The 121,666-nt window shown below is 42.0% G+C and overlaps 2 protein-coding genes across 17 annotated transcripts; one reads left to right on the top strand and one right to left on the bottom strand.

Annotated features, from left to right (window-relative positions):
- Positions 1-16,823: 16,823 nt before the first annotated feature.
- EXD2 (exonuclease 3'-5' domain containing 2) lies at positions 16,824-38,551 on the bottom strand. 14 transcript variants are annotated; one of them, XM_075030491.1, is made up of 13 exons: positions 37,870-38,551; positions 37,632-37,768; positions 36,802-36,917; positions 35,638-36,161; positions 28,312-28,346; positions 27,938-28,079; positions 26,765-27,021; positions 25,584-25,710; positions 24,454-24,779; positions 22,025-22,131; positions 21,668-21,803; positions 20,556-20,912; positions 16,824-19,383 (listed from the first exon to the last, which is right to left on the bottom strand). In XM_075030491.1, the coding sequence occupies exons 4-13, from the start codon at positions 35,644-35,646 to the stop codon at positions 19,167-19,169; spliced, it is 1,713 nt and encodes a 570-aa protein (XP_074886592.1). In that variant the 5' UTR covers positions 35,647-36,161; positions 36,802-36,917; positions 37,632-37,768; positions 37,870-38,551; the 3' UTR covers positions 16,824-19,166. The 14 variants fall into 14 exon arrangements, with proteins under 14 accessions (XP_074886592.1, XP_074886593.1, XP_074886585.1 ...); XM_075030492.1 differs by having other exon boundaries at positions 35,638-35,810; XM_075030484.1 differs by having other exon boundaries at positions 27,938-28,346.
- A 128-nt stretch (positions 38,552-38,679) lies between these two features.
- DCAF5 (DDB1 and CUL4 associated factor 5) lies at positions 38,680-116,690 on the top strand. 3 transcript variants are annotated; one of them, XM_075030479.1, is made up of 9 exons: positions 38,680-38,942; positions 49,699-49,842; positions 54,105-54,141; positions 55,465-55,604; positions 60,004-60,133; positions 79,786-79,999; positions 94,513-94,579; positions 105,792-105,919; positions 112,533-116,688. In XM_075030479.1, exons 1-9 carry the CDS (start codon positions 38,729-38,731, stop codon positions 114,336-114,338), a joined length of 2,880 nt encoding a protein of 959 aa, XP_074886580.1. In that variant the 5' UTR covers positions 38,680-38,728; the 3' UTR covers positions 114,339-116,688. The 3 variants fall into 3 exon arrangements, with proteins under 3 accessions (XP_074886580.1, XP_074886582.1, XP_074886581.1); XM_075030481.1 differs by lacking the exon at positions 38,680-38,942 and adding an exon at positions 40,630-40,649 and having other exon boundaries at positions 112,533-116,690; XM_075030480.1 differs by lacking the exon at positions 38,680-38,942 and adding an exon at positions 41,773-42,112 and having other exon boundaries at positions 112,533-116,690.
- The last annotated feature ends 4,976 nt before the right edge of the window (positions 116,691-121,666 follow it).

The raw sequence follows: 121,666 nt of genomic DNA, 5'->3' as shown, positions 1-121,666 counted from the left end.
GGTCTTTCTCCTAGGAGAAAGTCACTTTTACTCCCCTGTCCCTCCAGGACTCAGCACCAGAGCGCACACGTTGTTCCTGCAGAAACACAGCCAGGGCATGGGGTAGCGAAGCTCTGCTCTAACCCACGACCCCAGCAAAGGGCACAGCAAAAGCACCCCGTTACCCACCCTCAGAGCTGTTGGCAGAGCAGCTCACACTTGCCCGCAGGAACCCAATTCAACCCAGACAAGCCAGATTTGCAGAGACCCATTACCTACGTTGCCTAAGCTTTGGGACCTGTTTGAGCTGGAGAGGGTTAGGGAGTGCTGGCAGGGGCACTGGGGCCGGCCGACCTGAAGGAGGCAGGACCTCCAGCACATCTCCAGCAGAAAAGGCACGTACTTTTGCAGCACCAGGCTTCCACACGCTTTGAAAGTGTCTCCACAGCGATGTTTCATCTTCAGGGCCCAAATACCTCGCTGCAGGGTGACTAGCTCCCAGGTCCAAGCTATTGGTACCAAGGTCCTGTGTTCTGCAGCCAGAATTTGCGATGATTTCACCTCTGACTGCAGAGCTTTGCTCCGGAATCTCGTCTTTCTTTTCAAAGGCAATACACTTCTAACCTTATGTTTCTACAGGGATCTCTGACAATATAAATTGTTCAAGTACAGCTACACTGTAAGCTGCAACGTTGCATGCAGATATTAGAGCCAGCCCCACCAGAGAGAACAAGAGTACCAGAAGCAGTCTGGCACGGAGATCTCAACACAACCTGCAATGTAGATGTACAATGAATATTAACAGTGATAATACTACACTGCTGATCTTTGCAAAAGCATCAGCTAATTCAATAAATGCCCTAAGTGACCTGAGAAACATAACATAATAAACCAAAGAAATCAAGATTATACAAACCTCACAGCAGAATTATGGCGTTTTACCACCACACTTGTTCTTTTTCAGTTTCCTCTATAGCTGTTCCATGTTAGAGTTAAGTCTTTTCTCATTTTGTGACAAACTTCGTACAGTGCAATAATATAAGGGACCCCCTGACGATCCAGGTGGCCGATTCTTTAACATGAGCATAGACTAAGTATTTGGTGAGTAATCTAGATACAGAATGGGGGGGGAGGAATATGACCAGCTACACAGAGGAAACTTACATAGGGTTTGAGAACCTTATTTTATTTATAATCACAAAGGCCCTAATCAGCATCACCTTCAATGCAAAGAGATCTCTGAGGACCCTGAATATTAAAACGTGCTCTCGAGAAGCCATTTTTATGTCTGTGGCTGACAGCCTTGGTAACAACATCTAGGAGAACAGATCTGGTGTCCCAACTTGCCCAGATAAAATTGAGAAGATCTTTGTTGCAGGTGAAAAGACGAGCATCGTCCAGATTTGTCTTCAGAAAAAATGAAGCGTGGCTGAGTTTCAACTATGAAACATCTGGAGAATGCCAAAAGGTTTTTCTTAGCACTACTCTGATCTGAGAAATCAGGTCTGCTATATTTGTGGCCTCCAGGCATGGAAGTGCCATCTGAAACATGAACATAAGGACTGTCTAGACTCTGGAAACAGTTTGAATAAAGTCATCTCGAATTCAGCTAAGAACATTTAAAGAAAACTAGCATTAGGGTTCAGGGGCTGGAGCAGGTCATGCTCCAGAGCGAAATGAAAGTGGCGTGTTATCCCGCTGGGATGAGAGGACTTTCTCAGGGAGAAGCAGCTCTGCTTGCCCGCAGCCACTGGGAGCGGAGCTCTGCCTTGCCTGAAAGCACTGTGCACCTACCTCTGCTCCTGCCTGCTCGCTCCAAGTGCTACGGACTGGAGATCCAGAAAGTCATGCGTTTTGAAGCCAAAAGGGATGAGGACATGAACACAGCTTAGCTCCCCGTAGCCCTCCAGCCGCAGGAGTTCCTTCTTATAATTCTCATTCCAAAGCCCATCCATACACACAGCTGAGACAGCTCTGACGCTTTCCTTAGCTAAGCCTCTGTCATGGCTCCTAGCTGAGTTGTGCAAGGGAAGAGCAGCCTCAGTTCAGGGATTTTTCACAAGAGACCACTCCTCGGAGACTTCCTTCTGCACGGGCAGAACAGGGTGCCTGGGAGAAGGCGAGACATCTCAGGATGGTTTTCTCTGAACTTGCTGCTACTAAGTGGCTCCTTCCTCCTCCTCTGGCCCATCCCTGGGCTGGACACCCGTCTTCCCTGGTGAAGCTCCTGGTCTTTTCCCAAGCACAGTCAATGGTCTGCTCCCAGGTCAGGAATAGGTGGGTAGGAGTGGGTGAAAGTGATTTACATATCGAAGGGAGAGGACTCAAAGCTCGTCCCCAATTTCAGTTCAGGAAAACTCCAGGAAAAGGAGGGAGAAGGGGAAATGTTTGTCCCAATGGACAGAAAGAGCTGAACTCCTTTCCCCACAATGGATGAAAGGCACCTCTGATGGTCTGACCATAGCGTCTCACCATGCTCTTCGTCCAGACCCAAATCATACCCCTGTAAGCCTCTGAGACAAGTTTATCCATACCGTAATGCCAAGATGGCAAAGCATGTGCCATCATCCTCCACCATGAGGTTGTTGAAAAGAAAAAGAAAAATGTTATCTGCATTACTCATCTACATTGGCCAAATTCCTAAACTGCCTGAAATACTCCCCTTGTCTGAAGAAACTCTCTCATGCTGGTCAGAGGGAGTGGGTATGCATGTGGGTTTCTGAAAATCCATGTTGCTGTGCCTCAGGTCATGTCCTCCACATCGTTGGCTTCAGTTGCAGCTGGGAAACTACAAGGTGCACCAAGTCCAACAGCTTGCCTTGCTCATGCCCTGCCTAGAGACAGATCCTGGCCAGGCAGTCTCCAGCCCTTCACCACCAATGCCACGGCCACGGGCACCGTAAACAGGCCAGACAGAAAAATCACTCCCCTGGGAGTGGCTCCATCCTTAATTTATCCTGATGCCCAATCGGAATAGGTACAGAGGGTGGATGCCAATTAGTTCCGAATTTAACAGAAGATAAGCTGCCTAGGGTGGTATATATGCTGACCAGGACAGAAATACCTTCTGGGTCATTGTTTCTGGCCAGTGTGCAAACAGTGAGGTGGTGGAAGGGAGTGACTCAGGGCCAAGTTAAGGCAAATAGCAGAGAGTTAACTGGGAACCAGGATTTCAGTTGCTTTAAGTTGTACAGTTAAACATTGTCTTAAGTGCTAATTTAAGGTCACTGTAACCTTAACATTATTTTCATGAGCATGTTTTTTAATGAAAATGAGAGCGTAGAGAAGAATTCCCAATAAGCTGTAATTAACAGTTCCACATCACACTTGTGCTCTTCAAGTACAAAGAGAAAAACCGCCACTGAAAGGCTAACAGTGGCAAGATGAATCTTCTTTGACAGTGTGGAAGAGCCAGAAAAATCTTCAGACGGTGGGAGACGGTGCCATTAACCCTCTCTGAGCCAGGTAACCCACCTGTTTGCCACCACAAGACTAGATGCAGCCCTAGTGAGGACTGGAGTTATGGCAGAATCAGGCAGGAGCTATCAACAGCACCAAAAAATGCTCTAAATTCATGCAGCCATCATGCAATCTTTTAAAAAAGTGTAGAAACAGAATAAATATTTAAGTAGTAATAATTACATATTAATACAACTTATTAACTAGAAGATCCACTTATAATCAACCTGATTCACTTTATGAGCCAGATATAAATTTTTGCTCTCCCTCCTACCACCTCTTATCTCCTTTTCTCACCCCAAATGATTTGCTTCTCTTCCTTGCTGCATCTTTTCTAGGACATGGATTTATTTCCCACCTTTATGGTAAAGCACGTAGCACTTTTTCTGGTGCTCAGAATTAATTAACAATAAAATCTTTTTATTACAATCTGACAACAATTTGCTCTCCTTTATTGGCAGCCCACCACAGCGCCGACTGTGACCTGAACTGCAATTTAATCCTCATAGAAATTCAAAGATTTTACAGCTCAGTGTAGCTACCAGGTTAGTGCTCATAACAGTCCTCTTGGCTGCAAAGCAGAAGCAGCTTGAAATGCTCATCTGGCAAAATGATGAAACTCCTGTCTCCCACTACAGAGGAATTCCATATGAAAACATGACAATCTGGGAAATAACCTGTGAAAAATATTCTACCCAGTTTCTCACAGACCCCATAAAAGGGGCTTGCACACTGCACAGCAGACTGGGTTTGAGTCAAGTGCAAAAAAAAGAAATGCTCAACTTTCCTAAAAGTCACAATAATGTATTTATTTTTGAAACTCTATCACTCAAAATAGCCTAGATAATTAATGGACAACTTTCCAAAACATTCCAGCCCTGGCACTAGGCGTGAGAAACTCCAGGCTGAGGGGAGGCCAGAAATAGGAGCCACGGATCAGTCAACTCCAGAGGCACTGCAGTGCCCCTGCAGCGAGCCTGAACCCGTAACCTCTGCCTGCCGGGATCAAGATCCATCTCCAGGTGGCAACTGGAGAGTGTAAAAAAGCCTGAGTCCAGAGGACATCAGGCATCCCCGTACTGTTAGGCGCAAGAACCAGGCAGATCAACACAGTATTAAAGATTTATCAGTTCCTGCCCTTTTCGTCTGCATTATATTGGAACATCTTTACTCCCAGGGAGGTGGGTGAAGGGGACTTCGAGGATGGCAAGAATATTTATTGAAATGATAGCCCCCGGTGGAACTGCAACCAATAAAAGCTGCTGACCTGCAGCAGGCTGGCAAGCGGTTACATCAGCCTGCAAGACATCAGGGCACTCCACGGGGCAGTGCACAGACGACTCCATCAATGTGACACCATTTGTGATTTAAGAATAAGGTACACAGGCTGAGCCTGGCAGCGTCCCTTTCCATTGCAATTGCTTTAAACAAAGATCCAGGTATTGCTAAGTTTCCACAAAAGCGCCACTAACTTATTTTGAAGCTCTTGCAGAAACAGAGCTGCTGTCCTCTCATGACTTTATAAAGTAATCCAGCACGGGAACCCCTTGCACTGGGATCATGCAGGTCCGGTCGTTTTGGACGAGAAATCCTCAGCAGTGACAGCTCTGCCTGGCAAGACTTGGCGACAAAATCTCTGCACAACTCCAGCCCCCAGCCTCTGCCAGCAATGGGACGGGTCAGCAGCCTGTGTGCGACCTACCTACCTCTCCTTGCTCGGCCCTTCTAATCCATTTTGTCACGGCTTCAGCATTAGCATTCAGTGTTTCTCTCCCACCTTGGGGTTAAGCACCGAGGCAGCGTGGGAGGATGAGAAAGCCAGGCTGACCCGCGCCATATCGCAACCCAGAATTAACGAAGCACGAAAAGTACGACGACAGTCGGGGTTGCAAGAGAAGCACTGGCAGGAACCACCTCGCTGAAGGCAGCTGGGATCTCAGCACAGGTACACAGAACCTCCTTGGCAGCAGGCCTGATTTAGACTGACGCTGCGAGGTGCTGGGAGCACTTGGCTCCAGCTGAAGGTGATGAGGAGTTTTGAGGGCATTTGTGCTAGGGACCTGAGTTCACATCATCCCTGCTTGGTATCTCCGCACCTGCAGGCCCTCTCCAGCTCCGAGTCCTGTAGCAGGCATGTGGTGCTCCCCGATTTGCAGATCAGGTCCCACAGAATGAAAGGAGATTTGGAGGTGCAAGCCTGAGGACGGAGTTTTCCTCCAAAAACTCCCCAGTGCTGGTACCTGAGCTGGCAGCCTCACCATGAACACACCTGACACCAGGGGCTATCTATTACAAAACATCCTAAAGGACTGCTAGAAAATGCAGCATTTGGGACATAGTTAGCAAGAACGTAAGTTACACTTTACTGAGTGAAACCGGTGGTTCATTTTGCCCTAACACACTGTCTCCAGCAGCAGTTGCAAGAGATGCTGCCTAGGGAGAACTCATAAACCTGGCCCCTTCCTACCATCCATGCCTATCATATTCCCCCGAGATACCCACCCCTCTTGTATGGGATGCAGTCCTGCTGTTCCCTATAGGATCTGTTTATGGCAATAGACCCTATATATTTACATAATCACCTTCTTAACCTCTTAAAAGCATCTGCTTCCACCACCTCCTGCGACACCAAGGTCCAACACTTCACTACGTGTTGCACAACAACACTTTATCTTTTGTATGTTGTAAAAGAAGCTCCTACATGCGTCACCAAGTCCCCCCTGGTCCCCAAGCAGTGGGATCTGGTGCATGGCAATTCTCCGTCCACCCTATCCACTGCCTCCCTGGTTTTTGCCTTCTCAGCCAGCCTTCCCTTCCCCAATGGAGGAGTTCCAGACTTTTTCTCTCTCCTTGAAAGGCAAGGTGCTTCATCATTAGGAAGCCATTTTTATAACATGCACTGCATAATCAAGAAATGTAATAGAGATTACATTTGTAATGGGGAAGGTCAGACTCATATTCTTTAAATATTCACATTTTAGGACAAACATTTTTTTCCCCCCTAAAGGTGAATGCTTTAGAAGTGCTGAACAAAATGAACTCCACCACTTCAGCATAGGAGGGGGGAATAGGAATTATGAAGTAAGAAATTCCACTATTTAAAAAATGACCCCTCATTTTTCCTTATAATTGTCTCCAGTACCTGAATGCACGACTTGGCAACGAAGAGCTGTCACTGTGGGACCGCAGCAGCCAGAAAAAGGAGTGAGAAATAGGAGAAACTGCTTGAGCCACTGTGAGTGGAAGTGGCACTCTTATTTGAACACTTGCACGTCTGCAGCGATGCTCAGCGTATCACTGCAGCATTTTCAGACGCAGAGATACATCGCTGCATGCATATACACGTGTGCACACATGTTTCACACCCTTAGATTAGTTTCAAGTCCAACTCAAGTTTGCAGCAGACACTACTTTCTCTGGTGCTGGCTGAAGGCAAGGAAAATACCTCCCACAGGAGCCAAGAACCATTGCAAGCCCGACCATTTCTGTTTGAAGGTCACAGCAAGATCAAAGAACTGTACTATCTCTAGCAAATACATAACTACTTGCACATGTAATTCCTCTACAAATGTATCTGCTGCAACATACCTTTCCCCACAGAGAGAGGATGAAAAAAGGCTCTGCGCAACAATTCTAATCGTACTGCTTAATGGCATACTGAAGAACACTTACAGATTATTTTAGCGCAGTAAAATCTATATAGACAAAAATAACCATATCGATGGGCCCAAGCTTTAAAGCCCCACGTACATCTGTGTGCAGTCTCAGCCTGCAGACGGTTACGCTACCATGCGTCAGCGTGCTCCTGGCCTTTCCTGCTCCATAGCCTGGCTTTTTCCTGCTCCAAGCAGCCAGCTCAGCCAGGCAGGCTCTGTCCCAGCTCCAGCCCTACCATCACAGCACCTCAAACACACACCAGGCTCTCACCTACCACATTTGTTCCCCTGCTAGGTGGTGGCAGCAGCCCCTGTACTCATGTCTTCAGGGATGGGAGGCAGCTCTCCCCTACCTGGCATCCCTAGAAGCAGTTGAGGGCAGCAAATATAGAGGGAAGGGAGCACCAGGTTCCCTTTATCATCAGGTGCAGGGAGGAGCTCAAAGACTACAGCTGGGTCTCATAGAGCCATTTGGTCCCTGCCAAGCTCTGAAGGACAGGTTTGTTTTGACAGTTTTCCAGTCCTCAGGGACCTCTGCAACCACCTCAAGATAATCCGGGATAAAATAGATTTTCAATAGATTTTACCCGTTTTATTTTTCATAATATTCTCCTGCTCTCCAAACATCACATCCTCATTCATCTCTGAAGGCTGTCGTACAAGCAGCCTCATCGTGTTTGGGATTTGCTCTGTCCAGATGGGCGGCTGCTCAGATCTCAGCGGTGGAAGCTGCACCCTCCAAGCTCTTGCCACCCTCGTGAAAGTCAGCTTTGAAGCCTAACTTCAAAATTCAGTTCCCATGTCTAGGCTTTACAGCATCTCACAGGGCATTTCTTCCTCTTCCAGCATTCGCGGCGAGACCAAGATCCAGATTTAAGATGGCTTGTTGTTCAAGAGCATAGATCCAATTTCATTAGACTCTACTCTGAGCAGGGGGGCCAAGGAGAAGAGCCACATTTCATACCTCTGAGCTGCCTGTCTCTGAGGACACATCACTGCAAATGGCCCACCAAGGGGAAAACCAGAGCTGGAGGGACCGAGCAGGCAGGCTGGTGACGGCTGCCAGATGCCCCTTACGCATGGCCAGCGACCTGCTCCAGCGCAGCCGTGGCAGCTTCTGTGCGTCTGACTTCGTTCCTCCAGACCTGGGCTGAATGCCGTTTTTCCCACAGCAGCTTAAAGGATGATTTAAGTCAGTTCAAGCCTCTTGCTTTGAGCTATGTCTCAAATTGATTTGAAAGCATCAAATGAAACCAAGGCTGCCCCATGGCTGAACCGAGTACAGATTGGTGTGGCCACGATCTCACCACTGCCCTTGCAGCCTTAGCATTCACCTGAACCTGGAGGGGGCCTTCACCGGTTGGTGACCAGCTCACACAGGGATGAAGTGCAAAATGACATGATGCCTATGGGACAAATCCATCCTGTGCATCCCCCTGCAGAGCAGAGGTGAGACGCTGTCAGAAACACACGGGTTTTCTTCAGCAGGTTGCACGTGCACCAGAGGCTGGAAAGCGGTGAGGAGGGAGTGAAACACAGCGAGGGAAGATGGACCGAGTTAAAAAGAAACGGGTGAAGGATGGAGATTTGCAGAACAAGACAGACGATAATCACCACACTCAGGAAAGAAAAAACCCCAATTCTTAATGGGCAAGGAGCAAACGCTCCACTTCTTCCCATCTCCCTCCTCCTGCCTTCTCCTCCTTCAGGTTCTTCATAGCACCTGGATCAAAAAAAAGAGCTAAGAATAAGCAATGATGTGAGAATGTAATCAACAGTGAAGGAAGAGAAGCGTTTTCTGTCATTAAATAACACAGGTTGACAGCGTTCTGTGATGTGAGGAAGTGGGAAATGAAAGGTCTGAGCCAGTAAAGCTGACAATGACAAACGGGAATCACAATGAAAAATGTGCTATGGATCTGGAAATTGAAGTCCAACCTCCCGGAGTCTCAGAGAGAGCTGCAACAAGAGACTGCTGGCCAGAGGACCGATTTTGGGGAAAGCCGGGAATTCCTTGGCCAGGTGTCCCATGCATTGCAAGGAAAAGCCAGAAGGCTGTTCCTCTCATGGGCACACTCAGCACTGCCCCGGCTGCTTCGGGACAGGCCTGCAGGAAAGAGGAAAGAGTCCAATTACCGAAGCGAATGAACATTAGGTGTAATGTAAGGAAAAAGAGGGAGAACAGAAGGCAGATTGCTCTCTTACTGCAGATGAGGCAGGACAAAATGGAGGGTTGGTGAATCTGGGGAACCATGGGAGAGGAATAAGGATGACAGAAGATCCACCTACTTTCTGGGGTGCAACTAGCACCATATCCATCTAAATCTGAAGTTGTTTTAAATCATCTGCAACAGAAATTATTTGTGATAGCATCAGACCGTCAAGTCATTGCCCATTCACCATGAACTGGGGCTCACCCAAATTTCCATGCATAGTTAGGCCACCGGCCACTACAGTATAACTAACAAAACTTGCAGTTCATTTTTGGCTCAGATGCATTTCTTTCACTAATAAAACATTGGAACCAGTGACCCGATACTGCCTTCCATGGACTGAACTGAGGCAGACTGTGCACATTCATCCAGGTGCCCATTTTTTTTGCCCCCAGACTGAGCAGAAGTCAATAAATGAGCTACAGCCAGTGCACTGAGGTCTAGAAGGGTTTGCAGGTACTTCTGGCTTTGTGCCCCCACTGATTTTGTCATTTCTCGACCTCAGCCCCCATGTCATGCTTTGCTGTGGATTTATTGAATTTATTCGCAGCTTTGAGCGAGATTCAGAATAGTTTATGGATGCCAGGGAGGTCAGAAATGAAGAAGTGGGACAAACAGACAGACCTTAAGGAAAGCACTTTCCTCCCCTCTCTGAAGACCGCTCAGCTGCAGCTCTGAAAATCCTGTTCAGCAGCTTGGTCTCCTTAAAATGCCCCAATCTCACTCTATTTCTGTTCCACACACCCCCAGCTATTTTGCTGCCTTTGGGAACCGTTTTTTCCAGCACCATTACGCTGTTTCCAGCTACGCTGCGCTTGAAGTGCAATGCCCTGCCACCGCCCCACCTGCTGAGGCGCGAGCTCAGCTCCTGGGGCACCGGCAGCCCTTTCTAGGGACTCGAGGTTTTCGGAATGACGGGAACAGACTTCCCCATGGGAGCTGTCTGAAGGAGCAGTGACGCATTTCCTACATTCGGCATGTGTGTTTTGGGTGTCCTTGATGTGAAATTAACGGGGACCAGGAACCAAAGGTGAAATTGTGAGTACCGTAACGACTGGAGTGAGAAGCGGAGGAGCTCTGTTCCCCCGGACTGCCTCTCACTCCTTTGGTCCTGAGACAGGCTGGCCCCCAGCGCTGTGACAAGCTCCCACCTTGGTTCAGTGACACTCCAGTGCCCAATTCCTCAGCAGGCTCCTTTGTACAAGTCTGCTGGCTCGCAGCAGGGGTCCAGGCTGCCAGCAGTGCATAAATGCACATAGCCAGGAGCCTGAGGTGGGGACACAGAGATTTAATGCCTTTTATTCTCTGTTGTCGGAAAAATTGTAATTTACTCAATACATGTTTTCACTGTTAAAAGAAAGAGGAGCTTGTTGATACACAAGTAATACTGCTTTAACATACCGACAGTGTTAAACCAGTGCAGCTCCCTCAGGATGGACACAGCTGCTGGATTCGAGGTGTTTATAGCACTTCATTGCCAGGGGAATGAACTCTAACCACATAATGGACCTTTGCACCCCCCTTGACAGCATCAGATCAAATTTCAGTTAGATAAACAAAAAGACCATCCAAAATCCACCCCCAATCCAAATAATTAATGCCATGTACATGAGGTCTAAATTTCTGGCTATCATGACAGAGGCAGATGCATCCAGAGGGTCCTCTTCAGACTTTCTGTAGTAGCTCAGAAAATAGGTCACTTGATGCATCTCAGCGGGCATTAACAGGCATAGCTGGTAAGGACCATTGACATTTAAGTAAGACACAGCCACGGTGTTCCTCAAGCCTGAACAGATGATATCTGCTCATCTGTCTCCTTGCCGCTGTTGTCCATCTCCCCAGCTGGCTCTTCATCAAGTTACCTCACAAGGGTTTTGTTCGCACAGTGCAGCTGTTGATGGGCAGGCATAGTTTCAGCAGAGGCAATAATGACCACAAAAGCAACTTGAATTCCTTCTTTGTCTCCTCCACGTCAAATCTGCAGAGCAGCAAGGGCAGCACACGTGCGTAGAGGGAGTTTCTACTCTGCCACACACTGTAATTGGGAAGTCAGGTTACATGTCTCTGACGCTGTTCCCTAACATCTTTTTATGTCACTACCACCACAGTCCACTGACAAATATAGGAAGGAGGGTGGAGAAGCCCTTTTTGCCTTATCAAGCCAGCACATCTACAGCACTGAAGTCTTTGGGATTAAAACATGCAAAATAGCTTGTATAGCTTAGCACCAAATCTGCCTGAACACCAGTGCTTCATTCCACAGACACCCTTACTATGTTTACCATTACTCCCTGCATCTCCCATCCTTAAAAGAAATGACGAGCCAGCTAGAGAACAGAGTACTTCAAAGATCAATCTGTGTGAAGACTTTGAAGTTCTTCCTTGTAAAATACTCTGTTAACTAACCGACAGTCCCTCCACGCAGGAGCTTTTCTGAAGCAAACTGGAGGAGTGTTGTATCAATCCCCCCTCTTCAAACCCTAAGTGCAGTTTGGGAATTCACGTCTGTAGAAACACGTGAGGCCACTGTAGCTGGCATTTTTCAGTCAGCCAACTCACTGAGAGTCTACTCACTGCTGGGTATTTAGAGTGGGGAAGGTGAAATTAAATCCTGCTGATCATACAGCTCATCCCCAGCAAGGCAGGCTCTGCCACATATCTTGGTGATAGGAGACTTGCTGGAAAAATTCTGCCTAGCTTTCCTCAAACCACCACAAAAAGTAATAATCAGTTTTCACTCTGAAAATATGAAGTGTGAAAAACGAACTATCTAGGGAGAACCAAGCTCTCAGCACTGACCACTAAGGTCAGAGAAATTGTCTTGAACTAACTAGATTTTGGCTTCAGTCCAGCACAGCAACTCCTAGATCCCCATCCTTGCCCTCACGGATCATTTGGGTTTGGTTTTGGGTTGGTTGGTTTTTTTTGCAGTGTGCCTAACACACAGCACCCCATGGCTTTTGGAATCCCGTTCAAGTTGATTGTGTTTTCCAGGCTTCCTCCTTCATCTTTGTTCAGGATGTAAGTATAGTCCTGTAAGGATAGAAGTGAGAAAATCCTGCTGGTTTTACTGGCATGTATTTCCCATCTTGGTTTCAGCATAAATTGTTTCTTTGTAAAGCAGTTCCATTTAACTTCCCAGGAAGAAAAACAAAAACAAATACCAAAAAATTCCCCTAACAAGCTCACAGGGATTTATAGAAAAATAGTGCTGGTGAGATTACCGACTCCATTGTCTCCCGTAAGTGAAGCTCTGAGATTTTAAAAATGAGCGCTTACTTAGCAAGTTTGTTTAGGTCTGGAGGTTTGTTTTTTTATTTCTTCTCAAGGGAGCAGAGACTTTTGGAAAGCTAAGTTGCATTTTTCAGAAAAATCCTCATTTGGCTGGTGTCCTTTTTTGAAGCATTTGACTAGAAGAGCAAAGTGTGGTGCTAACACACAGTGTGAGGAGCGAAGGGGAGGGAACATGTGCCAAGGTCACCTCCTCAGCGGTAGCAATGGCAAGCTTCACAGCAGTGATATAAAACCTCCCTCTGATACAAGATACCACTCACAGCTACTTTTTAAGAGCTATAAAAATCCAGAGCAGGCACACATTAATTAAAGCAGTTCGGAGAGAAGCGCTGTGTGTCAGTCCTGGCAGCGGGTGACTGAAGGGCACGTAGCGCGTATGGGAGCAGAATGCCCATGGACTAAATGCCCATGGATTAGCTAAAATATTTTAGTTTTTATCACCTCCAGGTTTGTCAGTGGGCAGCACAGATGGTTTGCAGCTGGGGAGCCACTCAGCGCGCTTGGAAGGAAGCAATGTGACCTGTGCCGTGAAGCAATGCATATCCTAAGGAAGTTTTTCTTCATGACTAGCCCAAATCTCCTTCATCGACATTTAAGTCCATAACCTCCTGTCCTACCTAGACTAGAAAGCAGACCACGAACATCCCTCTCCTCTTCACTACAGTATTTTTCTTATTTATTGCCTTGTCTCTCAGTTCTTCTGGGCTTTGGTCATAAGCCACATTTCCATGCTGGTGTCCCCTGCAGAGCACAGGGCTCACCTTCCAGAGTGGCAGGTCCTGAGCAAAAGAGGCAGTGAGGACAAGGACCCATTCAGGCTTCCCTCACCTCCTTTCCCTCCAAGGTTAAGGCAAGGCAGGCTGAGAGAGGGTTGAGGTTATTACACAAGTGCAAACCTGCTAGCTACAGCAGTTTTTCTTCTTTGGCCCCTACTGCAGCCTGTCATGAGAAATAAACTTTTGCTGCGAACCCACTGACTAGCCCCAGCTGGCTGTGAAACACATCCAACAGAAGGATGATGGCTAGCAGGAAGTCTTTCTGGTTTTAACTGGTGATTATTCCAATTGAGGGAAATAAAGATAACCCACCTTTTCTAGCTCTGACATCTAGCTACCTGTATTTACCCCACCTCCTGGCTTCTTTGTCCAAAGTTGCAGCAGGGCTTCCACACAGCTGGTAGCAAGAGCACCCTCCAACCTTTCACTACACACTGGAAACCTTGAAAGCAGGGGAGCAGAACTTGGGGGATGGAGCTAATGGGGCCAGAGCCCAGCAGCATTAGGAGTCCTAACGCCCGTTTACAAGTCAGATTTAAAAAAAAGATACCTGGGTATTCTTGAGGGTCTAATACTCAGCACCACCTATGGCTTTCCTGCACAGAACATGCACTTGAAGGCAGTTTTCTCCCCTGTAACCATAGCCCTTGCCAGGCAAGTAGGGATAATGATTTTTTTTATTCATAGTGCCTTGAAAGGGGGTCCCACTCTCATTTTCACATGCCACCAGTAGTCAGTCTCTCTGCTTTTATTTATGGCTAAAAGTCCTGGACAGAGTCAGGGCACAGAGGAAAAAGGGAAGAGTGACTGGTGGATCTCAGCTGATGCAAAGTACTGTTTGGCATTTTTCAAAGGACAATCAGTTGGAAAGGATTTGCTGTTAATCAATGTGAAACAGATATATGTCAGATCCCCACAGAGCACACTACAATGCAAAACAGCTTCTTAGAGCAGCAGCTTTTTGTGGAGGGAGTTTGGACAGGCAGTTTTTCTCTTAAGCCTGCATTTCTGACAGCTGCCTCGTACCTTCTTCCAAGACTTGTCACATTTGTGCTGAGATATATAAATGTTTTCTCTTTTTTGCTCCTTAACCACTGCACAATCTTTCCATTTTTTAAGCAAAGAAAGATAGAAGCCATATTTTATATCATCTACAGGTGAAGCTGGAGTTTTTCCTGTACAAGGAAATGGTTTCTTGTTATCTGAAGATGACATCTCTATTTTACAGTAAAAGCCTCCATCCTTTTTTTCATTCTCTTTACTCCCCCCATCTCAGAAACTGAACTTATCCAATAGCTTGCAAAGAAAAATAATAAAAGAAAGATGGTTTTGCTCTGTTTCCTGGCGACCAACACCACTGAGACCCCAGGTAGTATCACGCTGGCTAATTCAAGGCAGAAACAAGCACTGTGATAGTTAAGTGGGAAGACAGGATGCAGCACTAACCTTGGTGCAGAAAATCCTTGCCACAGCTGCCTGCTCTTCATGGTGGAATTCACAGTGATAGAGGAATCTCTTCTGAATATGGGAAATTATGTTCCATGTATGTTTATTTGGCTTTTTTGTTTTTTTCCCCTTACTTTGCTTAACCATGTTGGCTCTCTTGCATTACCCTCTCTACCTGTAAAAGCAAAACTCCCTTGATGCAGGGCTAATACAAGAGGGCACACTGTGGCTCCCTTAATAACTCACAGAGAAAGCTGGATACGTCTTCTTTGCACTTACCTCAAACTGCCTCTCTCTTTCTCCAGAACAGTGTACCCCTGAGGGTGGGGAAAAGCCCTTATGCCAATAACACAGCACTGCGTAGAAATGAGAGAAAGGGCTTTTAAACAGCCCTTATTCCCAAAGAACATCAAGGGGATGCAGTTTGTGTCAGACTCTGGGAATGAAGAAGGCAGTAGACCAGACCTATACTGCGGAGGCCTGAAAGAAGGACGAGATCAAGGAGCAGGGATGGGAACTGACCTACTGGTTAAGACTAGAGGTGTCTCTACATCAGTACAGAACACTGCACACTGGCGAGGGCTCCTGATGACTCCTCATTACAGAGGCTCCCTCTGCACGTGCAAAAGGCCCAGTTCCTCAAAGGCATTTGGGCACAGGGCCAGGGCAATGAGGTACTTCTCAAGGCTAACCGTGTTGCCTTCACTGAAAAAAAAAAAAAAACAAACCACCAAGACCACCTTACAGATAGCGTGGAGTTCAGATACTCCCTAGGGAGCCAGAGCAATAGAAATGCAACAGGAAGACAGCTTCCCATCCCTGCCATTAGTGAATACCAAACAGAGAAAAATGTAAGAAGCCCAGAGGGATATGTCGTCTTCAGTCCTGTCAGTCATGGATGTGACAGCTGGGACCTTTAAAGACTGTCAAAGGAGGGAAACCAAGGCACTCCAAATGCCAAGTCTGTCAGCGGCATAATTAACATGTCATGTACGGTTTGCTCAGAAATGCAGCGCTTACTGCATCTCCAACTACCAGACTATCAAAAATGCTGCTCGGCTGGTAATTCCTGCACCTTGCAATAGTGTCTAAGTTACTGCAAAGCCAAGAAAAAGGCAAACTGTAGAGTTTGGGAAGACAGAAATCAGTTTGCAGCCCATGGGGAAAGGCAAGCTAACCTCCCACAGGGGCTGTTGGTACTCCTGCTCCAGAGGACCGTCTCTGGAAACATGTACCCAGTCGCATTCTTAGAAAAGCACATCTGTTTCACGTGGGCAAAACACCTGAAAGAAAAAGGATGGAGGCAAATTCTGCAGGGAATTCATAAGCCAAGACAGGTTTGGGGACCTAAGCAGCTGGAGCATGCTCCCAACTAACCTGCAAGAACCAGTTTGAGGCAGGTGGCATCAAGTACCAGGTAAAAGGGAAAATTTCTCTCCTCCATCTCTGGCAGCGTACCTTGGGCAAACTTACAGACATAAAGTGATAACCGATGGAAAGAAAAATCCCATGTTGTGAAAGCCAGCCCACACAGAGGGGCATGGCAATTCTCTCTCTCCGCAGACAAAAATGGATGTGCATGGTTTAGTGCAGGAGGGTCCTAGTATAGGTAAGATACTTGGGGCAGCCTAGATGAATGCTCAGGTTGAGCAAAATCTAAGTTTTTGTTTAAAAAAAAATGTAATCTGTAGCCATCATGACTGACCAACACGACCAGGCCAAGGACAGCACCTGAATCTACCGAGAGCCTCAGAACAACAAGTCAAGTATACCTGAGCAAATTTGCTATCGCACTGCGTCGAAGTACAGTATTGCTGCCAGCTCTTCCACAGCTCATCTCAGACAGATAGGGAAGTCACAGGAAAGGGAAACTCAGAGGGTGAGGTCCAGGTGTTACTGTAAGGAACAATGGACTTGTAAGGACAGGGTGAGACACAGGGAAAGAAGAGAAAAAGCAGGCATGTGAAAAAGGAAAAAAAGAGCTTCAACAGTGGTAAGTCTGGTAAAACAGCAAATTTTTACTGAGTGTGACAATTAGCGATGAAGACATACAAGAAAGTTTTACCTATAGACTGGCAGAATTTAAAATCATAATCATATAAAAATAATCTATTTCTGCACAATAAATATATCACTTCCCCTCCTCTTTCAGGCTGACTTAAAATGATGCAACTTAAGGATATCTTACAAACAACAAAGAATCTTAGTTAAGAAAATATTCATAAAGGAAGTTTTCCTTGCAAATTCCTATTTCTGAACAAGTGATCTGGAAAAAAAACCCACAAAACTCTTCAATGATACCACTGATTCCTTAAATTTAGAGGACGTGTAGTCCAATTCTTGTGTCAACATCATTTTCTTATCTCAACAAACAGAAAAGACAGCAGCCCTGTGGTCATCCCATTGGTTCCATCAAACAAGGACAGCTTTATCAGGAGTTCCTACATCAGAACAAGGAGAAAAAACAAAGCAGAATGAAAAATTGAGATGGACACCTTTTACTCCTGATTGTTGAAATGGAGTTTCTGAGCCATGCAAAGATCTCTTGCCACCCTGATCAGATGGCACTGAAGACAGGAGATAGTACTATCTGAACACATGCTCAAAATGCTTTGGAGAGAAATAGTTACATCCAAGCTGCAGGAGGTTCTTGCTGATTCTTGCTGAGATTATAAGCAGCTGTGTGAATGAGCACAGAGACAGAACACATTTGGCTAGATCAGTTTTTGTTAAGACCCATCAGTGGCACAGGAAAGGAATAGAATTGCCCTTATAATGAGAAAATGGTCTCATTTGCAGCTCTGTGATAAGTAGTATATATCATGACTCTTCGATTCCTTGTGCTTAGGCTGTTACTGCAGCTCCTCTGTTATGGCATTAACGTACCATTTGTCCACAGCTCCTACTTATCTCAAACAGTCTCTGCTACAAACAGGTTTTTCACCCCTGGCCTCTGAAATTTCTTGAATTATCTGATAAGGGACAGTTTCAGCCATGATCACAGCAGGCCCAGGATTCTGCCCAGATGTTATAATAAAATATGGGTCAACTGTGCTATATGCAGTAGTGTGAAGTACGGTAAGGGTTTTACTGAAACTTCTTTACAGAGACCTATAGAAGTTGAGCACAGTTTCATCATTCAGGAGAAGCACACTCATGTCATGCAATCAAAATCATCAAAAGTGATTTCACAGAAAGGGCTATGTATTTTTAAAAAGTTATATTTCACTAAGGTCTAGCAACAGGCAAAAACCATGAATATTTAAGAAAGTAAGACAGCAACACATTTTAAAAAACCAACAGTAATAATTAACACACACTAGCTTGTATTTTCAAAGCATTTTACAAAAACTTGAATTAATTAAGCCTCACAACACCCTTGTGAGATAGTTAAGTATTATTAGTCCCATTTTAGAGACAGGGAAACAGGCATGGAGAGAGTATGACCTGCTCACCACCACACATGTCAAATCCAGGAACAGAACACCAGATTTTCCAGTTTTCTGCCACATGTGGTCTGACCTCTTAAAAGATGCTGGTCTTTAAACGACATTTGTTTCCTCTCATCCCTTTTAAGACACCCAACCTTCTTTCAGTCTGACATGAAAAGGTACCCGCAAGAGCTATTCATGATAAACAAGTGGAATTAGGAAAGAACATTTTTTTATAGACTGTGCATTGCTGCAAGCTGTTTAAGAAAAGACTTGACACGGGTCCTTCCACACTGCCAGACTCAGAGTGTTGCTTCCCATCAGGCAACTGCCACCAGGAAGCTCACTGAGGTCTATCTGCAATGCTGATACAGCTCAGAATCTGCAAAAAAAAGAAAGGTAAGGTTTCTTTGTCACTTCCAAACAAGGAATCTCTGTCTGGCAGGGAGTCTTCTCTGAGAAGAACTCATATGAATACAACTGCACTGAAAGCAAAGAGAGACTTTTATCAGGAGACTCTCAAAGTGCAGCCAAGGGCGCAGATGTATTTGTCAGAAAACCTGGAAATGTTCCTATATTGTGCTCTGTGTCAAGAGAGATGGTCTGGAGGCATCAGACATCCTGGGGGTTAGAAAATAACTCTCCATAGTCACTTTGAGAAGACAAGTTCCCTTAGCATATCACTCTTGCACTGAACCAGGCAGTGACAATACTAGGATTAAAAATTCCAAACCCCCTGAAAATTCAAGTCAACAGATTTAACTCTATAAAAACGCCAAATCTGGCAGATCTACTGCTGCCTGTTTGCAAACCCAGGGCCAGGTGTTAGTGGAGACATAGAAATAAAAACAGTCCTTCCACCTTCAGTTACATATATCCATTAGACACTATCTAGAGTCCAGAAAGTTAGTTTCACGACAGCTCGATCTGAAGATCTTCCCCATACTTTCGGATCAGCTTCACGTGGTTATGGTCCACTGACCACTGCTCTGGGAGGTGCTTGGGCTGCATGCTGTCCAAGAAATGCTGCCGCCAGCGTCTCTCCAACTGCATAAGGGAGCGCAGGCCTCCTTTAGCAAAACACTGCACCACCTTCAGTCCATGTGGCATGTAGCTCTCATTGCAGATCCTGCCAGGACACAAGCAGAGTTTATTTTCACACAAACCCACTGTCAGACTCTAGACCTGTCTCCAATGAACAGCAAGACACTGAAGATGCTTTCAGCTGCAGAGTTTAATTACAGACACACAGTAAGCTAACCAAGAGGGAGAGTTTTAAGTTTTGCTTCAACGCCAGACTGCTTTCTGGAACACAGTCACACTGGGAAGCTGGTTTCTTTGAACTGAGAAAGTGTTCTTTTATAGCAATGCTAAACAAAGCTCTCAAGGTCCATTAAAAGCTCCTCAGGAGACAGATTGCAAATTTCTCAAGGCAAGAACTATATGATACTCCAGAGCCCTGAGCCTGCCACTGAATTCCCTATCTGGATAGGTTCTAACATTGGCACATTACAAACAACAGTGAGCATAACAAGGAGAAAATACTGACTTCCTGCAGACAGAGACCAGATACTAGTTAAGAAAAGATATTTGAGGAGGCTTTGAGAAAGAGTAGGAGGAGGATTTCTGATATGATTGTCTTTCAGTCTCCCTCCCTGATTTGTCCTTTAAAAGAAGTATAAAATAGCGGAGGAGAAGACAGAGAGCAAGAACCGAAGGAGATTGCTAGAAAAGAAAGGGAAAGAGGAGAAGAAACAAGAGCTGCAGTTCACAGACCACTGCTGGGTTGAGGGGAGAAAGGGGTAAACAAAAACAAAACCAAAAACACAGTAAGAAATGCAGAGTGTGCTTGCCTGCTTAGAGCCTTAGGCCACAGCACAAACAATTAGCTTCTTCCTATCCTTGCTTTCTAGTTAAATGTATCAAAGTACTATGAATCCAGACTCTGCAGGCTTATACAAGTGATAAAGTTATGCTTTTAGAGACTCATTTTTCCTGTGCACATCAACTCCTAGTAGTCTCAAATTCAGACACTCCTTAACTTGACACCATTATTTCAGGGAAGATACCTCAATATCCCAAGGACACCAGCAAGAGGTTTTGTCTTATTTTCACTAAAAGGCTTTGGGAGGGGAGGGAAATCAGCATGTGTGATCCTCAGCTCTGCAAATCCTGCTGAATTTTCTTTTATTTTACTACAGTACTATTGACCCAAGGCTCTGTGTGTAAACAACTTTTTGTTGAACTTATATGCCAACATAAATGACTAAAATGCTACATCTACTGTTGGGCTTGTTATACCTGGTTTCCAGACCAGCTGCTTCCTGGAGCATCTCTGGGGTGACTACCTCTGTGTTAAAGAAGTCCTTGATGCTTTGCAGAAGTTCTGCCCTTCGGGGGTCAGGCAGGCTGTCTGCATTCAGCAGGGCTCGGGCCCCGGAGCGCACTTGCCTGCGTAGAGGATCCTCCAGCAGACGCACGCCTTCCTCAGAGCCGATGGGAGCACCAAACTCCTCAGCCAGCTGCTGCTTGAGATGGTTGTCATAGTAATTGGAGATGGCATGGCAGGACGTGCAGAGTAGGAGCACATCATGGGAATTGTGGTCCTTCATCTGGATAGGGAAGTGTCTTCGGTATTCGTGAGGAACAATGTTCTTCCTAGGGAAGACAAACCAGCCAGCTCATTACATTTGCCTGCAGCTGCTACTCCCCAGTTCCTCCTCTTCCTGGCCCACAAAGTGTCAACTAATACTAAAAGTCCAGGAAAACCAAGATCACCAGGGTCAGGACCCTCAATGCAGCAATAGGTTCTGCAACTTCTTTTTATTTGTACTTCTCTCTACAGGTTTGCTGTGTTCCTTTTTTTTTTTTCCCCTTCTAAAAATTCATCGCTTCCATTTAAAAAAACATGAAGTGATTCATACTGTAACAAAAAAATAAAGCAATGCACTATGAGAAGCATACCTCTCAAACAGTAGCAGCTGCGAAGACAAAAATCTCACCCTTTGTGACCTCATGGGCTTTAGGCTCACCTAAACCTTTCAAAAATACAAGGATTAAGTAGTGGAAGGAATAGTACAACTGTTTTCAGAAGGAGATGCCATCAGAACAGTGTGTGTTGGCATACTGCTGCCCCCTGTCATTCAAACTGCAGCACATACACATTCCATACGCTTTGTTCTCTCCAAGGGCCGACACCTCCTGCCTCTGTAAGAGGAAATGCTGGCCTGTTCAGTGTCAAACTTACCCACAAACATATGACTACAGAGCATTCAAACAGCGGTAGCCCATCCAGGCTGTGAACAAGCATGATGTTTCAGGCCACTAACCATGCTTCCAGATGCCAAACTAGATGCAGACCTCAGTCCTGTTTTAAAAGATGGATTTTTCTCCTATACCACTAAACAACTCACCGGATATAGGACTCTCGCTTGCCACATACAACACACAGGTTCTCTTTGACTGTCAGGTAATAATCAACTTGAGACTCAGGACGTCCTGAAGGCTCAAACCGCAGCTTCACAACAAACGGGTCTGTGCTAACTAGCTCTGAAAGGGTAAAGGCAAATAGAGAATATTCAAGACAAATTTGTCTTTGAAAGCTAAAATAACAATCCTAAAACACAGGATTCATCCTAGTGAATCCCCAACAGTATTTCCAATAAGAAAGGATACAAAAAAATTAACGCCCAGTTACGTAAGAAACAAGGCAAAACAAACAAACAAGCAAGCTGTATTTCAAATACTGACAGGAAAATTGGTATGCTTACCTCCGATCCCCTTATCCAGATACCACTGAGCCTTCTTGCGATCGCAAGTGCACAGGGGCTGTCCATCTGGAGCATGCAGGAAGCAGTTGTCATACAGTGGAGATTTTCTATGAAATAAGGGCAGCATCACAGCGACTATAATAGCATGCCAAAAAGACAGAGTTCTCTACAGCCATGTGTTCCACACTGCAACTCATGCAGCCTCCTCCAAATCACAGGAGTGCCCCTAAACACACACTTAAGGCTGCTGAGCACTACAAAGGCTGCTGCTAAGGGAAGCAGAACATCTGAAAACTTACCTGGGGTTCACCAACTGACTGTAAGATATCTTTGCTCTCCTGCTGCCAATAGAATTGTAACTCTGAATCCCGGTTTTCAAGAGATGCCACCAATGATGACAGCATTTTCAAAAAAAAAATTACATTAGAAAGCAAAAGAGAATTGAAGTCAAGAAGGACAATGAGCTAAGAGTAAGCTAAAAGAGAGTGTCAACTTACAGGCAAGGCAGTTTCAAGGATCCGTTGCCTAAGCCCATACTTTAATGTTTTATTAAGATAACTTTTCTAAAACTTAGTGTAAACAGCAAGTACTTCATTCATCCAAGAGAAATGCTGTAAAAAGGCTCCTGCAGCACTGGGAACCCGAACACACGAGCCCATGGGAACAACAAAGCTGAGCTGAGGCCCTCTGAAACACAGGCACCTGACCTTAGTCAGTAGCAAGAAGTCCTGCTTGAGTAGTCTCTGGTGGTTTATGGCAGTGTGTGGAAGGGCTCTGTTTTGCAGGAAACATTTCATTACTCTGCCAACCTCCTTCAAACAAAACTCAAGAGCAGAGCAGGCTCAGCTCAAGGAGCACCTGGGAGGAACTGGCCAGAGATACAGACATGTCACAATATGCTGTGGAAAAGTTTCCTTTCTTCTTCCCAGCAAGATCATATAAATAAATACTCAGCAGAACTCTACCAGCTAAAAAGGTTGATTCACAGGCTATGTAATCTGACACAAGGATTTCTTCTGAGGTCCATGGGGTGAAAAAAATCCAACAAAACAATAATGATACAGGAGGTCTCCTTCCACTGAGCATCAGCAGTTCAGCTGCTTTGAATAATTCCCAACTCTAAATGAATAAACATTAAAACTAAACAGGCTTATAGAAAGGAAGAGTGGAAAAGGACTTTTGAAATCACATCCAGTCTTATTACAGACCAGAGCCACGCTGCTGGAGATACTGTAAAGAAGAGTTAGCCTACAGATCTCTCATGAAGTCAAGCACCATTAAAAACAATAAAAAAAATAAACAAATGTGGGGAGATCTCAATTTAGCTTGGAATGCAATTTTGCTTAAATTTTAATTCTCCCATGAGGTGCAGTCCTTCTGTTTGTATGACACAGGCTCCAACTGAAAAAAAAAAAAAAAAATCTGGAGGGACTTGCTGTGTACAACACAATACTATTAATGACTGCTAATGAAATCAATATTATCAACTGCATTAAAATGTCTCCACTGCCAATCCAATAAACTTGAAAAGGAGAAAATAAATACTAAAATGACTAGTTTTCTTTCTAAATGGTAATCACACAATTTTAGTTCCTACATCCAGTGATAAATTTTTAGATTGTATCCAAACAAAAACAAGCATATTGGCTCTCCACATCTTCTACTACATTGAACTTAAAGAGACTTCTCCAGCTTGTTTTAATTGAAAACCAACTGAATTCTCATTAGCAAAAGGCTGTAAGAATTTAGGATTTGCTCCACAAAATCGCCTGCAGGACAGGGATCCTGGATCCAGCAACAGCTGCCTCTGTAAGGCCAAAGTAGTAACGTTTCCTCCTCTCTCTCCCTGGCCAACACAGAAGCACAGTGCTTTGATGCTGCCACAGACTGTTCCTTCCTGTGCCCTCTGGCACCTCACATAACGTGTCCCACCCCTCCTAACCTCAGCTTTCAGCTCTGCTCAGTACCCTGACATCTCTGTCGCCACAGTGACCTGGGGCAGCACAGTACAAACAGCAGTCCACGAGGCGGATCCCACTGAAAGGACAAGCTCTATGCAGTTGCCGCCTTTTCCCTGGAGGAGACAGGGCATAGCTGTCTGGGCAGTAAATGCCACCCAAACAGCCAACCGCCTCCTGCTGGGACTCTGCTCTCCAGCTAATGCCTCCACAGGAGAAGGAAGGTCAAAAGCTGAAGACAACCCCTCAACCTGCTCATGACCTAGTAAAGATCCAAGTGCTGCCCCCGCTTTCAATACCACCTAGAGGGAAATGAGGAAAACAGAAACAGGATCTGGCTTCCATGACTGTTAGATCCTGTGTTTCCTTTCCTAGCTCATACTATCCCCTTTGTTTAATGAATAGAGCATGAGGCATCATTCAAAGTTTTCCATCTGTGGTGCAAAGAGTAAAATGTGCTCATAAACTTACCGTGCAGAATATCCCACACCCAGAGGCTTTCGCTTCTGCCTCCGTGGATCTCTCACTTGCTGACTGCCAGAGGACTGGCTGTTCACCGAAGATTTCCGATTCTTTGTTTTCTGAGGGGAGCGTCCCTCTCCACTCTTCTCCTCTCCTGTGCTGCCACTCCTTCTTCCTCTAAATGGGATATCCACCAAGCCCCGGCATTTACCCAGCACGTTTTCCCAAGCAGCGGCAGAGTTTTCACCTTCAGATGTAGCAGGGAGGCTGGTAAATCCCAGCAAATGGAAGAACAGAGCCACTGAGACCTGGGCATCCCTAGCAGCATATAGAACCTGCAGAAAAACGTAGACATCGAGATACTGACAAACAGCAAACACTCCCAAACATTATCAGTCTTTAACAGTTGGTACAGTAAAGCAAGAAGCTGGATATATTTCCTTTTGAAGTTCACACAAAGTTCTGGCAGTTGAGTGACACTTTCGTAACATCACCACAACCCACATTTTTAGGGTCAGTCAGACTTGAAATACTCATGGGTGCCCCCAGGAACTGCAAAGGACTGAAAAAAATTCAGGTCAGCCAGGCATTAAACACCCTCCTGCCCCACCAAGCCCTCTCTAACTAATAAAAAGCTCCTTTTTGACATACTGTCTACAAATATTCAGTGTGGTTATTTACCCTGTCACTCCCTCTACTGGTCACTGATTTTGTAGACATCTGCAGCATGACTGTAAAGGAAGTGAGCAATCAGAGAAACCATAACGGTCTAAAGATGGTCAACAAGGTTTCCAGGGTGTCTCTCTAATATTGCACTCACTGCTACAGATTGGAGGAAAGAAAGTAATAAAAAGGTGAGGTTTTGGGTGCACAAACACTTTTTCAAGGGATCTTCCCTTATAGATCTTTCAGGACTAAAGGAAAACAAGGATCAAGAATGCAGGGAGAACAGCACAAAATTATCTGCACTGAAAAGGAGGGAAATGCAGGCACAGAGTCTGAAATTAACTTCAGACCACAGTCACACATAAGGTTTTGAGGCAGAACTCAAAGGCTCAGATCTCCCTGTTGTAATGCCTCTTCTCTACTAATAAGGTTGCTTTTCCTCCCAAAACACTAAGTTGAAGTGGAAGACCCACCTGATCGTGTGTCAGTTCTTCTGCCTCCCAGTTGCTGCAACGCACGTGAGGAGACTTGTCAAGTGGGCAGTTCAGGACATTTTCAGCTAAAGATTTCAGGCTAAGGCAGTTGTGAAGTAGATCCTTCCTTCAGTTTAACAAAGAAAGTGGAACAAACATATTAAAAACTAAACTATACACCCATGCAAATTCAGATGGCCTCATACCACCCTGAACCTGCCAAAACATAGTGCACATGATGCATGACTCCCACTCAAACAGCATACAGTTGCCTGTCAGCTTTACAGACCCTCTCCCTCCCCGCCGCTAGAATGTCCTTTCCAGATTTAGTAATTATCTAGTGCCTGCAATAGGCAAAACAGGCAAGGCTGGGAGCTGGTAACATTTAAGGCTGAAGTGTTTGGCTCTGCACTACCTACTTCTGAACTAAACAGACCTATGATAGAGTGATGGACCGCCTGCCCCAGGGATTCATGAGGAGCATGAGAGCCAGGAATGACTCAGAGGAATCCTGGCTACTAGTGACAAGAAGTCCATCCTCAGTGCTAAAAAGGCACCATCAGGTCAGCAGTCCCATGCCCCAGATCACTAACAACACACCCAGACATTTATATACTTTATGAGAAGAATACTCCCAAGTAAAACATTTTATTTTAGGAAGAATGAAGGATGAGAAAATGGCATCATAATTGTAACCTTTCAATGGAAGCATTGTTATTAAGAGACAAAATTAGAGCTGGTTTATTTAGTAATTTTTCAAGAAATCCTGTAATTCAACAGTTCCACTTACATGCCCTGGCACACTTTACTCTATACTTCTAGGCAGTGTATTCTAACATCTGTTGACATGGTGATCACTCTCATTACGTTACATCACTGTGCCTCGACTTCTTAAAAGCTGAAGCATGATACTCAGAAAAGTCCCTAAGGGTATTGCATGGGAAGATTAACAGACACAATTAGCATATGAAATCTTCATGAAGATTTCACTTCCATTAAGACCATAAAATAGAAGCATGACATGTTCTTGGGCTGCAGCTGTCAATGCCCATCCTCTAAAACCACACTGAGAACTCCAAACCTACCTGCCTGGTATCACTCAGCGTATGCAAACTGCTTTTAAAATATTTCCAACTTAAATGATGCCTCAAACAGAGCTGCCTCTGTCTTCAGACACTCACCGCTGTCTCATGGCTAAATACCGGAGATCCACGCTCCCTTTGACTGGAAGACCATAATCATGAAGTAACTTGCAAGCATCTTCCCAGCATCCTACCCCAACTTTCAACACAGCACTATCTGCCATGATGTCCAACAGGGTCTTTGGGATAGTCTGTCCACTGGAAACTAGCCTGGGCAACCGAACAAGAATGCAGAGGCCACTGGAAGAAGCCATCTGTAGGAGGGATACAGGATTTGCTTTTCCCTCCACAGATACCTGAAATACAGACAAAAATCAGAGTCTGGGTTACAGTGTTATTAGCAGTACTGGAGCCAGAACAAGTTGCAAAAGAGGCCACTGAAGACAGGAAATACCTATCAGTTTATACAGTCAAGTATTGTCACGTCTCAAATTTTACTGCAAATTATGTGATCTGTTTCACAGTATTACTGTCCCCAAGCTACTTCTTGCCACACTCCTACAAGAGAAACTTTTCCCCTTTCACCCTTCCTCCTCATAGCTGAGCTGGTGGAAGAAATCAGGCACATTTCTCAATCCACATCAGCAGAAAGCCACCCACTACATAACTGTTTATGGCAAACACATTAACTGTGGCTTATACTAATGACTGTGGGGTGAATAAATTTCCAGCCAAAATAATGGCAAAGCCAGGCTTTATAAATGACTCAAAGCTTGTTTTGAGAGTTCACACAGGCAAATGTACAACCGGAAGAGGAACTTTGCTTTCTGGTAGTCCCAGTGAGTTATATCTACATATCGGTATTATCATCCTTTTTGGATTTATTATTCTTAAGAAATTGTTTCTTAAGATGTACCTGGATTTAAAATAGCGTAAACCCAAGCTACTTGTAGTAAATCACCTTTAGAGAGATATTATACAAAACACATAATGCTATATTTAGCCATACAATTATCACTACGTTTAGTATAGTCAACTTATCACAGAAGTTCAATAAACTAATACAACTAGTGAATTAAAAACTTACAGTCAGCACACTTAAACGTGAGAAGTGAAAATTAGCAGCTACTTTACTGCCGTCATGACAGACAATCACACAGGCGGTTTCAATAGTCAGTCCTGTTGTATCCATTTAAGAAAAGGAATCACTCCACCCTCAATGATTTCCCATTGCAATTTGCAGTTTAAAGGAGGTGCTTCTTGATCACTCACCCACTCGCAATCAATTCCAAGTACTGGCCACTTCTCCAGCTCCTTCTTCAGCAAAGGTTCAACACGATCCCACTCCTCCTGCTCTGAAACTATCACTATGTCTGCACCAGGGGTCCTCTCTACCCAGGAAAAGGTGGGAGATCTGAAGAAGGAAAGCACCTCCTTATCCTCTGCCTTAATCAGTTTCTCATCTCCTGAGTTTGTAACTGCTTCCTCTTGCTGACTACTACAGCATGCTTTTCCTTTCCGACGCTGGGTTGCTTTCCACAAAACCAGGCCCCCCACTGCAACACCCAGCAGGGTCGCCAACGTAATCGTCACTGCTGTTTGCTTGGGCATTTTTTTTTATCCCCCTTTTCCCCCCTTCGCTTTACCCGCTCAAAACGGCATTGTAGGATTTTATCATGGCCTGCAAAGAAAAATGAGAGAGGTGGAAATTAAAGACAACTTAATGAAATGTGTTGAGAGGTATTAAATACACCCACTGGTATCATAACGAGGTTCTAGTCACAGCTCGCGATCCTGACAGAAAAAGGAGTGGGTCCCACTTTGATAGACTGGGGGTCAGGGGACAGACTGCTGCAGTGGTGGACTGGGCAGTAACAGGAGCCTGAATGCTGCTGTTGATCACACCACCAAAGACCTTAAAGGGAATCCATTGATTTATACTGGTGCAACTGGATGCTTCCAGAAACTCTGATATTCCAAAAATAAACTACCCAGGGCTTATATCAACACCTTTTAGCTCAGTTTGGAACCAGATCAACCTAAACAAGGATAAGGCAAAATTACTGCAGAATAAGCACGTCCATTCACGCATTAGTAAATAACAAGCATTGTCCATTACATTCACATCCATACTAAGGTCAAATGGCTCGTCAGGCATTGAAAAGCCCTAAAGAAGCAGCATCCGTTTATAACGCTGCTTTCCCTCCATCATGCAACAGCTTAGCTCCCCTTCAGTAACCTGAAATCAGTCCTGCCCCTGCACCCCCATCTCCCCAACCCCACCGCGTTACCCTCAAAGGTCTGCTCTTTGGCACAAGCAGAAGCTGCGGCGTGGGGGCCACTACAGCCCCGCGCAACCGCTAACGGCGTTCAGCGCACGGGCACCTGCCTCAACGCTTGTGAAACGACAGGTTCGTTTACTCTCACGTCTTAAACCGAGCGAGAAGACGGAAAGCAAGGAGGGTCACCCGCACCTGCGGCCTCTCTGCCCGGTGCAAGAGCTGCCACCGCTGTGGGAACCGGGGGAGGCAGGTGCGGACCCCCCGGCAGCCCGCTTCTGCGGATCCCGACAAACCGCCCCTGCTCAGCCCCAGCGTGGGCCGAGGAGGCCCAGGCCGCCCTCCACGGGGCCGAGGGCGACGCGCGGGGGCAGGCCGGGGACGGGCTCTGGGACGGGGGGCGCTGCTCTGGGCCGCCCCGCAGGCCCGGCGGGACGGGGGCAGGTAGGGGCGGGCCGCAGCTCCCCCTCAGCACCAGGGCGAAGGCGCTGCCCGTTTTAGGCTCCGCTGGGAAGCGGCCCGGGTGCCGCCCCCGCGGGGAGCGAGCAGGCAGGCAGGCGGTGTACGAGGGCCCGGCCGGGGAGGCCGCGGGCCCACCGGCCTGCGCAGCCGGGGCACCTACCGGCGCGGCCCGCCCCCGGGATGCGCGCAGCAACCTCTCCCCTCCCTTCCCAGCCCCTGCCGCGCCTCCGCCCGGCCCACGGGCGCCCCGGCGAGAAGCTCGCCCGCCCGCTACCTGCGTCTCCGCAGAACGGTCGATCTCCGGCAGCGGGAACCCCCCCCGCCGGGTAGTCGCCGCGCACACCGGGAGGCTTAGAGTGCCGGACGCTTCCTTCCTCTTTCCCGGCAGCGCGAGTGGGCGGTGGGCGCCGCCATGTTGTACGGCACCTGCGGGGCGGGCAGCGGGGCTGCCCGCCTCCTCCTCCGGCAGGAGCGGGAGCCCTGCGGGGCAGCCGGGGCCCTCCGCGCCGGGGACGCGAAGCGGGAGGCAGGGAACGGAAGGCGAAGAACAAAGGCGGACCGGAAAGCCAAAAGCAAATAAAGCAAATCGTAGCCACCGCCAAAGCGGCAAGCTGGGAGAAAACGAAAAGGGAACAAAAACAAGTGAAAAGGATTAAGAGTTTAACAGAGGAATAATTATGGCAAGGCTCGGGTGCGGGGAAGAAGTATGAACGTTAGAACCGTGACACCACAACGCGTGGACAATGAGCATACAGCCAGCTGCCACGTTCAGGGTTATCATCATCATCAAGTCTCGAGGCCAAGCAAAAAGCAGACAAATTCCCAGCCCAAATTCCATTGCAGCTGAAAAGGATCTCAGCACCCAATTTCTTCCAAGTCCTTTGCAATTCCCAATATTTCCCAGTTTTGGTGCTGTTAGAATCCCAGCTAGCTGCATCTTTTTGAAGGAGATGCCGAAACCACAGGAAATACTGCTTTAAATTGCTTTGACAATTTGAGAGTCAGTGTCACATTTAATTTTGTTTTAACTTTGCCACTTGTAATCATCAGGGTAGGAGGATCTCCCTAGCAGAGACTTGGCATTCAGCAGATTGTCTGAGGGGTGCAAAAAAGCAGCTAATGGCTATCATCACGGAAAATCTCTACAAAACCAGTATTTTTTCTGTTGAATGCTCACCTCCCCACCCACCCCTCCCTTCTTTTTTTTTTTTTAAACTCAGGAATGAGGTAGGGACCAATAGACAGTAAACGAGGGACACAGCTGGTTTCCTGAAGAACGCTTCTCTGAGCAAATAAGGCTCTCTCCCTGTCAGAAATAAGATGACCAGGCCATTAAAGCTTAAACAGCTGCTTGTTCTAGGACATGGTCTAAGCCAGCATGGTACCATAATGTAAGGTCTCACTCGTGGTGGGGTCACATCTGGAAAGTTTGTTTTCCATTGACTTGTGCCTGTATTTTGAACGTACAAATGCTTTATACCTGAGTTACCTGTAAAATAAGTCTTTCTGCAAAGACCCTCGATCTTGCTCTACAGTGAAGAAATTCTTATCCATTTTTATATTTATCCACTGGGTGTTACAAAGCATTGCAATCTCACACACTGCAGTAACTCACACATCTTGTCTCTGGTTCATTCTCCTCTACAGGGCAGGTCTGCATCTCCCTTACAGTCACAACCCGACCACAGCTTCTCCGTCCATCCCCTACGATCCGATGCACCAGGCACAACTGACCAGTTGAAATGGAGGTCACCGAGCAGGAGCCAGAGCTACTCCGAAGCTCATCACATGGCTCATGCTCAGGAGAAAAGTGTATCATCACATGCATGCTCAGGAGAAAAAAGCTGGAGGGGTCTGGCTATAACCAAGTTCCCACAGTCGGATGGACATGTTCTCCCCCCTTCTCTCCCTCACCTGCCACCCCACCCTCATTCCCCCCTTACCGCCACCCTGGTCAATGTATAATGCTTTGTTTTACATGGACATTGTAATCTAGCATAAACCTGGATAGCCACTTGGAAGGGTAGTCCCACATTTCCTGTTCAACCTGATTGACTGCTCACTCCCTGCTCCCGCACCAGCGTTTCTGTAATGACAGGGTCAGAGAATCAGGGAACTGATCCAGCTGTAACCTAGTTCACAGAAAAAAATCTAACATCTGGGGACACAACAGGCTTATTTCAAGGCCCAAGTGACTCAAAGGAGACCCACGAAGCTGATGTGGCTGGGGTCCAGGATCCATCTGCCCTGTTACAGGGTAGGCAAGGCATTCTTAAGAGGAACTCTATCAGAGCTCAAGATGAGTTCAGAATAGTAACCAAATCTGAACAAATCTGCAAAGTTTGTTCGTAGCTGGACCCATTTGTAATAAACTGTCATCCACCCAGAAATCTGAAATAGACCAGTTTTTCCTTTTACAAATTGTTTATTTTAGTTCCTAAGGTAATAGGAGCTTAAGTTTAAAGTTATAAAAGAGAGAAAAACAATAGAATACCCCAGCATTTATTACACAGTGGAAGTCTCACAGAGTATGCTATATAATGAACCCCCAAGTCTAGCTTTTCTACAATAACAGGATTGTATCCTTGGCTGCATTTAAAGCCTTTTATTTTTCATGGCATCACTGACATGAACAGAGTCCTGTAAACCACTAGTCTCTTTTAACAGTTTGTCTTCCTATCTACATAGCCATTTATTCAAGTATAAAGGTTAAATTAAAAATAAATGAAAGCAACTGATGCTTGAGTGCACTCTGGCAAAGAAACAAGTTCCCAAAGTCTGATGGGGACATTGCTGCAGATGAGAAGGTAACCAAGTGAGTAAATACCAACTGCTGGCCTAGCCTTACTTATGAGAAATCTGTTGCAGCAGGTAACTGGAAGCCTTTACATGGTAAACAGCAAGATTTACTTTTCTTTCTGTCTCTGCAGCCTGATCCAAGATCTCTGCAGAGGTCTCTGTCAAAAGACTCATTTTTAGCCTGATTTCCTAAGGAAAGAAGGCTTATGCAATTACACTGTCTGTTGGTGTTTCTGCCCGTGGGTCCCCTTCCTTTCCCCCCTTTCCTTGCCAAAAAAGCATGTTTAAGCCGTTGCCCAATTCCATCTAAATTTGTACAAAGGTAACTTCTGTGAAATATAAAGCCAAATTGATGAAACAGATCCTAATAAAGCTGTCACTGATAAAATGGCAAGCATGTGCAAACACTGCTTAATATACATATGAGAATCCACACAGCAGTGCTACATCAGGACAAGTCCATAGGAAACCAGGCTTGTTCTGCTGATCACAGAAAAAAAATTATTTTTATAATCACATTAGCTCATCCCTTAACAGGGAGAAGACTAGGGTAAATGACTCGATGTTCAAAAGAAAAATCAATGATCGTGGAATATCAAAGGGATGAGGCTCCAGTCAAGACTTAAATTGCTGTTAGCAGACAATGAGCAGAGAGCTGCATGTAGTCCCCAGTAGCTCATTAATAACACTATTTGGGGCCTCATCCCAAGCTACAGAAGAAAGCCAAACTCGCATTTCAACTCCTAATGTGATTTATCTTCCTCATGTCAATGCTAGTAACCGCATGACTACAAACAAGTCATTTTGAGCAGGGTTTGTTTTAACAGGGCTGATACCAGGGAGGCAGCAGGACCGTTTCTTTCATCAAAAAGTCAGAATGAGATCGGTTTCAATCAGCTGTGAAGCCACATCCTAAAGGTGGAGTTTCACACTGCAACAGGTTGGATAGAAGGTTTAGCTCCTGCTGAAAAGGCAATTCTGCTGCCCCCTTTTACCTGTAGGCGTTCTTCTACTGCCTCACTTTTGCAAACACTGGTGCCAGTTTGATTCAAGGAATTAAGTGAGCAGAGAGCTAGCACAGCAAAAAAACAGAGTTTTCTTCTGGTTTAACTCCTTGAACTAGCTCACCATAGAGCCAGATCTCAGTGAAACCACATCCTAAGCCAAAAGATGAATCAGCGGTAACTCACTGCAAGGATCTGCCAGAGTTTGCAGGTTTTGCAAAGAATCTGAAAAAACTGCTCTCAGAGGTGTGAGCTGCCAAAGTGATCCCATGAGTATGAATTGTATTAACATTGCTCATCATCAACATATTTCTTCATTAATTGCCAACTCTTTCATTGCTTATGTAGGAACAGAGAGGAATTTCACAATTCGATTTCTTGAAGAGCTGCTTAACTTGCCCCAGTGGTTCAGTTCCAGAAGGCAAACTAAGTTGGCCTTGCAGTTCATGGCTGCTAAGAAGGTGACATCCCCCATCTCCCAAAACTCCACTCTCAGCTGGGCACTCCCAGCTAGCCTGTGCTGATTTTGGCACTCACAGGGACATTTCCGTGAGCCGAATGAGCTCAGTAAAATGGCAGACAATCAGGTCCAACAAGTAGCAGCATCAGCACAAGGAAAGGGACAGAACACGCAGCCACGAAGAATAAAGCCACCTTTCAGTGGCCACAAGTCATTAGATTGGCTCAGCTGCATGTTAAAGTGACATCTTTAGCTGAACAGCCCCAAGGGGAGACATTTGAGAGAACAATGCTTGTTCTTCCCACCTTTCTGGTCCGTGAAATTAGTAAGCAAAAGGAGAAAAGCCCAGAAGCCATCTAATTTCCACTAGAGGGAATAAATTTGACAAGCAAAATTATTTTTAAAAAGTGATATGGCTAAAGTATGACATAGTCTCCTTGGTTTACCCTCCTTTTGTTTCTATTTCCCCTCAAAAATAAAAAGATGGTATAAATAAACAAACTAATAAAAGGCTTGACTCAGCCCCACTTTCCTCTCTAATAACTGCTTTCTCTCTTTTTGACTTCTAGACTCACTCCATAGACATCTAACTATCAGTGTCCAGACTTCTCTGTTTCCACTCTGGATTAACCACAGCCATTCAAAGGTTCGACAGAGCTCAAAAAAATGTATTTAAACTTCATCCTCTCTGACCTGACATAATCAACCATGCTTCCCTTAAAATCTTTTCTTTTTACCTATTTAAGCCTTCCTTCCAAGTGTTCTCTGACAGACTCTCCAAGTGCTGTATCCTTGGTCTTCTCCTTTTACCCTCCCACGTTATCTCTGAGTTATCTCATCTGAAATACAAATATAACTAACATCTCTCTGCAGATGATTTACAGATCTGCTCCTTTCTCCAGAGCTATTTCCCTCTATTCAAACTCAAATTATAGCCTCTTCTCTCTTCTGTGGATGACTAGCAGGAAGTTAAAGCTCAGCAAACCTGGAACATGGTTCCTTCTCTTCCCTGAAAGCCCTCTTATTACCTTCTCTGAGCGTATGTGTGGATAACATCACGAGTCTACCTGCCACTCAAGCTTGTCTGTCAACTGTCAGCTCTGACTGAAACCTCTTTGTAGATCCTAGCAGCCAGGGTACATCTAAATTTTCAACTTCTTCTATACGGCATCTCTAAGACAAAGGCCTTTGATCCATCTGTGCAACTAAGATCCTTGTTTAGGTCTCTTGCTTCCGTACCTAGACTGCCCCAATACCTCTCCCTCCAGCATTAACCAATGCAGCTTGTAACACAACAGCCATCAACTGCTGTAAATGCCATGATCTGACAATAAAGCTCACTGTAGGCCTCCTATTAATGATCAAATACACCACAGTCATCAAATGGAAACCACTAATGCAATTTAACTCATTCTGCCAATTCAAATTTGTTCAGAAAAAATGTTGAAAGGATAATTTTGTACCAGCAGACATTAAAACCAGATCAGGCATTATCAGTCCTTCCAGAGGCAGAACAAAAACTCTGTAGCATGGGCAGAAACTAATGTGAGAGCAATGTGAGACCATGGCCATACCTGATCCAGATCAATTTAGTACTGCTGGGAGACTGGGCTCTGCACAGCCCTGGAATTAGCAATTCTGAAACCACAACCCAAGATTGTTTACATAGATCATTACTCTGGCCACATCTCTGTTTGAGGCATTCTGCTAGTTCCTTCTTCTGTATTGCATCAAACGTTATTTACTCATCTTCATGTCCAAAAGCATCTACAGAAAGTCACCAGCCTGTTCATCATCTCCCATTTCCTTTCCAGTTGACTCCTCCCCTCTATTGCCCACTTGTTGAAATTCCAATCAAAACATTTTTTGTGCTTTATTTCCTGCTGCTTCTGAGGCATGGAGGACACTATAAAACATCCTACAGAATTAAGCTGCTCAAGCAGTGCGTACAAACAGACTCCAACTTACTCTGCCCATTGAGTCTGGCCAGGCTCAATCCAGTTTGGTCTGTGACATTCGAACAGGCTCAGTACAGCACCCCGCGAGCTAACACGTCCAACAGAGCAGTAACTTGTTGAAGTCCAATCAGTTTGACTAAGTACCACCCATACCTCAATTCCATTCCAAGCTGCAGAAGGTTCCTATTAAAGTAGAAAAAGATGCTTCATTGATGCTACTTCAGGATGACTCAGGCCAATAGTGTATGTGTTTTGAAGAGATTACAGCACTCTGGCATTATTAACACAGCAACACATTATTTTCAAAGGAAAATGTTACCAGTGCAGGTCATGATAATTTCTTTAGGTATTACATTCAAAATTAATTCAAACAAAGGAATCGGAGAGTGAAAAGAATGCTTACCAACACTTTCTTTTTTTTAACCTGTATGGTCATGTAAGAGAATATTGCATTTAGCAGAACAGATTGGCAGTCTTCTATTATTTTTCTTTCAAATTCTGACAACATGATACCTTCTTTCTGACTGCTTACAACTGTGATTTAAAAAAAACAACCCTCAGTTAAATCATTTCTGAAAATCCTAGCACTGAGGGTTTAGGAAATAATTTTATTTCTATTTTTTCCATGTAAGTACACAGCTTTCCTAGAGACTGGATCCAGAACATGGACAAAAAGCACCAGAGATTTTATTGTGATGCAATTCAGATGAAAGGCTCCTACGCCTATTTATTTCAATACAGAAACCAAAGATATCCAACCTGAGCAGTACCTTAGGAAACAGGAAAAAACAAGCCACACGTTCAAGGCCAGATTGGATGGGGCTTTGAGCAACCTGACCTTGTGGACGGTATCCCTGCCGATGGCAGTGGGGTTGGAACTGGATGATCTTTAAGGTCCCTTCCAACCCAAACCATTCTACGATTGCATAATTCCCTAATGCATTTCTGGAAGATCTCAGATCGTATGGTGCTGTGAGCTATACAAAAATTATAGAGAATGGAATACAAACTGATGGACTCAGTTTAGAGTCTATAGGTAGAAAAATGTAATGCCACTTACCTATGTTGGGAATTCAATGTGAGCAACAGTTTCTGATATAATTGTAATGGCACAGAATTTCATGGCATGCAAGCAAAAGAGCTATAAAATATGATGTATACCAGTGCAATTTACCTGTGTCTGAAGTTAAGGTAATAAACACAAATCATGATGGACAGGGTCTTTGCCTGTCTATACTGAGGCTTGCTAGACCTGTTACATAGCAATAGTTGGCCATCAGCAACTGTTAACTGGAAAAAAAAAATCTTCATATAGCTCAGATTCAGAAGAGATTAACTGTTCTTCGTTTTCACTTCAATATTAATGTTGTTATCATTCTAACAGAAAACTGTTAACAGAGTGTGTCTGGATATTCCTCTCAAATTATTATTATACCTGTAATTAAGTTCTGATATTTATACCTATTGATATCACATATAGAAAAAAGTTATATAAAAAGTTGAAATGTAAGAAATGTTCTATGTTTTGTATACATTTTCTTACTTTTTTTTCTGATTAGAAGGAAAAGTTTGTTATTTTCTTTTGTTGTATGTTAAAAGTAAGGCTATAGCGTTGTCAACTAAAAAGCAGTTTATAGGACTTCATGTTCTTTCTATAATCTTAACCAAGAAGAACCCCAAAGCACTTAACTGACTTTCTATAATGACATAATTTCAATTTCTACTGAAAAGCTGTCACTGGAACATAGCAGCAGTCTAACAGTACTCAGTAACATTGCCATACCACAGTTTATGTCAGGAAGCCTTTTTTTGTTTGTTTGTCTTAATGTTTGGAGACTCCTAATTCCCAGCAGGTACAATTCCACACAAAGAAGGCCAGGACTGTCAGGCTAATTCCTCACCTTCCAAAAACTCTATCTTCCCTAGGTACTGGTGCCAGTTCACCTGTGCCTGTGGGGGAATACAGGCCTGAAAGTTTCAAGCTGCAGGTCTGGGAGTGCTCACCTTGTGCGCAAGAGTACGCAGTCAGACGCTGTGAGGTGGGACTGCGGGCTCCGCGCTGCACCTCACGGACGTTACTCTTCGTATGACACTCCTGCTATCTTATGTGGCATCGGATGTTACATGTGAGGGACAGGGCCCTACGAAAAACAAAGATTTTTTCCCCCACAAACACACAGGTTAGGGTGCCTTAAAACGGTGAAGGACAACACAGAGCAGTTCCACCTGTTTAGCCAGCTACCTTTTAGGGCTTTGTTGATACCGAAGGGTAAGAGAAGAAAATCCATCTGCATTTCCATCAGTCCTCTGGGGCTGCAGAGAGGTCTACTTACTCATTTGAGAAGGGGCAACCCTCCTATTTTCAGTGTTGCTCAGGTAGGAGCAGGAGAGAGCAAGCAATAAAACCTCAGAGAGCCGCGTAAAAACTCTCTTAAAGAAAGAAAAAAAAAAAAATCAAGAAAATTCTAAAGGCATAATTTTTGGAAGTCCCGCAGAAATCACTCAGCGTTCACGGAGGACAACCCCCACCGCAAACCCTACGCGCTGGGGTTATTTGTTTCCTCATCCTCCCTCCGGCGAGTTGTCGGCAAGACCCCGCGGGACTCCCCTCGCACCCCGCGGCGGGCCGGCTGTGGCCCCGCCGAGCTCCCTTCCCCTTCCCCTCAGGTCGGGGACGGCGCCCGCTCGCGGCAGCGCCGGGGCCGTTGGCGGCAGCAAGCCCCTCAGGCGGGCCGGGCCGCCCCTCAGGCAGCGCAACGCGGCGGCAGCGGCGGCAAACGTCCTCCCGCAGGTCCTCAGAGTGGCGAATTTCTCCGTCCCCCCCCCTGCGCCGTTCCAGGAGCGAGTTAAAAAGCGGCGGCGGCGGCGCGACGTTAAAGCCGGGCCGGGAGGCGCGGGCTGCAGCTGAGGATCAGCTGCTGAGGGGAGCGGGGAGGAGCCAGCGGGATCAGGAAGCGGCGGAGTGTCTAACACCTCACTGCCATGGCTGGCTAAAGAAAAATCATCATAACCATAACAAGGGGGGAAGCGGGGGAGGGGAGGCGGCGGCGGGGGAAGGGGCGGCGGGGGAAGGAGCGGCGGGGAGCGGCGCAGGCGGCAGCATGAAGAGGAGAGGCGGCCGGGGGGGCAGCATGCGGTCGGTGGTGGGGTTCCTGTCCCAGCGGGGCTTGGAGGGGGACCCCCTGCTCACCCAGGACTTCCAGCGGAGACGCCTGCGGGGCTGCAGGAACCTCTACAAGAAGGACCTCCTGGGCCACTTCGGCTGTGTCAATGCCATTGAATTCTCCAACAATGGAGGCCAGTGGCTGGTCTCAGGTAAAGCGAACGCTCCCCGTCCCTCGCCCCCTCCCGCCACCCCCTCCCCAGAAAGCTGCTTCCTCCTCCTCCTCCTCCTCCTCGGCCGCCTCCCCCGCGGCCCGGGGGGAGGGGAGCCGCGGCGGCGCTCAGAGTCGTTTCTCAAACCCACCGATGCCCGGGAATAATGTTTCCCAAGTAGGGATCTAAAATGGTTGACAGGTTTTAAATTCTACTATTATTGGGAGGGAGGGGGAGCCCTGGACAAAGTTTTCACGAGAGTGTTTCCAGGGCGCCGGGGGTGGAAGCTGGGGGTGCCCCTTTATTTGATGGTTTGCGTGTTTCGCCCCTTAAAAGGGGATTTTATTATTTTGGGGGGGGGGGGGGACAACGACGACGAGGAAGGGGAAACAACCCCGCGGCGTGCATTGTGGGCGCCGGGTGACATTTGTCAGCGCCGTGGCCCGGGCCGGCTCAGCAGGGGATGGGCGGGGGTCAGCGGTCGCTGCCGGCGGGCGGGCGGGGGTCCCGCCCGGTGTCGGGCGGGGAACCGGGTCGGTTTTTTTGAGGGACCGGTCACTTTGGGACCACCAGCCCCCCCAAACCCCAATCTTATTTTGGGGGAGGGGAGTAGGGTTTTGTTTTGTTCCTCCCCTTCTTCCCCTCGCAGGGCGCGTTTGGGGAGGGGGGGATCATGTTCGTGGGGATGTTTTTTGGGTTCAAGTCCCCCGTCGTCGTCCCCCCGTTGCCCGGGGCTGAGGAAGCCATGGGGGGGGGGATGCTGTCAGGTAGGAGGGAGGCGAGGGCTTGACATCAGCTGCGACACCGAGGACGGGGAAAGGCTCTGCACCCTCTTCCCCCCAGCCGGGGAGGGGCTGCGGGGCTCGGCGGCCGGCTGCCCGCCTTCCCCCCCCACCCCAGCAGCGCTTGGCGCAGGTGCCTCTTCCTCCTTCCCCGCCTCCGGGCTCGGAGGGGCGGCGGGGGAAGGAGGCAACTTCAGGCCGGGGCCTGGCCGGGCGCTGCTAGGCCGCGCTCTCCTCGGGCGGCTCTTAGCGACAGGCCGGGCAATCGAGGGCCTATCCCGCCCGCGGCGGGGCACGGCGCGGCGCCCCGAGGGCTCGGGCCTCGGGGTGGCCGCGGCGCCCCGCTCCCGCCGAGCCGGGGGACCCCGCGCCCCGCTGCGAGGGGGCAGAGCCCTTCGGGGCGGCGGGGAGACGGCTGCCAGCCCGGGAGGGGCTGCCCCCGCCGCGCCCGCCCCGGGGGCGGACAGGCCGCGGAGCGCAGTGTCCATTGCAGGCCGCGGGCGGGGGGCGTCGCGTCCCGGCCCTTGGGGAGGGGGGGAAGCGGGCCGGAGGGAGCGACCCCCCTTCCCCTGCCCTCCGGCGGGCCGGGGCTGCCGACAGCTCCCTCCCCCGGGGCCGGGCTGCGGCGGGGAGGGCCCGTTCCCTGTCGTGCGGGGCAACAGCCCCCGGGGGAATTGCAGAGCTCCTTGGCATCAGGCCGCGGCAGCTTTGTTGAGAGTGGTCTCCCCGCTTGCAAGAGGGTAATGGCCCAGTTACCAGCCAAGGCGTGGAGGAGGGGCGAGAGGGTCTCGGTTTTGCTTGGCCACCCTCTGGTGGGCTGTAAATAGAGACAGGGGCTGCTGAGGAAGGCGACGGGGGCACGGCTGAGCGGGCTGCTGTTGCCTTGCCGTGGCGTCTGGGCAGAGGCGGCCTCTGTCACACAAAGGTATCAGTAGTAACTCCAGAAATAACAGGGGGATTCAATAAAAAGTTATTACGGCTGTTCGGTTACCTTTAAGCAGGGCAGAATAAAAACACCTTATAAACATAGAGTGGAAGCTGATACACTGAGACCTTCCTAAATTTAACTTTCTTACCTGAAGAAACTTACACTTTAAGTCCAGTGATTTCCAGAATAAGTGCCCATGAAGGATCTTAGTTTTACTGTCAGGGATTCTTTTATCTATCTACACATGCAACTTTTGAGATACTCATCCATTTATCTTGCGGGGATATATATATATACACACTTGTACATGCACATATATAGGTATATACACGTGTGTGTTGGAAGGGAATGCTGGTTCCTCTATTCTAAACTTCCCAGATGTGCTAGAGTTGGCATGCTAGTTTGTACTGGTCCTTCTCCAGTAGTAAGTAGAGCTGTATATTTCTACTTATAAAGTGCTACGGAGAGCTCAAGTGCATCTGTTGTTGCTTTTTTATTTTCCATAATAAGTGATGGAAACACCATCAGTATTTTCTGTTCTTCTTGCTTGAGAAAGCCTCAGGTCTTGTCATGTCATTGATGCACTTACCTATGTTGACATCCGTTCTTAAGGTGGAAACATAAAAAGTTGAGGGCTAGAAGGGAGTTTTAAGAATTAATTTTGTCCAAACTGCCTGAGTCAAGGTAGGTGCAGTGAGAGAATGGAGGCAGATTTCCCATCAAGTGGACATCTAAAGAAGCGTACGTAAAAGGAAGGCTTTCAAATGATGTCCACTTTTCAATTTCCTAACTTCTCATAAAACTACAGAATGTTTAAAGGGGGTAAGCTTTTCCTCCATATGCAGGAGATAAATGGTACTAGAGTTCTACCCTCCTAAATTTCATGAAATGACTAGGAAGCAAGTGAGGGGGAAAAAAAAAAGGCAGGGGTGGGAAGAGGATGCTTAAGTTCCATGTGTTAGCAATGCACAAAGATGGGATAATTAAGAACAGACTACCTTAAATCTGACCTTGTATTGATGTCCTGAGAAAATGAAGAGCTCTAATTATGGTAACTGTTTTTAACGAAGTTTTACATTATCTGTGACTGTAAGATCTAGAATACTTTATGTGATACAGCAACAGCAGGCAGGTGCTTTGTTCTTCAGTCAAGAATAAGAAATTAAAAGGTGAAAGATTCATGGATGGTCTGTTAAATTTCATGCCATTATAAGCCCAGGCTTCATTAAAATTACACTCAAACCACTCCTTTTTTTAAGGTCATACTTAATCTTGAAACTCTGAGAAATAGCAAAAGCAGAAAAAAACAGAAAGAGAGCTCAGATGAAAGATAAAGGAAGAGTAAAAGCTGCCTCTAGTTTGAAGTTTTCTGAAGCTTCAGAAGTCTTCCAAATGCAGATAAAGCCTTAGAATAGATGGCATGTGGGTCTCTCCTCCCTCGAAATAGTCAGCATGCTGAGGTATGGATGAGATGTTAGATGCTTCCGTCTGCACTTACAGCAGCTAAGAGAGTTGATGGGGATATTGGAGTGTGTGAAAAGGAAGAGTGCAAGCGGCCTTTTCAGTTGTTCAGTCTTGGTTAATATGTATATTCTTAACCTAGAGGGGTCTGCTTCAGCTAATGGACTTGTTAACAACTTAGACCTTGTTTTAGAGCTGGTTTAAGTACAGCTTATACAGTGCATTCATAGTGGCTATACTGATGCCATTTAAATGCTAGCCTGCATCCAGATTTGTGCTGCATTGGCTGGAATGCTTTTCTTGGGTATGTGTCCCGCATTATTTTTTTTTTTTAATGTATCTCCCAGAAGCAAGTCTGTAAGGCTAATGATTACTGTTTCAGTAAACATTTCAAACTGCTTAAACAGGGTTTGTATTACAGTTCCAGATAGTTTTCCTGTTAGGATTTTGGAGAGCGCTTCAGTGTAGACAAGCCTCAGCAGGCCTTCTGAAAGCATGTTTGAAACATTTTCGTATCTTAACTTCTTTAAATCTTGTATTGGAGATTACACATTTAATAGTAATTAATTTGGTTCCTCACCATGTTTTCAAGTAAAAAATTTGAGGTCAACAAGTTGGATTGGGGGCCAGTCTTTAAGCTTTTGCTGTACCTGTGTGGAACTCAACAGTGTCACTTTAGAGAGGGGGAGAAAGAGAGAGAGACTAATGTTTTGGGGCAGGAGTGCTAGCAGAAGGGACAGGCATAAGGTCAAGAATTAAAGAAAACTAAGAGAAATGAAAGGAGGAGGTGGATACTCAGGAGAACATGCAATGTGACAAGTAGAAAAGACCTATCTGTAGAATGACACAAGGGGAGAGGAAAGCTTAACCTGTAAGAAATGTGTAAGTGGGCTGAAATTAGTTAAAACTAGCTGCTGGATGGAGTTGAAAGATTTTATTGGACAAAATAGGTCTTTGCAACGTTTCATATACTAGGTGGTGATATTTTTCTCTTAATAGTTTGAGAAACACATGACTGTCCATGCATGGAAATTATGTTTACCATGCAATGATATGCAACTGACTTCTTCCCTCAGATATGCCAAGCATCTCTTTCTGCAGTTTAGCTTATTAAGAATCATCTTTACTTAGTCTATGTAACAGGCTTTCTTTCTCCCATCCTCAAGTTTGGTGGATATATTTTCCTGTTTGTTTATCTGACTGTCATTTTTCATGCCTGCTATCTTTTACAAACATGAGTATCTTTATCAGAACCTCCCAGCTTTTTTTTTTTTTCCCTACTTTAAACTGCACTTTCAAGATAACTTCTGGGAAGTACTGTAATCTGAGGCTTACTTAATCCATGCATATGTTCTTTTTCTCTTGGCTTCTTTTTCCCTCACCAGATAATGCAAAAATTAATAGCTCTTCTATGATTGTAAATTTGTAGGGATGCAAGAAAGTACTGGAAATTCACCTGTCATTTGGTTGCCATGTAAATCTGAAGGAGCATGAGCCTAAAACAGGGGAATGAGGTGACTTTAGCAAAGGTAGTGGAATATTACTTCTGAAGTAAGGGGATTGTGTATCAAGTATGTTCTAAAGAATGGCAGTCTTGATCTTAGTCTTTTTGTATCAAGCAGAATTCTGTGTGAGGAGGGATCTTAGCTCCAGTTACTATGTGATGTTTTCATAAATGTTTGAGAAATTATAAAATTTAAAGATGATACCAGGAAAGGCAGCAATAATTTTAGGAGATAGGAGTTGAATTTAAAGTTAATTAATAGACATTACCTGGAAAAAAATGTCATGTGGTTTGACAGGGACAAGTGCAAACTACAGCATGTAAATAGAAATGGTCAACTCTACAAATACGCTATGGAGACTAGACCATAGTCATGTAAAGAGGATCCAAATGTGATAGTAGATCACAACATAAATATCAGACGTGATAAAGCATGTGAAGTAATCCTGCTTTATTTGGTGCTGTTGGGGCCTCAGATAGAGCCCTGTACTCAATTTTGGGCACTGTACTTTGAGAAAGGTATGACCAAACTAGAGAAAGTTTAGAAGAGGGTATGAAGAATAATCAGAGGTCTAGAAAAATTAAAGACTGAAAGAAAGGGGTCCACTTGGTCTACAGAAAGAAAAGCTGAGTAGAGATGCAAATCTTAAGATGCATAAAAGTGGTTTTAATTATTATTACATAAAGTTGTTAAACTCTTCTTTGTCCACTGCGAATAGGACAAAGAAATGGTCTTAAATTATAGGAAGAAAGATTTTAGGATGCTGTTTGATCCTATACTTCCACTTCATCCTGTAGTTCATTCACTTATTTTTCCTCTCTGTTGTTTGTAAAGTGGCATTTTTAAAGGTTAAAGCTGGTATGATGGAAGCATCTGAACGGGGGGAAGGAATAGGGAGGGAGAGGTTGGTTGTCCAGCAGTTGATTTTCTGTCAGGTCACCTTCTTTAACCTACTCATCCTCTGGCTGCATCACCACTGAATTCAATGGGAGGGAAAATAGCAGGAGCACATGGCAAGGGGGAGTGGGATTATATGTAATGTCAAACTGCACCCTTGGGCTAGATATTAGGATAATCTGCCTAATGGCAAGGATAATGAAGCACCGAAATAGGCTGCCTAAGGAGGGTGTGAAATCTACCTCGGTGTTTTTTTTTAAGAACAAACTAGACACACATCTACTGGGAATAATTCTGACACAGTCTGGCCTTTTGCCCATGGCCAGGGGTCAACTAAGCGATCAACTTCTTGAAATACCATCCGATCAGACTTTCTGTGATTCATGCAACTTCTTGAGTAGAAACAAGCAATAAGATTAATCTTTTATGTTATGATTTAGAAGTCTTGCCCATTTGCCATGTAGGTTCTTCAGTGACTGGACCTGGTATATGGGAGACAAAGAGGAGTAGCAGTCTTGAGCTTTGTCCACAATCAGCAAAGTTGATACGCTTTAAAACTGCAGTTTTTAAGTCCTAACTGGTGTGATTTTTGAAGTGCTTCTGTTAGCACACATGAACTCAAGCGTGTTTCATGAGCTACGCAGATACTGTTTAGACTAGATTTGCTTTTGGCAAGGGTATCTTCTGGCCCACTTTGAACCATTTTAGGACTAATAAGAACAGCCCTGGACTACAGTTAGACCACTGTTACTGTGAGGTAGACTTTTATTCCAAATTTAATTGTGTATAAATTTAGTGATTACCTATTTAGAAGATAACCAGATCAGGAAACTTTTTGGGGAAGAACTAGTCCAAAAGCAGGGTGAAACTAGAATGCTTTGGTTTAGGAACGGTGAAGGCAGTGAACTGTTGTGCTGAAATATATGCCATGCTGAGTCATTTGGGACCTGTTCAGTTATCTAGAATAGGCATATTCTACCTATAGTGTTTGTGCTACTTAAAAAAAGACCCCAAACCACCCCACCCCCCCCCAAATCCAAATCCAAAACGCAAAAGAAATAACCTGGGGGGGGGGGGGTAACCCTGTTTGTTTGTTTTTCCCCCAAATCTTGGGGTATACAGCATGCACAAACCATTCTGAAGCGAGCAAACTGTGAAGACAAGGCATTTTTAATTCTTCAGGGAGGTCCACTTCGGGTCCACAGGAGCTAGAAGATTGTCAAGGGTGAACACAAAGTGTTTGTCTAGTTAAGAATCTTTTCCAGGATAGCTATCCCAAGATCTGAAATGCAAGCTTTCTTTTTAGGTATGTTCTGTTAAATATCTTCTGGGTAGAATTCCTTAATCTTGCCTGTGTCTCATCAACATTAGTCAGAAGGCCCAAAGCATTAACAAAGTCTTCCAGTGACTTGGGGCAGGGAAGAAAGGTGTGTTTGTGTATTTTTCTTTCATGTGTGCTTGTAAAAAAAAAAAATTGGAATACTGCTCTTCTCTACATCAAGAGTAATATGGGAAGGTGATAAAATTTCCAGCCTCTCTGACCACAAATACTTCTTTGGCGTGACTTCTCTTCCTGCTGCACTTTGGTTTTGAATGTGGAAGCAGGTTTGACCCATAATGAACACTGAAGTACTTGACTAATTAAATCTTTCAAAATGTGGTTCCTTTTTTGAAAGTAACTATAGAATGGCATTGTATGATTCTTAGCTGGGTCACACAAACTTTTACTTTTCAAATTGTCAGTCATGCAGTCCTAAACAGAATCAGCAAAATAAGATGGAAGTGAAGCTATTTCCACCTTGAAGATGTCAAACTTGCTGCTTCTGACACCATGAACTGAAAAATTACAAATTCAACACTTTATGCGGGGCTTTAATTTCTAGAAAATCCACATGTGGAGCCTTGGTGGCTAAGGTATTTTCATATGAGGCCATATATCCAGGTTTTGCAGGTGTGTAGTAAACCTGTTGCTGTTGATATATGCTCTGTATCATGTCAAGAACATACCCTTGCCATACACATAGTTACTCTCTTTGGAGAGGATTACAGAGTTATCAGAAGTTTGTGCAGTGGGTCCAGTGCTTTTTGAAAAGCGTTGAGTGGCTTCTGCTTCACATGTTGTAGAATCGGTGTACGTGCACAATAAATCCACCATAAATTGAAAGCATTTTAATTAATCTGTATTCACTGATCAGCTGTACAAAATGAATGCTATAGGCCTGGAGTTTCCTGTAATTCTCAGACTTGTAACTTATGTTGCATGATGTGCATGCACTTTGTGTCTGACGAATCGTGTAAAAGCTCTATATATTACATTTTCTTTCCTGTCTCCCTGTATACCTCTCCACACACATGTGCCTCCCTCCTTTCTTCCCTCTTTTCTAAGAGTCAGGTTTTGGTAGTGGAGATTGCATTTGCTGGTTCACACCTCTCCTGGTTTCAGTCATGTAAGAGTTGACTTTTCTTGGGTATATTTGCCTGTGACTTAATACTTCTTTTTCTTTTGTATGAGAATGTAGAGACTGGTAAAGTGTCTTTCTGCCACAAATCCTCTGTGACTGGACACATTGGTAAGGCTTTTTCTTTCTGGTGGAACTGGCCTTAAGTCAGAAGTGTTTCTGGAATAGTTGAATTGGAGTTAGAAGGGAGCACTCTTCCAGTCCAGTTAACATTATAATTTTATTAAACTTTTCTGTCTCAGTGGGGTATGAGAGGAATAAAACTGAGGCATGAAACATGTGTAGAAGTTCTCAAAGACAAGTATGTGCAAGACAATACATAGATAGAGAAGGGACAGGGTTGCATGAGTGTGGGGAGCATTTAAAAGCTCCTAAACTGTGGAACATGTGCCACCACAAAGACAGAGTTCTCAGGCTGCTGTAGTGTTGGGCCTCAATAATGATGCCCTTTGTACCAAAGTTTTACGGAGATCTGGGTGTCTGGGAAGAGAGAGACATTTGGGTTCGGTAGGAAGAGTTGTTTCTAAGCTGGAGGCAGAGGAAGCAGGCACTAAGGTGTAGAAACTTGTAAAAAGAAGGTAGTGGCAACTTTAACACTGTCAAAGATTTTTCTGCACAGGTTGCAATTTATCCGATTCCTACCATACTGTATGTGTGCTGGAAACCACAGTAACGTTTGTTGTCTTTGGATATCTTCATTGTTTTTGTTTGTATCTGGACTAGGTGGGTAATGGAAATGAGTATGAGTTTGCTGTTAGAGTGAGACACCTAGATGGCTGTGCCATCAGGTAGGAGGATGTGTAGACTTACTGCAGTGGTTTTGCAAATTGGTTTGCTATGCTAACAATTAGCAACAGTATGGTATTATATTTTGCCCTGAAAAGTCTTTTACAGGAGTCTTGAAAGACAGTAAATGTAGTCTGATAGAAGCAATATTGGTGTTCACCAGCCTCAAATGTTGCTTAAATTGTTTGCCAGGTAGTGATAACATTAAGACCTGGCTGTTGGCAGCTTTGGAAAGTAACTGCTTTAAATGTGACAATCACTTCTTGATTTTAGTGTGACTAACGTGGTCATATGTTTCAGCAGTCATGTATTTCTGTTTATCCTTATTACTAGCTCATGTGCAATCACTAGGGTGCAAATACAACTTTCTCCTATTTCTAGACAGAAAGGAATCTAAGCTCCCATTAGTTTAGTTGACCATAAATTATTGTGAGTTTTTCTGGACCCATCACATTTGACTCTTATTCCCAGTAGTTATCAAATGCATCACGAATCTTTTTATCATGTGTTCTTGTTTGCTCTGTAAAGTACAAAATCAGGAGGAGGAATACACAATTATTCATGGAGCATGGGTAAGCATAACATGCAGCCGTACTGTCTATCAAAGTGATTGTCATAAAATCTGTTAGGAGACTTAAAGGCTGAGAGACTGTTAACTTAAAGGATGTTTGACATAACTCAGTTCCATGGGAAAACTTCTTAATAGCATCATATGATGTAAAAAGTTTTAAGAAATCTGATTAACAGTAGTCATGAATTCTGTTTATGCATTTACCTCTTCTTGAAGTAAACTGCAGACGAATTAATTTCAGTTTCCTTTTGTCTCTGTTTCATGCCTTTTTCCTTTTGGATAGCAGCTCAGAAGGAGCCGAGTTTATGCTTTTGATTGTGCAAAGAAGCAGTAAAATGTTTTAACTGAATTCAGCATGTTTCTAGTGGCACTTTTGACTTGTGATGCCATTCTCTTTCATTTGTTATTAAAGACAGATACCAAAAATATTTTGAGTCTGACTTCAAGAAGCTTTATTCAGATTTTTACAGGCATTCAAAATTGATATTGAGAGTAGTGTCTAATACAATAGTATCTTGAATTTTTTTCTCTTCATAATAAACAATAGTTTAATACAACTGAAGCATGAACAGAGTCTAATATTTGTTATATCTGTGTATTTACCAGACAGAGAAGGAGGCACTTAAATATATTTGGGCATAGAGCTCTGAACTGAGAACTGCACCTAGGCAAGCAATTAGAAGCACAGCAAGCTGTAAAGCAAAAGAGTCGAACTTCTTTTTCCCAGTTATTCTCTTTGTCAGGAGTTCACCTTACAAATGTTGGTCTTAACCTTTACAGATCTCGAAGCATGACATAATTGTGCATGCTGAAGACTTCTGAATGCTTCTGTAAAATGTTTTTATGGCCGCATGTCAGTCCTGTAGCCAACCTATGCTATGAAGGCTTTGCAAAGACTGCTAGAGGAGATACAGTTGTCGGTGAAAGGGAGGAAAAAAGCTCCTGTTTTATGAATAACATAAGTGATGCTGGCGACAAGGAGTTGCTGTAGAAGCATTTTGCCAACATGCTTATGTTAATTTGGCATGTAATTCTTCTACAGCTTGCCACAGAATTTACATACCAGTAAAATTCTGAGTCTCCAGGTTGCTTTAGGTTGTCACTGTGTTGGCAGAACAGCAGCCTTTTAATTCAAACTTTTCCTGCTGATTCCTCTGTTTTCGTTAATACTAATTAAATACCTGACTGCATGGCATTTTAATGTAAATGTGTGTCTATATATCCAAACCCTTGCGAGGTATAATTTTTTAATGCTAATTGGGGTTTCGGCAAAGCCTTTTATGAATAACTATAGAGTTAAATAACTTGTCTGTCATCAATTTACACATGGCTCAGGCAGTAATGCACATTTCCTTTCTGTCTTTTAGGAGGGGATGACCGCCGGGTCTTACTTTGGCATATGGAAGAAGCCATCCACTCAAGAGTCAAACCAGTTCAGCTGAAAGGGGAGCATCACTCTAATATCTTCTGCCTAGCTTTCAACAGTGGCAATACAAAAGTGTTCTCTGGAGGTAAGGAGGGAAGAGCACCCTGATTTCACAAGGGTTTGCACTGTGAATGCCTTAGAGTAGAAGCCATGAGCAAGATCCTGCCACACATGAAAGGTCTTTTCCCAGTCCCTTAAGGATCTGGAAGGTGTCCTTAATCAGCAGCTGAAGGTTCTTTGGGAACAAGGGAATCTTTAGGTAGCACAACATTTGCAATTTTGTCATGCTTTTCCTTTCCCAAGCCCTGGTGTAAGCGCATCATGTCTTGAGCTGTCAGGAGAATCCTGGGTCCAATCTGCCCCCACTTGTGCCACAGACTGTGGAACATGGTCTGTGTTATTCCCTCTTAGCTGTACTGAGAGCAAACCCTGCATCCTCTTTGGCACTCAAGCCTGATGCTTGAAAATCTGTGCTGCTCCTAGGTGATTTTAATGCACCCTTAGATGGCTAATGAAGGGCTATTGCCATCTATTGGTGGATCACTTTGTCTCAGACCTCATTCCTCACTAGATAAGTGTCTTCCTTTTAGAACTGTTGGCAATTGGGCTCTAATTGGCTTTGATATTCTTCATCTTTTTTAATATGAATCCACTTTTTAACAGAAAGTTTAATTCAGTCTGAAAACTAACATAAGGAGAGTGGACATGTTCTTGTTCTGGGTTAATAATCCCTAGAATTTAGGTTCATTTCACCACTTGATTTTTTTGAAGTATTGAGGTAGGGAGGAAAATTGAATTGAGAAGAAAAAGGTGCAAGACTGTCAAAATGCAGTTAGTGTCATTTTCTGCTGTACTTAGTTTCCTCTATCTGACATGATAATAGAATGGACAAGAATTTGTATCTTTCATCAGTATGTCCGTTAACATACAGCTAGACTTATTTTAGGATATTATGAGACTACTTTGTCAGAGCCCTTTATTACCTTTTTGAACCAAGATTTGTGAACAGCAAATCAGTGCTATAAATTGATTCTAAGCGCATGTGAATGGTGGAAGCTTCCCATCCTTCAACACTGTTAAAACTATAACATCCCTTAGGAAAAAAAAAGGCATGACAAAGCTTAAGATGGTGTCAAATGTTAAGGATGAAATGATTCAGATATACTTCTCAAGTGGAGAAAACCCCAAAAATGTCGAATAGTGATGCCTATCTTCTGATTTTGGGGACTGCTGTTTGTTTCATGAGAAAGACAGCAGTCTACACTGTCTTCAAGTAAATGTATCTTCATGAGTGATTCCAATGACATTTTGGGCTGGAGTCTGTTTTACTTTAGTTTGAATTCAGACAAATGGAACCTTATATGAATATTCAAGGAATGAACTGTGCCAAATCTTGCTGGAGCAGCTGTAATGGTATTTTCTCATTTCCAACTCAACCCTTTGTCCATTGGGGCCTGCTGTCAGAGGCTACTGTTTTCACAGGAGGGCAGCAGAGTAGTTTGACTGTACCTTGCCACTGCAGTTAACACCTTCAGTTAAAGATGTACATCACTGATTATGGTGGATTTTTGCTAAGATGCCAGGTTAGATAAGCTGTGACAGCTGACGCACAGACAAACTGGCCGTTCTCATCTCTTTTTCCTCCTCCAGTTTGCATAAACACACTGTGCCTCTGCCAGAAATTATTTCCATTGGAGGAGTCAGGAACTCTTTCAGCTGCTCCACCAAGATTCACAGAGCTCATCTGCAAGGGCTGTGAGTCTGACTCTTGGATCCCTTGTAAAGAGTCATTTTGCTGCCTGGCCTAGATGTACCATCTGTTTTATCTGTGTCGGTAAAATGGGGCTAACTATATTTATTCACTCAACAATGCTCTGGGAGATTCTTAAAAGGTCTGAAAGAACTGTGGATCCTAAGATCTATTAGTCGTCACCCTCCCCAGTATGGAGGGGTTGGAGTTGTATTCAAATCATGGAAGTTGAAATACTTCAAAAAAACCCCTAAAAATTAGAGTATGGAAACAAGAACAAGGTGCACAGGACTCAATTCATTCTTTAAATAAAGCTGCCAATGACTCATGACTTGGGATCTGACAACCTTTCCCTAAAGCAGCTCTTGATAGCAGAAGAGAAAGGATTTTCCACTTCAGTACAAATTGGATTGCATCCAAGGAATTTCAAAGCTCTTTGCTTTGAAGGAGTGCATATGTAGCAAGCACCACATGTAGCCATTGCAAAAATGGAAGGCAGGAACTGAGTGGACAGTGTTTCGCATGTAATCTCTGGAGAAAAAAAACTGTCTCAAGATAGCAAAGAAGTTCCCATCCCTGAAGAATACTGTTGTCCTTCATTGTCCACATGCACTGAGAGTAGAGCAGCATTTGTAATGAAAGATCCCCTCTTAGTAAACTGCATGGACTGTTTTTTTGCATTTAGTGTTAGGGATATGAAAAGCTGAAATAAACCTACAGGGAACTGAATTTGTTTCTGTAGGGACCTGATGTGACAGATACGGGGCTTAGGCCACCTTAACTGTGCTCCTCTGTATGTGCTCTGCAGTATTTCACCCTCACAGGTGTAATTGAAGGGAATGGCAGATACTTCTTGTCTTTCTGATCATTGTAACTGCAGTTATCAAAACAAGAGAGATTATAAATGGGAGGGTTGCATATACAATTACAACCGAGTTATTCTCAATGAAGAATGAACTCTCCTGTGTTAAATAAAACACTTAAGTGGGAACCCTACTGGGCTGAACAGCAGTGACATTTTGTGCAGGGATGAATCCTTACCAGAAGCAACCAAGCAGTTTGTGGTTAGATTTTTATCACCACCTTCTCCTCCCACACACAAAACAAGAGAGAAGCAGTGGTTATTCCACACACCCCCTCCTTTCATTCTTTCTTTCCCATTTTGGAGCTTGTGATGGAAGGGAAGGTTGATCCCATAATAACTAGAGGCCTGAAACCAGGCATCTAGAATGATTCTCATGTTCGTACTGTATGGAGAGTGAGGTGCAGGAGTGTCTGCTGGAGGAAATTTTGTCACTGGGGAAACTAGGCTACATTATTCACTGGTGAAATACATAGGCATTAGAATAGTTTTACTGTGTATAAACCTTCCCTGTAATGTATAATGGGCAGTTTCCATTGCAGTTAATGATCAAAGGACACTTACACATAAGTGACTTGTTTATTGTACCACGGAAAAGATGAGCTACTGCAGTAATCTAAGGCTGGCCCGATTTAACTAGGTGCCTGTGCAAAGAGCAAGTGGATGTAGAAAAATCTCACACCTCATTAGTCAAAGAGAAACTTTCTCATATTTCTTCTGTTGGGACAGAATACAAATTGAAATGTGTATGGGATAAATGAAAACTGAGTCAGCTGAACACTTAAGAATCATAACATGAAATCTTGCTCCTTCTGAACCTCTGGCTTTGGTGTACATTAGGAAAGCTTCACAACTTGATATCGCAACTCCAAAGACATACTGAGCATAAAAATGTGACACTGGGCTTTCTGTTTTTTTCTTCTGAATTAAGTATAAATGTGTGTCTCCCTAAATATTTCTAAAGAGGAGTTGCCAAATTAGATGAATCAATATTCAGTGCAAAGACTAAAAAAAAAAAACAACTCTGTTGCTATAGCTTGAAAAACACTGCATGAGCCAGTGGAATTACTTTGTAGCTGTGACCCTCTTAGTCTGCATGCATGTGGTTAGTTTCCATTGTATTCAATGGATGTGATCAAAGAAAAGTGACATAATTGTCTGGTTACTTGGTTTGTTTTTTGTTAATGCAAAAGAAATGACACTGGATGTCATGTTTGTGCCTTCTCAATGGTTGCAAACCCCTGAACGCTGACAGTGTGAACTGGTGGCATTTGAGCTGGGAGCCCAGTGCATTTTGCTTATGGCATCTCTTTTCACCTTCCATTATCTTTTTATGGAGCATCCTCTGAGCAGGAAGAAAGGTGTATTCACATGAGAGTTAAAGGTGTTCTGCTGCTTCATATAATAGTCTTCTCTTTACTGCAAATGTCCCAAAACTCAAGCTGAAACTGAACAAAGAATGATCAGTAATGCAGTTAAGTAGAATTACTTGTTGAGCAGTAGCAGATGGAATGGATTGGTGCATTTGATCATGTCTGGAAATGTCACATGAAGCCTTTCACATAACTGAGCAGAGGGCTGACCACTTGGCAACTGAACTGGTCTTCTCTCTGCTTCAGTTTTGTTTTTGAAATAGAAAATTAAAAAAAAAAATTATTGTTTTCTATTTTTTTTTCACTCTAATGCTTTTTAACCACTGGAACATGATGTTAAGTGTTTATATTTCTCTTTATAGGCAATGATGAGCAAGTTATACTCCATGATGTTGAAAGGTAAATAACACAGTTTGTGTTTCCACTGCTTCAAGAGCTCCCCTAATGTCAACTCACTGGAGGCACTTTCTGTTTTAAATGAATGGTCTGGGAGAAGATCACAGTGTTTTAATCCTGAAACATGCTTTTTATTTATCTAAATTCATATCTGGAATGAAGTATTTCCCATCACCCCATTTTTTGCAGCACTTGGGTTCTGCATCGTTTTAACCTTCAGAAAGAGAATGGTTATTAAATACACATGCTTTCCAGCAGGCAGTTTAGTAGGTTCTGAGTGGATTCAGAGCCAGATTATTCTGGCACATGTACAAGTATTGTGACACATACGGGCTTTTTGTTTTGTTTTTCAAAACACTCACCTGACTTGTATTTAAGATAGGTAGTGCTTGGCCTACCTACTTACCTTTTAAAACTTTGGGTGCAGGTGCTTTTTACCAAAACTGCAAAGCAGTTGGGAATTAGGTTTTGTTGTGCTACATCAAGATTAGGCTGTTAGTCAAAGTATAGTTAATACAGTAGTGGTAATGTATTAGATTGGAGTTCTCTAGATATCATGTCTTTTGAGCTTACTGCTTTTGAAGTAGAAAAACTATAAAGTTAAAATTTTGGTCTGTACTAATAACTTCTACAGATTTAAGGAATGACCATTTAAATAACATGAACTCAAGAAAATCAAGTGTAAAGAAAAAGCAGGAAGAGATATATGTAAGAACAGAGAAATATAAAACCTTAAATCTTTTTGAGTTGCCTGAATCCTGGTTAACACAGTTTGGACATACTTCTTGCTAGGTTTGTCCAAAGCCTTTTGCATTGAACTGATCAGTGTACATCTGCCTTCCATCATACCTTATATCTACTTCTTGTATAAATCTTACATGAGAGCTGGGCAAAAGTAACTTTGTCTTACTGTTCTAGTTCTTTTTTTTGGAGGGGGGGTGGGTATTAAAGAATGAATTTCTGTCTTTTTCCTTTTTACATTAAGTAGTAAAAATTTAGTCCTCAGGTCCCAAGACCTCTTTCCCTTTCCCATTACCTCCTCCCAAGCTTAATCTAATACAACATGATTTCCATAGCATTTTGCAGTATCTGAAGTTTTTAATGTGTGGGTTTTGGTCTGAGACTTTTTTTTCCATCATAGCATGACATCTTGGTCACTACATGGACTTTTGGGGTTTTTTTTCCTCTAATTAAACACAAGGGTCTTCTTATGTAATTACATAAACCTTGTCAAGTATTACTAGGTAGATAAAGCAGTAAATACTTCGCTTTTTAAAACAACAGCAAAAGAAAGAGAAATGATAATATTGTGTGTGTCTCTTCCAGCACTGAGACCTTGGATGTATTTGCCCATGAAGATGCAGTGTATGGCCTTTCAGTGAGCCCAGTAAATGACAACATCTTTGCCAGTTCATCAGATGATGGCCGGGTTCTTATTTGGGACATCCGAGAGTCTTCCCATGGAGGTGAGATCTGTAATGGGAAAGATCATTGATTTAGGAAGAATTTGGGCAAAGCAGGGAAGGGAAAAGTTATGTTTATCTGGGACAATCAAGATAGGGAGTGTTGGAGAAGGGTGAAAGTGAGGCATAATTCTTGCGGCCAGTGATAGACAAGCCCTGGTCATTACAGTTCAGTGTTACTGTCTTAAATGACTTCATAAAGTGCCAGCATATAGTGCAGCATAGCATAGAACTTGGTATGAATAGGTTTTAACCTGAGCAAAGAAGCAGTGGAGGACGTGTTTCCTCAATAAAAATATCTTGCTAAACTTGAAATCAATTAGGAATGTGGATTTTTTTGTTTTTGTTTTTGTCTATAGCCTGGAATAAAAAAAATTTGGACGTTTAGAAAGCTGTTACTTAGATTTGAATAATTTTCCAAAGCTGTTTATATGCTTCCATGTGACACTGAGAATTGTTCTTATGCATAATGTTTCCTGGTTGTATAGAAACTTAGAGCCCTTATGTGATAACAGTGAAGTTGAATTATTATTTCAATCTTTGTTTTCTAAACCAGAACTGAATACTGTTGATTTATGTAACAAACCTGCAGCTTCTCAGAACACCACAATCTCTGTTTTTACAGCTGCAGTTTTAAGGCTGAAGAATCTCAGTTTAGAACTGTAGTTACATAAATTTGGAGAGGAATACTTTAGTAATTGAATTTCAGTATATGAATACTTAAGTTATACTCAGTAAATGAAGCTGTGAGTTTACGCCATCCTAGAGGACACAAAGCTGAGAATTTAAAACTGAGCAATCTGCAGGAGTACAGAATCTGGTTCCCTTCCTTCATAGCTAAAATAAACTTTCATCTTTTTTTGTAAGCTGATTAAATGCAATTGCCTCACCTCACCGTTTCTACTGGTCTTACAGGAAAGTGGTTTATGGCAATGAAATCCAGATTATGTATTTTGTGGCAATTTGTACACATTTGTTTTTGGGTCAAAGTTGCTGTTTAACTGAAGTAGCTTTTTCCATACCTAGTGAATTTGATAACTTTTCTAGACTGTGATTCTGTCCCATTTTGACTAGGAAATGAAAGCTGAAACAGGACATACTTTATAGTCTCATAGGAGTCTTTTAGAGCCACTAGTGTCACAAGGGCTTTATTGAACATGAACCAGAATTAGGTCTTTCTTCATAAGCCCAACCAGAATACTCAGAGTAGATTGCTTATTGATGCCCTCCCTACCCCAGGCACACTGCCTTTGTTTAAATAAAAAGTATACTAGCACTGCATTTAGTTTTCAGTAGTCTGATTCTTACTGTGAATTCTGGTTCTCTTGTGCAATTGGGATACCCCTTATCTCTTTTCCATCTGGTAATTTTATTAAAACATTCTGAAGAACAATGCACACAGTATATGTATATCGCAGACTTCAATAAAAATATCTATAATGTCTCTTCTTTGTCTGGAGGAACTCATTAATAACCTCCCTCTTGCTCAGAAGTCCCTTACTAGCACAGTGAACTGTTGTCTTCCCTTCAGCCAGTTTCTTAAGCCATGCAACTCCCTTTGCTAATCCCAACTGCCTATAGTTAGCTATAGCTTGATACTATACCACATGTGAATTTAGTCCTCATGAGATCTACCGCTTTTCCCCTGTATAAAAGGTCAGTTACTTTATCAAAGAAAGAGATCAAATTAGTCTGATGTGACTAATTTACCTTTGGTAAACCCAAGTGTCACTTCATCCCTATTTTTCTGTTTTCATAATATCCAAGTGATGAGACCAGACACTGAATATGGCTTCCAAATTAGAAATGGTGAAATGCTCCTTTATTGCCTTCTCCTGAACTCTACACCATACAGATCTGTCTCTGTTAGGAGAACTACCTGTTGCTGACAGTGGATGTCAACATTTGGTAGGACTAGATGCTTAAATGCATCTGTATGAAGCTGCTCAGTATCATAAGCTAATGTCCAATCTGATCTGAGTTTCTGAAATTGTATGAAATGAGGTTTGCCCTTTTTTGTTTTAGTTAAACATTGCTACTGCTTTTATTGTTGCTGAGACTTTGAATAAGAAGGCTGCACTAGTGAAAATGGTGTGAAGACATGTTGGCTGCAGTACGTCTGGGGCTTTTTTGGAGTAGTGTCTTAGGTTCTCTGAATTTTAAATAAAGGGCATTTGCATGCTTATATAGGAGTCCTGAGTCAGCATTTATATGTGAGCCCTGCCAATGTTTACTACAATATAATGCTTGTCACTGGGTTAATCCCCTTGTCTGCAATGGTATTTTCATGGGAATAGGCACTACGTCTGCTAGCGTGAGTATAGTTAGTTACCCTGAGTGGCCAGCTCATTAAAATGTTGCAAATAAACTCTAGTTTAAAATAGTGCATTAAAAGGAGCTAGAAAAGGAGTTTCATTCCCCTTCTGTTTCTCCCTGTCTTTCACTGCTGAGTGATTTATGCAGTATTTTTTATAAATGCACTTTTATTTTTTGTTAGAGGTGGTGTTGAGCTTCTCCCTTGAGAAACATTTTCATACTCCAGTGTATAAGAGCCTCAATTGTGAATGAGCATAAAGAAAAATAAAAAAGTAATCCCCCTACTTTTAATTAAAGTGACTTAGTGCCTCATTAGTTTAGCTGCTGTAATCTCTCTTTGACAGGCTGAAAGGCAACTTTTGGTATCTTAGAAGAAAACTGTGGTACCAGGCCAGGCTATTTATAATAAAGGTGTGAAGGAAACCACCAGTAATTAGTGGCAATGATTTGACTAAACAAATGTATGCAAAAGTTTATTTTAAAAAACAATTCCTTTATTTGGCAATCTGATGTTGTTTGTCTTTTCACTCAGCTAATGCAGGCCATTGCTTCTCAGTGGGGGCTGCCATTTTAATAACACAGCCTTTTATGTCCCAGCAGGGATCTGATTTGATGATGCAAATATAGAAGGTCAGTTTTGGTGTTAAACCTTATTTGGAGCTGCTGGCAGACCAACAACAATCCCTAAAGCCTTTGGGCAGGCTGGCAGAACAAAAGTTTGTTCCTGTTCTTCCCTTTACCTCTGCCTCCTATGACAATTAATAGCACCAAGGAGCTTCAGCCATGGTCAGAGACCTTTGTTTTGATCACTGCTAAATGAACACTAAAAAGGAAAGTCTCTGTCAAAAAGCTTGTAATAGAGCATAAAAGGAGGATACAGATGGGGCAGGACAAGTAACCATTAATTCTGTCTCAGTTGCTTGATGGGCAGTAGTTTCAGAAGATATTGGGAACTTGGGAGGGTTGTCTGTTTAACCACATTTTATATGTCTTAATGAGGGATACGAGGAAAGAAAATGAAGTACCTTTGGAGGTGCTTGTGGGTCTAAAGGTGCCTGCACACAGTGGCTCAAATAAGGGCAGTAATAGAGTCTCCCGAGCATGTGAGCAACACAGTGGTTGCATTAAAGCAAACAGTGAATGGAAAAGTCTGGCATAATCCCTGGCTCAAAATAGGCATTGATTCTGGTTTCTTAGTTGAGTGAAAGAGTGGCAGCATGCCACAAAAGATACACACAACAAAGAGAATTAGACTGTGCCTAAAGCCATAAAGCTAGCAGAAAGATACAGAGAAGGATGACAAAGTCAAGGCTTTTTCCCACTCTTCATGGAGACAGCATTTTGATGGAATGAATAGGGCAGAGTAGCAGGCCAAACACAGTCTCGTTACGCTAATCAAGATGAGAGGGAAAGAGTCTGGATGAGCATGTTTTTAACTCTGTGTGTGAACAGCAAAAGCCAACTGTTAACATTTTTTATACAAGAGGAACACCCTTCTTGTCTGCTTGTACAGCTGCTTGTACAGCACTTAGGTGGCAGCCCTCTTTTCCCCAGGGTTGGCAGCTTGCTTGGAGCTGAGTTCCATACAAACTTATTTCACTTTTCATAATACTATTCTCCCATATAAGTAATAGTAATTGCTGCTACATTTACAGTTTGGGTGATCATCAATGGCTGTGGAAGCTTCCAGGCATATATTGCTAGGAAGCTTTCAGAAGCCCCCCCCCCCCGCCCCGTATAGTGCTTATTAGATGACCGTTTGGTCATGAACCTTAAGAAGATTGAAATACTTGATCTTTGAGTGGCTAGTTTTAAACTCTGGTAACCTTCCATATGCAAAATTGTGTCTTGAAATCCAGTATATGTCCTTTTCCATATTTAGACAAAGTTAATGTACATGTGGGTGGATTTTAAAACCTTAGGTTTTATATTGCTTTGGATGTGTCATCTTGAGAAATGGTTTGAACATGTCTCCACATCTTCAGATCTTGTTATGCTGTTTCCTTATTAAGCTGCCAAACTCATTGCATCAAACAGTTGTGTGTGGTGTTTGTTCTTATTTCTGAAATCTCAACTTTTTCAACAGAGCCCTTCTGCTTGGCACACTACCCATCAGCCTTTCACAGTGTGATGTTTAATCCAGTAGAACCCAGATTACTGGCTACTGCCAACTCTAAGGAAGGTGTGGGACTCTGGGATATTCGTAAACCTCAGAGGTATGATCTGGCTGTCCTTGTCTTATGCTGTGCTATTTCTTTCCCATGAGAGCTGATGGCATGCCACTCTCTTTCTTTTTTTTTTTTTTTTTCTTTTTTTTTTTTTTTACGTCAGAACATACGATGGGAAGAAAAGATGCAGAACAAAGTTAACAGCAATGTTAGTAATGCTGAATTAAATTATTTTTCATAATTAATGTTGTTCTTCATACATACGATCTAATTTGTTTTAAAATGGGGCTAAATCTTCAATGTTAAGGTAAGTGATTTTTTGGAAGCCTGCCTGGCCTTACCACTGCAGATTAACTCGGATTGTTGCGTCAAGTTCTCATCATTATATTTAGCACTGGCTTGCTAATACTGGAAGAAGCTGTGGTGGGCACTGCTTGGTTTACAGTTTGTTTTTTCTGCCCAGCTCAGTTTTCAGTGGCTGACTAGAGATTGTGGTCAAGGCAGCTTTTTACTCAGCACTTAAGAGTTTTATATGACTTCCTGGATAATACAGACACCTGGATAATCAGTTTGGCTGCATAATATGCTTCCGGATTTGCATAGAACTTTAAACAAATGAAAAGAAGAGAATAAGTTTGGAGCATGAAGTGCAGTTAGACTGGCTTCTAAAGTGGACGTATGCAATGTCTGATACTGGAGTTTGGCATGCATGAGAGATTAAGCTTCTGTTGAAGTCTTTTTCAGTCTTTCAGATTTTGAAAGTAATTACCCTTTTTTATCATAATAATCAGAAAAAAATTTGAGTACCTCAAGTAAACTTTTCTCCCCTGCAACTTTTATGTTTACATGTCCAGTTACAAGTGTAAACACAGAAAGGATAATTTTAAAAAGGTGAAAAGAGGGGAAAACAGGTAGTACTTGTTTTACAGAGCAGTAGCCTCAGCTATTTAAAATCTTCTGTAGCATATACTTGACTCTCCCCTTATTGGTGAATTTCTTGGCATGTCTAGAAGTGCATATCACTAAAAATTCTTCTTGGGTTTGTAATGTACAGACAGAAAAAGAAATCTCATATGAAGTTAGTTATAACTGGCTTTAAAAAAATTCTGAAATGTTTAGACATCCATTACAATAGCAACTAAATTATGGTTTCAGGAGGGTTTATTATTCCTAAATCGTAAACATTAATGGTTTGAATTGTTCTTTATTTTTAAGCTTGAATCAGAATTGGTTTGCTGATGCTGGTGGCTCTAGAGCTTGCTCATGTTTGTAAAGTTTGCCAGAGCCCTTGTTGGCAGCTGTTGTACAGTCTGCTGTTAAATTTAGGTTTGATAAAATTTAACTGGGAGGGGGTTAGGAAGTGGCATAAGCTGTCTTCTCTTATCCCTGTCAAACTCTTTATGTCTAGGTCTTAGTTTGATGCTAGAAAGTTACTTACTAACTTCAGCATTTACTGGATAGAGGGAGAGAAATATAAGAAGTTAGGATTATTTTGCTCTTACAAAACATGTTTCTTGGTTTTTTCCCCATAAAATTTCTGTCATTTTAAGTTCAATTCATGCCTGGTTTTTCCTTGTGAACTAATATGGACAAAGTTGGTTTCCTCTTGCTAAGCCAGCTGGCCTCATACTAGTTTTGCAGGATTCTTTGCTTTTCAGCTTCTACCTCAATTTTGTGATTTAAGAACTTCCGCAGGTTGAGTTGGTCTTGTTTTCGGAAGGGAGTTATCCCAAAACATTTATCTTCAGATGTTTATTCTCAGAGTATGGATATATAGAAGGAATGATGTTGGTAGAGTGGTATAGTTTATATCAATAGAAATTCTATATGGATGCAAAATTTAGATGAAGTCTTTCACTTGAATAGCAAATTGAAATGGGATCACCCCATATAGCTGGAAAGGTTGTACAAGGCTAACAGGAATAGAGAGAGGAAGTGTCCAGAGAAGGGCAATGAAGCTGGTGAAGAGCTTCAGCTAGAGCACAAGCCCTATGAGGAGTGGCTGAGGGAACTGGGGCTGTTTAGTCTGGAAAAAAGGAGGCTGAGGGGAGACCTTATCGCTCTCTACAACTACCTGAAAGGAGGCTGTAGCGAGGTGGGTGCTGGTCTCTTCTGTCAGGTGGCTGGAGATAGGACGAGAGGAAATGGCCTCAAGTTGAGGCAGGGGAGGTTTAGATTGGCTATTAGGAAAAAATTCTTCACCGAAAGGGTTGTCAAGCATTGGAACAGGCTGCCCAGGGAAGTGGTGGAGTCACCGTCCCTGGAGGTATTTAAAAGACATGTAGAAGTGGTGCTTAGGGACATGGTTTAGTGGTGGACTTGGCAGTGGTAGGTTAACGGTTGGATTCAGTGATCTTAAAGGCCTTTTCCAACCTAAACAATTCTATGATTCTATTCTAAGTACCACTAAGGATACGAGCATTGACCCTGACAAATGCAGGAGCAGATTACTTGAGTAAGGAATTCTTCTCTTACAGATTTTAACAGCTGCTTTGTAATAGTGGGAATAGTGCCTTTTTGTTATTTTTTTAGCTATTCTCATTGAGACTTTGATCTCTCAAAGTTTCTCAGCTTATATATGAAACTGTTAATTGCTTGGGGTGGTAGAAGCTATCAGGTCATGGAAACTCAGATCTCCAGTCTAGATGCTATCCTGCCTTCTCCTCAGTCTTAACCACAAGGCAAAGTGCTTGCTGTGAGCTTGTTAGGGGCTGCTGTGTGTGTATGGGATAATAGTCTGTGCGCATACAATTAAGGACATGCATTTTTAGTTGTATCGTGGCATTGTTCTTTCTAATGCCAAATATAAAATAGTTAGAACTTAATTGGTAATGCTTCTTGGCAAGTAATTCATATTTCTCCAGGTTTAGCATCAGTATGAAAGATTTAATAACCTTTGACAAATCTGAATTCTACAGTCTGTTTTGAACGATGAAAGCAGAGGGGAAAGGGTTTCTTAAGTTAGAACCTCTGGGGAAAGGGTTTCTTAAGTTAGAACCTCTGGGTCATCTTGAAGGACTTGAATAGATTAAATTGTGGAAGCTTGTACGCGTACATCTGATGGACAAGAGCTACCCTTTTCTGGTCCTAATCTGATCAAAGTAAATCTTTCCAATTAAAAAGCTAAATGGTGATGGTTAAACGTCATACCTTGGAACTACAGTACTGAAATTTGGAGGTGGATAGGTCATGCCACTTTTTCCTGCATAGGGGAACGTGTCCAACACCCTTATTGTACAGTTGGACATACACTGTGTATACCACACTGCTGTTCCCTTAAGTACTGAATTTAAAGCATTTGGACCTACTAGGTGTGGTGCATTGTGTAAAATAGGCACATGCTTCCTGCCTACAGCCCTCTCCTCCCCAGAGGACTTGGAAACAGGAAAGTAAATAGTAAGAGACAGGCTGCTCCTCACCAAGTAGATGCTGTTGGCTGGTATTTAGAGCCTCAGACTTGGGCTGAGCAAGCTGTAACTTAATGCAGGTGATAATTCTGCTTTCAGCTGCCACTTTTCTGGGACAGCCATCAGCTTTCCTCCTTTGCTTGATCAGAGATGTGCCCAAAACATGGTGAGAAGGGTATGCGTGGCTGAGGGGAAAAAAAGGGTCATAAAGCACTCTGCTGCCACTGTAGTTTGTTCCCAGGAAGTTCTCAGGGAAGCCGACTGTCAGAGTGAGCTGTGTCCTGCTAGTGAGTGGCCAAAGCCGGAGTCCCTTGTATTTAAATAAATTAGACTGGATTTTTAGTCTTTATTAAAATAGCAGAACATTTGCCAAAACTCCCACTGGTCTCTGCAGATCTAGTTTGCTAATCTAGAAATATGGAACTTGATTTTTAATGTATTTGGGGCCAATTCACTTTGTCTTATGAGGAAACAATTTTGTTGATTTGTAGATCAGTTAAGATACAATCCTCGCTCCAGTGAGGAAGTGGAAACCGGAATTTAGATTTTCATTTGTGGATTTTAGTTTGTTACAGTCTCTTCTGGGGAAAATACACTGTGACCTTAATTATCAGGGAAAAAAAAGTTTTTGTTAAGGATGAAGTAATCCACATAATGCTGTAAGTACTTGTGATAGAGTTTACATAGAACTGAAATTGGTATGTGAGGGAGTTTGTGTATATTTTCCATTTTCTTATTAAGAATAAAGGACACAAAGTGTAGTTTCAGGTAAGGAGTGTGCCAAAAGCGTTTTGGCTGATGAATTTTATAGGCAGAATGGGTTAAACAACCCTGAAGTTCTCCATAAATTAAGGGTAAACAGGAAGCTGCCTGTGTAACTTGCATGCCAGAACACTAGCACAGCAAAGAAGGGCTACTGCATCAGCTGCTTTCCTCAATGTCATAAAAGTCTTCTAATAGTGGAAAACCTTGCTTCTCTACAGGTTTGTAGCTCTCTTTTATACTGTCATCAGTATTCAAGAAAATGTAACGCTACCTGAGACGTAGGAAGATTGAGGGAATAGAGGCTTCTGGGGGACACAATGTGGAAGTATTAACTTGCTGGGATTGTTGAATAGCACAATATATAACTATAATATAAAATTGCTAGATCTGTCTATTCCTTCTCTAGCCTACCTTTTTATTTCCATTGCTGTGTATGAAGTTCACTTGTGAAGGACTTTATTTTATGCCATAAGTTGCCAAGGGAAATTCCTCCTTTTTTTCAGTATTGATGTAATCCTTCATAATACTATGGCCATTGTGGGAGTTTCAGTCCTGTCGTTCTTCCTGTGGTGCTAGCAGAAATGACTAGATCAGGTAAACTTTAGCTGTTTTGTCATGATGTATGGTAGTGGGGTTTTGATTAGGGGTTGAATGGGTAGAAAGAAGGGCAGGAAGTGTAGATACTTTTAGATGTTTGCTGTGGATTGCCAAAATAGTAACTTCTAGTGGGTTAAGCAGGGCTGCAGCACTCCTCCAGTGTGGGAAAGGTGAAAAGGTTATATGTAGTTAATAATTTGCTGCTAGTATAACACTTCATGTAAAACTCATTTCCCCCAACTACTGTCCTGTTCTCTCTTAGTTCTCAGATGGAGACAGAGTTAAACTGATGCAGCCACTACTTGGTTTGCTTCATAACTGGAGACTGTTCTGGGGAATCCTGCTGCTGCTCTCCTGCAAAATCCAGAAAGCAAATGAAAAGCCTGGAATGCCGAAGACTAGCTGTTTGTGGCCAATAGCAGTACTGTAGCTAGCAATACCTTCAGATAACATGTATTACGACCAACAGCACTGGTGCAGTAATACGGTTTACAGATATAGGTGAGGATTGATAAGGCCACAGGATTCAGCTGGCCTTCACTCATTTGAAGGGGATCAGGCTTAATGCTGAATTTCTGGTTTTAACCAGCAGAGGCTCCTCAGGTGAGGTATAGTTTTTCTTTAACTTTGTTCAGCTTGATGATGCAGTGTCAGACAAGGGGTGATTTGCTGTTAACTTCTAAACTTGTATGGAGTCAGTGGAATACGGCTAATTGTGCAGTTTTAAATTAATGGCTCTAAATTTTCAAAATCTTTAATGGAGTAGTGATATCCTGGTAGGTTAGAGAATTCAGATATAGATTCCACTGCTGGTAAGAAACAAATGAGCTGCATCTACTTATTTATCCAGAAAATCTGAGGATTTCTACACAAGAGTATTTTTCTCCAAAATACATGGCTCTTCTCCAGTTGGGTTGTAGGAGAATTTGTCTTGTAGCTTGCTGATAAATGCCTCCAGCCAGGAGAGTTGGTTTTATCTGCTGGTTTTAGTCAGGCAACACTGAACACCTCTACAAATTAAAAATAAAATATTCTTAGGGTTAGAAAAAAGTCCTGATTATGAGTAGATTTTATTCATATGCTATGAAATTGGTTAACTTTCTGATGGGAGGCTGTGGGAGTGCTTTATGCTTGGCTACTATAGTGAAGAAGGTAATTGAAAAGCCAGCATTTCTTGGCATGCATGGGGAAATTTAGAGACAGTTGCACAGCTCTGAATTGTGAAAAGTTTAGCTCACTTCAAATAGTCCTAATTTGATTAGTCTTGCTGACTGAGTCAGGATACAGAGGCAGATTCATTTTGCTTTTTCCCAAAGTTCATTCACAGCTTGATATCTCCCCTGTCTCAGATTTAGTGCAGTAATTGAGATTCCCCCCTTCTCCCCCAGTATACTAATAAGACTTGAATGTGGTAGGCTGGCTTCTCAAAAATAGCATATGAATGAATCACTGTTAAAATAGAACTAATATAAGTCCAGCAGGATTACAAGTTGACTAGTGATTCTGGAAGTCTATTTTGCTATTTTTAGAACGTGTGAGTATTGCCATTCTTTCAAGTGGACATTAAACTGAAACCAACTGTATTGTTTCTTTTTTAAAAACGGTGCATTGAAAAGCTTAAATGTGGTATTGATTAATGAAGCTGTTATAAGACACTCACACCACTAGATGGGGTCTGGAAGCTGTGCATCTTAAACTGTTTACAATAAAATATGTATTGCAAATATGTATTGTTACAGAATTGCTGGGGGCAACTCAGCAAGTCAGTTTACATATATATTTCAAGCAACTACTGTGTAACTCCAGCTCTTTTTAGGTACTCATGTTCTCCCTTCCTCCCCTTTTCCATGCAGCCCCATGCCCATTTCCTTTTCACTGAAATCAAAAGGCTGCTTTTTTCCCTAAGATAATATGATAATTATCCCCTTAATTCTTTCTTTTTCCTATGTTCCCCACCCCACCCCCCTTATATCAACTAATCTGGAAGTTTTTGACATCAAAATTGTTGGCCTGTCCTATTAATGATGATCACATACTTTTAAACTGGTTTTCATATTACAAAAAGGCTGTTCACAGAAGCATTTTCTGCTTGTGATGGGACTGTTGAGCCTGTGCTTTTTACACAGTGGGATCCATTTGTGTGTCCAGTTCAAGGGTTAAGGTGCCAAGTCTTGGGTTACTATCAGAAATACGTATCTCAGTGCATTTTGTGAGCCTGGGAGGGCTTATGTAAAAGCTTCCAGGCCCTCATTCCTGTTATGTCCGTTGCACTAATGCTGTGGTTGACCTGTTTTTTGAGCCAACTCATCATGCTAGGTTAGAAAACTAACCTGGAAAAGCTTTGTAGCTTTCTTATGGCCTAGCAAGTTGAACTAGGTTTGGGGAGGGCCCAGTGAATAGTATAGCTGGAGAAGAGACAGAGGAGCCTGTAAGGCTGAGGAGATAAGAAGGAATCCAGACCTTCCTTGTTTGAGGAGCAGTGATATTATATATGTTCAGCTGTTTGTGGCATTACTGTTTTACTTGCTTCAGTTTCTTTTGCTACACTAACCTTCCCCTTTTTTGTCTCATCAGCATGTTCCTTACAAGCATTCCTGGTGGCTTTTTACAAAGTAGAAGAGGTGAAACATAGCCAAAGTTGAGGATGATTTACCTTCCAAGGCTGCCTGTTTCATGAGAATAAACCATAAGCAGAGTGTTTCTGCTTGACACTTGACTTTTTATGTTCCTGCAGTACAACATGGTGTTCCAGGACACTGGTCTTGAGTGTTGAGTTCTGGGAACACTTTTGTCCCCAGAACTTAAGTATTGGATTACTGGATTCAAGCTCTGAGTGAGGTAGAAAAGTTTACGTGTGATAGATGTTTTTAAGATTCTTCTGAAAGTTTAGGAGGCCTATGCTGTCTGTGTAGTTACAAGTCAATGTACTCAAAAAGCCCAATGATGAGCTAAAAAAATCCTTGACCACCAGAGCAAACCTGGTATCTCTTGGTGACTGTAAACCTTATGGCATATTTTAAAAGCCAGCTTGATCATACAAGTTGTAATAAGCCCAAGTTAAAGGAGTGTCAATTTCAGTGTTTTCCATCAATGCTTTACAGACAAAGCCAAACAGGAGCACTAATTGAACTCTGATTTCTTTCTTTGTCTTGGCTGAGGAGTAACTGCAGTTCAAAGCCTTTTTAAGCAAGCTTTTTTAGCTCACATTAAATGAATATTTGTGTCTCAAAAAACACCAATCAGGAAGGCTTTCTTAATGGTCTTCAAACTAATATCAAATTTGCTCCCTGCACTGAGAATTCAGAGGAAGGAAACTCCCAAGCTATGGATGAAGAATACCTGTTGTTAGAGATCAGTGAATCACCTAGCAATTAGCTCATTAAGTAGTAAGGAAAATATAGAGATGGAAATTTCTTCCCTGTAATAGACTAATTAGATTCAGGGGGATCTTTGAGGGAGAACTCTTTTTAGCATGTTTATGAATGTCAGGGTATGTTGATCTTGCCAGTGTGTGGAGGACTTTGAAGGATGTGGTAGTACTGTGCTGCTGGGTCTCCAACAGACAGTGTGTTCTCTAAAGTCTGTGTCTTGAACAGAACTTTTTCTGCCAGGTGCTAATTATTAGGTATGCAGCTTAGTCGTGCTGCAAGAAAACACAATCCAACTCCTAATGTACTGAATGCGTAACTTCTGGTCCCAATCTATTGGAAATCACAGGTACTCGGTACTTCTGAAAATCCAGTTCTTGGCTCCTGATTACTTTGCCTTATAGTTTCACTTGTTTCATTTAGTTCACGGCCTTTTAAAGACCTGATGAGCATTACCTTCTTGTTCCTGGATCAGTGGTCTCTGATAGCAAGAGGAAAACACTGTATGTACTACATGACTTCATTCTACAGAGGGTTATGGAATATCTCTGTACTCATGATAATCTAAGGACGTAGAAGTCTTGCAGGTGGTTCGTGTTAGATTGACATGCTGACATGTAGCTGAAAAAGCTAGGTTTCAGGGTCATAAGTCCATTGTTGGTTTTGAAATAGAAGTGGTAGCTGCCAGAACTACAGGCAATTTCAGAACAGTTCTTCAGAGTTAAGTTAGATGCATGTCAAATAGACCATCTTTGCAAGAGAGGACTAAGTATTACCTCTGAATAGAGACATGGTTTATTTTGTTGGGTTTTTTCTGTTGATGGGTGGGAGTGCAAGGGAAAGGGAGGAAAGGGAGATGATGAGTAGCTGCAGCTCTGTACCATAGATGATATTTATAGCCCGTTGCATAGAGAGGACTTTAGAAAACCTGTGTGGTGATGCAACAGGTATTCTAAGGTCATAAAACCAGCACTGTAACTGAGTACAAGTCCATAGATTTAGGTCTCCAATGGTTGCCAGTTTTAGTTTCCAGGCTCATACCTTCAGGGTATTTGATCCTTAAAGATCGTACTAGAACAGAGACAGCAGTTATTTCCTGGGAAATGCTCATGTACATGCTGAGTTTTATCCTTTCTAGCTTGCCTTCCTAGGCTAACTCTAAAAAGTAGCTGTTGCCTAGTTTTATCTGTGTGTTACCAAGATGTCTGGTACGTTGGCTGGAATACTGAACTTCTGGAAGTGCAAGTGTGGGATCCAGTATTGTTGATGATTGTGTTGCAGGGAATATTAATCCAGGGAGTAACCACAGGGTTTGCTTCTGACAATGAGTTTTGTGAGATTCTGGGCTCTTTAGAGGCTAGAACTGGTGGATTAGGAATTTTCTCAAAGTAGTATCTTTGGTTGTAATTTTTTTTCCTTACAGGTGTTTAATAAGAAGCTATATGATGGCTACAGGAATGGGATGGCAGGAATAGTGTGTGGAGATTTAAGTGGGTTTTTTGACTGTTTTGCATTTTGACCCTGGATTTAAAGGAAATAAGCTTGTGATTCTAATCACTTCTAATGTGTGTGCTTTGGGATTGCCAAAATACCTGCAGATGGAGGAGTCCTCTACATCACTGAATTGGCAGCTACCTGTTTAAATTATGTGCAACAGAAGTGTGCTGCATGTTTGTGTTTGGAGACCTTTGTCAGTCCTGCTCTGAGCAGAACACTGTATTAATGAGTGCAGGAAAAATGTGTGTATCTTGGCAACCACTTTTTCATGTCAAGCTTATCAGTTCATTTCTTTCCCTTCCCAGTTGAACCATTTGTTGTGAATTTTGACTTGCTTTATGCTGCTTGAAGTAATTCATTTTGCTAGGTGACAGTATAACAAATTCTAAGTGCTATTTAGGCACTCACCAGTGTGGGTCAACCACACCGCCTCAAATAGTTCAAATAACTATTTGTCTCCCAGTTCAGGAAATACAACTCATCCCACACATGTACCATCCTCATCTGTTTTGCTTCTGTGCTACTGAGGCAGATCAACTGAACTGTGTCTCAACCTAGAATTTGAAGCTCTCCTGACAGGTCTGACTTGGCATATTTGCCCCAAATAACATAGAAGCTAAACTTAGAATTTGGTTTTTTTTATTTTTTTTTTCCACCTATTTGTTTTCCATTATTTCTTAGAAGTTCCTTTTAATGTCACAGAAAGTGAGCTGATTGTTGCTTAAATTCATTGGGATTGAATTATTCTTTTCTGGAGATCTTTGGGATGTGTTGAAGGAACTTTTAAATGGTAATGGGATCTAGGGTAGTGGTATTCTTGGGATGTTTTTTGGGTTTGTTTTCCTTATCACAACCATAAATAAATCTCCAAACTGTCTGCCGCAGGTTTAACCAAAATCAGATTACTACTTTAGTGTTAGAAACATCTCAAGGTAGTTTCCTCTGCCTTTCTAGTGGCACTTTCTAGGGCCACTGAAGAAGAAAAGGGAGTACTTGCAAATAAGAATTTTCGACTTTGGGCAAAGACAGATGGTGACAGTCATTAAGGCTTTAGTCATGCTGATGGCTTAAGTGGTATTTCTGCTGGGAAGAGCACTTCCCTGTATGTGGACTCCTTTTTTTGCGATTGCCACTTCCTGCCACTTGATGCTTTTTTCTTTTATTCTTTCTTTTCTTTTTGCCTTTTAAGGACAGAAGTGCAGCGCTGAAGTTGCAAAAGGTGTAAATCAGGGAATATATTGCTAGATTTTTTTACTCTGGAGCAAGTGATCTTTTCTGTTGCTGGTGTGAGCACTAACTGATAGATAGTCTAGAAATACTTAAGTATGTGTGCAAGTCAGCCATATGCTGCCTGGTATTCGAGTGTGTGAAGCAGGTGCTGTAGTCTCTTTTTCCCACCTTTACGTCTTGTCCTTATTGTAGAGATGGTATCGTAGGAAAGACCCTCTCACTTAGCTTCTGCTTTAGATGTACACATTCCTTACCTCATTTGCAGTCCTGCTTTATGCCTGAACTTGTCAGCCCCTCTTGGGATGGAGGGTTTAGCTTAGCTTTTTCTATGTTTAGGCTGGTATCCTTCCTGTAGTGGAGTGTATTCAGGTTAATCCACTGAAGTGCAAACTGAAGATCTTTGAAGTTTGTTTTTTTCAATGTCAGAAAGAAAGATTTTTTTTTTTTACTTTCCTCTAGCATCACCAGATTTCTTGATCAGACACACAACTCAGTTTTGGAATACTGAGGTTCAAACTGTATAATAAAAATGTGTATTGTTAGTAGTTCAACTTTTAATTCTTCAGATAGGGCTATGGTGACTCTTCTTCTGTTCTGCTTTTCCTGAGTTGGTTTAGTAGTAGTTTTTTCAAACCTTCATTAGATAAAATCACACTATCCGTTGTAGATAGTTAGCCCTCCATCATATGCATGGGGATTTTCTGATTTGATGATTAAACTTTTTCATACCTACCAGCATCCCCACACTAGCCCTAGTTTGGTTCTGGCTGGGCACTTTAAGCTAGGTACTGACCTTTTGCTCTGTGGGATCCAGCTTGCTCCCAGAAGCACCAGTGGTATTTAGGTTCACAATTTTCAAGAATGTAAGTAGCTTCATGCAGTAAACAAGAAGTCAGGAAACCTGTTTGTTTCACAGTGTTAGATAGGTCTGTTGATTGAACTCTCTTGCCCTGTTTTTCCTGTATCAAGGAATGGGAATACTGCCTACTTCAAAAGCCTCATGATGCTTAATCTTTTTGTTAGCTTTGAAATTCTCTAACACACAGGTCTTTCTAAAGCAAGAATTTAAAGTGCAAAGTATTGTCCTTGCAATGCAAATTTAAAAAAGTATAAAATAGTAATCTGTTGTTCAAAAGAAGCTCTGATTTAATGGGTTTTTGTAGCCTGCTTTCTTAAGGAAATAAGTCTGTGATCATATAAACCTTGCCCTAAGTGCCTTTATGCCTCATTTTAATGAGGAGGGAAATAAGAGATACCATTTTTTGCTTAAAATAAAATAAAATAAAAAATTACTGATGACTGAATACAAGGGAGAGATCCTCTTAGTGCATTCCCTGGGAGAACATCTGAAATGTTAGTTCAATGCTATTGTAAGACAAGGGAATTAGTCTTTGAAACATCAGTTCATGGGAAACAGTGGTGGAACCAACTTGATGAGACCAAAGTTGTGTATGCAGTTGCCTTCATTTAGCTTTACATGATAACTTCTATTCATCTTGTACCTATTAGAGGCAAAATCTTTACTGATTCAAGACTGGTCTTCTGCAGGAGCATCTTGGATCTTGCCGTTTTTCCTGTCAAAAGAAAGGCGTACTTTCTTGTTGCTACTCTCTTTTTTTTTTTTTTTTTTTTTTTTTTTTTTTTAATTTCAGCTTTTGTAGCTTTGGTGAATTAAAAATTCATGCAACTTTGCTAGAGAAAAGAAGGGGGGTGAGTGTACATATATTATTGGATGAGAGAACAAATCTGTGGCTGATGTTACTCAGCTTTCCTAATGCAATACAAGAATTGCAGCACAGAAACATATGTAGGAAAAAATGCTTTGTAGAACTGCAGTATTGATATGTGATTGCTTTTGCATAGACACTAAGGTGTGAAAATGCCTTTACTCTTCAGCAGGAATTACCAACTTTTACACTCAGATTATTTTTGAGGTAACGTTCTCTGGTATCTGTGCTCTTTCTATTATACTGACTTTGCTGTGTGCTTCATTTTGGAAACAGTTCCTGTTCCTTCATTTGGCCTAAAGGTCATCTTCCCATGCCACGTCTGGCTGCATTTGCATCTTCTCTAGTTATCTGATGGAACCTACTCCTTTGTGTTTTGCTGGATTCAGCTAACCAGTGTTCTCTCTCACAGTCTGTACTCCATCCTACAAGGTACTATTTCTGAACAGGCTGAATAATTGGCTCCAACTGTAGAATTTAGGGATTAGAAAAGGAGGAAAATGATCAGGTGATCTAGCTAGCTTGCTTGTGGTTGTCACAAAGTTGCTCTTTACTTTGTATTCTCTACTTTCTTTTTTAATCTGGCTAAATGTTTTTGCTTTGTTTTTTTCTTTTCCTGTGAAACTATTTTACTGTCTTCTAGATCTCTTTTATTACTTACATTACAGTAACACCTAAATGATTCAAGCAGAGAGTGGTAATAGAACATTCTTGTGCCCACTGACTCTCTGATCTGTAGTGAGGGTAAGCCTAGGACAGTGAGAATGTTTGGGAACAGGTCTGTAATAAGACCAAAACAAACCTGGGATAGAGCTGGAGGAGGATGTGAAACATTCAAACAAATAGGGGGTTTTTTGTTTGTTGTTGTCACTTGCTACTTGTTTAATTGCTGTAATGGCAGAGGTAAGCCTTAAGTCCTAAAAGGATAAAAGTAATACAGATGAGGGGGAGAGTTTAGTATACTTTATGTCTCTGCTTGTGTCATATTCCTCAAAATACTGAAATTGTGTAGGCTTTTTCCTGTGAATGAAGGCAGAATAAAGGAAAACTTAATGCTTTCTGGAGAACTGCCTGAGATCGCTGGTGAAGCAATATTAGCGTTCAGTGATTCAGTTAGATCATAAGGGCCAAACCATGCAAGCCTTTGCTGTTATGAAGTCTGGCTGCTCTGGATACATAAATCTGGTGATGTTTCATGTTCTAAGGCTCCAGATTCTGAAGTCAGTTAACAGATAAGAATCTCTTTTAATAAAAAAATGAATAAATTATTGCCCTCCTGGTTTGGAGGTGAGGCTTCTGTTCACCTTAGAGCTTGCCATGCATGAAAGTTTATTAATGACAGGGGATTCCTTTTTATACTAATTTACATGTTCCTGACCCTAACAGTAAAGAACAGAAGGAATGACATGTTCTTGAACATGCAGAATCTTCAACCTAAATTCCCTACTTTTCCAGTCCTGGTAGAAGCAGTTGATTTTACTTGTATGTTCTTTTTGAAGGAAAGTAAAGGTGTTTAGTTTTGCTAACAATACACAGCTTTTATTTTATTTGGTTATTCTTTAAAGTCCAAGCAAATACCCCTTACTTCCTGTTAAGGATTCTGGGGATGTAGTTCTTGAAGAGAGTTCTTGTAAAGGTAGTGAGATAATCAGGAATAGTGATGACAGAATTTAGAAAAATGAGCATGTTACTGAGAAATAATAAAATCCCGAGTATTGCTTATGTGTGTTTTTAATCTTAAGACACTGATGGACTTCCTTCACATTTGTTAACACCTCTGAATACATACAGAGAAACTCCATATGCTTGGACATGGTTTATCTGATTTTCAAAGAAACTGTCTTGAGATTTCCATGAGACTTGTAATCTACTTAAAAAAAAAAAAAGATATGCATGTTAATTGATCTTGTGCTTGCTTTTGTATTATTTGTTCACTTGGCTCTTTCTAAGTGTTTGCTGCAGACTAAATAAGAATTGTGTATGTTTTTGCACACACAGAATAACTTTCTTCCAAATAAAACCCCAAACCTTTCTGCAGTTTTCCAGGCCAAGATTCTGTTTGCCAAGTTTCATTCCACTTCTTTTTGTACAGTTAGAAGTTCCTCAATTTTGTGGTTACAGAAATGCTGACAAACACAGTTGTATGCAATGGTGTGTATTAGTTACGAGCATTCAATTCATTTTTTCCTTTTAAGGTCATTCTTTCATTAAGTTAGTTTCACACACTGCTGTTCATGATATCAACACTTTCTCCCTTCCTTCCTTCTCCCTTTTAAGTGACATTCATTTCCCAAGGACAGTGTCTGTACTGCAGTTCATTGTCAGATTTGTAGGTTATCAAGAAAAGCTATTCAGTGGTTTTATTTAATGGTTCTATTTAATGCTGTTATGCATGCTGCTATTATTTTATTTCTACCCAGACACTGATCTTCTCTCAGGTTTAATGGCCACTGTCTGTTGCCAAGCTAACTTTTTAATAGCCTGGGTTAAGCTTATGTTACCACTCAGGCAGTCGACTTTTCAAAAAAGGGTGAAACAACTTCTTTGTTTACAAAAGGGGAGAGAGGAGGAGAGGGAAACGTTTGTTTCAGGTATAGACTTTTCTTGCAAATTCTGAGTGCAGTGAGACTATTTCTTCCCTCACCCTGCTAGCTGCCAGCAGAAACATACTTATTTACATTAGCGGTGCTACTCTTGGATTGAAAGCCTTCCATTGTTTGGCTGAGCTGGTATTTAGTTAACACTTGAGTGCTGCCTGTGTGCAGCATATCCAACTACGGAAATGACCATATTGCACGTAACTGTCCATTCCCTCCCTCCTCAGCCTTGCTCTGGCATGTGTGTTTGGATTGTTATGTTCCATCTGTGGACTAAATATTTCTCTTAATCATACAAGATGACTTTTTAAAAAACTCAGAAGTGCATGTGTCTCTCTATTGCTTCCAGAGCTGGTAGGCAACATCAGCATTCCACGGCTGGCTGGGCCAAATTTGGAAGCAGACTAAATCCCAAAGTAGTCTAGGTCTGGATTCATAAAGATAATGCCTCTGGCAGAAGGGGCACCCATCTTGTTCAGAGGTACCCTTTTAGGATTGTCTTCAGATTTCTCACAAGCTGTCATGGTCTGTGTCTTCAAGAGGAGAGTATTGCTTTTAGTCTGATGCATCAGTGCAAGGAAGTGTTGCGTCTGAAATTCCTTTGCTGGAGCAGGCAATAAGGAGCAGGCAGAAGTGGCAGTTCTAACATGAGCAACATATCCAAGCATCTCTACACTGCCCCATGCAATCCTGTATGAAAAAATCCAAAAGTAGCACTGACTAAATGTACAGAGCAGCACCATGATGCAACCAGATAAGCAGAGATAGTAATTTGAACGCTGAACATGCTTAAACACAGCTGTCCCCTTTCTCTTCCCTCCCCACCCCAAAAAAAGAAAAAGAACAAAAGCTCTGGTTCTGATTAGTTTGAAGATCTCTAGAGCTTCTTGATTCAGACATCCTCTTTAGTACTAATGAGCTTGGTACTGGTGTAATACTGTAAAAAAAAATAACATAACTTCCCCCAGCTTCTTTCTTGGAGATGGCTGACTGCTTTTTTCCTGCAATTTTGATGGAGATGGAATACTCTAGAAGACATCTTGGGCAATTACTATTTTTTTTCCAAAAGCCAGCATGGTTGTTCTGTAACCAACTAAATTTTGTAATGGAAAATACTGAAGTCTTGGGGTTACTCAGTTCTAAATACTGCTACCATGTGCACTGCCTGCAGTAGGAGGCAGAGGAAGAGGGATTTCTCAAATCCTTTATGTCCTCTATTTGTGAGCTAGGTTCCTAGCTTTTCCACCAAGATGGAGCCATGAGCTGTACTACCTCCATACCACCACCCCCCCCCCCATCATATTTCTGACTATATCTCTTAGATGTTTTCTCATAGGAGGAGAGGGAGCAAGTAAATATTTAACCTCTGTTTGGGTCAGGAAATGGATGTCGGTGGGGGGGGTGGTGTCAGTTTGTCTCTTCTCATCCCCACCTGACCACCTGCTGCCTCTTTTCATAGCTTGTTACAGGAAAATGTGCAGATAATTTAATAAACCCTTTCAAAGAGGAAGAGGGGAAGCAAGTAGGACACAGCAGGGTGGGGAAAAAGAAAACCACTGTCTTGTGATTGGTGCAGCAAAAGGCTGCACTTGAAGCTACAGAATCTGATTTTTGGGGACAGAATTGAGGCACGTGGGGAACGTCATTGGCATGTCACTCCCATATATGAATGGCAAATGGCTATTTTAGCATTTCTTTCTCTATCAGCCAAACCTAGCCCACTACCTTTTTTTATTAGTGTGGGTTTGGGGTTTTTTGGTTTTTTTTTCTTTTTCCTTTGAGCCAAACGTTCAAGGAACTGCAGCACAAACTGTATTTCCGTTACACGTGTGGCCAGATTTTGTGGAGTGAGGGTATGAGATAGGCAAAGCTGTGGATCTTTTGAGAGGTCTTAACTATGCAGCTCCTTAATTCTAGACTTGTTATTTGATCATAATTTCTGACGTTTTAGCCTTTCTTACTTCATTTAATATCTAGAGTAAAATATTCTTTTAGGGCTTTTTTACACTAAAGTTACTGAAATGCAATACAGAATTCAACTCCAAGAGGTGTTTTCTTTGATAGCTTTGACTGCTATAGGAGCTTAATGAAAACATCTGTAAGCAGAATGGAAGCTAGTTTAATATTACACTGCTATTACTATAAAACATAATCTCAAAATATTTCAGGCAGGGCATAATAGTAGTAACCATGGAAACTTTGCTTGAAGATTTGAAAGAATGGGGCATCTGGTAGGCTCACTCATTTGTAGGTAGGAGAGAATTCTGGGTTGTGGTTTAAATTGAGGAGGGTAACGGGTAATGAGGAGAGGGGCTTAGTCTTGGTGCAGTGGTGCTGTACCTTAACATTAAGTCTGGTTGCTGCACATTCATGGTGGGGAACTCGTATATTCTTATAAAAAAATTGACCTTTCTTAGCAAAAAAAATCTGGGTTGGTTTATTCTGGTTTGGGGGTTGAGATTTTGGTTGGGTTTTGCATTTTGGTGGGGGTTTTTTTGTTGGTTTTTTGGTGGTTTGTGGGGGTTTTTTGGTTGTTGTGTTGTTGTGTTTTTGTTGGGTTTTTTTGTTTGTTTGTTTGTTTGTTTGTGGGGTTTTTGTTTTGTTTTTTTTAAGGAACTAGAAACTTCCATAGAAAAAAAAATTTGGGCTTACACAAACCTATCAGGAGAGGGGGAGGGGAAAAAAGAAGTCATGTGTGTTTTGGGTTTGGGTTTTTTTTTGTTGTTTTGGTTTTTTGTTGTTTTTTTTAATGCCTCACTGAGTATTTTGAGCTGGCTGAGTATTGATCTTGATGAACAGAAACTAGGGCTGATGAGGGGGATCCTAAATCCTTGTCTCTAAGGTTACAGTTTCTGGTATTAAAGTTTCTCATGTTTTTATTAAAAACTATAAACACTATTAAGAGAATCTCAGCAGCTTTGCCTAGGAGGAGGAGAATTCTCACACATGTGAGAGAGCAGGACTCTTCATGCTCATACAAGTGTTCAGAAGGTTTGGTGCCCAGCTTGTAGCTCTTACTAGCTGGCTTTGAAAATGTGACTTCTGGTTCCTTTGCGGCACCCTGGCTTTGACTGTTCAGTTCACAAACTGCATGTGTGTGAGAGCAGTGCATTTCTAGTGCATTCGTTACGTGGAGTCTTCTGTTTTATTTTTGGTTTTGTTTAAGTCTGGCTTAGGAACAATAGTTTTTTAACTTTACAGTATCTCATGTAATGATACATGCTTCAACCTGCATGGAATGTAGCTTTGCATCCATGTGGAGTGACTCATTTTTCACAAATATTGGGGCAGAGGGCTACATCAGAAAGTATAATGCATTAAAATCTATGAATAAACTTCCCTGCAGAATCTGCAAATTCTGTGCTGGCATGCCTTGTCTGGTCCAGAAGGTGCATAAAAGTCACAGCTCTTAACAAGATTTGATGGGGATTGCTGAAAACCTATTAACAAAAGGTCGAGCTCTGGTGCTGCTTAAGGAGGTTTCAGTGATCACTGAACAAAAAAGGGATAAAATGTCTTCCTTCTTTGTATCCCTTTCCATACACAAAATCATTTCAAGTACATGGATTGAATTAAGTCTTTGAAAAAAAACCCAGAAGGCCTGTACAATGCAAGTTGAATTTCAGGTATACTTTGATTATCTTTAGGTTCCTGGATGGAGCAAATTCCATAATCTGTTATTGTTTTAAAGAGAGAGCCTGGAAACTTGTGGCCCTTTGGTTTTGTCTTGTATATGTCAATAAGAACTGGTACAAATACTCCAGCTCTGATCATACAGCCTTATATGGAACAAGGAAACTAGCTAATTCAACCATGTTAGAGTTTTAGGTAATAGTGTCATATGGTAGCATAATTGTCTTGCCTACTTGGCAATATTTTTAGATGAAGCAAGTTTGAGAATAGCTAAGTGACTTATTTTAGCACTTCTTGCAATAATTTGTTAGTAAGATGGCCTTTTATTTAAGACAGCTGGAACTGGTCGTAGAGTTCAAACATCCTCTGATGCCCTGTAGAAATGTAAACAGATGCAGAAGTGAGATAATGGTCAGAGTATCTACAATCGGAGAAAATGCCATCCAGTGCCAGAACAGAGGAAAAAAAAGTTGGGCTGGCTGGATTCAGGCACCAGCTGAACAAAAAGAGCTGAGTGCTGGTAGTGTCAGTCTCAAATGCAGACATCCCAGAAGTACAAGAAAAGCCTTTTTAAGGCTAAGGCTACTCTGAGACTTTGCTGCTATGCAGGAAATGTATTTGTTATTAACAAAACTACTTGCAGTCTTTAACTTGACTCTTCTGAAGACTTTATAGTCTTAGCATTTTGTTGGATAGTTTGTCATTCAGGTTTTGAATCAAGTTTGTTCAGGAATTGATGCTTTGAAGCAGAAACTAAATAAGATTATAGTTTATTGGGCTTGTTTGTTTGAAATGAAATGTAAGGTTAAAGAGAGTTCTGTCTTTAAGTAGTTCAGTTGTGTGGCCCATCTCACTCTTTTCCTCTGTTTTTTTTCCCAGTTCGCTGCTCCGCTATGGTGGAAACCTCTCCCTTCAGAGTGCCATGAGTGTTCGGTTCAACAGCAATGGAACCCAGCTGCTGGCACTGCGTCGGCGCCTTCCCCCGGTCCTCTATGACATCCACTGCCGGCTGCCTGTCTTCCAGTTTGACAACCAAGGGTACTTCAACTCATGTACTATGAAGAGCTGCTGTTTCGCAGGTGATCGTGATCAGGTAATAAGCAAGCAATGCTGTCCTGCATCTCCAGAGTTTCCGTGAGTGTTTGAAACCATGTCTGTAAGGCTTTTGGTTTTTTTCTGATTCAGGAGATAAAACAGGAGGCAGGACACGTGTAGGCTTACCTCAGAATTGTTTCACAACTTTCAGGCTCTGAAAGTGTTTCATAACATAGGCTATGAAAGAAGAAAAACATCTACCAAAGCATGTGATAAACTTTACCTCTTGCTTGATGTGATCTAATACTTACTTGGAAGGTTATATTCACAAGAAAAATATTTATGGAGGCTTTTTAGGTCCAATTAATAGGATTTTAGAACCATGAGTAGACAATGTTATCTACATGTGATAAGGAAGGATCTTCCTTTCATTTTGATACTGCTATTGAGTGCAGTAGAGGCAATCCCACAAAACATAAATATTGTGGATTTATAGAGTTACTGATTCTTATTTAAAATTGTAATGTTTCTCCTTTATACTACCAGATCAGATTATAGGTCTTTATAGTTCAGGGTTCTGTAAGTGGTGATGGCGCGTGATTAGGAAGGAATAGTTTGTTACTTCACCGAGGCAGGACTCTGCCCCTACTAGTAATCACGAAGAAATACGTCACACATAAAGTGACTAACAGCAGTTTGTATGATTCTAGAGCTGGATACTGGTTTTGGACAGCTGTATTTAATAACCACTAACACTGCTTAAGGACAAAAAATGTAATTTCAAGCCATGATAACATAGAACTAAGATCTGAAAATTTCTTTGCTGTCATCAGTAAAATTCCTGCAGTCAGAATTTAGTCATTAATTCTGTTGCTGCTGCTGCAGGAGGCAGAGTTGAGCTTCTTTCAGATTGCAAGTAGGAAATACATTTACATCACTGAACTTGAGCAGTGTTTCTGAGTTTTACATAAGTTTGGGCAGAAATAGTGTGAAAATGCAATAATGAAACCATCTTAAAAAAATAGAGTGGTTTACTGTAAAGAATGGGCAAACACATGTGTTGTTCAAGAAGAAAACTGCTGTTGATTTGTGGTCCATTATTTAGTCAGCCTAAAAACTCTTTTTTCCTCTGGAAGTCAGAGTAGACCTGTGTACACTCTGACGTATAGTTTAGCTTCTAATCTGTTACCGAATATCTAGTTAAAAGCCTTAGCGTCTGTTGTGCTTTCTAAGCCATTTTCTTATGGATATGGTGTTACTTTAATGGGAAGTATATGGCTGTTCTGGATCAGGTTGATATGGTGCTTCAGAAGCCTGCATTTTTAAAAAACTTGATATTCTTTTGACTTGATGGACTTTCTGTTCAGATAAGTAGCAGCACATAATGCTACTACCTAGTTGGAAATCAGAACAAAAGACATTTATATTCCCTTATAAATGCTATAAGAATCTGATAGGGAAGTTGAAGTTTAATGTGGAATATTAGAGAGGTGTGGAATTTGACCTGCTCGTACCCATCCTCTAACTGGAAGGAAAAAAGGTAATGAAGTCACAGAAAATGCCAGTACACTGTCCAGTAGTGCTCAAATTCAGCTAAGGTTGTCAACGCTATGGATAGTCCTTAGGCACTGCCTTTTACAAAGAACCCAATTCCAATTCCAGGTGTATCTAGAAAAGAAGGTTAGAGTTGGAACCTCCTGTAAGATACACAAGATGAATAAAAAAATTTACAATGTTTTTTAAGTTTTGCCCTTCTATACATCTAGTACCCTTTTGCTTTTTCGTGAGTTTTGTGAGTGTGGAAATAATGTATACAAGGCTCCCCCTGTAAATCAGAATTCACCAAAAACATAAATAAATCTGTTTCCAATTTAATCTGGTTCCAGCCCTCTATCCCATCTAATATTGCTGTCCTTTGCTTAATAAAGAATGTCTTTCATTTGAGATCCATGCAAAGTGAGCTTCACAGAATTCCCTGCTTGTATTTCCTTGTAGGATCAAAACTTTGTGTGAGCTAAGGCTCATTTGAGGGGATCTAAGGATAAGAAAGTTGTGTTCAAATTATGAGTGGTGCTTGTGGTAGGAAGGCTTCTTCAGAAATGTTCTCTGATTGCACCTCTGATTTTCCCTGTTTTCAATTTTTCTTTTCATCTTTATTAAACTGATGACTTGATCTTTTTTTCTCTTTTAAACTGTCTTAAGTAGTTAGATTTTAATACTTCATACAGAGCCTAGTAATTTAAAAATGTGACTCTCCTGTGTTCAATAATGATTATGTGTTGTCTGTACAGTTAGTTCATCTGGTAAAGTTGCATTTCGATTCTATATTTTAACCCTAACAAGAAAGGGATATCCTTAACTCATCAGTGCTTAGAATGCAGTTACATTGGGGAAAAAAGTGAGCTGCTGAAAGGAGGCCTTTCTTATGCAGCAGAGGTGATGCAAGACCTTTCACTGATTCAACTTCCTAACCTGGCAGAAGCATTTACTTCTTTTTCTGGGTTAATGACTTATATTGACACTTCAAGGGCTCTGACAAGTGTTTGAATGCAGTATAAGGAAGGGATCAGAGGGTGAGAGAGAGGTGGAGGGATAGCCTTTCAGCACTGTGAGACTCAGCTCCTCACAGAACTACAGCCTTTGCTAATCTTTGTATGGAGCTTGTACATGGAGAATGGTTTACTCACAGGAAGTTTTCCTGTAAATCATGACCATCAGGGTTTAAAAAACCACAACTGTTAGTATCTTAGTACTTGCCTTTGGAAGTTTGCTTTAACACAGTGGTGAAAATCTACAGAGAAGGCAAATAACACCACGTTCCATATGGAGCTGTTGGATTTTGGTATGGCAAAAATGAACAGATTCCAAGCTGTAAGCACACAACTTAGGAGTTCTCTTAGAGATCACCCTTACATTTTAAGAAATTAAATACATAAGCTCCCATAATGATCAGATGTGTTATTCTTACTTTGACAAGGTATGTGTATTAAATTAATACAATTTCTTTGCACAAATAAAACAGACTACTAGTTGGGGAACAGTTTGATTAGTTTGTCTGTTGATGGCAGTTAGGCTCTGTATACTAATCTTTTCTCAGCATTGTCTTTTTAGTTCTCAGAGATTGTGACAGGACTTGGATCCAGAACTCCTGACTTGTCACTCTAGAGGGGAGCCTGCTAATAGCAGGTGTGCAGCGATCTGCTTACCAGCTTTTTTTATTGGAGCATCTGTGATGCAAGTAGATTGAAACCTCTTAACAAAGAATGAAATACCATTAATGCTTTAAGTAGAAAAACACAGAAAGGTTCACCTGTTAACCCCAATGATATTTTTTTTAAGTTTAAAAGAACACATTCTGAAGTGCTTCGATGGATTTGAGTTGTTGCAGGTATTTTGGGTGTGTGGGTTGTAGCACAAGCTAAGTGACAGAGATCTTGGAGGATGAACAGCTTTGCTTCTTTTTGTGTCCTTGTAAACTGTTGTTTTCCTCTGAAAGCATTATTGTCCTAGTCCTTGTGAACCTGATTTGAAAATCAGCGAACAGTATATGAAAGCATTTTTCCTAGAAACGCCACAGTCAGACTTTTCTTGTTTCTTACAACTACCAAAGCTTGAGAGGCAATGTTTAGATGGTGTTTTATTTGCACCCATTTATAATTGCCTTAATTTGCTCCTCTCAGAACTCTGTCTTTTGTCCATGTCATGAGTGTAATGACCTCATTCACATGACACCAATTTTTCTTTTCTTTGTAGGAGAGCTCTAATGTTGGTAGATAAACTTGTTCAAAATTGTATGCCATTTGCATTACCTGGGAGCTCACTTGAGTCATACAGCTGTGGAAGGGAGGAAGGGTAAGACAGACTAGATGGATCAAGCATGACTCTCAGCTGCCCACTCCCGCTGTTGGCTGCAGAGATTTATGTGAGATCATAATTTATCCATCCTTCTAGTACAGACATCCAGGCCTAGAATTTTAAAGGCAGTTTATTTATGCACCTAACACCCACTGACTTCACCCTCATGTGTACAAGTGTTTGTTTACATACAAATCATAAAATGTGTGAGAATCTCAAGTTGTGTCGGGGTACTGGGGGAGTTTCCATTCTTCTTGTCAACATTAACATTTGGGAAATGTTGTTTAAATACTAAGGATTTTTAGTTGCTAGACTGGTATGGAAAGTATATTCCTGGATCTGAGCATACAGGAGGTATTGAAGGGCTTCAGGTACCCAAATGCATTTTTGAATGTAGGAGCCTCAGAGGCCATGGTGATGGGCAGCAATAAAAAAAGACCAACAAAAAAATCCACAAAACACAAACCCCCCTTCAAACTAAAATAGACCAAAAGCTTTTCTTCTTGCTCAAGAATTGTTGCCTGTGTCACAATGATGAATGCTATCAGCTCATTCTTTTTTTTTCCACTGTGCAGATAATGTGAGGCTCTGCAATGCTTGTAGCTGTAAAATCAACTGCCTATTGCCCGCTTTAAAAAAGGCGGGGGTGGGGAGAAATAACTTGTACCCTGTGAATCAAACAAAAAGTGTCTTGACTCTGGCATGCCCTCAGACATTACATCACCACTCAGCCTTTTCTGTTGACATTACACTGGTATAGGAGAGTTTCAGGAATGCACTGCTCACGGTACTGCAGACTGCTCCAACTCCCTATAAAGTTAGAACCTTCATTATGTTGAAGTCTTTGTGCTAAGTAGCCCTGGTTAGGGACAATCCAGTTTTTAGCAGGACAGAATTATTACATTAATATAACCCTTCCAAGAACAGGATTAGCTGTATAGGTGCCAGGGGTCTTACATGGTTGTGCATTACGTTTGTAAAGAAATAGAACTTTTCTTCTGTGTTCTTCTTTGTGTCATCTAACTTAAAGGCCATTTATCTCAGGAAGTGCTACTTATCAATGTCTAAGAAAGGGAATTATTCTTCTAAAGAATATATTGTGAGTTTCCTGTGTACAGAAGACTTAATAGTAGCTTATTGCAGTCAGCATTTCTTAATATATGAAAAAGCACTCTGTGCAAATATGTTGCTGTGCTTGGATAAAAAGAAAATCAAATGTCTTACTCTGTCTTAAATTGGCTTCTTCCAAGAATTACTGATTAGGTTGTATTTTGTTTTTTACTTAATCTAAATGGCAGTTTAATTCCCAGCTATATGTATAACATTACATATATATAAAATACATTCATAAGTAATTTATCTGGCTATGAATTTCTTGCTCATCGCTTTTGGTTATTGACACGGGAGAGTCATACTGAAAATGTCTCTTCAGAGTCAGGGTCTTTACAGAAAGGGCTGGGAGTTTTCTTTAACCCTTTTTATTCTGATCACCTCTTCCCCCATTCCCTGGGGCATCCTGCCAGCCACATTTCTTGTCTCCCTTCTCTAGTGCATTCCTGTAAGCCCTTGGGGGAGGTTTTTAGACCTCTGGACAGTAGTGCATTAGCCCAAAGGGACCCATACTGAAGCTAAATTCTGGTGGAGTGGAATCCTGACTCAGGAGACTTTGAGGTTTGCAGGCTTCATGTTGCTCATAATAGATCACAGGAGACCTGCGCTTTAGTAGCATCCCTTGCATGACTGGGGAGAGGGAAGGGAGAGAGTGAGCAGGAATGCACTGCTAAAAATTACACACAACGGGCGCTGCCCTGACAGTGTTTCTTGTTGAACTGTTAAAACTAGGCCTTGTCTAGGTACTGAAAAAGCGACTATGAATTCTGGAGGATTTTGACTAATAGAATATTTGATTTAATGTGTATTTGAAAAAGTAAGTAACAGATGGCTGAAGAAGACAAAAGAGCAATTGGGGTTCAGGCAGTTTCAGCCCTGCCCAGTAGAGTCCCCTTCATATGCTCAGATAAACTTGTTGTTCCTTTCTTTGGAATGTAATAGGAATATTTTCCCTGCCATAGAAGTCCATAGTAAGGGTTTCTAAGTTGCTTTTGTTCATGAATAAAATTACTGTTATGGCCTTTCTGCATGGCAAAAAGGCAGCTGTAAAAATGTTGATGGATTGTTCCCGATGATGCTTCCGTAAGCATTTAAAACTGCCCCACACAGTTGGCTGCTTATAAGATTAGGGATTTAGGGAGTAGGAATACAAATTTTTGGCTTTGAATTTTATGTACTAGAAGCAATTTGTGTTTCTCCAGTCTGCTGTGTCACAGCTTTTCTTTTTCCAGTTCATGAGATAGGCATGCTTCTTACTGAGGAACAAAGTTTCTGTTGTGAAAAGCCTTTGGATGTACCTGCTTGATTCTCAGGCTGAGATGGAAAACTTTTAAGCTCTTTTTTGTGCCAGTTTCAACCTTCCTGAAAAACAGTCTCAAACAGTACAGGTTGCAAGCTGCTGTCCTGGCTAGTATGAAGAAAGATGGCTGCTTTCAAAGCAACTGTGTTTCTTAATACCACAATGCTGTGAGCCCTAGTTGTAGATTACTCTTTACATTTGTTAAATATTGCACAAAAGATATGATTTGCGCTCCAGAATTCATTACAAAGCAGAAGATAAAAGAATGTGTAGGTATCCTTGGAAAACACATTTCAGAAATAGCTTTCCCAGTTACATCTCTTCTTACTTTAGGTTTTGTCATTGTGAGACAGCAGCAAGAGGTTAATAGCCTGCACAGGTGACTGCTCTTTACCTCTTTCCGACCCTGCACCCTGGTTAATTGCCTTGGGGAGAGGAACTTCTTAGTTGGTAACAGTGAGAGCTCCTGAAAGGAGAAGGGGCAGCCACTCTGACAAGGGTTGCAGACTGAGGGTACAAACAAGGTAGTATGCCATTGAGAGGGAAGGTCCTGTACTTTACTTGGGCTGCACTGGCACCCACCTGACCCCTACAGAAGCTGGTTGAAATACATAAATGAGAAGAAATATATTGAATGACTGTTGTGATTTGTATGGGATTTTACTGTTCTAGCTACTGAACCAGATCACTGCTGTGTCACAAGCACTGATGTTGGCACAAGGTATTTGGTGGGAACATACCTACCGAGGAAGTCAGCAGATGATCATTAAAGCAGATTTTCAAGCTGTAGTCAGTGGGAACTTTATACTAAAAGCCTAGATTCATCAGCATAAAGGTAACAACCTGACAGAGAGATCAGGAATCACAAAGAGATGGAAATACTTGACCAAGTGACTGTTGTTTATTCCTTAATTGTTTAAGGAAAGGAAAGGAGTGCTCTGCTGTGTGGGAGATCCTGCTTTTTTCTTTTATTCCTGTGGTATTGCCCAACTCAAGCTTTATTATCTTGCCGATTCCTTGTTTGTTTGCTTCTTGTTGCTTTTTGAATAGGAAAAAGTCTTTTTCTCCTCCATAGATGTGTCCTTACCTTGTTTCCCCTTTGGTCAGTGGATACTCTAACAATATAAAGATGATTTGAAAACAAATCTGTGGGTTTTCTACCTGCAGGAAATGTAGACTTAACAATAAATTCTGATCAAATGGTAAATTAAGTATCAGTCATTCTTTAAAAATGGAAAGAATAGCAGGGGAAGTCTCATTTATAAGGAAGATACGTAGAGCAGTCTTGGCATCACAAAAGGCCCAGAAGCAGCTATAAAAAAAAAAAAATTTGGTTGTGTTCTGTCAGACATTTTTCATGCAAAATATGTCATGTATAGCAAGACCTGTGTTCATGGTTGTGATATTATATATATATATATACAAGCACACAAATATATATGTGCACATGAGGTGACCTTTCTTACTTTTTGCTTTTATTTATTTGTAATTTGCTTTCTTATCCCCTTTTAAATAGTTCCATGAGAAACAGATGGTGGTGATATCATTGGGATTTTGTTGGGTTCTAGGATGAGTTCCCATTTGTGTTTCCTGATGTTTAGTAGGGGGGTGTAATTGTGGCACTGCTTTGCTCTCAGTGGCTACTTACAGGGCGTGTCTCTTTCCTCTGTGTGACTGCCTGTTTGTAAGAGAATATTTCTAGGCAGTCTGTAGTTCTAGAACCCTCAGGTCCTCTATCAAATTTGAAATTGGCCATTAGGCTTAAAAGTTCCTGGAGATGGATTGATGCCACAAAGAACAAAATAGCATAAGCCCTGTTTCCTTAGGAAACCTTTCCTCCTTGGAAATATACACAGTTTTTATGTTCTTTGTGTATATGGATTCCTTCTCCAAAGTGCTGATTGCTATGGATTTCAATCTTTTTTGGACAAATAATCAATGTTTTTCAGACTTCAGTGATGCTTTATATCAAACTGTGGTTTCCTCAGTGCATATCCCACCAGAGAGATGTGCACGGCAGCTCTTATACGTTCAAGAGGAGTTAAGACTTCAGCCTAGCAGACTGCCACCAATCCAGATTCTTTTATCTGTTGTCGTAGGAAAAAAAGCAAAAGTCTACACCCCGCCCATGAGTTGTATTATGTTACAGGCAATATATGGAGGGACTGTACATTCTGCCTCTTAAAGGAGCTGTGCAAAGCACCAGCACAACTGTTTCAAATTTGGATGCCTCTGTGCTTCTTCCCCAGCGTGTAGATTTTGCATTACTTCAAGAAGCTAAGGGACAGCTCACTAAAAGCCCAAGAAAAATTCTGTCTACTCTTTTTTGCCCCAAGTTTCATTGGCCCCTCTGAGGAAAGAACAGACATGCTCAAGTGAGTGGGAATTGAGATTTAAGAAGTTTAGTCTCTTTCAGAGCTGACTTGTTAGTAAAGTTGTAAACAGTAGCATGGAATTTGAGTCTCTCTAACAAGTATTTTACTGTTAGTAACTTAGCAGCAATCACTTTTCAAATGGTTATCATCTCTGTAGTGTTACCCATGGTCTCATTCATCCATTTATAATTACATGGTGATGGTGCTTTTTGGTTTGTGCTTTTAAGACAAATTCTCCCACATTCTTCTTGTTCTCTGCTATATTAGTAGGGCCATTCAAAAGACTGGCTGATACTTTGGAAAAATGATCCGTGTCTGCTGGTCCCTTGTCTAGGGCCAAAAGCTTAAAAATGTCTCTGATACAGGTCATAAGTAAGAGGAAATTTTATGGAAATGGGAAATGTGGATGTTGGAAACTGTAAAATAAGGTTTGATTTAGATACAATTTTATTGAAATGCTCCATATTCAGTAGCACCTGAGGAAATGTAGCTTGTGGGATTTTGAAAGCTTTCAAACTGGCAGCAACAAGAACAAAAAAAAATTCCCCAGAGTGGTAGTCCTCTGCAAAATGCAATGCTAATGCTACTGTTAGGAGACTATAGCAGCAGCAAAGATCTCCCATTTATTTATATCAACTGCTGTAATTTCCTTGGGGAGAGAGAAAATGAGAAGAGTTACAGTGGAATGAGTGGGGAGCACTAGTCCGAAATCATTCTGCCAGATTCCTGATCATAGTTCATTTTAAGCATTTTACATGTACTTGAAGCTCAGACTGAATTTGTGTTTTCTCCAGCAGCAGACTCTAACCACGCCTGAGAGTTTTCTTCCTTCTAAGGCAAACTTCTGAATCAGCAGCTTGTAGTCATCTGGAAGCCTTTTCCTGTCATTGTTGCTAACAGCTAGACATAGAAGCTGATTATTCCCTTCTAAAAAAACTCCAATATTAATTATTAGCAACTGTTTTTCTGTCTAATCTCATGTTCATGTGAATATTGTTAATGCTGATTTCCGAAGTCCTGGTCAGATACAGCAGCAAAAATGCAGACAATGAAACAGGTGGTTTTAATATTGGTCTCTCCTCCCAGACATCTGAGCTTCTCGCGCAGTGTCTGGTCTGATTCAGAATTCAGCACTGCACTGGTTCTTGAGGTTATGTTCTGCTTGGAGTTTGTCTTTTGGTGGGGAGGGGGGTGGGGAGGGCAGGAGGAGGGAGAGTGCGCACTGTCTTAGCCATTTACTTGTCTCTGTGAATGCGCATGTTTTTGCCTCTCACTGGCTTGCCTCTGTGATTTGATTATCTGGGCTTTTGTTCTTAAAGGGAGTGAGTAAAAGGTACTCTGCTAGGAATTACGTTTTGCATGTCCCCTCAGGACCAAAAATCCTTGGCCACAATTAAAGTGGAGTCTAAGCATATGCAGCATGACATTCTTTCATCTACCCCACCCCAACCCCTTCTTTCCTTTCTGTTCCTTCCTTTTAAAAAGTCTACTTCATTCCCTCAGGATTTCAGCCTTATTAAGTAGGGCTTGGTGCACTTCATAGCAATTATTTCTTTGAATTTTCTAGTAGTAGGGACTGACTTTTGCATTTTCTCAATCCTTATTCTCCAACTTTCAACTAGTGTGGAAAACTATTGGCTTATTGTTATACTAATAATGAATCCATCAAAGAAAAATTTTCACAGATGATCATATAAATGTCCTAGTAATGTCAGTCCAGCTGTGCTCTTCAGCGGCCTTGGGTTCTCATCGTCTTGTGCAGAGAGTACTAACTGGAACTGAGTTTCTTTTTCAAATGTCATTGAAGAGGTGTGTTTCTGGCTTTAGCAGCTTGGGTGTCTGCTCTTGAAGCTTCAGCTGACACATCTTTCTTGCAACAGCTGCAGTCATGAAGTTGTGCTTCTGGCAGTCTCTTGGTTTCCGGCTGAAAAGCCATGTTCTACTTTTCGGACCGCTATCACCTCGTCTTACAGAAAAGGACAAAAGGAATGCTTTTGGGAATTCAATTCTACGTTGTGAGAACAGCAAGAAAACGTACCCCAGAGGTATCCTAAGAGGGAAAGAGAGTGGAAAACAATGCTGGCTGCCAAGGTGGTGGCAGCGGAATGGCAGAGTTAACGAATAGTTGGATATTTTGTGGAATATGATCTATTTCTGATAATTACTGGCAGAGATAACTATCAAAATAGAATTTAAATTCTATATAAAAGTTCACAACTTGCAGGCCATTGCTTACATCATCAAACTTGTGTAGATGACTATCAATAAATGCTTTTGGCACTTACTGATGGCTGTCTCAGTTGCAAGATTAAACCTGTAAGTACTTCTTCAGAACAGCTCAGATCCTGAGCTGAGCTTTGTTCTGTGACTAGACATAAATTGCAATGTAGATGCTCTATTCATTCCTACTTACTTTCTCTTAATTTGCTCCGTAATACTTTGACTAAGTGTATTTGATTGGTGTGAATTAGGCTAGGTCATTAGGCTAGAAAACGGTAATGAAGTGAAGGACTTCATGGTGCTTCTAAGTAGGTAGGAACTATCTCAATTAGAGATAGTTGGGTTGAATATCTCTGCCATTGGAGGTATTCAAAAGCCATGTGGACATGGTCCTGGGCAGTCGACTCTAGGTGACCCTGCTTGAGCAGAGTGGTTGGACCAGATGACCTCTGGAGGTTCCTTCCAGCCTCAGCCATTCTATGATTCTGTGAACTACTTTAAAATACTTTTTGCTAATTTCTTTCTTTAAATTCCCTAAATTGTGACCACATGAATTTATGCAAGTCCATATGCTGAACTGCAGCTTATGCCTCTGCCTATGTGGCCTAAGTTTTGTTTTCCCATTGGAGTTTTCATGAAGCTGTGATGTGTGGTGGAGTGTAAAAGTTTCAGGTGGGCATTTTCCTGATGCTGGCCACCTCTCCTCCCCTTCCCACCCCTCAACCCAAAAACCAACCCCAATCCACCAAGACAATTATTTCCCTTTTTACTTTGGTAATCTTTGAAAACATTGAATCAGAAAAGAGCTCCAGAGGTCATCTGACTTAAGCTGCTTCTCAGAGCAGAGCATCTTCAAAGTCAGATCAGGTTGCTCAGGGAATTGTCCAGGTAAATTTCAGATTTGTAAGGGTGGAGATTCTACCGCCTTTCTGGGGCCAAGTTGCAGTGTTTGTAACGCTCCTCCTGAACATGCTTTTCCTTTGTGCTCAGCTGGAATTTCTCTTTCTGTGTGTTGTGACTGTTGCTTCCTGCACATCTATTGCATGCCTCTGGAAAGAGTCTGTCCCCAGCTGCTCTGTATTCCTTCAGACAGTGGGACACTGTTGAGGTCTACTCTGTCGCTTCATTTTCTCTTCTTCTGGCTAAATAAGGCCAGTTCCCTTAGCTTTTCCTTGCAGGTCACATGCCTTCAGCCCAAGTGGCCTTCCTCCACTCTCCGTCCAATTCATTAGTGTCACTCTTGTATTGGGGGACCCAAACTGGACACAATATTCCAGGTGTGGCCTCAAAAGTGCCAGGTGAAGGGAATAATTGCTTGTCTTGACCTCCAGGTGACACTCTTGATAGTGCAGTCAAATTGCCATTAGCCCACATCACTGCACTGGCACTCTAAATTTTGCTGTCTCCGAAGCAAGACAGAGTATACTCAGATCAGCAGTCTTTGCAGGTGGTATGTTTTTTTTCAGTGCGCAGTGATACACCAGATTTCCTAGACGATTGGCCGTTGAGTCTTACAGGATGCACAGTGTGTCCCTCTGCAAATCAGTTTGGAAGCTGATTTGAAGAGTCTCACAGACACTTCGTTCCTGCACGTATATTAATGTGTTTTTTCTGTTGTGTGCCTGGTGCAGGATATCTGAAATCTGTCACTTCGGGGCCTTTCATTGTTGGTAGGTTTGTTTGATTTATGATGTGAAGTGCTAAATGACACTTACATTTAGGATTTGTTAGAACTTGTTTGGTTTAAAAAGGGGGGGGGGGGGCATTATGGCCATAAATTCAAGATACTGAGCTTTCTAGCTGCTTTAGAAGTCTCCATTTTTCCCCACACGTCCTAGGCAAACCAGTTGCTGCTTCAACCACACAATTAGGTAATAAATACTAACAATTGGCAACATCTTTATAACTAAGTAAGACTTTTTTTTCCTTGTAGCGTTTCTTGTGTAACAAAACATATTAGAGGTGCTTTCTTTCTGATTGCTGGGAGGTTGCCTATATGAGCCCTAGTCTGTGTAGTTTTGGCACAGTGGCTTAGCCTGCTGTGGGCTAACATTTATGAGCAGTCAAATGAAAGGGAAGCACATATTCCTGGCACTGTCAGGTCAGTTTGGCAGAGGTAAGCTGCCTAAGTGCTTGAACACGTTGGCTTGTAGAAATAACTTTCTGGCTTGGAGAGGATGGGTCTATGAGTGATGCAGAACTAGTGTGCACAAGTTTTCAAAGGAACTTTTGTTTGATCAGTGCTTCTTATCTGTCAGAAAATGAGCAGAATTGCATTCATAAGTGCTTACTCACATCCTACATCCTTAAAAATAAGAGAAAAAAGAATGGTTGGATTGTGATAGTAGGAAACCAGAGAAGGGATTTTGGTGGTTGGTTATTGCATTTCAGCGGCTGGAAACATCCAAATACTGCATGAACATAATTAGCATTGCAAATAGAATATATGCAAATTTATAGCAGTTTTCTCAGTGTTAGTGTATATTTTTTGTTAATTTGCTTCTCAGTCCTGTGTCATTCCAGGACTTGTCTCCTCACTGCTTGATATTACTTTGATGGTTTTGTGTCCCTGGAGAGTGAAAGACAGAAACCAGTTACACTTGAGCCAAACAAAACAGAATTTGTCTCCTATCAAAGGTTAGAAAAGGGACAAACTTGCTCTGTTTCTTTCTTTTTCTCCCTTTCCTCTACCCTAACAATAAAATGAAAACCCCGATTTCTTGACTGTATTGAGCCTTAAGGGGGTTGAAAGCTAGAGATTTACACTGTCTACACCAGTATAACTGGAATTGGAATCTGCCCTTGGTTCCACTACATGTCGTCTTATATCTAATTTGGGAGAGAAATAAATGACAGGGAGTACAGTTTATTGGAGAAGAGGTATTTGAAGACAAGGCACAGTTTGCGGCCTTACATAACTGAGACATGTAAGCTTTTTACCATGTCAAATGTCACCTGTCATTCCAGTGCATGTTTGTAGTATATTAAGCTACTTCAAATTGTATATTGCCTACACTTCTGTACAATAAAGAGATTGCTTATTGCTCATGCACTGTTGAAAAAGGGCAGCCTTCCATCTCTTCAGGGTAACTATAACCAGGAAAAAAATGAACAGTATGATAAACATGTTTTTTTTTAAAACCACTTGAGACTTGCTGACAGTGTATATTTAGCTTTGGTTTTGTTCAGTGTTCAAGATTAACCTCAGTGACTGACTTTTGATGGTCTGAGTAGACAGATGAGCCAGACATGTTGTGCTTGTGTGTAATGGACATGCTAGCTCTCTTCTTAGGTATGTGTTTGTTGGAGTTTTCCTCGGTAGTTCAGGAGATGAGAAAAAAGAATTAAAGACTTTGACATTAAAAAAAGACCAGAGTTGCAGGCTGCAAGATATGAGAGTTTGACCTAGGCAGGCTTGTAATAAAGCCAAACGAAATCCATAGCCTTGTTTAGCAAAGAAAACATACAGTTTGGGCAGTAGGCATTAGATACATGAAGCATGCTTTTGAATTTTGGTCTGTTCATATGCATGCAACGTTTTTGTGCTGGTACCCCACCCCCATTTAAGGGTAAGTTGATCAGTGAGGTGCAAAGAATGGTACAAATTATCTTGTTTTCCTCATTTTTGGTTTGGAGAAACTAGATCAACAATAAAGTACATAATTCATGTGATACTTTGTGGTAAACTGCTTTTATTTTTATTCCTAACAGTACATCCTTTCAGGCTCTGATGACTTCAATTTGTATATGTGGAGGATTCCTCCAGATCCAGAAGCAGGTAAGCTTTGTTGTTTTGGAATTTGGGGGAGGGGGGCCAGTTGTCTGACAAATACTTGTTTGGTTTTTTGAAAAATTGCTGTTCTCACTCAGCCTCTGAATCTAGAGTAATTCTGATGAAAGCTGGCTGGCGAGAGTTTACAAATGCCTAATCCAGTCTCTGGATAGCAATGGCCAATGCCATTTGAATCTTTTACCGTACTGATTTTCTTTTTGTTTCTCTTCTATAATGATCATTTAAATCTTCTAGATGAACTGATGAAGAGAAGGAGGAGCTGTGGCTGGAGCAGGGTGTGTCTTTCCTCCCTCTTGTCTACCAACTCTGCTGCTTCTAAGCTGATCTGAGTTCCGTGAAGAACTTAGAATCTGTTACTAAGAAACTTCATCTCATAACAAAGCTTGCAGCATAAAGTGGTACTGGGTTCACAGGCTGCTCCTTACAGCTCCAGTGCAATGGCCTTTTTTCCCCTCTTTCTTTCCTCTTACACCAAAACACTCCCACTGATTTCTAATGCAGAGCAGTTATGCTCTTTTACTTTCTAGGTGGAGGAGCATTATCAGCTGGTGGAAATGACCAGTTTCAACTCATTTCTGACCCTTTTCCATGCTGGGGCAGACAGGCTAAGCAAATAGCACTAGCTCAGCTCTGTGTGAAAGTATAAGAGGGGGGTGTTAGAGTAAAGAAAAGCAGCAATGTGTGTGGGATATAACAATAGTGTTGTAGATGCCACAGTTGGTTGGTGCCTAATTTGATATCATCTAGTATCATGTAGGGTTTGGCAGTATGACACACTAAGCCATACAATGTCAGCATCTCTCTTCTGTTGAAACAAATTGCTGTGCTCTTTTAGAAGGGTGTTGAATCTTGATTGAAAGACTCAAGACTTTAGGAAACATACTACTGTTTCTTTTTTAATGGCTCTGACAGTTTAAGCTGTACATTTTAGTCATATTAAGTACAACTGAGTGCTATCCTGTGGTCTCAAGTGCTTTAGCAATAGTGAGAGCAAATTACAAGCTGCATTAGAGGTAAAATGAAAATATTTTGTTTCATTTTCAAAGGCTGTTAATCACAGCTGTGTAATCCACAGCTGAGAGGATGGCTAGCCTCTAAAAGGTTGGTTAATGGCAGGGTTTTGAGGAAAATACCATTCTAATTTTGTATTGCTTATTTAACTATTTGATGTTGCAGTCCAGAAGTCCTGAAGTTGGTCCTGCTAAATATACCAGCACCTTGGCCTTCCATCTTTGTGTAGGGTTTATAGAGGCTTTTCCCTACTTTCCTTTTAATTTGTATGATTTGCTTTTACATTTGACACTGTGTTACTATTACTTATAGAATTTCCTCTTGGTTAAAACAAAAGTTACATACATTTAAATTAGTTATTTATCTGTAAGTTTTTGTGTGTGGACTGTAGAATTACATTTTATGCGTGTTACTATACTTGTCCTGCCTCATTTGTAAATTAAGGATCTGAGATTTTGTGTTTATCTGGCTCTTGAAAACTTTTTTCCCAGGCAGCTGCAGATGACAGACTTTTTATCTGGGACCTTTGCACAAAGAGTGATAGCTAGAAATACCATAAAACAATGTCATATGTGTTTTGGTCAGCTTGCTTGGTTTTGGTTCTTGTAACTTGAGGAAGGGCATCAGTAAACTTGCAACATTTCAGTTACAAAATTAATTACTTAATTTCAATTGCCCTCAGTGGTTGCTTAATGGGATCAGAAGATCCTGTAGTAGGAAGGTGGATGTCTTAGTCTTTTGTAACTTGAGTAGTTCCCTTATTGAAACAGTTTAGCAAAACGCAGGAGCTTTGTTTTATTAGAGCTAAAGATTTGGCTTCTGTGGCAAATAACTCATTGGCCATCCACATCACCTCTGACAGGCTTATTGAAGCTCTTTTCTTCATTCAGCTCTTCTTGAAGGGTTGTGCCTGTTCTGAATGTGACGAAACAGCCTTTCTTAAATCTTATCCTGTGATTCAGAATAATTGTTCAGCTAGAGAGGTTGCTCTGCTTCCTTTTGGAGAAAGAGTCTTGTTGTAGGGGTGTGGAGACCTTGGAAGGCTTCTGCTTCAATGGAAAACTGCTTGTTCTCATGTTCTAGCTTAAAATAGGAGTGTCTTTGGGTCTGTGATCTGAGGGGGTGGAATGTGGTCTTTCATTTAAAATACTGTACAAACTAGACAGGATGATGTAATAGCCTGTACTGTTGGTTGGTATTTTACCTAAAAATATCTCTCTAACTGATTTCTACCTTCCAGTTGAATTCAGACATTGTGTTGCTATAAATATTTATGATACAACTCCCTTAAATTATATCAGCTATTTGTAAATAGCAACTTTTCTGCAAGCATAAATCTTCTTACAGAGCGGCATCCTTAATGACAACTCTGAAATAGATTATTTTGCTTAAGTAGAGGTGCAACAAGTACTAGCTATCTAATGATTAGCAACATTACCACACAAAAGATGAAGAAAAGTGGGAAGGAACCCACCAGTCAGACAATTGCAAACATATTTCAAGTTGGAGGAATGCAGTTACCTGTGTTGGTGTTTTGCCAGGGAAATGGAACAAATTCTGCTGGTTTTTTGCAAATAATCATAATTTAGAGGTGCTCTCCCAGTAGGTTGCATTGGGTCATTCCCCCTCAGCTGGAAACTCTGCCAGGGCTTTTGTCCATCCAATTATTAGACAGGATTTACTTGGGGGCAGGGAAGTCTGTGAAAAAAGGTATTTCCTAAATTGCTTAGGAAACTGTTCGCTTGAAGAGTTTTATTGGCTGTCTCCCTCCACAACCTTAGATTATTCTGAATAGGCCAGGATTTCCTGTGCCAGAAAGTTGGTTGCTTTTTTACCACCTTTTGTCCTTTTTTGAAGATGGAATAGTTTGCTCATTTTTCCACTTTCTTCTCCATCCAAGTACTACCCAGCTTTCCACTGTGCTTCAGAAGTAATTGCCGATTGTCTTGGTGAATTTCTTAGCCAATTTCCTCTTCAAAGTATATATCCTGGTTTTCTTCAGAGCCAGAGTTTCTAGCAAAATTAATACATTAGTCTGACAGAAGAAAAGCAGTCCTAAGTTTCCACAGCTTTTACTTGACTCCAAGGCAAGCTAGAAGTGAGAAGAGACATTAGCCCTACCTGACCTGCCCAGCAAGACTTAAGTCATAGAAGACTGAAGTGCCTGTATGTTAAGCACTTCAGGCAGTATTTAAACCTAACTCCTATAAACATGGTCTCTTAGCTGGTAAAGAATCCCTGTTCAAGACAGAACCTGACATGTCTTGTGGGGTAATAGAGGGCTTAGGAGACCAAATGTTTTGCAAAATGGAATGTACATTCCTCACCCACAACTCTGAATCATCTTTGCAACTCAGAGCTTGTCTCTTGCTTTTGAAATATTACTCAAAGATGCTATGGGATATGATTTTATTTGCAATTGAGAAGCCAGTTGGGGATCCTTCAGTTTACGTGAGAAGGCTATCACCAGCCTTCTAAAAAACTTCACTAAATCAGAACAGCAAACTGCATTTCAAAATCTCTTTTTAATTCTATCTTTGACTGTAACTGCTAGCGAGAAAAGGCCTGTCATTGTGGTCCAGTTACTAAACTAATTGCACCAATTTTAAGCAGAACTGATGCAATTTTTCTTCCCTTTTTTTCTCCTCATTGGTCATTGTAAATGCAGACACCTCTTTAGGCTTAAGAATTCAGCAACAGATCTTTTCACAACATTTGAACAGCATTATCTCATTGGAGACAGCTTGTGGTTTAAGTTCTCAAAATTCCAGGCTGATAAGTGAAGATGAATAATAGATGATTAAGTGTTTCTTAATGTCTTTAGCTATTTTTGAGTTATTTATATATGGGCACACATGCATATATGCATACCACTTGGGTTGGGGTGGGGGGAAGCCATCTGGCCCAATGGGGAGCATGCTCTGGAAGGTTTGTATTTTTTAAAAAATTGATTTTTCTGAGGTTTGGTCTTGGGATCTAAACTGTTTTACTCTTAGGACTGTAGTTTGTCTCTTCCTTCAAGTCAGTGTTGACCGTGGTGTGCTTTGGAACAGTTGTTTGATTATCACAGCAAGTGGTGGGGCAGTGTAGAAGCGATTCTTGTGTTCAGTGGAATTTAGACTGGTTTCTGTGTCATGTGGATTGTAAAACCGGAAACCTGTGGAAGTGTCCTGGCTAGATGGCATCTATCAGAAAACAAGGCAGTGTTGGGTGCTTTGTACTGCTGTAGCCAAGTGGAAGAAGATTCAGCACCCATGAGCGTTTCTCTAACCTGCCTTAGTATGTTTAATACCTAATTTAGCACTAGAAAGCTGAAGATAGCACTGAGCACTGGGAGAGGCTGAAGAAGCCTTAGCCCCCAGCAGCGAGCCATCTGATTGTACCAAAGCTCCTTCCTCTTGATTGTATTGAATGTGTTTGCAGCTACCAGTAGAAAATAAATGCACAGGTAAACTGTTTTCACACCTCCATTTAAAAAAAACCAACAAACTTATCTGTTGGTTGTGTGATAATTTCACTTACTTTATTCTCTTCATGTTTAGAAAACATAGTTGTTGGTGGTAATTCACATGGTTCCAGTAACATTGTAAAAACCATTGCAACCTATGCAGTTAAACACCGAAAAAGCAATCTCTCTCAGACCAGGAGAGGGGACAGAATGGGAAGGGTGTGCCAAAGTTTATTTCTATAGTAATTTTGTCTTAGCTTTCATGTTGTTTTCAGCTCTACTGGTGATACCAATGGTGGGAGGTTTGGTATAGATAAGGCGTAGATAGAGATGGCAGATATTTAGCAGCAACAAAAGAAGGGAGAAAATATACATCCAGAAATAGCCACTACCACTACAGCTGTCTGCGTATTCTTTAGATGTTTAAATATGAATTTTTTCTTTGGCTTTTGGAACCTCTGTGGAAGTACAAGACCACCACGGGGCTGATTCTAGGTGTAGGCTAGGCAAAGTGAGTGATTGCATGGAAGAGCAGGTTGCCTGAGGCAGGTGCTAATGCCAGCCCACCGCTCCCTGTGCTTATGCTAAAGCTTTGGAAGGCCATGCTGATCCTTTCACCTGGCCTGGGAGGTGGAGGGTGGGTTTGAAAGTGACAAAGGAAGCAGTCTGAGCATGGAGTTGGACCTGCTTTCTTACAGGGAGACGCTTCATTTCGCTTTCTCTTGTAGCAGCAGAAGTACTAAGCCAGAGTCCCCTAGTGCCTCCTCCAAACTGTCTCCTCTTGCCATGCCAGGAGAAGAAAGGATCTTGGCCAGCCCTTGCTGTTCTCACCCCGTATTTGATGTGACCAAAGTCAGTTTTGCCTGTGCTGCTGAGAAACCTTGAAGTTGTTCTGGCTGCTGCCAGCGCTGTAGTCAGATCCCTGATCCCACAGGAAGGGATGCTGCAGGGCCCTGTGCTCTCAGGGCAAGAGTGCTTGTGTTTAAATCTAGGTTCTCTACAGATGGGCCTCAGAGGAGCAAAGCCATCTGCTGGCATGCGTTGTACGAAACAAATACAGGTGTGTGAGTGACCAGAGAGTCTTTTTAAGGAGTCTAAACATAATCTGCTGCACTGAAGGCAGAGGCCCTATATGCTGTGCATATTTGCTTGCATTGTGCTGTGCATTTGCTTGCCAAACTATGGTATTTCTTCTTCCATTAGCACATTGTGACCTCATAGGATTCAAATGCAGGGCAGTGGCCTACAGTCTAAATGTGTCCTGTATTATTATTAATGAAAACTAAATTAATTTTAAATGAGCTTTCTACTGTAGTGCCAAGTACTACAGTGGAATGGTATGCTATGGCACACTCACAGCAGCTGCAAATATCTGGTCCTTCTCAGGAGTTTTCAGCACTTTGAGTAATTTACAAAGCTTGTATGAAGTTATGCTTTAGTCTGTGGAACGTCTTTCTACCTTATATGAACAACCAGTGGGACTTCTTTTTCAGTGGCCTAGATAGAAAGGACTTCTTAATGAGGTCATTTAATTCTTCTGTTACAGAGCCAGTGGAGGATTGTTCCTTATCCCAGCAAGTTCTCTGGCACTTTGGCAGGTTTTTTTTTAAATGTTTGGAACAGAGCTTCCATTAGTTTAGAGACTGTTCTACATTCTTACAGAATTTCTGCACTAGGGCACTTTTCCTAATAATCTATCACTTCCCTTTTTTCCTTATTCTTCAAATAATTCCTTCTTCTGGGTTTTTTTTGAACACTGCTACATGTTGTAGCACTTGTGCATGGGAAGTCAGATTGCTGTCCAAATATCTCACTCTCTTTCATTATGATTTACTAGTGGTTTTTAAAATGTTTTGGTATGTACCATCCAGCATGTTCTCAATATGTGAAATATCATTTTCATAAATATTTGCAAAACCGTGTAATTAACAAGGATTTCATTAGCATAATATTTAAAACATAAAATAATAAAGCGAATCGAGAAGTAATCACTTTAGCAACATAGTAGACATCACTACTTAAAAGCATTGTATTATTCCTTCCTTCTGTCTCTGTCAGAGCCTGTAGATAGGCCTTGTGTTGCAATTGCATTCTTGTCAAACGTGTGTAGGGGAACTCTGTTTTAAAATGTACACTTCAGATTTAGCCTTTTATAAGTTATTTCTTCCAGCTGGTCAGATTTCATAGTAGGATATTAGTTAAACAATTTTTTAAGACTTTGTGTTGCTCCTCTTTGGAGCACTTATTTGCAGGATGTAGAGGAAGAGGGATTTTCTTGACATTTCACTTTGTGTATCAAATAAGCAGACCAAAAAAACACTGACCAGCACAGCTAGAATACTAAACCACTACTCAGAACTGTCTTTAAGCATAGCAATTTTTGGAAAGTATTGCAAAACCAGCCAGTGTATCTCCATCTCTTCCCTCCAGTAGTTAGAGGTTAGAAAGTTAGAAAGCTTCTAAAATCGGCATAATCAGCCTCTGAAAACTTTAAAAAAAATATTATTAATAAACATATATGTAAGCTAATGGCTTATGTGTAAGCACTGCTTATACACATGGTAACTATCTAAGAATAGAAAAGCTGCCATGCTAAAACACTTGCAGGACCTGCGCATGCCACTAAATTCAAAAGCAAACAAACAACACCTCCATCCCCTAAAAAGAACCCCAAATCTCAAAAGCAAAATTTGAATGTTGTTGGGATAGCAGAGGTCAATTCTGTTGGAACAATACAAATAAAAATACCAGTTCAAGTGAAGACAGCAAAAAGAAATAGAAATTATTACATGCAAAAAAGGAAGATGGCCTCAGGAATTTGAGCAGCTTATGCCAACCTCCACTTAACATACAGATGCACTTTTTTTTTTTGCCAGCAGACGTGAGCAAATTTAACTCACAGTGTGAGATGGCTAGAAGCTATATGGCTGCAGCTAAGCCTCTGCTGAGAGACCAGGGGGATTCCAGACAAGTCTGGACACAGGCATATGTCTGCCATGCAGATACTCACGTAATATGATACCAACTTTGCTGGGCTACTATAAAACGAAGGGACCGCTGTCAGGATAAGGATGTAGAAAGCTCTGCATTAAAGCACTTAGGGATGTTGCTTAAGCACACAGGAGTTTGTAGACTAAAATTTCATCAGGCAAGGGATTTTCCAAAATGAGGTTCTGGGGCAGTCTTATTATATTTGACACAGAGATTATCAGAGTATTGCTGAAGTCAAGACTTTTTGGTTTAAATAATTAAAGCCTCTCATACTACTGGAAAAAGCTGGTTGCTAAGATTTATGATTGCAGTAATCTGCTCCTAGGGGACTTTTCCTGTAATTGGTCAGTTAGTTGTTTTAAGGGGCTTTGTAGGGAAGTTCATCTTCACTCTAAGAGGAGTGAAGTATGTTCTGGTACTATGCTTCCTCTGATTTTACTGTTAACAGCTTAAAAGGAATTTAGGGAACTTCAATATTAAAGCAGAAGGCTTTGGAGTTCCTTCATAGAATCACAGAATGGTTTGGGTTGGAAGGGACCTTAAAGATCATCTAGTCCAACCCCCCTGCCAAGGGCAGGGACATCTTTTACTAGACCAGACCACTCAAAGCCCCATCCAACCTGACCTTGAATGTTTCCTGAGAGATGGGGTATCCACAACGTCTCTGGGCAACCTGTTCCAGTGTCTCGCCACCCTCATTGTAAAAAATTTCTTCCTTATATCCAATATAAATCTATGCTCTTTCAGCTTAAAACTGATGCCCCTTCTGTCACTACAGGCCTTGGTAAAAAGTCTCCCTCTGTGTTTCTTTATAAGCCCCCTGTATTGAAAGACTGCAGTGAGGTCTCCCCAGAGCTGCCTTTTCTCCAGGCTGAACATCCCCAACTCTCTCAGCCTTTCCTCATAGGAGAGGTACTCCATCCCTCTCATCATTTTTGTGGCCCTCCTCTGAACCTGCTCTAGCATGTCCATGTCTGTCTTGTGCTGGGGACCCTAGAGCTGGACACAGTACTCAGGTGGGGCTTCACGAGAGCTGAGTAGAGGTGGAAAATCACCTCCCTCGACCTGCTGGCCACACTGCTTTTTATGGAACCCAGGATACGGCTGGCTTTCTGGACTTCAGACGCTGCTTGAATTTGACTACAGCCTAGGGAGAGCTGTTTTCTAGACATGGCATGCTGTGCATTTGTCATCCAGTGCTCTTAGTGTATTGGTAAACATTTAAAGTTTAATGCCAGAAGACAGTTCTGGCATTAAATAACTGTTTTACTAGGAAAATAACCATGAGTTAATTCACACTGCTGACAGTACCACAAAAGGCTGATGACTGACCTGGAAATGCAGCCCAAGATATTTGTGCCCTAAATTTGTATTTAATCTCCATTATAATTCTTTCTTTGCTCATTGTCTCTCTAACTTCTGACTCTTTTGGAAATGTTTTGTAGGGCATATTTCTTGTTTTGTACTGAATTCAGGCAGCTAGAGTCAGTGGATAGTTAAAACTTGTTTTAGGCACTACTTACAGACATGGAAACATAAGCAAATTGTCTCTTCATTCCCAAGGCCCTCTTTCCTGGAACATTTGTCTGCTAGGTCAAGATAAATGTGTTGAGAACTGGGCTTGATGTAACCATCTACTGTTGGCTTGATAGATGCAATTGGATTGACAATTGTGATTTGGCTAGAAGGAATGCTGTGGGAGGAGGGCAACTTGCCATCAGCCGTAAATGTGGTCATGAATGTCTAGCAGGGTGAGTAGAATGAAAGGACATGAGGAATCTCGTAAGATGGAAAAGAAAAAGAGCCCAATTTGGCATTTAATGAACTTGCACTCCAGTTAGTTATTTCTCAGTCAACTTTGCTTACGCTGCTGAAATCTTGCTCCAGTGGCAGAACTTCTCTCTGAACCTTATAGAAAATACAAGTGTTCCCAAATAAGAGAACCATTCCAGGTAGCTCAGTCTCAGTTCAGTTTTGATGAACATATTTAGAAGTTAACTGGAGTGATAGTCTGCCTTTCAAGTTTTCTTAATTTTAAATGAGCCTTCATTCGATACCCAAAGCCTTGAAAATGGCCATGCGTTTTGGTCCTTGGAGTTACTCGCCATCTCTTTTCCCTTCTTCAGGCACATTATCTTTCCATCCCAAAGTGCCATGAGACTGCAGTTTGGTCTGCAAAAACTGATTTGTGCAAATAGAACACTTGCCAGAAGCAGTAAAAAGATCTGACTGTGGATTTTTAGGCGTTGGATGAATCCTCATTTCAAAATCCTTATCGTGGTTTGTACACCATGTACACATCAGTCTGGTCTTCAGAGTGTAGTTATAATGAGTGGGAGGCATAGAGTACGTTTTCTAAGAGGAGAGGGGATGAAAACAAGCTCACTAGCTGCAGTTCTTTATCATTTATGTAACCTAACAAATGGAAAGTGATATAGGAATGCCTTTTTTTTTCTTTGGTTTTTTTTTTTCCTTGACCTTTCTATCTTGCTACTTTTCAGTGTTAATGCAAGTATTTCTTTAGGAATTGTGCATTGCAGGAGAACTCTGACTCTCTGTTTTAGAAGACAAGTTGTTCAACATTGGGCTTAGGGCTTAAACCAGCAGCTTTTGCAGCTGAAAGCTCCTGTTGAGGACAAAGGAGGATAGCAAACATCTTCAGCAAGAAGAACATAAGGTTTACTTGTTTAGTGTTAAGACAACTGTAAGTAGCACAGAAGCTAATGAAATTATTTTAACTTTCTGTGAGGTGTGCTTATGACCTTTGAAGTTGTCAGTAGCAACATTGTTTTCTTCTGAAGTGGTTTTTTAAGTTTTTACTTCCCCTCTTTTAAGAGTTTTGGTTTCTTTCACTGAAGTTAATCATAGTACTTTGATTGACACTTGTTTATTCAGATGCACAGGTGTGGTTTTTAACAGATTTATGGTTTTAATTGTGTGAATCTATGAATATAAGAAAAATTACTGTGTGACAGTTTCTTGCTTTGGTGTATAGACCTAGTAAGAATCAATGACCAAGCAGAAAAGTTGTGTGGCTTCTGTTTTGAATTTTACCATTAGCACAAAAGCATTCCAATTCAGCTAATTTCCTGCCTTGTGACAAAGAATGGTATAACCCACTGGTCAGTTGTGTTATTTCAGGTCCTTCTCTAAGCTTGATTCACAGAAATGAGTTGTTATAGATCCTGGTCTAGGGAAAGGTATACTAAGTCCAGCTGTAATGTAGTAACTCAGATTAGTAGCTTTGAAGATTGCCTCCTTTAGATTCCTACCCATCAGACTAGAGTCAACTGTAACAGTAATGAATTGCTGATTTAAAAAATAAATTTAAAAGAGTATAGCTATTTAAAAAGTCAACCTCTATTTGTCTCTGCTTCAAATTTACAAACTGAGTAGTGTCATGCCTGAGGCACTATGGTTTCACTAGTGATTTCATTAAGTATGTATGTTGTTCTTATTCACATACTTGTCATATTAGGTCAAAAACCTTCATTGTTTGTTTAGATAGTTGAACTAAAGCTAGCCTCCAAGTCCTAATTTGCAGGAAGGATGCTTTTCATCAAACTTGAAGCTTTTCATAGAGGCATTGCTCATAAAACTGGAATTCTGCAGCCAACACAGGCCTTAAAATATTGCAAAATAAAGCTGGAAAGCATTGTCAAATATAATATGACTTAAAATGATAATGAATGAAAGCAATATGAAAATTCAATTATTCATTTCAGTGTGTGATTGTTTTTCCCCTAGGTGGCATTGGCAGGGTCGTCAATGGTGCTTTTATGGTATTGAAAGGTCATCGGTCAATTGTAAACCAAGTCCGGTTTAATCCTCACACTTACATGATCTGTTCTTCTGGAGTTGAAAAGATTATAAAGGTAAGAGTAATTATCAGAAAATGTGTTCTTTCAATATATCAGGAAGAAATGCTTTGTTTTGCTCAGCATAGTTCTTTTGCACACCAATCCTGTTTTCTCATCTTACTCTTTTGTAAAGTCGTATGTCTTATTTGCTGGCTACACTGATGCAAATTTTTAATTGGGCATTTCAACTTTAAACTCCATTTCAATTGTAAAGGTTTTGGAGATAAGGGATAACATCAGAGTTTTTTGGATTTGTACCTTGAAAAGGAATTTTTTTTCCAGTTTCATTCCATACATAATTGAAGTATCATGCAAACAGTCTTTCTTGGGAGAGTTTGGTCACAGCTGTGACATGATCTCCGAAGACTTCTGATACTTTGTGCTAAAATTTAATAAAAATCTCTCCAAAGAGTATCACTGAGCCTTAGCCTAGCCTGACCTAGCTAAATTTGGCCCAAATACTGCCTCAGGAACCCTTCTTTAATTTTTGTACATACTTCTGCATTGAATCAATTCAACATACCTTTCTGTAGCTTCCAGAGGAAACAAGACTCTTAATACCTTCCACAATGTGTCTTTTCTGAATCCTCTAACAATGTACCATAGTTTTAGAAAGGTTATGCCTTTTTATGTGGAATGTAAAGAGATAAGAAACTTTGTTAGGTTCTGAAACTTTCTTTCCTTAAGGAAAGACAGCTAATGTTGTGAGAGCAAGGCAGAAACTTTTTTGTCATTTCTAATCGCAGAAGTTGAGGGTGGGGAGGCAGAGAATTATGCTACACTAATGCACTTTGCATTCTGCTGCTGTAGAAATTTTGCTATAATTTAGGTCTAGCAACAAGATGAAAGAAACCAGAACAATTTAATTTTTAAGTAGGATAATGAGAACGGATGCTGCTTCTAACTATTTGGTGAATGACTTCATAAAAGTCTTACTTGCATGTGGCTATAAATGAGGTTGAGTATTAGTAAATGCTTTACTCAGCTACAAGTTGACTGAATGAACTTGTCTTGCAAAGGAATGTTTTAGTGGTCTGCAACTTATGGACTGGTCCAAAACCCTCGAACCATGGCCAAACGCCCAGCTGCATCACTTGCATTACAGCTACTATATCAGCATTTGGGTTCTGATTGCAGTTCAGCTTTCCTTTTCTTCAATCTTCCACTGGTATTTTAGTTTGCTTTTCTACTTTTTTCTTCACCTGTGTCCCTCTGACAGATTTGATCATAAATCTATCAAATACAGGCTTTGAACAAAAGTGCATTGAACATTCTTAGCAGCTCACTGATTTTTTTATTTTCCAAGCAGTCAGACTGCCACTGTTTAACAACAGTTTTGCCAGAGGCATTTTTTTTGCTTTGGGAACTTGCTTCACGCAGCCTGAATTCTCCCTTTTGGATTTTAGATCTGCTGACCCTTCACCCTATGAATCCTTCCTGCATGAGTGTGCTTAGACTGTTGGATTAACATTGGTATAAACATCCCCTGTGTTGCTTTTGTGTACTTCTGCTAGGGTTTTTTTTTGAGGTGGGGGGGTTGCCTGGTGATTAAAAGGTTAGTTCGATTAAGGCTCCAGTCACAGGTTGTGTAAGTCTTTCAAAGACACCTCTGCTTGAATGCTTCCTTAGAAGAGAATGCCTGTTGTGTTGCAGTATGTGCAATGGAACTTGTGTAGCTGCTTTGAAGGACCTGAATTCCCCAAACATGGCAAGCTAGAAACAAATTAAGGCAAAGGTGTTTAATGTATTAAGTTTATTAGCAAGCCAGAACTTCTTACCGTTTTGTTGTGTGTTATTTTGTCTCAGCTTGTGATATGCTTTGTTTGGGGATCACGTTGTTTTAAGGCTCTTATCTTGTCTGATCTGCATGACTTCACTCTTTAAAGGTACTGTCTTAGTGAACAGCAGTTTGCAGGTGACCACGCAATGGTGGTTTCTTCTTCACTCCAGCTACTACTACAGATAGGCCGGAGGCTAGTAACTGCCACTAGCAGAAGGGAAAAACAGGAAAAACAATACCAGCAGTTCTGAGGGGCTATTTACTGCATTAAAAACTGTTGGGAACACAATTCCTTCTCTTGCATGGCTATCTTTTTCCCCCATATAAATGTTCGATGTGCTTGCTCAGAGAAGTTGAGATGACAAGAGGAAGAGCCATAAATAAAAATTGTAGTTAGGTTTTTTATATTTTCTTGTTTTGTTGTTTTTTTGTTTTTTGTTTTAATCAGTTCCTTAAGAAGCGTCTTTCCTTTTACTGTCCCTCAAGTGTCTTCTAAAAATTTCTGGATTAAATCATAGAAGATAACTTCACTGTGGTTGGCTGGTATTCCATTCCCTCTGTTGCAGAAACTCTGATGAATTAAAATGTAGATGCAAGTAGTTGTTTGTCTGAACCCTTAATTTTTAGACTAGCTGGCCTAAATTTGGTATTTCTAGAAGTGAGGAACTGGTAGCACCAGCATCAAGGCATGATACAGACAAGCCATTCAATAATTCCACGTCCTTCTGCCAACACACTTGCTATTTTAATGCTGATTGCAAATGAGATACAAATTCATTTCAGGCCTAGCCCTGCTGAAATGAGTAGTATTCACAAGGATGATTTTGACCTTTGTAGTTATCAGCTTTTTTGCTTTAGTTTTATTTTGTTGTAAAGCACCTGCAAGAATATAATTCAGTAACTCGGTGGTTTAGGGTTTGATTTCTGCTAGGACTGAGAATACTGTTGATAAGATGGGGGGGGGGGGTATATGTGTATGAATATTCAAGTGAGGATGTTTCAGAAAGTTAAAATAAGACTCAACAAGATCATTAATAAAGGATACTAGAAGCCCTGACTCCAGGCAAGTGTGTTCTGAACACATCAACCCAGATGAATTGCTCATTGCCCTCCATTTCAGAAACCTGAACCTCAGTAAAATTGTATGGAAAAGCACAGCTGTGAACTAAAATGATAATTTGCAGCAAGTATTCACCATGAGGGCTAAAGCAATATAAAACAGAAAAATACCACTTTCCCCTCAGTTAAGTGTGTGAGACATTGGGGTGTGCTGGCGGGAAAACAAATTGCATTGCAGGAGAAATAAATGAGGCATTCCCTCTGATGTGTGGGGCTTACAGGAGGGCCACGGAGAATTAGCAGTTGGAAGACAGTTCCAGAAAAGATAAAATAGATAAAGTGCACAAGGATTTTCAGAAAGAAATACTGGTTTTTATTGGAAATGGAATACTGTGTAACTGAGCACAACTGTTGTAGTCCCATTTGTTTAAAAATCATCAGTATATCAAAGATAGCAAAGTCTGTTTGCCCATGTTGCTATGGTGACAGATTCATGTCATTGTGGCTAGCTGCCTCTGCCTAATCAGATAATCTAATATAGCTGGTTTTAATTATTCTCATGCTATGGGCATAACTACTTTTTTGTTTTAAAATTTGGGGGTTTGCCACCATGGAGCACAAGCAATTCAAAGATGTTCTCTGAAGCATCTCTGCTGTAGCAGAGAAACAATTTTGTACTCCCCTTTTCTGTTGTTGTTCCTATTTTTATATCCGTACTCGGGGCATCAGTGAGTAATATTCAGCTCCTTAATCCTCTGACAGAGAAATAAATTCTTGATAGATTGTTGCTTCAGTGGGATGATTTGCCAACTTGTTTTCTCCAATTTGCTCACATTCTTCCTCGACAGGGCATCAGTCAGAGGATGAGAAAAAGGCAAAAGCATGCCATTTACAAAGAAGCCCATTTCAGATGCCACAGAGAGCACTGCACCAGTTGCTGCCTGTTTAAAGACTTCCTGGTTCTGCCAAGGATAGATTTTTAGTCTGATTTCTTTCTGGGACTCAGGCAGGCCCTCACGCTCCCTCACAGCAAAATGTCTAAAAAAATAGCAATATCAGTCTCCAGAGACATCTGATCCTGTACAAGCAGGTATTCATCCTGAATTCCCTTGTCTTGTCTTTAATATTCACTCCTCCTCTGTGAACAAATTTGTCTTGGAAGGGAAAAGCCTCACTATGGACTCTTTGTAGCTATCTTTTCAATATTTAACACTGCTGTATTTTCTCTGATGCTTGCAGAGTGAGCAGAAAGATCTGGTAGCACTAACAAGGATGTGGAATCTCTCTGTGCACAATTTATGTACCATTTTAGATTACTTTTCATTATAAAACAGACCTTTCCCAGAGGGAATTAAGAGCAGACTGCCTCTCCTCCATTTATATTGATTCATACAGAATCTAAGAATTTTCTAATTCTCTTAAAAAAAGAATTTTTATAAAAAAACTAGTGATCAATCTAACACTTCTAAGACTACTTGAGGAAGGGGCATGCCAGCCTGCTTGTCCAGGCATACAGTATGAAGCATTTACAAAAAGGGACATGCTTCTTAAATACAAAAAGATCTGATCTACTTGCTGAAATGCTCAGCAGTGGGACAAAGAGGGGAAAAGATCTGATAAATCATGAGAGGAGGTACTGGACATGAGCTAGTTAAATGATCAAGAAGGCAGCAACTCAGAATAGTCTTTTGAGCAAGTAGAGTTCTATTTTTCTATTAAAAAACTTGGTATATCCCCAGATTAACAATCTCATGCATTGACTGAGAGAAGACACTTTCCTATGTTGTCTTTAGGAAGCGGAGCATGGGAAATAATTAGAGGACGAAAAGAGATTTCTTTCTGTTCTCTTGAATAATTCAAAAAGGTTAAGTACATAGACTTCCATCAACCATAGCATGGGCTTAGATTGGGTTTTGTTATCTTTATCCAAACCTGATGCTTGTCCCTTGAGCTATGTGTCTAGTAAGTGCAGTGCTTGAACCAAGCAGTGGAGGCTGTCTTCATTCTGGTTTCAAGTATTATATTAATGAACTGTACTTGAAGAGAATTCGCTTAAGTACTGCAATTAGTCAAAATAGCAATTAAGTACAAATAGCAAATACACCTTTGTATTGAGGCATGTTCCTAGGAACAGGTTACTGTAATGCGATGTAACATTCCTTTGCCTTTGCTCTGAAAAGCAGCTTAATGATTGCCATACAGAAAAAGGTGTATCTGCAGCCCACCTTAGTTTTGGAACAGTGTCTCTTTTATCTATGTAGCCAGATGATATGTGGAAGTTCTGTTAACCATAAATTACAGAGGGTGCAAAGTAAAGGCAGTCAAGTTTGGGAGCATTCCAGAATAAAGGTTACCTGTACATCTTAAATTTGGCTGTGCTGAACAGGTAGCTGCAAGAGAATTTATTTTGTTTTACTTCCAATATTAAAGGTGTAAGGTCTTAGTGTACACTGTTGAAAATCTCTGGGAATACAGAATTGTTGGCAATCTTATGGGCTTTTTTAATAGTGCTTGTCATGGTAGTATCAGATTATGTTGCATGTGTTAACTACGCATCTGTGAGATGAGTGCTGATTATCCCATTTACATAGGCAAAACACACTTATTGTTAATGGTTTTGTCTACTTGGAGCAAAACTTGACTAATTTCTGTTGGGAAAAGAGTTAGATGTTTTTGCCAAAAGGCCAACCTTGGTATAGACAGCTGGCATAGATCCCCCCCCCCCCCGCCCTGAGGTTGTTAGTATGGTAAAACCAAAGCATGCCTGAAATCAGATATTTTATAAGCAGAACGGTAAGGCAGTATTGTGGATAAGCTACATACTAGCTCTGCTTATGGTAAGTGTTGTGCATCACATTAACCATTGATCTAGAATAAACTGGTAGTGGTTGTCCAATGAGTGCCTTAATCATATTGCCCCCGAATCTGTGAGTAAAACTGAGAAAGGTGAGGAGATCCCACTATTATGTTTGCTATGGATTACTAGTTTCTTAGGGATATTGGTGGATCTTCTTTTGGTGGTTTTTGTTTTGTTTTGGTTTTTTCCTTTTCCTCTCCACACCAGGAAAACTGAGGGAAGGCTAGGACAGCACAGTCAAGGCTGTTGCTATTGGTAAAATCATTACACTTTGCAATGTTACTCCTTCTCTTCACTTCAAAAGTAGCTTTCAGTAAAACTCTTCTCCTTCACCTTTCCCCGCTAAAACAGCCGCAGTGTCTTGAGAGGATTGTGGATGCTTTCTTTCCTTCGCAACTGTTCCCTAAAGGGAGTGGTGCAGCTCTGCTTTTCACCTTCATACATTCAGCTCCCTGCCTGCTGATCAGGTGTGACTGACTATGCAGCTGGATGAAATGTTACTCTACATCACTGGCACAGGCAACTCTAGTTTCCTGGGAAACAAGTGCCTTCATTAGTGCTAAGACTGTATTGTAGGCAACAAACTATTCTTAACCATTAGTGAGTAAGCATCCCCTATTACATAAAAATAGAGCCCTGCAATTTGGGGGAAATATTACATAATGAAATATTGAAATGATGGATAACCTGCAGTGTGAGAGCTTTTAAGTTCTGGATGGGTGAAGTAGATGCAGGCAAAACATTTGTAAAGGGGGAGAAAAAAGCCCTGCATCTCTGGAATACTTGTAAGTACGGGTCTGAGCGATAAGAATTATTAAAAACAATCTGCAACTTGCAATTGTTCTGGGTATTGGCACTACTGTTCTATTTCAAATGCTTATAGTAGTTTATGAATTCAAAGACATACGTATTTTTTTTATTTTCTGTTATAGATCTGGAGTCCTTACAAGCAGCCTGACTGCACAGGGGATCTGGATGGTAGAATTGAGGATGATTCACGTTGCCTCTACACTCACGAAGAGTACATCAGTCTTGTGTTGAACAGTGGTAGTGGTTTGTCCCATGATTATGCCAACCAGTCAGTCCAGGAAGATCCACGGATGATGGCCTTTTTTGACTCCCTGGTGCGCCGGGAGATCGAGGGCTGGAGTTCTGACTCAGACAGCGACCTCAGTGAGAGCACAATCCTGCAGCTCCATGCAGGAGTAAGCGAGCGCTCTGCTTACAGCGAGTCAGAGTCCTCTTCCTCTTTGCATCACTCCCCACCACATGTGGCTGAAGAGTCCGATGAAACTGCCTATAACTTAAGGGCCTTAAGATCAACTGAATCTCCCTCAGCCAGAGAAGACATGGCTTCCCGTCAACAGCGGCTCTCTGCACTGAGGAAGTATCAGGATAAACGTCTCCTGGCCCTTTCCAATGAGTCTGATTCTGATGAGAATACCTGTGAGGCAGAACTAGATACAGACCTTTTCCCACGGCCACGGTCCCCAAGTCCTGAGGAGAACGAATCCAGCAGTTCCAGTAGCAGCAGTACAGAAGATGAAGAGGAACTGAACGAACGACGCACATCTATGAGGCAACGCAATGCACTGAGGCGCCGACAGAAGGTGCAAAAGGAGGAAAGGACTAGCACTAACACGGAGAATGTGGCCCCCTACGTAGGTGAGGACATCTATGATTACCCCCAGATCAAAGTAGATGATCTTTCTTCTTCTCCAGCTTCTTCACCAGAAAGGAGTTCAGCCAACAAAGAAGTTCTCAAAGAAAGGACGTCTCCTTGTTCAGACAGCGAATCAGTGGAGAGAAAGATTTACAAAGCTTACAAATGGCTTCATTATTCTTACATATCATATTCAGCTACTAAAGATGGTGAATCCTCCAGAGGAGGTGGAGAGAATGACGAAGGGAAACCAGGAACTAGTGGAAGGCACAGTACAGCACACTTGCTAAATAAGGAGGATGCTAGCAACTTGACTTCAGTAGTTCCTCAAGGTTCCCCAGCTCTTTCTACTGAAAGCCACAACAAAGAAACTTTAAAAGAATGTGGCTTGATAGAAAATTCTAGTAATGGTCAAGCTCATGAATGTGACAATCAGCGGCGGATGGAGGGTCAAGAAAACACATCTGAAGACACTAGCAGTGGAGGTATAGAGCATTCTTTTGAGACTAAAAAGCTCAATGGAAAACCTAACTGCAAAGGGCTAAATAGTTGTACTGAAGAACCTTGCATTCAGACTGCAGGACTTATGGAACAGAGAAATAGTCAGAACTGTCAACCAGCATCAAGCCATCACTCACTGGTCCCTCCATTCTCCACTGTTGCCATCTGTAGCATGTCAGGTCACTGTTCCAGAAACCAGACTGATGACAGTGAGGAGAGGAGCCTCGACACCTCCTGTGTTAACCACAATAACGGCCACTTGCATCTTCGCCCTTCATGCTTCAACAATGGACAGAGCTTTGGAGAGCAGGAGACTGTGACGCAAGGACTACAGGTGCACTCAAATGCTGATAATGGCAACCTTGTACAGATGGGTGTGACCTTGCACAAAGACTGCTGCCTGTCTGAAATGGACTCCAACAGCTACACTGTGAGCACAAGAGAGGATACTGCTGACTTGCAACCTACAGGCAGTGAGAGCACTCAATCTCTCGGAGGACTGAAAAGACACAGAGCGGAGTTGGAAGATGCAGATTCAGAGAGTTCATCCTTAGAAAAGAAGTTAAAAACATGATAAATGCAAATGTCTGTCATAGTGTGCACTCTCTCTCAAAAAAAAAAAGGAAAAGGAAAAAGAAAGTATTAAAGGCACATAGAGCTTGGGTCTGAAACATTGCGTTTGATTCTCCATTCCATTCTTCAGTGGGTCTGTTTTAGATTGCCAGTGGTTCATGCTGTATAAAAATCCAACTTACTCCTTAATGAGACTGAGTCTAGTGTACCAATACAAGGTTCTGTTTAAAGTAAATCCTTATTAAGACGGTTGACTGAATTATTCTTGTGTGAACATGTGTCGTTTGTTCAGCCAGCCAACCAGGATGACTGCTTTAAATTTTAATTGTTCTTCTAAGAAGGAGTTTTTCCATACTGACACTTATTACACATTACAGGCTGAAGAATGATTGAATTAGATCACACTGGTGGTAGCTTGGGGTGTGTTTCTTGTTGAGGAAAACGGGGAAGAAACCTTTCTGGGCCCTTGATTCTGCTTCAGAATTGAAAGAAATGTAACCATAAGGGAGGATATTTTCAGAACTGACTAGTATCTTTAGAGATGATACTTCATAAAGCACTTGCTTCTGGTACAGTTCAGTGACATTATTATTATGCCAATAGAAAAGCTATAGGAAATGAGCCTCTTTCCAAAATCAACTTTAGACTGTTCCCATGGTGACATTCAATTTTGTGGGTTTTTTTTAAAGAAAAGAACTGACTAACACAGCTTCATCACTATACTAAAATGTGATTGTTTGGCAAGAGAAAGGCATTATGCTGTAGGCCGCACTCTAACCAAGGGCTATTAAAAATCAGGCATTGAAACATGCCTTTCTGTGAGCTTAGCACATAGAGATTCATTATTATTATTATTAGTATTAAGAATATGGCTCTGAGTGTTGGGATGTATCTTGACTGTGCCCTCCTCTTTCCCCATGTGCCTACTTTTGGGAGGCAGTAGACCAAAGCCAAAATAGTGGAAGGATGGATAATGTAACTGATGCATGTTAACAGCAACACTTGGCAAAGTCTGAAAACTGGTTTTTTTAGCAGTTTTCTTAGCCCAAAGCTCAAAATAGGTTGGCACTGGAGGTCAGGGTTCGTTTTCCACCACTGTGCTGCAAATGTTTAAAACTGCAGATGGGTAGATAGATTCAACAGTTGTGTGTGTAAGGGAGAGCTTCAGAGAAACGTCCCCCTGTGTGAGCACACCGGGACTCCAAGTCTGGCAATGAGAACTTGAGCAAGAGCATAGCTCTGGCTGCCGGCTGTCATGAACTGGCATACTGTTCAGGTGGACAAAGTCCTGTCTTGCCTGGACTCTTTTTAATGGAGTATCTAGTGAGTTGTCTCAGTTCTGGCATTCTGGAATTGGCAAAATGGCACTTGCTGCCCTAGCAACAAGGTAAGAGGAGTCAGTGTGGGAAGGGAAAAGAAACCACCTGTAAAGGACATAGAAACTGTGTTTGTGCCTTGCAGTGCTGACAACATAAAAAGAGGCTTCTTTTGACCACAGTAATTGTCACAGGCTGTCAAGCCCAGTACTGAGGAAGGGCTAGATTGTTTTAAGGAATAGGAGATTTTTGCTTTTGATATGACTGTAGCAGTACTACTGCTGTAGAGCACTGGTCTCAGAATAATTATGTCACATGCACAGCTACTTGGTACCTAGGGAAAGAAGAAAGATGCCCTCTTAAAACATGATGAAAGTAAAGGAGTGCTTCAGAAGGGATTCTGGGAGGGAAAGGTATGGGAGGGAGAGTGAAGAATATGAGCTGAAAAATTTTCTTACAACTACTGTGTGCCATAGGCTGTTTGCCCACGCTTGGTCAGCTTTGCCAAGTGAGAACTTGGAATAATATACAATGTTGTATTTAAGGAGCATGTAAGATGGTTGAAAGGGGAAGGGATGTTTTCAAACATGAGTGAAAGTGCAATAAGAACAAGCTGATACGTTGTTACCTTATTGAAAAAATTGTTCTGTACCGATTATATTTTAGATTGCTGCAATGAACATCACTATAGGAGTGTTCTCCTTGGTTGTATAAACACCTGACTGTAAACATTGGGTTTTAGCCAAAATCTTGAGGTTGCTGGGTCAAAACTTTTTTATTATTATTTTTTTTTTTTTAAAGCTCTTTACATTGGAAACACTTTCTCAGCTGTCTCTTCTTCTGCCTTTCTCTGAAGAATGCCCAGATGGCTGGTGAATGAGCATCTGCACCCTCCTTTGACATGGTCATCTTTTCTCAGTGTTTTCTCAAATGCCTTGTGGTCTTACTTCCTGGTTCTTTTGTTTGTTTTCAAAAGCAGAATAAAAGCTCCCAGGTTTGGTGTAAATGCTCCTCTACAGGTTCTGGGCATAAAGGTTTGCTGTGGTTTCCCAAAGACAGCCTCCCATGCTGTCTGTGTGCTTATTATTTCTAGTTTCTGTCAAGCAGGAGGAGGAAGGTGGGCTGCAATCTTAACCTTTTGTTCACAGGAAATTTCACTGCACACAAGAACTGCAGCTACCGAATCAGTGGGTTCACCTCACATAAATAAATGTTATCAGCACTAGGCAGCTGCATTATCTGGAAAAGACCAAAAAAAGCAAGCAAGCAGCAGCTTCTCTGCTGCAGGTAGCCAGCAATGAAAAGAGCTGCTCTTTGTAGGTTGCTTTGCTTTGTCATTGATCCCGTGCCTCTGCGCTCTCCCCCTACACTGGGTTGCCACGCGTGCTGTGTGCCGGCGGTTCCCTGGGCTGCTGGGTCTGAGTGTTGCTCAGTGGGACTGTCGCTCCCTCTTTCTGGGGACAGAGAGCAAGCTGTTGAGTGGAAAATCCTACAAGTTCATCTGAAGAGATTTCACCTTTTCTAATAATGTGCCATGTACTTAGAAATGAAAAGGTTGTGTAAATCCTGAACTACCTTGTGAGTTAGCCACTATTTACTTCTCATGCAGCTTGTTATGGCAGGGAATTTGCTAGGCCAGGTTGTACAGTTCATCTCCAGAAAACCTTATCAGTGTGAAAGAAAAACTCTCCCTCACGTGTCTTCATAACACTTTGGACAGAGAAAGACCGATCTCTAAAGAAATTCTTCTTGATATTCCTACAAGCTCACAAGTTCTGTGTTTGCTTATTTCAGCTTTCTCTGTTTAAAGCATTAATGTCAAACCCAAGTGTGAGAGAGTCAAAGCTGACTCTTCCTCTGAAGCAGGCAAGCATGAGGCTCTTCTGGGCTGGGGTATTAACTGCTTTCAAAGATGCAGGAGGATATGAGATCTATCAACCAAAGTTCTACTGGTTTTTTTCCGGCTCTCAAGTGATCTTCTTGCCAAAACTGGCAAGTCTTCTCCAAGGTGAGTGGCTTAATGGAGATGACGCTTTGCTGTTGAGGAACAGCTCGGTCTCGCAGACAAAGCACATGCAGAAAGATACAGGTGCCTTGAGAAGGGAAGAACACAGGGGTTTGACCATGGGCATACTAGTTGATTGCTGTATGTTCTGAAACCCAGCCTGCAGTTGGAGTAATAATTGGGAAGGACAACTTATTGCAGAACTTTTTCTTCTGCAAAAATTGCTGTGGATTTCCCCCCCCCCCCTAAGTTTCATGACAGAGTAAGTGATTGAAGCCTGGTCTAATTTCTGTTTATAAGCTGTCACTTGGTAGCTAGAAATTCACTCTTCCTCAAATATTTAAAGAAGATAAATGCAGTTGGATCTACTTCTGAGGTCTTGTACTTTGCTTTGTCACATCCCAGTGAACAGGTAGAGGTCTCTTGCTCACTGTGGCCATCAGAAGCTGATGTGTCTTGGTGTTACTAAGGTCTTGGGATGCTTTCATGTGCAGTGATAATTTATTTTGCTGTTTGTTGACAAGAGCAAGACAGGATTTTTGTTATTACTTCATTGAGTTAAAATGCTCTGTGTTAGTGAGTATTTTGTCTCTTTTTACAGGCAGTACTACTGAGAGAGGTGTACCCTTTATACCTGATGTTTTCTCTCATTTTCACTCCCTTGGATTCTCTGACTGTCTGTGACAAACCAGGGAAGCTCAGTATTCTGCTGCAGAGTCTGCAGAGTACCAAAGAGTAATGCACATACCTGCAACAACTGAATTACTATGTGCTTATGCAGTTCTAGCACATACATAATTTATAAAACACATCAGCACACTCCTGCAGCTGTGTCGGGGTGCACTAATTAGCCCAGCTAATGCTACACCAGTATGAACAAGATACTTCGTTTCAAACACCTACTGAGAAAATGGCAATCCTTTAGGGGAAAAAAAAACACCACCAAAAAACCCCAACAAAAAAACCCACTGGTTATGGCAGGTGCTAGGTTTGCTGAAGTTTTCTTCAGGGGTTGTGCAGGTCAAAAGCAGTGAAATCTCAAGAGATGTCAGTGTGTTGTGTTGTAGGAAATCGGCAATCCGAATTTGATGTTTGTACTCTGCCTGATTCAAGTCAAGTACTTGAACTTGCGTCTCCTGCCTTTCCCTTGAGTGTCCTAAGCGTGAGCCTATTGCATTATTCAGGAGTGGGCTTTGCTCTTTTGTCTGAAATGCAAAGGGGAAAGGAAATAGAAACAGTTGCACAAATACTGGAGCAGGGCCTTGAGCCCAGCTCTGTCGGTTTGCAGTTTGCCAAGAAAATGCTAGAGGATTCTTTCTCCCTTCTCCGCCTCATGGGATCTTTGGTCCAGAGAGCAAGAGGGAGATGCTGACCCAGCCTTGTATTCATCCTGTTTGTCCCGAACATGGGAGAATTGTCCTTTCCAAATTGGGCAGTGTGTATGATTATTTCTTTATTGTTATTTTCCTGTAGACGCCTAATACCAACCTCCTAAATGAGTGCCCAAGGCAGTGAGCTGTTTGTTCTGGGTTATGGCTGGCAGGCTCAGCTTTTCTGTCTCATGAATATTTTCCTGTTCAGTTCTAGTCTCGAGTATTGGCCAATGCCCACGCAGCGCTGGAGCTGCTGCACAGATGTAGGTTGGTGTTGTTGCTGCTTTCAGAGCCGATCGGAGTTGCCCCTTTGATGAAGCTGCCCTCTGCACGCTGGCTGTTTGGAAGTAGGTGGTGTGAATGAGTGAAAACATTTTGTATGTTCCTATAAATAGGCAAAAACTGCCTGATTTTGAACTTTTGATGGGGGACTAGCTCCTTCACAGCCAGACGATGTCTCTGGCTATATGCCTAGTACTTTTGTGATCGGATGCTGCAGGAATTGCTTGTTTCTAGGTAGAATTGACCCCTGGGACCATATTAGTATGAGCCAGTAGTCTGCAGTGTTTTACTTCCTAAATCGTGGCTGCTTATAGCAGCATTAATAGCTGAAACCACCAGCTCCTGTGTTACGTACAGGGTTTGCATTCTGGTCACTTCAGAATGGTCAGACCGTATGCTCTTTGGGAAAGTCTTGTGTCTAAGTGTCCTGCTTCCAGAACAAAGACTAAAAGGGTCAAGTTCTGCTTTTCTGAAACAAAACTTGCTTCGAGGAAATCCTGATGCATCTTTTTAAAGCACTTTGGCTTTAGCTCAACGTTGAAGGTTAAATACTCATGAGATATTTTGAACTCTTTAAAAGATGGATGTACAGCAGAAAGAGAAACAGCATGAGCTTCAGAACTGAATTCTGTCAGGGAAGGGGGAAAGGAGCTGAAACGTATTTAAAAACAAGCAAACAAAAAAACCCTCCATACCCTAAATACCAGTTCGGTTCTGAATAAAAGTTCACCACCTGCTTCCAAACCTGGCTCCTAAAAGCCGAAGCAGCGCGTTAACACAAGTGACTCGCCACACTGGAGCTTGGACAGCTGAAGATCACTGATCTGCAGAAGCCGAGAAGCCCCGGCCGTGCCACAGCACACCACGGATGGGCGGACCAGGGTGTGTTACCCGGTAGGGATCGCTCCTTCGTCTGCAGCCTCCGACCATCCGATTCCGTCTCTTTTTTTGTAGAGCTGCCTGGTTTAGCTTCATAGTGCCTGGGACGTGCTGAAGAAAGATCCCTAGAGGAAAGCACTTTGGGTTTAGTTCGCGTTTGCCTTTGGACCTTGGAGGGAAGTTTTGGGGCTATGTTTCAGGGTGATCTTTACGCAGCCTGTTAAAATGAGGGAAGAAAATTAAGGCATCCTTGCAGGAGGAGCAGCAAAGTCCAAGGCAGGATCCTCTTCTAACTCACTCTTCTCCTTCCGGAGGATTCTACGTCTCCTCAAGAAACCCTGTACGTTTTTCTTTTCTCTAGGATCTAGAGAGACTTTTGAGGTGTTATGTGGCTAGAAAGCAAAACTGAAACTGTCCGTAGCTCAGGATGTCACAGTGTTCATTGCTTCAGTGACGCTTCCAGTATATTACAGCCAGATCTGGCATTTCCTGGCTTGGATTATATCCTCAAATACAGTTTTCTCCAACGCATGAGAAAAGTCTGCTTCCCACCTATCTAAACTTTGGAGGGAGAGAAAGGAAAGACGATCTAGGCTTCAGGAGTCTTGGAATGAAAGGAAGTACATACTTCAAGCTGTTTATAAGCCCGCTGTAAACTCTCAGGATTGCCAAGGTTTGCCTTTCACACAGGCTGACTCTGCCGTGTGATGCACTTACTGCACGCAGGGATGACAACAGCAGCAGCCCTGTATTTCCTTTAATTCGGGGTGAGAACTGAGAGTTGATTCAGTATGTCTGACAGGGCAGATCTCTAGTCTTTCCATAAAGAAGGGGTTTTTTTAGCTCATACATGTTTCTGATGATGTGGAAGACTTATTTTTAAGCTGGGAAAGTCTGTAGCTATGTTTGGAATTCCTGAATGGCTGACCGACTAGGATAATCTATCTGAGGAACACTGGAAGCAATTTACAGCCTTAGATGGAGATTTTTATTTGCTTACAAATGCTTTTAAAGTCAAAACTTCTGCAGTTTGTCACCCGCCATGAGGGCTCTTCACCTTTTATCTCCCATGTTTTTGGCCAGGAAAGTCGTACCCTCTCATTCCCTCCACTAATGATATAGATGCAAAAGATACAGATCTTTTGTGGCCCAACTTCCCAGCAGTTAATGGACATGTTGGGACAGTAGATCACCTTGCTAGAGACGCACAAATTGCAGCAGACAGCAGGAGTAATGGCTCATTAATCACTTCGCTATGCTCTTAAGTTGAAAATCTGCACAAACTTCGGAAGGTTTCAGTCTGAGTGACACATCTTGAGGTCTCCTGCTGCTGGGCCTGAAATACCTTTGATGTTTCTACAATTCTATGCTGTAGTTTCCAAAGTCAGTGTTTGTTCCCAGCCCAAGGGCAAGTCTACTTTAGTCTTACTCTTGCCAGATGAAAATTATTACAGAACTTAAAGTCAGTGCATTG

Source organism: Buteo buteo, chromosome 6 (assembly GCF_964188355.1).
Source record: "Buteo buteo chromosome 6, bButBut1.hap1.1, whole genome shotgun sequence".
NCBI lineage: Eukaryota > Metazoa > Chordata > Aves > Accipitriformes > Accipitridae > Buteo > Buteo buteo.
Note: the sequence above shows the minus strand (reverse complement) of the source record. Positions and strands in the feature narration are given on the sequence as shown.

Coding starts and splice junctions, on each gene's coding strand:
- DCAF5 (XM_075030479.1), top strand. CDS start 38,729: ATGAAGAGGAGAGGCGGCCGGGGGGGCAGCATGCGGTCGGTGGTGGGG. Junction 49,843..54,104: donor TACAAAAGTGTTCTCTGGAG/GTAAGGAGGGAA, acceptor TTCTCTTTATAG/GCAATGATGAGCAAGTTATA. Junction 105,920..112,532: donor GAGTTGAAAAGATTATAAAG/GTAAGAGTAATT, acceptor TTTCTGTTATAG/ATCTGGAGTCCTTACAAGCA.
- EXD2 (XM_075030484.1), bottom strand. CDS start 28,276: ATGCCCAAGCAAACAGCAGTGACGATTACGTTGGCGACCCTGCTGGGT. Junction 24,780..25,583: donor AAGAACTGACACACGATCAG/GTGGGTCTTCCA, acceptor GTTTTTCTGCAG/GTTCTATATGCTGCTAGGGA. Junction 22,132..24,453: donor GGTGTGGGATATTCTGCACG/GTAAGTTTATGA, acceptor CTTATTTCATAG/AAAATCTCCACTGTATGACA.